Consider the following 144179-nt stretch of genomic DNA (forward strand, 5'->3'; position numbering starts at 1 on the left):
AATGAAAGCTCTTACAATATTCGATGATTACATTTCTCTAAAACAGGCTATATAGGCTACATGTGCACCACCAAGTCAGAACAGTAGGCTAAGTTATGAGGGGGAAAGGGGACCAAATTATTAGGGTCAGGCACATGGGCTACTAACAGCTTACTACACAACATACACTTAGTATTACTTTCTTAGCTACAGCATACATATCTCCCTGGCATATTGCATCATTTATGCAGCAGCATACAAAACATTTTTGGACTCACCTTGTTGTGCTGTGCTCACTTGAACAGGAAGGTGGCGCGGCGGTCCTTGTGGGCAAATTTTGTCATCAAACTTTGTCATCAAAGTCTGGCATTCTCTGGATTTATGGTTCATTCAAGACAACTGGGAACTCTGAAAAAAACAAGTTTGAATCATGACATCAGTGATCTTCAGGTCAGAGCTCTAGAAAGAGGCCAGAGTTCCCGACTTAGAATTCTGAGTTGGATGACTGTTCAAAACGTATTTTCCCAGTTGGAGTTCGTTTTTTTCAGAGTTCCCTGTTGTCTTGAACTCACTGAAGTCTGAGATTTCCCAGTTCCAAGTTTCCAGTTGTTTTGAATGTGGCAGAAGTCATGATGGATGGACAGCATGGCCAATGTATTCAACCTTTTCTGGCCCATGGTGTTGAATGTTTATCCTTTTAAGCGTGGAAAAGTGACCTTTAAACCCAGACTTGGACCACAGACCCACTCCACTGAATAGCAGACCACTCATTGTTGAATTTGCGATTTCCAACTTCTTGTGTAATGTTTATGTCCAATGGCCGATGAGAACCGATATGTTTTATCTATAATTTCTCTTCATATGACAAGGATTGAGAAGGATTTTGCCATGATGAGGACTGCTTGACTAGCTTGCTAGCTAAGATTTTGAAAGTATGATGTTGACATGATCAGTCCAATCAATGCGATCGTAGATATAACGTGATTTGATGTCATTTTATCTGTGGCCAATGACCTTGAGCCTTCTTGGATGGGCACTTCTATGGCAGCACCCAAGGGGCTTGAATTTTCGAGCTCTCCCTGTAGATTTTGCGGTGACGTAGTGTCTCCATGAGTGACAGAACACTGAGCCAATCACGGCACAACTAGAGAACGTTACCAACCCCTACGCTCGGTATTTTCCGCTGGCTGCCCCACCACCACAGAAAGCACTGAGCTAGGCTGAAACACCTGCATTTTGGAGCTGCCTTATTCAAGAAAGCAAAAAAGAGACCATGTTTGTATGCGGCTCAGTTATTATTTATTTTTTACATTGTTTGCAAACTGATAGGTGACACATATTAATGCCAAAATAACATGCAAAACAGGCAACAACAACAAACAAACAAACAAACAAAATATATACATATATAATTTATTTGGCTAAACAGGTGGGGCTCAAAACAGGTAGGGCTCTGCCCCACCTGCCCTGAATGACGGGTCGCCACTGCACGTATCACTGATGACAAAAATACAATAATAATAAACTGGTTGAGGGGCATGTGGCAGTAAAGGACATTCGTGAAAGAGGATAATCGAGTCTGATGACCAGGCTACAGTGTGCAATTCCCAAAGTCGCCTCTTACAAAAGCGCGCTTCCCCGCTTGCGGAGTAAAAAACTGTGATTTTTGGAGTAGGGGGTTCGTTCTCTGTTGATTCTGTGTAGAGAGGTAGCAAGAAGAAAAACCAATAGAGGAATTCGCTCTTTTTTAAATGAGAATACGGAGCGGCACTGTACACGCAGCCAGAGTAAAGAGGCTGAGAACGAAGGGAAGAAATAAGAAATAAGTGGGGATAGCACAAAACAAGGAAAAGCGAAGGGGGGACGCCGACCAGAGACGAAGCAAAACCGCTGCAATTGACGATCAACGGATTACAAAATTATTCCCGTTGTTGGCGAGTAAACTCTTTTCTAGTGGGAATTGATGGTGTCTTTACAGAGCAGAACGGACTTTGCGGAGGGGATTTTGAATGCACTCGGCTGAATCATGCTGAGGTTGTGGATAATAACTTTGGCTATCAGTTTTAACAAAGGTGAGGAAAACTGAAGCCCACCGGTCAGCTGCTTGCATTTTTACGCATTCTGGTTATATCCAATGGAAGCAGAAGGAAAATAGTAAAAGTTTTTTTAATGTATCAATATCTATTCATCCGTCTTTCCATAGCCTACCTCTGTGGCCACTGAATACTGTGTGTGTTTCACATTCCATGTTTTAGCTGTTCAGCCTTTTATCCTGTCCTTTGTAGCTCAGTTGTTAGAGCGAGCATGGCGCTTGTAAAGCCAGGGTAGTGATGGGTTCGATTCCTGGGATCACCCATATGTAAAATGGATGCACGCATGACTGTAAATCCCTTTTGCTAAAAGCGTCTGCTAAATGGCATATATAATATTATACTGGAATAGCTTTATGAGTTTATGATGGGAACGGAGGCATTATTCGTGGTCTCCCTGAAAACATGGTGTGAGAAACGGATAATTCAGAATAGTGACATTAGGTTCATTATTTCCACAATTACGCGTTCATGCAGCCTTTACCAGGCGCTCAGAGAGTGAGAGAGATCAGCTGAGCTGTATGTAGGCTATTGGTTTGATATGACCTTTGTATTGCATGAATCAAAATTATTCACACAACTAAATGTCTATGGCCCAACAATATGTTTTAGCCCCATATCACGGGAGAAATGTAAAACACTCATATTATTAGGCTACTCAATGCACATGAAAAAAAAAAAAAGAGAGATTGATTGAACCAATAGTGTGCAACTGCAGCCCGCAATTCGGGGCGTCCCTGCATGTCGGGGCGTTCCTGCATGTCGGCATTCGTGCATCTACAGGAAGGCCCCCCCCACCCCCCACGAGCATCCCATTGGTTCCTTCATGAACACCCGCCCCCTCGATCACCCCATTGGTTCCTGCATGAATGCATCTTTATGCTTGTGTGACACTTTTGAATGTGAGTCAAAAGCAGGGGTGAAATCAGATTAAATTTCTTACTGGCATGGGACACAAAAGGTGCCCCCATGCATTTTTTTTATGCTACAAAAATTACAGGGTAGTTTACTCTGCTGACACTGAAAAACATATCAATAATAACGATGTTGTCTGATCCATATAATTGGCCTACGAAAAGGGGAGACACAAATACAATATGATGTCCATCTAACTTGGAAGAGGAAATTATTGTCCAAAAACAAACAAAAGTGACACTGACCCAATGACATAGACAGTGAATATGCACATTCACCGGGGATATGGCAGATTGTTCTCTGCTGGTGCCAATAAGATATGCTACTGTTCGCTCAATTAAGTTAAGAATTTTAATAACTGAAAGACAGATTGGAGTCTCTTCATTGTCATCTCTTTACAGCAATAGCCATTTGCTTTCCAAACACATTTTCCGCAATTGTATCTTTAATTATTGCGAAACGCCTGGCTGGGTCTCTCTGCTTTTCACTGACAGTCGCAACTCAACAATCATCTATTTGGTATTTTCAGCGCGCAATGCCCAAATTGTGGGCCCTTCCAACTGTAGGCTATGAGACTTAAAAGCTTTTTTGGGGGGAGAAGCTAATGATCCTCTGTGGCCAAATCATGCTTTCTGGTGTAGTAGCCTATTTTGAATGATATTATTTATTTATGTATAGACAGGAGTAAGCTAATTAGGCTATATCATTTGGCCAATGTAATTCAATTTACTTTAGGGAAAGCTTAGCTTCCCTTAGCCTTATGGACACGCCGCCTATGCCTTTTAATGTGGCATAAACACAACTAGTCATGATGTTTTCATCTGATTGTCAAACGATTACTTAACAAAGCGCTCCTGTATGCTACCCGCGCACATTCGTCCACTCACAATTTTCAGCATCCAAACCCCAACAGTTCACTATGCACCCGCAATTTTATGTATGGAAAGAGACATCTGTTACAAAACACCTACGTGTATTGTAATGATATTCTAAGATTGTCATTAGCCCTACACTTGTAGCCTGAATTGATGCATCCACTTTTGTCAACGCGCACCTCGGTCTCGGCCACTCATCTCAGCCTTGTCTGCGAGCTCTCGGCCACCCTCAAACCACAACGCAATTTGGAGCGTATACCACCCGGTTTCCAGGTAATTCGCTATTTTTTCATGCAGCTGACATGCAGTAATGTTAAATAATGGTGTAATAGCCTATCGTTTTTTGGGCATGTTGTATTAATTGTGATAGGCTCACGTTTTACCGCCACGGCGCACCCCCACAATATATTTTGCCGGGACGCCATAACGGACCGCCTTACTTTCACCCCTTGTCAAAAGGGAGATCAAAGTATTATCTGAGTTTTTTTCGTACCAGTGTGCCAGAGTCCTCCTTGCTAGCTAGTGGGAGCAACACCGGTAGACAGTGTCCTTCGCTCCCGCCTGCCCTCACCATTGTTAACAGAACTGCGGGAAACAGTGCCAGACAGGTGGGGGCGAAGGACACTGTCTACCGGTCACCCCCGCCTCCCGCTAGCACAGCAGGAAAGCCCACATGCAGGAACGCACCGAATTGCGGGCCAGAATTGCACCTTCTCGAATGAACATGAGCAATTTGAACTGGAAAACTCTAGCCCGATTAGAATGAAAAATGAGTCACCAGATATCTCTGTGTGTGGTACCGACTGGTGCTTAGCCTATAGTCATGTCTCCCCCTCTCAGCATGTAGTCTCTCAAGACATGATTTGCCTCCGGCAATGTAACAATGTTGCTAATAGGCCTATGTTGCTCCAAGGTCGGGGATATCCGAGACTACTCAGCATGCAGGCAGTCTCTCCTGCACTTGCCTAGAGACAGATGATGCGCAAATTAATGAAATATTTTACCTTTAGGTGAAAATACATTTCTCAATGAGGATTACTGAATGATATGCCTCATATGTTACCACAGCACTGCGATTGATCGATTATCCCTGTCCAACGTGTCCAGCACCGTTTCTGTAGATATGAAAATGTCAATCGAAACTTCATGGCCCTCTATAGCAGCTCCAAAGACTGCTTTGATTAATTTTGGCGTTAGGGTCGGTTCTGTGAGCGGGAGGAGGGGGATCTGTTTGATTATGGCCTTTCATTCTCTCCTGTCTGTGCGGTTGGATCTGCTAATCACCGGTTGTTGAGTAGAGCTCCCTCTTGCGCGCGCAGCATACCTGCCTAGTCAGCACATGAGAGTACACCACTCGCTGGTCCTGTTCCATATTGATACAAATACCGTACAACACATCAATTGCATCAGCCATTCATGCAGCTTTATTCAGTTATGATTACATTATCAATAGCCTACCCATAACAAACAACATGGCAAAGGCTCCCCATCCCTGTCTCTTCCTCTCTCTGTCTCCCCATCCCTGTCTCTTCCTCTCTTTTTCTCTCCATCCTGCTACATCTCGGTCTGTCTCTTTCCATCTACCACTCCTCCCTCTCTTAGTGACAGCAGGAGGAAAGGAAAAGAGGCAGATTCTAAACTGAGAAAGATAGAGGGAGAATGGACATGTCCTCCTCGCACTGCAGTTTTGGTCTCTGCTCTATGAAGTAGTATGAAGTAGCTCAGGATCACCAGAATAGTATGGTGAATTTAATCACTAATTTAAATCACTAGGGCCGCCCCAAATAGCACCCTATTCCCTACATAGTGCATTACTTTTGATCAGAGCCCTATGGTTCTTCTGTGCCATGAGCACCTGTAAACTACACTGTTATCTAAATCTAATCACAAATACACAGAACAGTCATAAATAATGCTAACAACATTAACAACCATTGAATTTAAGATACCTTGATATGATACACAACATTTTTCCAGAACAACAGTGTCAATTTCCACTGCCTTTGTCCCAAATGGCACCCTATCCCCTATATAGTGCACTACTTTTGACCAGAGCCCTATGGGACCTGGTCAAAAGTAGTGCACCATATAGGCTGCCATTTGGGATGCAACTCATATGCCTGGGGATGTTTTTTTTGAGCCAGTGTAGGACTGAAAAGTGAGGATGTTTGTATATTTGACAGTGTCTGTCACAGTGGATTATGAGTGACACACATCAATCTCCCCATTCCGGAGAGACACTGGGAGGGAGGGAGGGAGGGAGGGAGAGAGTCAAATTCTTTCAAAGGGATTCAGACATCAAAACCGAAACAGAATAAAAGTAGGCCTATCTTTTTTGAGGAAAAAACTAAGACCTAGGCAAAAACGTCAGAATTAATTACAGATTTATTGAGTTACAGTGCCTTGCAAAAGTATTCATCCCACTTGGCGTTTTTCCTATTTTGTTGCATTACAACCTGTAATTTAAATGGATTTTTATTTGGATTTCTTGTAATGGACATACACAAAATAGTCCAAATTGGTGAAGTGAAATGAAAATAATAACTTGTTTAAAAAAATTCTAAAAAATAAATAACGGAAAAGTGGTGCGTGCATATGTATTCACCCCCTTTGCTATGAAGCCCCTACATAAGATCTGGTGCAACCAATTACCTTCAGTTGTCACCTGTGTGCAATGTAAGTGTCACATGATCTGTCACATGATCTCAGTGTATAAATACAACTGTTTTGAAAGGCCCAAGAGTCTGCAACACCGCTAAGCAAGGGGCACCACCAAGCAAGCGGCACCATGAAGACCAAGGAGCTCTCCAAACAGGTCAGGGACAAAGTTGTGGAGAAGTACAGATCAGGGTTGGGTTATACAAAAATATCCGAAACTTTGAACATCCCACGGAGCACCATTAAATCCATTATTAAAAAATTGAAAGAATATGGCACCAAAACAAACCTGCCGAGAGAGGGCCGCCCACCAAAACCCACGGACTAGGCAAGGAGGGCATTAATCAGAGAGGCAACAAAGAGACCAAAGATAACCCTGAAGGAGCTGCAAAGCTCCACAGCGGAGATTGGAGTATCTGTCCATAGGACCATTTTAAGCCGTACACTCCACAAAGCTGGGCTTTACAGAAGAGTGTCAGAAAAAAAGCCATTGCTTAATGAAAAAAATAAGTAAACACGTTTGGTGTTCGCCAAAAGGCATGTGGGAGACTCCCCAAACATATGGAAGAAGGTACTCTGGTCAGATGAGACTAAAATTGCTTTTTGGCCATCAAGGAAAATGCTATGTCTGGTGCAAACCCAACACCTCTCATCACCCCGAGAACACCATCCCCACAGTGAAGCATGGTGGTGGCAGCATCATGCTGTGGGGATGTTTTTCATCGGCAGGGACTGGAAAACTGGTCAGAATTGAAGGAATGATTGATGGCGCTAAATACAGGGACATTCTTGAGGGAAACCTGTTTCAGTCTTCCAGAGATTTAAGACTGGGACGGAGGTTCACCTTCCAGCAGGACAATGACCCTAAGCATACTGCTAAAGCAACACTCGAGTGGTTTAAGGGGAAACATTTAAATGTCTTGGAATGGCCTAGTCAAAGCCCAGACCTCAATCCAATTGAGAATCTGTGGTATGACTTAAAGATTGCTGTACACCAGCGGAACTCATCCAACTTGAAGGACCTGGAGCAGTTTTGCCTTGAAGAATGGGCAAAAATCCCAGTGGCTAGATGTGCCAAGCTTATAGAGACATACGCGGCAGGTAGCTTAGTGGTTAAGAGCGTTGTGCCAGTAACCGAAAGGTCGCAGGTTCTAATCCCCGAGCCCACTAGGTGAAAAATCTGTCGATGTGCCCTTGAGCAAGGCACTTAACCCTAATTGCTCCTGTAAGTCGCTCTGGATAAGAGCGTCTGCTAAATGACCAATTATTATTATTATTATACCCCAAGAGACTTGCAGCTGTAATTGCTGCAAAAGGTGGCTCTACAAAGTATTGACTTTGGGGGGGTGAATAGTTACAGTGGGGAAAAAAAGTATTTAGTCAGCCAACAATTGTGCAAGTTCTCCCACTTAAAAAGATGAGAGAGGCCTGTAATTTTCATCATAGGTACACGTCAACTATGACAGACAAAATGAGAAAATAAATCCTGAAAATCACATTGTAGGATTTTTAATGAATTTATTTGCAAATTATGGTGGAAAAATAAGTATTTGGTCAATAACAAAAGTTTCTCAATACTTTGTTATATACCCTTTGTTGGCAATGACACAGGTCAAACGTTTTCTGTAAGTCTTCACAAGGTTTTCACACACTGTTGCTGGTATTTTGGCCCATTCCTCCATGCAGATCTCCTCTAGAGCAGTGATGTTTTGGGGCTGTCGCTGGGCAACACGGACTTTCAACTCCCTCCAAAGATTTTCTATGGGGTTGAGATCTGGAGACTGGCTAGGCCACTCCAGGACCTTGAAATGCTTCTTACGAAGCCACTCCTTCGTTGCCCGGGCGGTGTGTTTGGGATCATTGTCATGCTGAAAGACCTAGCCACGTTTCATCTTCAATGCCCTTGCTGATGGAAGGAGGTTTTCACTCAAAATCTCACGATACATGGCCCCATTAATTCTTTCCTTTACACGGATCAGTCGTCCTGGTTCCTGTGCAGAAAAACAGCCCCAAAGCATGATGTTTCCACCCCCATGCTTCACAGTAGGTATGGTGTTCTTTGGATGCAACTCAGCATTCTTTGTCCTCCAAACACGACGAGTTGAGTTTTTACCAAAAAGTTATATTTTGGTTTCATCTGACCATATGACATTCTCCCAATCCTCTTCTGGATCATCCAAATGCACTCTAGCAAACTTCAGATGGGCCTGGACATGTACTGGCTTAAGCAGGGGGACACGTCTGGCACTGCAGGATTTGAGTCCCTGGCGGCGTAGTGTGTTACTGATGGTAGGCTTTGTTACTTTGGTCCCAGCTCTCTGCAGGTCATTCACTAGGTCCCCCGTGTGGTTCTGGGATTTTTGCTCACCGTTCTTGTGATCATTTTGACCCCACGGGGTGAGATCTTGCGTGGAGCCCCAGATCGAGGGAGATTATCAGTGGTCTTGTATGTCTTCCATTTCCTAATAATTGCTCCCACAGTTGATTTCTGCAAACCAAGCTGCTTACCTATTGCAGATTCAGTCTTCCCAGCCTGGTGCAGGTCTACAATTTTGTTTCTGGTGTCCTTTGACAGCTCTTTGGTCTTGGCCATAGTAGAGTTTGGAGTGTGACTGTTTGAGGTTGTGGACAGGTGTCTTTTATACTGATAACAAGTTCAAACAGGTGCCATTAATACAGGTAACGAGTGGAGGACAGAGGAGCCTCTTAAAGAAGAAGTTACAGGTCTGTGAGAGCCAGAAATCTTGCTTGTTTGTAGGTGACCAAATACTTATTTTCCCCCATTATTTGCAAATAAATTCATAAAAAATCCTACAATGTGATTTTCTGTATTTTTTTTCCCTCAATTTTTCTGTCATAGTTGACCTGTACCTATGATGAAAATTACAGGCCTCTCTCATCTTTTTAAGTGTGAGAACTTGCACAATTGGTGGCTGACTAAATACTTTTTTTTCCCCACTGTATGCACGCTCAAGTTCTCTTGGTTGTTTCACAAAAAAAAATATTTTGCATCTTCAAAGTGGTAGGCATGTTGTGTAAATCAAATGATACAAACCCCCCAAAAATCAATTTTAATTCCAGGCTGTAAGGCAACAAAATAGGAAAAATGCCAAGGGGGGTGAATACTTTCTCAAGCCACTGTATCTTAGATTAACCCTGACTATTTTGAGGAAGTGTATTCTGGCTACCGTGTCTCAAGAGGGACCAACAGCACTATTGCCATTTTTTTCTAATTAAAAAAATAGTAAAAAATAAAGAAAAACCCTTGAATGAGTAGGTGTGTCCAAACTTTTGACTGGTACTGTATATAATGGTGGTTTATACGTGTACTGTCAAATGAGTAAATGATTCCAGCTGCATCAGAAAAGTGTTGACTTCAACTTCTGGATCAATTCATTGTGATATTCATTAAATGTATTTGGGTAAACTAGCTTCAGTCTTACGGCTAAAAAAACGATACCGGGAGTTGGAGTGTCATTTAAACTTTAATTTGTTGGCAAGTAAACATGTTTCAATAAAACAGTAGATTCGTCTGTCAATAGTCAGTAGATTGACAGTAGATTAGTCTGCTAAATGACAAAAAAAAAATATATATATAGTAAAATAAGTAGACATGGCTTGTATTCAAGATAAAGTTTATTTGTTCTGGAGACCGAGGTGAGTGTACACAGCAGTATGCAGGAACAGCTATGGCAATGTATGTTATATATATATATATATATACAGTAGAATAAAAAATATACTACTAACGTTATAATAAATACTACAGTTCTACCAAGGGAATACTTGCATGTGGTGTGTTTGGGTGGTGCAGTGAGGTCCTCCCGAGTGGTGCAGTGGTCAAAGGCGCTGCATCGCAGTGCTAGCTGTGCCACTAGAGATCCTGGTTCGAATCCAGGCTCTGTCGTAGCCGGCCGCGACCGGGAGACCCATGGGGCGGCGCACAATTGGCGGAGGGAATGGCCGGCAGGGATGTAGCTCAGTTGGTAGAGCATGGCGTTTGCAACGCCAGGGTTGTGGGTTTGATTCCCACGGGAGGCCAGTATGAAAAAATAAAATAATAATGTATACACTCACTGTAAGTTGCTCTGGAGTCACTTTGATACAAGGGGAGATTGTTGTTATGGGACTTTTCACATCTCTTGATAGTCATCAACTTCTTTGTATCCAAGCGGTATTGTCTGTGAGAGAAAGACGAAAACGCTATTACACATTCATGGGCAATCAATGTGTACTGTCTGTATTCCTACTGTAGCAGCATGGTGTAGAATATGAGACATCTCACAGACACGTTAGCTAGCTAGCTACAACACACACTCCAAGACTAATATGGAGTCATAAAGCCAAAGTCATTATTTGACTCTCCACTATCATCATCAAAACATTTATCCAGTTTTGAGTAGTTTAATGAGAATCACTGAGGCTAGTTACCTAGCTTTAACGTTACACTACAGTACATTTTAGGTATAGCAAATACACAGCTATCTAGCTAAACTTGGCTAGCTTGCCGTGTAGTAGTAGTACTAGCAAGCCCCATTATGGCCGAATCGATCACCAAATTTGACTGTACTGAACAACCCTACCTCATGTAAAAAGAGCGCTTATATTGCTAGCTAGCTACCGTCAATTGCTGTTCTGAATTCTGGTCCAGCTGGTCTAGGCTGCTTCCGCCGCTTTGCTGGTCTCGCAATAATTTTTCTTGCTGTCTCCGTTCCTTTTCAGTGTATTCCAGCTCAAATAAATAGGGCTGTATGTTCCTATGTTAATGAACATCAAATAATGTTTCGTTATCCAGCTCTTCTTGGAAAGAGGAATCATCAGAAGAACCAATTGTAGCTAACTATTTAGCAATCTCGGATAGACAGGGCACTGTAACATAGCTCCTGTGAACCTGTAAACTAGTACCGCCCCCGTTTTGAAAAGCCTACCTTTGAAGGTGGGAACAGTCCTTACAAAGCCAGGGAAAATGAGTCAACGTAGATATCCTGCAATGTCCTGGCAGATAGGAACATAGTTGAGGCAAGTCCAATGGCTATAGTGAACAAGCGTGATCGTGCAATCGGCAAAACACAAAGGCCACAATAATTGTTACAAAACATGACTCCATTCATTTTTAGATCATACAGCAGGCACAATCAACCAATGACATCATGTCTGAAACACCCGCTCGTCATTCATAATTCTATAGGGAGACTGGAAAAACACCCCAAATAGTGTCTAGCGGTGAAGTTTCCCTTTAACGGGGCACCACTTGCTCTAAATCAGCAAGAAACTATGAAATAGTTACAATTATAACTACGGTTAACTTATAATATATATATAATATATGAAGGCAATTAAGTTCTTAAAATGACAAGAAATGCATTTCTCAGAGGCCAGTATACTTTATAAAACAGGATAAAGCAATGAATGTACAGGATGAGTTAAGAATGGAGATTGTGATGGCAAAATTATGTACTAATGTGATAGGCTACAGAATCACAAACGGAATGGGGGTTAGAGGGTCTAAAATCAAGCAAACAGTTATTCTTGATATTTCAGAACGAAACAAGGCAGGGATTATAGGAGAAATATAGAAAGTAGTAATAAAAGTAACAGATTACACGCCCACATTCAAATCAGTGAAAAGAAGACGAGGTCGAGCTGGACAACTCTCTTACGTATATCTGTCTGGAACCAATGGTCTTCAGAGAACTCTTTATGCACGCAGAGTCCAAAACAAAGGATTTCAGAAGTCTAAGTAGAATGGTCGCCAGTCAGAACACAAGTAGTGGTGTTCACACATTCAGTTTATAGTCTTGGACAGGAAGAGGTGAGGCCTCCCATCAGGAGAGATGTGATTGGCACAGGTGAGGGAATAGTTCCTGGGGCTGGGTCAGCCCCCATTTATCGCCTGCAGGGCATTATTTATTTATTTATTTATTTCACCTTTATTGAACCAGGTAAGCCAGTTGAGAACAAGTTCTCATTTACAACTGCGACCTGGCCAAGATAAAGCAAAGCAGTGCGATAAAAACAACAACACAGAGTTACATATGGGGTAAAACAAAACATAAAGTCAAAAATACAACAGAAAATATATATACAGTGTGTGCAAATGTAGCAAGTTATGGAGGTAAGGCAATAAATATGCCATAGTGCAAAATAATTACAATTAGTATTAACACTGGAATGATAGATGTGCAAGAGATTATGTGCAAATAGAGATACTGGGGTGCAAATGAGCAAAATAAATAACCATATGGGGATGAGGTAGTTGGGTGCACTAATTTCAGATGGGCTATGTACAGGTTCAGTGATCGGTAAGGTGCTCTGACAACTGATGCTTAAAGTTAGTGAGGGAGATAAGAGTTAAGCAATTGTTCACATGGAGGATACTTTTTACACTCTCATAATGTCTTCCACCGCCTATGTGAAGACTGTGTGATCGCACAGATACTAAACAGTATACCTTTCCGTGGACGAATAAGGGTAATACCTACTAATTGTCAGAAAATCAAATCACACACATTCTAAAATGCAATATTATTACACACACATCTCAACACTTTTAACCATGTCATTGTCAGTCAGTTTACGCTGTTTGCTTGAGGAAATAAGAGAGTTTGAGGCACTTTTGCGTGCAATGTATTGCTCTCTAATGGAGAAGTTTCTTGGCTGAGTAGGCTGAGTCGTAGTCATAGTCAGTCTTCGTCAGAAACCTGCTGTGTCCATGTCGCCGGCAGGCCGTCTTAGCACCATTCGGTTAAACAAGCCGCCCTTGAGCTGATAGGAGGAGCTTTGATGTAGACTAGAGGTGTGAGATGAGCAAAAGAGGGGAAGGACGACTCCTACTGGGAGCTTGCTGTGAGTGGCAGCCCCCTTCCTTTGTTCTCTGGCCAGTGAAGAGGTGCTTGTGTATTCTCATTGTGGTTGATGTCTGGTGTGGATGTGTTCATTCTACGCTCCTCTACACCCCATTTGATTGATCCACAATCCATAGGTGAGGGTGTACAGTACAAAATGAATGTCAATATGTACAACAGGCTGACTGGGGAGGTGATTTCCCACAGTCAAAGTCCCGCAATAAGAGCTACGACGCTAATATTTGTGTAAACTCTTCACAGTTGTGTTTTGTGGGTGTCACTGAGTAGACTTATCCTCCATGTTATTTTATTTAAATTAAATAAATAAAAAATTCACCTTTATTTAACCAGGTAAGCCAGTTGAGAACAAGTTCTCATTTACAACTGCGACCTGGCCAAGATAAAGCAAAGCAGTGCGATAAAAACAACACAGAGTTACATATGGAGTAAAAAAAACATAAAGTCAAAAATACAACAGAAAATATATATACAGTGTGTGCAAATGTAGCAAGTTATGGAGGTAAGGCAATAAATAGGCTATAGTGCAAAATAATTACAATAGTATTAACACTGGAATGCTAGATGTGCAAGAGATTATGTGCAAATAGAGATACTGGGGTGCAAAAGAGCAAAATAAATAACAATATAGGGATGAGGTAGTTGGGTGGGCTAATTTCAGATGGGCTGTGTACAGGTGCAGTGATCGGTAAGGTGCTCTGACAACTGATGCTTAAAGTTAGTGAGGGAGATAAGAGTCTCCAGCTTCAGAGATTTTTGCAATTCGTTCCAGTCATTGGCAGCAGAGAACTGGAAGGAATGGCGGCCAAAGGAGGTGTTGGCTTTGGGAATGACCAGTGAGATATACCTGCTGGAGCGCAGACTACGGGTGGGTGCTGCTATGGTGACCAATGAGCTAAGATAAGGCGGGGATTTGCCTAGCAGTGATTTATAGATGGCCTGGAGCCAGTGGGTTTGACGACGAACATGTAGTGAGGACCAGCCAACAAGAGCATACAGGTCACAGTGGTGGGTAGTGTATGGGGCTTTGGAGACAAAACGGATGGCACTGTGATAGACTACATCCAATTTGCTGAGTAGAGTGTTGGAGGCTATTTTGTAAATGACATCGCCGAAGTCAAGGATCGGTAGGATAGTCAGTTTTACGAGGGCATGTTTGGCAGCATGAGTGAAGGAGGCTTTGTTGCGAAATAGGAAGCCGATTCTAGATTTAACTTTGGATTGGAGATTATTTATGTGAGTCTGGAAGGAGAGTTTACAGTCTAACCAGACACCTAGGTATTTGTAGTTGTCCACATACTCTAGGTCAGACCCGTCGAGAGTGGTGATTCTAGTCGGGTGGGCGGGTGCCAGCAGCGTTCGATTGAAAAGCATGCATTTAGTTTTACTAGTGTTTAAGAGCAGTTGGAGGCTACTGAAGGAGTGTTGTATGGCATTGAAGCTCGTTTGGAGGTTTGTTAACACAGTGTCCAATGAAGGGCCAGATGTATACAAAATGGTGTCGTCTGCGTAGAGGTGGATCTGAGAGTCACCAGCAGCAAGAGCGACATCATTGATATACACGGAGAAAAGTGTCGGCCCAAGAATTGAACCCTGTGGCACCCCATAGAGACTGCCATAGGTCCAGACAACAGGCCCTCCGATTTGACACACTGAACTCTATCTGAGAAGTAGTTGGTGAACCAGGCGAGGCAGTCATTTGAGAAACCAAGGCTATTTAGTCTGCCAATAAGAATGCGGTGGTTGACAGAGTCGAAAGCCTTGGCCAGGTCGATGAAGACGGCTGCACAGTACTGTCTATTATCAATCGCGGTTATAATATCGTTTAGGACCTTGAGCGTGGCTGAAGTGCACCCATGACCAGCTCGGAAACCGGATTGCATAGCGGAGAAGGTACGGTGGTAATCCATAGGTAAGGTTGTACAGTGCAATATGAATCTCCAATACACATAGTAGGTTGACTGGTAAGCTTAATGTGGCTAATTTCACAGTGGTTTCAGAGACCCGCAATATGAGCTTAGATGCTAATATTTGTGTAAACTCACAGTTGTGTTCTGTGGGTGTCACTGAGTAGACTGATTGATGAACAATCCATAGATAAGGTTGTACAGTGAAATATAAGTATGCCCCCAATGCAATTCTGAATTCTAATACATCCACACTGCGATTTCAACAGACTTAACAAATTATTGTCTTTTCTTGAATTTATATAACAACATTCCAACCTTGTTTAGCATTATATTGTCCAAATATGGCATGATTCCCACGGGGGGCCAGTATAAAAAAAAATGTATTCACTAACTGTAAGTCGCTCTGGATAAGAGCGTCTGCTAAATGACTAAAATGTAAATGTAAATGTAATTCCACTATTTGTATCCATTTGAGTCACTTTCCTTGATGGACTTTTATTTTGAAGGTGAACCGCAAATTCCACTATTGTGGCTAATCCTTATTGTGGCTAGCTTCACATAGGTAGCAGGTGGGCAGGCAGGCACGCAATGAGATGCTGAGCACGTTTGAGTGGTAAGGCGAAAGCAACCGACTGTAGACGAAATTCGAGGAGTGAAGTTGGGGAAGGTGCATTTGCGACAACCGAAAGTCGGACACTACTGTGGTTTTCCGACAGCAAGGCTCATATCAACATGGCATTGTTGTCATTGTTTATAAAAGTATTTTTTTATAATGTAGAAATAAATATGGCTCCAACACCCATATCACACACTCGCAAACTGAAATCATATACACTACCGGTCAAACGTTTTAGAGCACCTACTCATTCAAGACATCAAAACTATGAAATAACACATATGGAATCATGTAGTAACCAAAAAAGTGTTAAACCAATAAAAATATATTTTATAGTTGAGATTCTTCAAATAGCCACCCTTTGCCTTGATGACAGCTTTGCACACTCTTGGCATTCTCTCAACCAGCTTCATGAGGTAGTCACCTGGAATGGATTTCAATTAACAGGTATGCCTTCTTAAAAGTTGTTAATGTGTTTGAGCCAATCAGTTGTGTTGTGTCAAGGTAGGGGGCGTATACAGAAGAAGGCCCTATTTGGTAAAAGACCAAGTCCATATTATGGCAAGAACAGCTCAAATAAGCAAAGAGAAACAACAGCCCATCATGACTTTAAGACATGAAGGTCAGTCAATCCGGAAAATGTCAAGAAGTTTATTCAAGTGCAGTTGCAAAAACCATCAAGCACTATGATGAAACTGGATCTCATGAGGACCGCCACAGGAATGGAAGACCCAGAGTTACCTCTGCTGCAGAGGATAAGTTCATTAGAGTTACCAGCCTCAGAAATTGCAGCCCAAATAAATGCTTCACAGAGTTGAAGTAACAGACACATCTCAACATCAACTGTTCAGAGGAGACTGTGTGAATCAGGCCTTCATAGTCTAATTGCTGCAAAGAAACCACTACTAACATTTACATTACATTTAAGTCATTTAGCAGACGCTCTTATCCAGAGCGACTTACAGTTAGTGAATACATATTTTTTTTATACTGGCCCCCCGTGGGAATCGAACCCACAACCCTGGCGTTGCAAACGCCATGCTCTATCAACTGAGCTACATCCCTGCCGGCCATTCCCTCCCCTACCCTGGACAACGCTGGGCCAATTGTGCGCCGCCCATGAGTCTCCCGGTCGCGGCCGGCTGCGACAGAGCCTGGATTCGAACCAGGATCTCTAAAGTACACCAATAAGAAGAAGGTACTTGTTTGGGCCAAGAAACACGAGCAATGGACATTAGACCAGTGGAAATCTGTCCTTTGGTCTGGAGTCCAAATTTGAGATTTTTGGTTCCAACCGGCGTGTCTTTGTGAGACGCGGTGTTGGTGAACGGATGATCTCCGCATGTGTATTTCCCACCGTAAAGCATGGAGGAGGAGGTGTTATGGTGTGGGGGTGCTTTGCTGGTGACACTGTCTGTGATTTAATTAGAATTCAAGGTACACTTAACCAGCATGGCTACCACAGCATTCTGCAGTGATACACCATCCCATCTGGTTTGGGCTTAGTGGGACTATCATTTGTTTTTCAACAGGACAATGTTCATTTAAGAATGATGGAGGCCACTGTGTTCTTGGGTACCTTCAGTGCTGCAGAAGTTGTTTGGTACCCTTCCCCAGATCTGTGCCTCGACAATTCCTTTGACCTCATGGCTTGGTTTTTGCTCTGACATGCACTGTCAACTGTGGGACCTTATATAGACAGGTGTGTACCTTTCCAAATCATGTCCAATTAATTGATTTTACCACAGGTGGGCTTCAATCAAGTTGTAGAAACATCTCAAGGATGATCAATGGAAACAGTATCCACCTGAGTCTCATAGCAAAGGGTCTGAATACTTATGTAAATAAGGTATTTCAGTTTTTGCAAAAATGTCTAAAAACCTGTTTTCGCTTTGTCATTATGGGGTATTGTGTGTAGATTGAAGAGGAAATCCATGCTTTATTCCTACTGTGAAGCACGGTGGTGGCAGCATCATGCTGTGGGGATGTTTTTCAGAGGCAGGGAGACTAGTGAGGATTGAGGGAAAGATAAACGGAGCAAAGTACAGAGAGATCCTTGATGACAACCTGCTCCAGAGCGCTCAGGACCTCAGACTGGGCTGAAGGTTCACCTTCCAACTGGACAATGACCCTAGGCACACGGTGGCTTCGGGACAAGTTCTGAATGTCCTTGAGTGGCCCAGCCAGAGCCCGGATTTGAACCCGATCTAACATCTCTGGAGAGACCTGAAAATAGCTGTGCAGCGACGCTCCCATCCAATCTGACACAGCTTGAGAGGATCTGCAGAGAAGAATGGGCGAAACTCCCCAAATACAGGTGTGCCAAGGTTGTAGATTCATACCCAAGAAGACTCGAGGCTGTAATCGCTTCCAAAGGTGCTTCAACAAAGGACTGAATAAAGGGTCTGAATAGTTTTGTAAATTTGATATTTCAATGTTTTATTTTTAATAAATTTGTAAAATGTCTAAAAACCTGTTTTTACTTTGTCATTATGGGGTATTGTGTGTAGATTGATGAGGGGGGAAAAAACAATTTAATCAATTTTAGAATAAGGCTGTAACGTAGCAAAATGTGGAGGAAGTCAAGGGGTCTGAATACTGTATAATATATGTGTACAATGTATACATGAATCATGCCAAAGTTCTGTATGAAAAATGTATGCACTCACTAATTGTAAGTCGCTCTGGATAAGAGCGTCTGCTAAATGACTAAAATGTAAAATGTAAAATGTAAATTATTTCCTGTTTCAGTCATGTCTTTGTTTACGTTTGCTTGGGTCAAAAAAACTATAACTAATGATTGGTTGACAATAGAGCCTACCACAATGCAGGCAATGGCTGCAGGATGAAGTTGGTGAAGAGCAACTGCAGAAACATGTCACTTCATGATTTTTGTAAAGTTCATGCGGTCGACACGCAGGTGCAAGTCAGACAATTTTCTACCTCATAATCCAACACACTTTGAAAACAGGGATTCGCTGTCTGCATCCCAAATGGCACCCCATTGCTTATATAGCGCACTGACTGATGAGGATCAGTGAATAATACTGTAAGACTGAACAGTGGGGGGTAGCGAAGTGTCTTATGGGTTATCAGTGTTTGTGACAGTAGAGATGACATCTCTGTAGAGGAGAAAGAGATAAGACTGAGACACCGTTGATCGTACAGGGGATAGTGATGTCATTATTTTAGGCTGCATCCCAAATAGCAACCTCTTCCCTGTATAGTCCTTATGTGTCTTTGTCAAAAGTAGTGCACTATAAAGGGAATAGGGTGCCATTTGGGATGCAGTCTTGGTAAATGAAGTTATGATATAAACATTTGGGAGAGGCAGAGATGATGTCACCACAGTAGGAGATGTGGGTGTCATTATTCTGGCAGAGGGGATTACAATGTAATTGTTTCATGTAAGGAGGACTTTACATCTCCTCGGGCAGTGTGTTTTTTTTTATTGTTTTTTTTTTTTAACATGGCAGGGGGGAGAGCCAAATAGAAATAAAAGAGCATGTTCTGATGATAGAGGCAGAGATGTGGGGTAGAAAGAAAGAGAGAGCAAAGAGAGAGATAAATATCATTTTCTCCAGAGGCTGGAGGGAGGGAGGGAGAGATAGAGAGAGTGAGAAGGGGGAAAGTGGGGGTGCAGCGCTGGAGAGATGGTTTCCGTAGCAACGCACAGAGGGAGAAAAGGACTTACAGAAACTTAGGAGAAAATACATACAGTGAGGGAAAAAAAGTATTTGATCCCCTGCTGATTTTGTACGTTTGCCCACTGACAAAGACATGATCAGTCTATCATTTTAATGGAAGGTTTATTTGAACAGTGAGAGACAGAATAACAACAACAAAATCCAGAAAAACGCATGTCAAAAATGGTATACATTGATTTGCATTTTAATGAGGGAAATAAGTATTTGACCCCTCTGAAAAACATGACTTAGTACTTGGTGGCAAAACCCTTGATGGCAATCACAGAAGTCAGACGTTTCTTGTAGTTGGCCACCAGGTTTGCACACATCTCAGGAGGGATGTTGTCCCACTCCTCTTTTGCAGATCTTCTCCAAGTCATTGAGGTTTCGAGCCTGACGTTTGGCAACTCAAACCTTCAGCTCCCTCCACATATTTTCTATGGGATTAAGGTCTGGAGACTGGCTAGGCCACTCCAAGACCTTAAGGTGCTTCTTCTTGAGCCACTCCTTTGTTGCCTTGGCCGTGTGTTTTGGGTCATTGTCATGCTGGAATACCCATCCACGACCCATTTTCAATGCCCTGGCTGAGGGAAGGAGGTTCTCACCCAAGATTTGACGGTACATGGCCCCGTCCATCGTCCCTTTGATGCGGTGAAGTTGTCTTGTCCCCTTAGCAGAAAAACACCCCCAAAGCATAATGTTTCCACCTCTATGTTTGACGGTGGGGATGGTGTTCTTGGGGTCATAGGCAGCATTCCTCCTCCTCCAAACACGGCGAGTTGAGTTGATGCCAAAGAGCTCGATTTTGGTCTCATCTGACCACAACACTTTCACCCAGTTCTCCTCTGAATCATTCAGATGTTCATTGGTAAACTTCAGACGGCCCTGTATATGTGCTTTCTTGAGCAGGGGGACCTTGCGGGCGGTGCACAATTTCAGTCCTTCACGGCGTAGTGTGTTACCAATTGTTTTCTTGGTGACTATGGTCCCAGCTGCCTTGAGATCATTGATAAGATCCTCCCGTGTAGTTCTGGGCTGATTCCTCACTGTTCTCATGATCATTGCAACTCCACGAGGTGAGATCTTGCATGGAGCCCCAGGCCGAGGGAGATTGACAGTTATTTTGTGTTTCTTCCATTTGCGAATAATCGCACCAACTGTTGTCACCTTCTCACCAAGCTGCTTGGCGATGGTCTTGTAGCCCATTCCAGCCTTGTGTAGGTCTACAATCTTGTCCCTGAGAGAGGTCTACAATCAATCCTTGGAGAGCTCTTTGGTCTTGGCCATGGTGGAGAGTTTGGAATCTGATTGATTGATTGCTTCTGTGGACAGGTGTCTTCTATACAGGTAACAAGCTGAGATTGTGCTCCTAATCTCAGCTCGTTACCTGTATAAAAGACACCTGGTCGCCAGAAATCTTTCTGATTGAGAGGGGGTCAAATACTTATTTCCCTCATTAAAATGCAAATCAATTTATAACATTTTTGACATGCGTTTTTCTGGATTTTGTTGTTGTTATTCTGTCTCTCACTGTTCAAATAAACCTACCATTAAAATTATAGACTGATCATTTCTTTGTCAGTGGGCAAACGTACAAAATCAGCAGGGGATCAAATACTTTTTTCCCTCACTGTATATACAGTAGATACATGTAAAAAGGCAACATAGGCAAGTGTTGGTGTTTGAGAGAGGAGGGAAAAGAAGAGTGGGTTGTGTTGTATGTAGAATCTACAGTACAGGGCAAAGGAGAAACAGACCGATGGAGGAATGGAAAGACATTCATGAAATGGATTATGCTGCACTGCACATGGTAGAGGAGAAGAGGCTAAGGTCTGCTAGTCCAGCTTCAGCTCTGACCAGAGGTGACCCCACCACAGAGGGGAGGGGGGAGGGAGAGAGGAGAGAGAAGAGATAATTGATAGGGGGCTCAGAGTTAATAGATTTCTGTCCACGAATGTCACGGTCTGTCTCCCCAAGTCACAGTGGTACTCAAGATCTGTGTCTCAATTCTGAGTATGTGTGTCATACCTTAAATACTGTAGATATCATAGCAAGCACATTTACTATAATATATTTAAATCGCCATGGGCTATTTAGAATGTAATACACTGTATATATTCATTATATTCAAGTCAATTTTGTCAATTTCACATTTACATTTAAGTCATTTAGCAGACGCTCTTATCCAGTGCGACTTACACATTTTATATCAGTACTGCACAATAGCATACATTATACGTGGTGTGATCGTATTATTCCCAACAGAATTTTTGCAGAGAATGTCCTGAACTTCTTCACTTAAAACAGCAATTCCAAAGTTAACCCATTTTCGAAATTGACTTGGGTGATTATAATGAGGTTTTAAAACAAAGGTTTTGGGAAATATATTTTCAGACTATTCACCACACTATTACTTAATCCGGTGTAATTAGTGTCCGTATTTAAAAATACATTTTAATTATCCCTATTGATCACCCTTTGGTCCAAAGATGATAGTCAAAAGCTTTGGTAGGAAACATTATCAATACATAAAAAATAGATAATCCCTCTCACCCCTGTTCCAAAAGATGATAGTCAAAAGCTTTGATAGGAAACATCATCTATTCTGTACATTTGTATAAGACCTTTGAAGACTAGTTTGTCGTCAAGTATAGCCTATTCTTGAATTTAATAAATTATCTTTTAACTGTAAAGATGAACTGAAACTAGGGCGATATAGCAAGTCAATCTAACATGCACTGACTGCAAGGGATTTTTTTTTTTTACTATGCAATTTACATTATATGCACGGTAATGGACGACAGGGTTGGGGTCAATTCTGAATTGAGTTGCGAATTGGTCTTTAATTCCAATTCAATTTTTGAATTTTTAATTGGATTTCAATTGGCCACACCCCATAGGAAGCAGAATTTGCATTGAATTTGAATAAAAGGAAGTAGAATTTAATTCAATGAAATTAATTGAAATTCTAATGGATCATTTATTCCGTACATTTTGACATCATGTATGGTTACCAATACTATGATTAACATATTATTTAAACATTTCATTTTTAAAACTGTAAATAATTAGTGGTCTGGAAATATTCTAAGATCATTTTGTAGGTTGTCTATAATAATTCATAAATCACCTACATGTTATTAAATATATCAAACAAAAAATAATAATCCCAGAATGCATTACATCACACTCCAGAATGGAAGGGAACAACCTAACATCTAATGACAAAAATATAAACAAAATACTGTTTGACATCTTTGAGTTATCAAACTAATATTTAAAATGGTATCTGTTTTCTTTATTAAGAGGTGGCAGATGCTTTTGGCAAAATATTTGTCAAAGGAATGAGACTCATATGTTTCATGTCTCAGTCGAATAGCTTTCAATTGGTTTGAATTAAATTCTACTTCCTTTAATTCAAATTAAATTTAAAGTCTGCTTCCTGTGGCGTGTGGCCAATTCAAATGTGAATTTACAGTGGGGGGAAAAAGTATTTAGTCAGCCACCAATTGTGCAAGTTCTCCCACTTAAAAAGATGAGAGAGGCCTGTAATTTTCATCATAGGTACACGTCAACCATGACAGACAAATTGAGAAAAAAAATCCAGAAAATCACATTGTAGGATTTTTAATGAATTTATTTGCAAATTATGGTGGAAAATAAGTATTTGGTCACCTACAAACAAGCAAGATTTCTGGCTCTCACAGACCTGTAACTTCTTCTTTAAGAGGCTCCTCTGTCCTCCACTCGTTACCTTAATTAATGGCACCTGTTTGATCTTGTTATCAGTATAAAAGACACCTGTCCACAACCTCAAACAGTCACACTCCAAACTCCACTATGGCCAAGACCAAAGAGCTGTCAAAGGACACCAGAAACAAAATTGTAGACCTGCACCAGGCTGGGAAGACTGAATCTGCAATAGGTAAGCAGCTTGGTTTGCAGAAATCAACTGTGGGAGCAATTATTAGGAAATGGAAGACATACAAGACCACTGATAATCTCCCTCGATCTGGGGCTCCACGCAAGATCTCACCCTGTGGGGTCAAAATGATCACAAGAACGGTGAGCAAAAATCCCAGAACCACACGGGGGGGACCTAGTGAATGACCTGCAGAGAGCTGGGACCAAAGTAACAAAGCCTACCATCAGTAACACACTACGCCGCCAGGGACTCAAATCCTGCAGTGCCAGACGTGTCCCCCTGCTTAAGCCAGTACATGTCCAGGCCCGTCTGAAGTTTGCTAGAGTGCATTTGGATGATCCAGAAGAGGATTGGGAGAATGTCATATGGTCAGATGAAACCAAAATAGAACTTTTTGGTAAAAACTCAACTCGTCGTGTTTGGAGGACAAAGAATGCTGAGTTGCATCCAAAGAACACCATACCTACTGTGAAGCATGGGGGTGGAAACATCATGCTTTGGGGCTGTTTTTCTGCAAAGGGACCAGGATGACTGATCCGTGTAAATGAAAGAATGAATGGGGCCATGTATCGTGAGATTTTGAGTGAAAACCTCCTTCCATCAGCAAGGGCATTGAAGATGAAACGTGGCTGGGTCTTTCAGCATGACAATGATCCCAAACACACCGCCCGGGCAACGAAGGAGTGGCTTCGTAAGAAGCATTTCAAGGTCCTGGAGTGGCCTAGCCAGTCTCCAGATCTCAACCCCATAGAAAATCTTTGGAGGGGAGTTGAAAGTCCGTGTTGCCCAGCGACAGCCCCAAAACATCACTGCTCTAGAGGAGATCTGCATGGAGGAATGGGCCAAAATACCAGCAACAGTGTGTGAAAACCTTTTGAAGACTTACAGAAAACGTTTGACCTGTGTCATTGCCAACAAAGGGTATATAACAAAGTATTGAGAAACTTTTGTTATTGACCAAATACTTATTTTCCACCATAATTTGCAAATAAATTCATTAAAAATCCTACAATGTGATTTTCTGGATTTTTTTTCTCATTTTGTCTGTCATAGTTGACGTGTACCTATGATGAAAATTACAGGCCTCTCTCATCTTTTTAAGTGGGAAAACTTGCACAATTGGTGGCTGACTAAATACTTTTTTCCCCACTGTAAATTCATGGGTTGAATTTAATTAAATTCTGAATTGACCCAAACTCTGATGGACGAATTCAACAGTGTTTACTCTGTCAAACTGATTTGGATTTCAATGTAAGGGGGTTCTATATGGAACACAAAAAGGGTTTTACCTGGAACCCAAAAGGGTTCTTCAAAGGGTTCTCCCACAGGGACAGCCGAATAACCTTTTTGGAACCTCTTTTTCTAAGAGTAGTTTTTTTTGTATGATTGAAAGAATATGGCTGCTCAATCTTATCTGCATTACAAATCTGTACTACTTACTTTAACTGTTCAGTTATTCTATCCATTATGTAAATTCATTCGATATTTTCTATTTATATGTGGTGATTCTAATTTATTCAACTCTCAAAGGCATTGTTAATGGGTTTGAGTTAGTCATCAATGTACTATACTGTAGGACAGCTTCTTTTTATGAAATAATTGTCCCTTCTGAGATCATTTAATGGTGAATACAAAACATATATTTTTTCCAGTTTTGTATTCCAGATATTTATTCCAATTTCTTATATCAGATATTTATTTCAGTTTCTTAATCCAGATATTTATTCCAGGTACCATTTTTTTACTTGCCAGGTCCATTTTGCTGTTATCTAAACCAGCTGGCTAATGGCAATGTATCTTTAGCGCCTATTGTGCTCCTATTGCCGTGTGCTGTGCTGTCAATGACAATGATGTCATTAAGTCCAGGCTGTTACCTCTCATCTTGTAGATCTGCAGGTTATTTATTTGTTGGCTCCTTGATGATTGTCTGTGTGTCCCAAATGGCACCCTATTCTCTTTATAGTGCACTATAGGGCTCTGATTAAAAGTAGTGCACTATATAGGGAATATGGTGCCATTTGGGATGCATATTCTGTTTGTCTGCCACCATGCCTCCCTGAGCTCAGCACATTTAGACAGGTCAAGATGCTTTACTCATTTAATCTCTCTGACTACGTCCCAAATGGCACCCTATTCCCTTTATATTGCGCTTGACCAGGGCCCATGGTCAAATGTAGTGCACTATGAAGGGAATAGGGTGTCATTTGGGATTCAGTCTCTGTGTCTGTCTGCTGCTGGGTGCTGTCGTCCAAAACACACCCACATTACCTTCGCAGTGCTCTATCATTTGGGATGTAATGGCATGAAATGTGCATAGAGTATATAGAATTCAGTGCATTCGGAAAGTATTCAGACCCCTTGACTTTTCCCACATTTTGTTATGTTACGGCCTTAATCTAAAATGGATTGAATTAATAATTTTACTCATCAATATACACACAATACCCCATAATGACAAAGTGAAAACGGGTTTTTAGAAATGTTTGCAAATTTATAAAAAAACTTAAAAAAAACAGAAATATCCCATTTACAGAAGTATTGAGACCCTTTGCTATGAGACTCGAAATTGAGCTCAGGTGCATCCTGTTTCCATTGATCATCCTTGAGATGTTTCTACAACTTGATTGGAGTCCACCTGTGGTAAATTCAGTTGATTGGACATGATTTTGAAAGGCACACACCTGTCTATATAAGGTCCCACAGTTGACAGTGTATGTCAGAGCAAAAACTAAGCCATTAGGTCGAAGGAATTGTCCGTAGAGCTCCGAGACAGGATTCTGTCGAGGCACAGATCTGGGGAAGGGTAAAACAATAAAAACTGCAGCATTGAAGGTCCCCAAGAACACAGTGGCCTCCATCATTCTTAAATGGAAGAAGTTTGAAACCACCAAGACTCTACCTAGAGCTGTCCGCCCGACCAAACTAAGCAATCGGGAGAGAATGGCCTTGGTCGGGGAGGTGACCAAGAACCCGATGGTCATTCTGACAGAGCTCCAGAGTTCCTCTGTGAAGATGGGAGAACCTTCCAGAAGGACAACCATCTCTGCAGCACTCCATCAATCAGGGCTTTATGGTAGAGTGGCCAGACAGAAGCCACTCCTCAGTAAAAGGCACATGACAGCCAGCTTGGAGTTTGCCAAAAGGCACCTAAAGGACTCTCAGACCATGAGAAACAAGATTCTCTGGTCTGATGAAACCAAGATTGAACTCTTTGGCCTGAATGCCAAGCATCACGTCTGGAGGAAACCTGGCACCATCCCTACGGTGGAGCATGTTGGTGGAAGCATCATGCTGTGGGGATGTTTTTCAGCGGCAGGGACTGGGAGACTAGTCAGGATCGAGGGAAAGCTGAACGGAGCAAAGTACAGAGAAATCCTTGATGAAAAGCTGTTCCAGAGCGCTCATGACCTCAGAGTGTGGCAAAGGTTCACCTTCCAACAGGACAATGACCCTAGGCACACAGCCAAGACAACACAGGAGTGGCTTCGGGACAAGTCTCTGAATATCCTTGAGTGGCCCAGCCAGAGCTCGGACTTGAACCCGATCGAACATCTCTGGAGAGACCTGAAAATAGCTGTGCAGCGACGCTCCCCATCCAACCTGACAGAGCTTGAGAGGATCTGCAGAGAAGAATGGGAGAAACTCTCCAAATACAGGTGTGCCAAGCTTGTTGCGTCATACCGAAGAAGACTCGAGGCTGTAATCACTGTCAAAGGTGCTTCAACAAAGTACTGAGTAAAGGGTCTGAATACTTATGTCAATTTTATATTTCCGTTTTTTAGTTGTAATACATTTTACAAAAATGTCTAAAAACCTGTTTTTGCTTTGTCATTATGGGGTATGTGCTTATATGGCATTGTTGAATACTTGTTTCTGATTGGCTTGAAGGGCATTCTAGAGCATGCATTATGTAAGGCATAAACGCCAACGTTCTGTACATTACGAGGTGGAGCCGAGTCCCTTTGCGGAGTTCATTTCTCCAAGGTAATGTACAGAACGGAGACGTTTATCCAACTTACACCACAGTTACCAAAGACAACAATATGAAAGCACACATTTACCAGTAGAAATACTTATTTTTTTGCAGATTTTTTTCATTTTTATAAGCAAGTTCATACTTTCTCATCTTTTAGTTGCTAGAGATTGGACGCAGTCATTCGTTCGATTAGTTAGATATTTGCAGACGCGACCCAGTTGTTCGTTCTTTATGTTCTGTTGCCATGCTCAGTGGCAACATTCTTATCCCTCGCTTGCTGCTAGCTAGCCAACTTGCAATGGCTACACAGTCACTACCTCTGCAGTCAGAATAACAGCAAAGTTTATTCTGTTGCGTTTGTTTAAGCTGTTTATCCCGCTTATACCACAGTTGGCAAAGAATACAATACTAAGCACACATTTACCGGTAGAAATAAAACATTTTTGTTGATATTTTCACTTATATAAGCAAATTCATACTTTCTCATCTTTTGTTTGCTAGAGACGCAACCCAGTCGTTCGTTCGATTAGTTTGATATTTATGGACACGACCCAGTCGTTCGTTCTTTATGTTCCGTTGACATGCTCGCTGGCAACGTTCCTATCCCTTGCTTGCTAGCTGGCCAGCTAGCTACGGCTAACACAGTCACTACCTCTGCAGCCAGAATAACAGCAAAGTAGCTGTTTTCTATTGACATTCATTTGGATACAGCCATAATAATGAGCTGATAATTCCCGATTTTTCCTGGCATAGCTAGAAAAGTTTGCCTTCTTGTCAGGACACTTGTCAACACTGACTGTTAATTACGAGGAGGTCGCATTGCATATCAAGCACTAGGCTAGATGCTAGCTAAATAGTTTGTTGCTAGCAAACCTGCCAATATCGCAACAGAATTCAAAAATATCAGTTGCTGAAAACAGCTGGTCATACTAGAAATGTGGGAGGATTTGACAGCTTTAGTGGCGGAGGGACAGGAGAAATTCATGTTCACCAAAAATTTACCTAAGCTTAAGCTTAGCTAAATGGCGTATTGGCAAATGTAGGATTTCTGCTCTGGAAAGATAAGGACCCTGCATGTGAAATTTGGCGAAAAGGCTTATAACGGCTTCCTTCCCATTTCCCATATTCTCAATTCTATGATTTGGCAAATGTAATTAATTTGTTGTTGCTCTATCTTTTTTTATGTTTTATATATATTTTCCACGGTAACAACATCCTCTGTAGAGAGATTTGAGTGACCTCACAGGAGAATCTCACAATGAGTATATCACAAACAGAATATCAGTTAAGAGGATCATTTTGAACACACACACACACACACACACACACACACACACACACACACACACACACACACACACACACACACACACACACACATCACACACACATACACACAGGGCCCTGTCCCCTCAGTCACATTGACACTGAGAGATGGGGGCTTTACAAACAGAGCGAGTGTTGGTTGGGTAAGAAGGGTTGAGAGACAGTGAGGGGAGGGGGGGGAAAAGGGGGGGATGGATGATAATGAGAGATTTCTTTTGTGTTTTTAGTCTCTCTCTCGCTCAGGATCCCTCCTTTTCAGTTACCATGGGGACTGCATGCATGCTTCCTCTTCTCCCTCTTACCTCTGCTCTCACTAGTTTCAGTGTTACAATTTCTCTCTCTCTCTCTCTCTCTCTCTCTCTCTCTCTCTCTCTCTCTCTCTCTCTCTATTAAATTCCATTCAATTTCAATTTCAATTTAAGGGCTTTATTGGCATGGGAAATGTATGTTCTTTGTGGGTCTGTGTAATCTGAGGGAAATATGTGTCTCTAATATGGTCATACATTTGGCAGGAAGTTAAGAAGTGCAGCTCAGTTTCCACCTCATTTTGTGGGCAGTGTGCACATAGCCTGTCTTCTCTTGAGAGCCTTCGGTGGCCTTTCTCAATAGCAAGGCTATGCTCACTGAGTCTGTACATAGTCAAAGATTTCCTTAATTTTGTGTCAGTCACAGTGGTCAGGTAATCTGCCACTGTGTACTCTCTGTTTTTTTGTAAATTATATTCTTTCCAATGTGTCAAGTAATTATATTTTCGTTTTCTCATGATTTGGTTGGGTCTAATTGTTTTACTGTCCTGGGGCTCTGAGGGGTCTGTTTGTGTTTGTGAACAGAGTCCCAGGATATGGTGATATACAGTAACTCTCTCTCTCTCTCTCTCTCTCTCTCTCTCTCTCTCTCTCTCTCTCTCTCTCTCTCTCTCTCTCTCCTGCATACCTGCTTCACATCCTTCCCGCTCTGTCCCATTGTGTTTCACCACAACACGTCTGTCTATTTGTTTGTTTGTCCCTCTTGCTTCCTGTTTGTCTTTCTTCCTCTCTGTTTGTCTGTTTATCACTCTGCCTGGCTGTTTGTCTGTCTACCCCTCTGCCTGTCTGTCTGTTTCTCTGGCTGCCTGTCTGTCTGTCTACCTCTCTGCCTGTCCCTCTTGCTGCCTGTCTGTCTGTCCCTATGACTGTCTGTTTGTCTGTCCTTCTGTCTGGCTGCCTGTCCCAGTCTCGCTTTGTTACCCAGGTCTTTGTCTGTCTGTCTCTCCGTCTCTATCCATTTACGTCTGTCCATGTGCATGTGTGCCCATCTAGCTATGGCTCTCTCTTTCTCTGTCTTTCTGTTTCCCTGTTTCTCTCTGGTTGACTGTCTGGCTAGCAGCCGCTTCACCTCTAATCCCCCTTTTTCTCTTCTCCTCTTTCTGCTCTATCGCTCACTCTGTCTGCTTGTCCCTCTCCTTGCATCTCCCTTTCTGCTTTTTCAGAAACATTTGTTTGTACTCCTCTATCAAAACAGTATCAATTGAATATCATTGGGAATTTTTGCAGAAGGCAGCTCTTGCTATGGTGATATAGCTTTTGGATTTGCTTGAGTGAGGGATGAATAGAGGGATAGATGGAAAGACAGCTAAATGTATAGGGATGGAGAGAGAGAGAGGGAGATAGTCGAAAAGATCTAGTAAGGAAAAATATATACGTCTCTATTCTCTTCTTAAACTCCATTGTTATACGTTGTTGCCAAAGCAAATGTCATATGCTGTTAATGCAGGCAGCAGGCGCTCTCCTCTTGATTCCAATAGGGATATTTGAAGACACATATTACATGGGGAACAGGGTTGGGGTCAATTCGAATTTAAGTCAGTCAATTCAGGAATTAAACTGAAATTCCAATTCAATAATTGAAAAAAAGGCAGCTATTTTCAATGACCTCTCAAAAAAACGGAAAAGTAGAAGATATTTATTTCAAAAGTGAAATGTTTAAATTTAAAATTTAAATCACTTCCTGAATTGACTGCCTTCAATTCGAATTTACCCCAACCCTGATGGGGAGTTAGGGTCAAAGAGAGATGGAAAAGAGATGGAAGGCAATATGTAAATCTGTGGAATTACTTGCAACGATGCTGGGAAAAGGGATGTGAGGATAGAGAAAAAGAGGGCAAGATATAGGAAGTATGAAGTAAGATGAAAGACCTTATCAATAAATACAGAGGATATAGTCAGAGAGAATGAGAGTGAGGAGGGGAGATGGGGAGATGGGGGGGGAGAGAGAGAGAGAGAGAGAGAGAGAGAGAGAGAGAGAGAGAGACACGGAAGGAGAGAAGAGGTACAGAGAGGGAGAGAGAGGATAGGGTGAAGGGTCAGTGGGGAGGCGTAGATTGGTTGTTTGCTTAATTAACATACTCAACAAGCCGGTACGCTATAATAACTTGTAGCTCCTATAGCCCAACGAAAGAAATGTTGATGGGAGTACACATTTTACAAATGTCAAAGTTTACGTTTCATTACTGAGAGGCAGTGGGCTCAAGTGAGGGAGGATAGAAAGAGCGAAAGATTGAGAGAGTGGGTGGAGAGAGAGAGGGGGGAGGAAAGGAGGAAATGCCATGCATTCCATTAGTGGTCAAAGAGAGCCACAGAGAGAGGGAGGGGAGAGAAAATGGAGTTGGTATGAAGCGCGAAAGAAACAGAGGGGGGAGACAAAATGAAAGAGAAATAAAGAAAAAAGGGTACTGTACGCATATAGAAAAAGAGGGGAGGATGAGCGGAGGGGGATGAGAGCAGTAGGCTATACACTTAATTTAAAGATGGAGAAAAGGATATGACAAAAGTGAGATGTTACTTCAAGATTAACTTCACGTAGAAGGCGTAAAAGAAATGCCTGAAACTAGATTCCCTACATACTGGTCTTGTCGAGGAGAGTCTCTTCTGCACTGTTCAACCAATCCAGTAAATGTGGAAGAGGAGTTAAGATGGAGTGTCGCCTTGTTAAAGCGTCCAAAAGCGGAAGTCATGTCACAGGCTCTCTTTCCATTTCCCCTGAAAACGGGAACATCCGGTTGTTGGGGACTCGGCAGAGGCTACTTCCAGATGTACATGGTTTACTTCAAGATGTACACTACTATGACCTTTGGGAATTCAAACTGTTAACTTTCAGCAGTCTACCATCTTTATGAGATTGGTAAGGAGTCTGAAGATGTTACAATGGTCACGTTCCCGGTAGTGGTGCGCGGGGTAGCTGTTTGGTCACCCGCAGCCGCCTGCAATTGCTAATAAGCCATCCGCAACCGCCCGACTAAATGGGCTAAAGTGAAAATCTGAGGCTCGCCCGCACCTGACTCTAACCCGCTAATATAGAAAATGCTTATTTTGCGGAGGGAAGACATTTAGGGACCAGGGAGAAAATGCAATAACAAAAAATAACAAAAAAACAATGAAAGATGATCGGTTGTAAGGAAATGGAAGGCTGTGAAAGATTTCAGTTCGGCTTGGATGCATATTTTATGTGCTTGAAATAGGCAACTATCAGCTTTTATGTTGCTGATAAAGATAGCATCTCTACAGATGGTGTTCGCTTTCTCTCAAGATGCTGAGTAAAAATGTAGCTTACATTTGGTGTATCATTTTACCGCAATAAATGCTTAATTCTGCAGGAGTTAATATTAAGGCTATGTTAATATTAAGGCTGAATCAGTGTCCAGATTTCAGTTTCCATTTAACCCATCTGAACAGTAGGTTACAGTTCCCTTGACATGCGATAGGCCTATTTAAAGTCCTATCTTGTGACCGTCTAATTTGTATAGCGCCTCACAATAATCACACATAACATAGCTGGCACTGCTATCATCCTCTTTTACCACTTCACTAAATCTTTCCCAAACATGACTTTTCTGGCCCTCCCTTCTCTTTATTTCCAACTTTCCATTTCACAGCTTTTCTCTTCTTTAATTCAACTCCTACAGTGTCCTTTTTGCCTCATTGGATTGACATTAACTTTTTCTGCCCATTCCCAAAAGCTTTTGGCAATTGGTGTGTAGGCTATTTGGCACGCGTAGAGTTAGGCCCTAAAGTTTAGGCTTACGCACTCATGCCAGACAGCCTAAAATAATGTAAGAAAAACCTAAATGTAGCCTATCGATATAAATTGCACAAGAATGTTACATTTATGGATTTTTTTAAGGTATCGCGTTCTCATTATTCAACCCGCCCGCCACCCACTCGCCCTTCATACACACAATATTTAATGACCCTATACCAGCCCGCCCCGCGGATATAACCGCGAGGACTGCAGGTTATGAGTCAACCCGTGCATCACTAGTTCCCTGTGCTCAGACGTTGCATGCATCAACCAATGGTTGCGTGCCACGTCATCGCCTGTGCAGTCGGGCACCAGATTTGATGTGGTTAGCTGATACATAAAATACCTATTGTAAGAGCTGGCAGGAGTCATCAACTTCTGAGCAGAGGAAAGCGCCCATTGTCTGCGTCTCAAATGGCACCCTATAGGCCCTGGTCAAAACTAGTGCACTAGGGAATAGGGTGCCATTTGAGATGCAACCAAGGATACAGGAGTGGCAAGATGAGACTCTTTCTCAGTGAGTCAGAAGTTACTATTATTCAGGTACAGATAAATAGACATAAGAAAATAAGTCAAGCTTTATCATTGATCCCGGTGGATTTGAAGGTAGTTGGTTTTTCAACCTGTCTTTTCTTCTCTGAATGTGTTTCTGATTGAAGTTGGATGCTTATTCAGGTTCGAGGCAAAGTGTTTGTGATTCATATCAGTGTGTTTGATTTCCGTGAGTGTGTTTGTGTGTTTGTGCTTTGGAGATTTTGGATTCAACACTGTAACATGTTTCTGTTAGGGACAAACAGGTCTGTTGAGGGTTCTACTGCTGCGCCACACATGTCTTACTCAAGCACTGTGGCACTGCCCCAAATGGCACCCTATTCCCTATGTAGTGCGCTACCTTTGACCAGGGCCCATATCTCAAATGGCACCCTATTCCCGTTATAGTGCGCTACTTTTGACCAGGGCGTCAGGGCCCATACTTTGTCCCAAATGGCAACCTATTTCCAATATAGTGCACTACTTTTGAAAGTATACAGTATCAGTCAAAAGTTTGGACACACCTACTCAATCCAGGGCACAATTCTTTATTTTTACTATTTTCTACATTGTAGAATAATAGTGAAGACATCAAAACTATGAAATAACACATATGGAATCATGTAGTAACCAAAAAAGTGTTAAACAAATCAAAAAATATTTTATATTTCAGATTCTTCAAATAGCCACCCTTTGCCTTGATGACAGCTTTGCACACTCTTGGAATTCTCTCAACCAGCTTCATGAGGTAGTCACCTGTAATGCATTTGATTTAACAGGTGTGCCTTGTTAAAAGTTAATTTGTGGAATTTCTTTCCTTCTTAATGCATTTGAGCCAATCAGTTGTGTTGTGACAAGGTAGTGGTGGTATACAGAAGATAGCCCTATTTGGTAAAAGACCAAGTCCATATTATGGCAAGAACAACTCAAAAAGGCAAAGTGAAACGACAGTCCATCATTACTTTAAGACATGAAGGTCAGTCAATCCGGAAATTTTCAAGAACTTTGAAAGTTTCTTCAAGTGCAGTCGCAAAAACCATCATGCACTATGATGAAACTGGCTCTCATGAGGACCGCCACAGGAAAAGAAGACCCAGAGATTTTTAGTTCCAACCGCTGTGTCTTTGTGAGACGCAGAGTAGGTGAACGGATGATCTCCACATGTGTGGTTCCCACCGTGAAGCAATGAGGAGAAGGCATGATGGTGTGGGGGTGCTTTGCTGGTGACACTGTCTGTGATTTATTTAGAATTCAAGGCACACTTAACCAGCATGGCTTCCACAGCATTCTGCAGCGATACGCCATCCCATCTGGTTTGCGCTTTGTGGGACTATCATTTGTTTTTCCACAGGACAATGACCCAAAACACACCTCCAGGCTGTGTAAGGGCTATTTGACAAAGAAGGAGTGTGATGGAGTGCTGCATCAGATGACCTGGCCTCCACAATCACCCGACCTCAACCCAATTGAGATTGTTTGGGATGAGTTGGACCGCAGAGTGAAGGAAAAGCAGCCAACAAGTGCTCAGCATATGTGGGAACTCCTTAAAAACTGTTGGAAAAGCATTCCTCATGAAGCTGGTTGAGAAAATGCCAAGAGTGTGCAAAGCTGTCATCAAGGCAAAGGGTGAAGAATCTAAAATCTAAGGTATATTTTGACTGGTATAGTGTAGAAAGTATAGTGTAGAAAATCATTTCCCCATCTAAACCACTGTGAAATATATTTTCCTTAACCAAAAACATTGTATTTTCAGCTGTTTGAAGCTGGTGTACAAAACGAAAGTAAACGATGCAAAAACAAAACTTAAGAACGGGAAACATAGAACAAATCTACCACTTCTTAGACTTGCTTTCAATGAGAATGACATATCTATAACCCACATTTTTATGTGGTCGGGTCGTCAACAATGTTACATATTGCAGCTTTAAGTAGTGCACCATAAAGGGAAAATGGTGGCATTTGGGACGCAGACACTTTGTTTCCCATGTCCTGTGGGAGTTGTTGTCTTGACGACACCCCTGGCTGCATGCGGCTGAAAGTGCGGATGGTTGCTGATAGTCCTGTGACTGCTATCAGCTGTCCTCCTCTCTCATACCACATCTACAGTAATAAACATCATACTCTCTCCCCTTGTCCTGGAGCTGTGCTACTCTGCACACATACAAACACACACACTCGCATGCACGTGCACGCAAGCACACACACACAAACACACACTCTCTCTCGCCGCTCCACGCTGGTTCCATATCTTGAGGTAAACTCCCTCTAAAATAAATAAATCATCAGAGGAGCTCCTCTGTAATTCCAGTGGGATCTAAAATCTCTTTCATTCTTCTTTCTACCTTAGAGAAACCCTAGATTGAAGTACAACCAAATTATTTCCTCCTGATGATTTTAGTGTAAACCCAAAATGGAAAAATGCATGAAATTAAAATAAAAAGGCCTAGATTTCTTCGGAGACAAAATGCAGAATTGAAACATATTTTCTGTGTCACTGCTAAGTGCAATTATATGGTTAGAATTAGAGAGCGAGAGAGAAAGAAAGAAAGAAAAGAAGAGAGCGGGAATGAGAGAGCGAGAGAGGGAATGAGAGAGCGAGTGAAGGAATGAGAGAGTGAGTGAAGGAATGAGAGAGAGAGAGTCATGAGATAAACACGCAGAGAGAGGAGTGGAGACAAGTGAACCCATAAACCGGGATGTGTGAACTTGTGAATGTGTGAATGTCTCAGGAGAGAGGGGGGGGGCAGAAAGAGAGGAGAGAGACAGAGTATGGAAAATATTGTTTATTCTTTCATTTTAATCCGAGAGAGAGAGAGAGAGAGAGTCACTAGGGGAAAGAAGAGTGAAAAGCCTAGATTGATGTTTGATCTGTTCGTTTCCCTCCTCTGTCACACTTCCATTTCCCCATGGAGGAAGACAAGAGAGGGACATTTAGGAGGAGTGGGGGAACATGCTCTGCTGCTCAGTCATCTAATGCTAAATGAAGGAGACAGATCTGAGTCAGTTTCATCAATAGACACCAAGACTGACTGACTGACTGAGGGATGGAAATGGACAGAGAGAGAGAGAGAACATACAACATTATAAAATGCATGTACACAAACAACAAGTTTCTTTCCACAGGGCCGTGGGGTGAGACAGGGATGCAGCTTAAGCCCCACCCTCTTCAACATATATATCAACGAATTGACGAGGGCACTAGAACAGTCTGCAGCACCCGGCCTCACCCTACTAGAATCTGAAGTCAAATGTCTACTGTTTGCTGATGATCTGGTGCTTCTGTCCCAAACCAAGGAGGGCCTACAGCAGCACCTAGATCTTCTGCACAGATTCTGTCAGACCTGGGCCATGACAGTAAATCTCAGTAAGAGAAAAATAATGGTGTTCCAAAAAAGGTCCAGTTGCCAGGACCACAATTACAAATTCCATCTAGACACCGTTGCCCTAGAGCACACAAAATAACTATACATACCTCGGCCTAAACATCAGCGCCACAGGAACTTCCACAAAGCTGTGAACGATCTGAGAGACAAGGCAAGAAAGGCCTTCTATGCCATCAAAAGGAACATATAATTCGACATACCAATTAGGTTCTGGCTAAAAATACTTGAATCAGTTATAGAACCCATTGCCCTTCATGGTTGTGAGGTCTGGGGTCCGCTCACCAACCAATAATTCACAAAATGGGACAAACACCAAATTGAGACTCTGCATGTAGAATTCTGCAAAAATATCCAAAGTGTACAACGAAAAACACCAAATAATGCATGTAGAGCAGAATTAGGCCGATACATGCTAATTATCAAAATCCAGAAAGAGCCGTTAAATTCTATAACCGCTTAAAAGGAAGCGATTCCCAAACCTTCCATAACAAAGCCATCAGCTACAGCGAGATTAACTTGGAGAAGAGTCCCCTAAGCAAGCTGGTCCTGGGGCTGTGTTCACAAACACAAACAGACCCCACAGAGCCCCAGGACAACAACACAATTAGACCTAACCAAATCATGAGAAAACAAAAAGATAATTACTTGACACATTGGAAAGAATTAACAAAAAAAAAACAGAGCAAACTAGAAAGCTATTTGGCCCTAAACAGGCAGAATACCTGACCACTGTGACTGATCCAAACTTAAGGAAAGCTTTGACTATGTACAGACTCAGTGAGCATAGCCTTGCTATTGAGAAAGGCCACCGTAGGCAGACTTGGCTCTCAAGAGAAGACAGGCTATGTGCACACTGTCCACAAAATGAGGTGGAAACTGAGCTGCACTTCCTAACCTCCTGCCAAATGTATGACCATATTAGAGACACATATTTCCCTCAGATCACACATATCCTCAAAGAATTCAAAAACAAACCCAATTTTGATTAACTCCCTTATCTACTGGGTGAAATACCAGTGTGCCATCACAGCAGCAAGATTTATGACCTGTTGCCACAAGAAAATGACAAGCAGTGAAGAACAAACACCATTGTAAATACAACCCATACGTTTATTTTTTTCTCCCATTTGGACTTTAACTATTTGCACATTGTTACAACACTGTATATACATTTACATTTTTGTCATTTAGCAGACGCTCTTATCCAGAGTGACTTACAAATTGGTGCATTCACCTTATGATAGCCAGTGGGACAAGCACTTTACAATATGTTTTTTTATTTTATTTTACAGGTTTTTTTCTTTGGGGTGTGGTAAGGGGGGGGTAGAAGGATTACTTTATCCTATCACAGGTGTTCCTTGAAATGTCTTTATTCTTTTGGAACTTCTGAGGGTAATGTTTATTGTTTTTTTTTCACTTTTGTTTACTATCTACTTCACTTGCTTTGGCAATGTTAACATACGTTTCCCATTTCACTAAAGCCCTTGAATTGAATTGAACTGAGAGAGAGAAAGAGGAAGAAAGGGTAAACAGACAGACAGAATGTGTGTAAATGCCCTCCGACATTCCAGGTGTGAGAGTAAGATATAATTAGTCATTTAGCAGACACTCTTATCCAGAGCAACTTACAGGAGCAATTAGGGTTAAGTGCCTTGCTCAAGGGAACATCAACAGATTTTTCACCTAGTCGGCTCGGGGATTAGAACCAGCGACCTTTCGGTTACTGGCACAACGCTCTTAACCACTAAGCTACCTGCCACCACTTTCTTTACTACAACCTCTACTGAGCCTAAACCCTCAACGTCTTACAGTGTTAATCAAATGACCATCATTAAATTACGTTGTTATTTTGATAATGGCTGAACCCCAAATGGCACCCTATTTCCTATCAAATCTAATTTATTTGTCATTTGTTTATAGTACACTACTTTTGACCAGGGCCCACTACAAAAGTAGTGCAGTATATGGGGAATAGGGTGCCATTTGGGACATGGCCAATGACTCACAACTATTACTATTGCATGATAAGTGCTGCTGCTTTATATAGTTGTCAATTCAACCAAAATGTAGAGGATGTGGATAATGATGGTAACGTGTTTAGGAATGCAAAAACACATTCACACACACACACACACACACACACACACACACACACACACACACACACACACACACACACACACACACACACACACACACACACACACACACACACACACACACACACACACACACACACACACACACACACAGTACCCCCCCTCTTTCCCCCTATCTCACACACTTTCACACCTTGCTCATTCAGTGATGCTTATGCTAGCGGACATGTACAGTGTGCTTTACAGAGGATGGGGGGAGGGAGTTACCAAGCCTCTCAGAGTAGGAGTGCTGATCTTGGATCAGTTTAACCTTTTAGATCACAATAAAAAAAAGGTTAAAGGGATACTTTGGGATTTTATCTACTTCCCCAGAGTCAGATGAACTCGTGAATACCAAGCAACAAGACGTTTTGCTGTTAGGCCATCATCAGTGTACTGTATGTGTTGTTGAGACAAACACTGATGATGGCATAGCAACCAAAACATTATTTTTGCTCTTGTTGCATACAGTCCGTATACACAATCTGACACACAGTGGCTTAGTTGGTGAAATTGGAACAAGCAGTAGCCTGAAGGTGGTGTGATATGAATATGAGGACAGTGTCAGTCGGCATGGGGGTTGGGGTTTGGGCAGCAGGGTTTAAGGTTAACACAGCATTAGTTCCTTTACATACTGGAGGAATAGGAATGAGAATTCATTAGTGTGTGTGTCTGTGTCTCTCTGTGTGTGTGTTTATGTATGTATAGTACTTATGATCTTAATTAATGTATAATGAGAATATGGAGATGTGGTACAGTACCAGTCAAAAGTTTGGACACACCTACTTATTCAACAGTTTTTCTTTATGTTTACTATTTTCTATATTGTAGAATAATAGTGAAGACATCAAAACTATGAAATAACACATATGGAATCATGTAGTAACCAAAAAAGTGTTAAACAAATAAAAATATATTTTATATTTGAGATTCTTCAAAGTAGCCACCCTGTCACGTTCGTTGAAGGACGGGTCAGACCAAGGCGCAGCGTGATATGCGTACATGTTTATTTTAACTGTTAAACACACGACAAAACAACAAAGGAAACGAAACGTGAAGTCCAAGGTAGCACACACAACATACCTTAACCGGAACAAGATCCCACAACTAGACAGTGCCAATAGGCTGCCTAAGTATGGTCCCCAATCAGAGACAACGAGCGACAGCTGCCTCTGATTGGGAACCACACCGGCCAACATAGATCCACACATACTAGATAGACAACAAAGACAAAGCACAACAAGGAATATACACACCCTGACTCAACATATAAGCGTCCCCTGAGTCAGGGCGTGACAGTACCCCCCAAAGGTGCGGACTCCGACCGCACAACATAAACATAACAGGGTAGGGGCCAGGTGGGCATTCCGCCTCGGAGGCGGATCCGGCTCAGGGCGTGACGACCTCTCACTCTCCGCCTCCCTGTTGCGCCCCTGGTCTGGTCTGGACCTTGGCGCGCTGCTTCCCCTCTCCTTCCTCCCACGATACGCCAGGCCCTGTCTGGACCCTGGTGTGGGAGACCCCGAACCTGGAGAGGGGCTGACGTCATGGTCTGGACTGGAGCCGCTGACCGGAGCTGGACTCGGCACCGGTGGAGCGGACTGCTCTGGCTCCGGAGTGGAGCCGCTGACCGGAGCTGGATCAGGCACCGGTGGAGCGGACTGCTCTGGCTCCGGAGTGGAGCAGCTGACCGGAGCTGGATCAGGCACCGGTGGAGCGGACTGCTCTGGCTCCGGAGTGGAGCAGCTGACCGGAGCTGGATCAGGCACCGGTGGAGCGAACTGCTCTGGCTCCGGAGTGGAACAGCTGACCGGTACCGGACCAGGCACCGGTGGAACGGGCACGGGCCGTGCCGGACTGGACAAACGCACCACTGGCTTGGTGCGAGGGGCAGGAACGGGCCGGGCAGGACTGGCGACGCGCTTGGTGCGAGGAGCAGGAACGGGCCGGGCCGGACTGGCGACGCGCACCACTGGCTTGGTGCGAGGAGCAGGAACGGGCCGGGCCGGACTGGCGATGCGCACCAAAGGCTTGGTGCGAGGAGCAGGAACGGGCCGGGCCGTACTGGGAACACGCACCACTGGTTTGGTGCGGGGAGCAGGAACGGGCCGGACTGGACTGGCGACACGCACCACTTTCTTGGTGCGAGGAGCAGGACTGGGTTCCATTATTAACCCCCGCTCCTTCTGCTGCCTAACCAGCTCCTCTCGCCGTGCCTCTACTCTTTCCTTCTCCCTTTTAGCCTCCTGTAGCGCCTCCCTCTGACCGAATAACTCCTGCTCCCTCTGAACCAATAGCCCCCGTAACATGGTGGCCTCCTCTCCTAACCTGCAGATCCGCCCTTTCACGGCCTCCTGCTGCCTCGTCGTCCACACCGTGTGCCCCCCCAATTTTTTTTATTGGGGTTGCCTCTCGGGTCTCCGTTTCACCTCTCCTGCCTGGGCTTCCTCCTTCGCCCAGGGTCCGCTATCGGCTAATCTCACCTCCTTCTCCCTCATCCCTTTCAGGGCCTCCATATGCTTGGCCAGATCCTCTCTTATCTCCTCCCAAGTCCATGATCTCTGCTCCACTACCTGTGTCCAGGGTGTCTGCTGCTCCTGGGCACGCTGCTTGGTCCGTCTTTGGTGGGATCTTCTGTCACGTTCGTCTAATGACGGGACAGACCAAGGCGCAGCTTGATATACGTAAATGTTTATTCAACTAAATAAACTCACGACAAAACAATAAACGAAACGAAACGTGAAGTCCTAAGGTAGATACAACAAACCTTAACCGGAACAAGATCCCACAACTAGACTGTGCCAATAGGCTGCTTAAGTATGGTCCCCAATCAGAGACAACGAGTGACAGCTGCCTCTGATTGGGAACCACACCGGCCAACATAGATCCACACATGCTAGATATACAACATAGAATAACTACAAACAAAGAATACACACACCCTGACTCAACATATAAGAGTCCCCTGAGTCAGGGCGTGACACACCCTTTGCCTTGATGACAGCTTTACACACTCTTGGCATTCTCTCAACCAGCTTCATTAGGTAGTCACCTGGAATACTTTTCCAACAGTCTGGAAGGAGTTCCCACATATGCTGAGCACTTGTTGGCTGCTTTTCCTTCACTCGGGGGTCCAACTCATCCCAAACCATCTCAATTGGGTTGAGGTCGGGGGATTGTGGAGGCCAGGTCATCTGATGCAGCACTCCATCACTCTCCTTCGTGGTCAAATAGCCTTACACAGCCTGGAGGTGTGTTGGGTCATTGTCCTGTTGAAAAACAAATGATAGTCCCACTAAGCGCTAACCAGATGGGATGGCATATCGCTGCAGAATGTTGTGGTAGCCATGCTGGTTAAATGTGCCTGGAATTCTAAATAAATCACTGACAGTGGCACCAGCAAAGCACCCCCACACCATCACACCTCCTCCTCATTGCTTCACGGGGGGAACCACACATGCGGAGATCATCCGTTCACCTACTCTGCGTCTCACAAAGACACAGCGGTTGGAACCAAAAATCTCATATAAGGACAGATTTCCACCGGTCTAATGTCCATTGCTCGTGTTTCTTGGCCCAAGCAAGTCTCTTCTTCTTATTGGTGTCCTTTAGTAGTGGTTTCTTTTCAGCAATTCGACCATGAAGGCCTGATTCACGCAGTCTCTTTTGAACAGTTGATGTTGAGATGTGTCTGTTACTTAAACTCTGTGAAGCATTTATTTGGGCTGCAATCTGAGGTGCAGTTAATCTGATGAATTTATCCTCTGCAGCAGAGGTAACACTGGGTCTTCCTTTCCTGTGGCGGTCCTCATGAGAGCCAGTTTCATCGTAGCACTTGATGGTTTTTGCGACTGCACTTGAAGAAACTTTCAAAGTTCTTGAAATGTTCCGTATTGACTGACCTTCATGTCTTAAAGTAATGATGGACTGTCATTTCTCTTTGCTTATTTGAGCTGTTCTTGCCATAATATGGACTTGGTCTTTTACCAAAAAGGGCTATCTTCTGTATACCAACCCTACCTTGTCACAACACAACTGATTGGCTCAAACGCATTAAGAAGGAAAGAAATTCCACAAATTAACTTTTAAGAAGGCACACCTGTTAATTGAAATGCATTCCAGGTGACTACCTCATGAAGCTGGTTGAGAGAATGCCAAGAGTGTGCAAAGCTGTCATCAAGGCAAAGGGTGGCTACTTTGAAGAATCTCAAATATAAAATATATTTTTATTTGTTTAACACCTTTTTGGTTACTACATGATTCCATATGTGTTATTTCATAGTTTTGATGTCTTCACTATTATTATGCAATGTAGAAAATAGTAAAAATAAAGAAAAACCCTGGATGAATAGGTGTGTCCAAACTTTTGACTGGTACTGTATATGTACCTTCCCACACAAACCACTGCATTTTTTTTTTTACTGTGTTTAGATGTTTGACATTCTGAGAGAATAATAATCATATTTTCAACATTCAAGATACACAGTTGGTCTGAGCAGACGGACAGATATTTTTTTAGTTTATTTAAGGAAAAGAGGGAAATATCAGTGAACGTACTATAGTTCACCCAAATCTCTACCACTGTGTTATTACCCAATAATAGAAAGAGAGGACAGGGAAGGAGGGAGAGGCGGAGAGTAAAGGGAAAAGGGCATAGAGCAGACCAACCAACGCTACCTACTACTTTCCCAAAGCCATGGAAGCACAGAGGGAGGGAGAGATGGAGAGATAGAGAGACAGGGAGAGAAAGAGGGGGATAGAGGGATCCCCCAGGGTTAATTAAATCTCTGTTCTCTATCAGTGTGGTTCTCTCCTTCTCTCTCTGAGTCTCAGCTACAGTCTGACAGCCCCCCTTTTGCTCTCTCTCTCTCTCTCTCTCTCTCTCTCTCTCTCTCTCTCTCTCTCTCCTCTCTCTCAATTCAATTCAATTCAAAGGGCTTTATTGGCATGGAATACATATGTTTACATTGCCAAAGCAAGTTAAATAGATAATAAACAAAAGTGAAATAAACAATCAAAAATGAAGAGTAAACATTACACTCATAAAAGTTTCAAAGGAATAGAGACATTTAAAATGTCATATTATGGTGTTATAATGATGTGCAAATAGTTAAAGTACACAATGGTGTTTGTTCTTCCCTGGTTGCCCTTTTCTTGTGGCAACAGGTCACAAATCTTGCTGCTATGATGACACACTGTGGTATTTCACCCAATAGATATGGGAGTTTATCAAAATTGGATTTGTTTTCGAATTCTTTGTGGGTCTGTGTAATCGGAGGGAAATATGTGTCTCTAATATGGTCATACATTTGGCAGGAAGTTAAGAAGTGCAGCTCAGTTTCCACCTCATTTTGTGGCCTCTCTCAATAGCAAGGCTATGCTCACTGAGTCTGTACATAGTCAAAGCTTTCCTTAATTTTGGGTCAGTCACAGTGGTCAGGTATTCTGCCACTGTGTACTCTCTATTAAGGGCCAAATAGCATTCCAGTGTGCTCAGTTTTTTTGTAAATTCTTTCCAATGTGTCATGTAATTATATTTTTGTTTTCTCATAATTTGGTTGGGTCTAATTGTGTTCCTGTCCTGGGGCTCTGTGGGATCTGTTTTGTGTTTGTGAACAGAGCCCCAGGACCAGCTTGCTTAGGGGACTCTTCTCTAGGTTAATCTCTCTGTAAGTGATGGCTTTGTTAAGGAAGGTTTGGGAATCGCTTCCTTTTAGATGGTTGTAGAATTTAACGGCTCTTTTCTGGATTTTGATAATTAGCGGGTATCGGCCTAATTCTGCTCTACATGTATTATTTGGTGTTTTACATTGTACACGGAGGATGTTATTGCAGAATTCTACATGCAGAGTCTCAATTTGGTGTTTGTCCCATTTTGTAAATTCTTAGTTGGTGAGCGGAACCCAGACCTCACAACCATAAAGGGCAATGGGTTCTATAACTGATTCAATTATTTTTAGCCAGATCCTAATTGGGATGTTGAATTTTAAGTTCCATTTTATGGCCCTTTAAGGCCCTTCTTCTTGCCTTATCTCTCAGGTCATTCACAGCTTTGTGGAATTGACCTGTGGTGCTGATGTTTAGTCCGAGGTATGTATAATTTTTTGTGTGCTCTAGGGCAACGGTGTCTAGATGGAATTTGTATTTGTGGTCCTGGCAACTGGACCTTTTTTGGAACACCATTATTTTTGTCTTACTGAGATTTACTGTCATGGCCCAGGTCTGACAGAATCTGTACAGAAGATCTAGGTGCTGCTGCAGGCCCTCCTTGGTTGGGGACAGAAGCACCAGTAGACATTTTACCTCTGTCTCTCTCTCTCTTAGTCTCCCTTTCTCTCATTTTCTCTCTCTCCCTCTCCCTCTCTCACTTTCTCAGCAGTGCATTATGGGAAAGAGAGTTCATAAAGACAGAGGGTCACACAGAATTTCTAAATATTTCCAACTGCCCCAAATGTTTACTTTATTGGGCCGGTATTCAATGCAAGGTGCGTTATAGTGCAGAGCACTATACAGCCGACTATGCACCTTTTTAAGGCCGTTTTCCATACATTTGCGGAGATTGTGTTCATGGTAAACGCTGCGCATGTCGGCTCAACCATAAATTACCTTTAAAAGTGTAAGTGTGTGTCACGAATGTCGGTGGAATGCGGTAGGCCAGAGTCAAGCGCAGGACACAGAATGAGATGAAGAACCACTTTACTGAGTAGTAAAGAAATACAAGGAAAATCCTCCAAAACAACAAAGGAGGAGCAAAACCTGCTCACAATAATGACACTCGTACATACAATAAACACGCACACCAAACAGTGGACGTGAACAGGTTAAATAGGCAGACAAACTAACATAATGGGGAACAGGTGTGCGACAACAGACAACAATCAAGTGAACATAGAAACATATACTGTAACATAGAGCGGCAGCAGCTAGTACTCCGGTGACGACGAACGCCGAAGCCTGCCCGAGCCAGAAGGAAGGGCAGTCTCGGCAGAATCCGTGACAGTACCCCCCCCACCCCCGACGCGCGGCTCCCGCTGTGCGTCGACACCGGCCTTGAGGACGACCAGGAGGACGCGGCGCGAGTGGGATGGTTCTGATGGAATTTTCTCAACAAGGAGGGATCAAGGATATCCCTCCTAGGAACCCAGCACCGCTCCTCCGGACCGTACCCCTCTCACTCCACGAGATACTGCAGGCCCCTCACCCGACGCCTCGAATCCAGGATGGAACGGACCGAGTACGCCGGTGCCCCCTCGATGTCCGGGGGGGCGGAGGAACCTCCCGTATCTCAGATTCCTGGAGTGGACCAGCTACCACCGGCCTGAGGAGAGACACATGGAACGAGGGGTTAATACGATAATTAATAGGAAGACCCAACTTCCGGCAGGGCAGGCGAAGGGGCAGGTTTCGGGTCGAGAGCCAGACCCGGTCCCCCGGTGCATACACTGGAGCTTCACTGCTGTAGCGGTCGGCGCTCGCCTTCTGATGCCTGCTGGCCCGCTGCAGGCGTTCATGTGTAGCGTCCCAGGTCTCCTGCGAGCGCCGAACCCACTCGTCCACCGCAGGTACCTTGATCTGGCTCTGATGCCACGGTGCCAGGGCCGGCTGATAACCTAACACACACTGGAATGGTGTGAGGTCAGTTGAGGAGTGGCGGTTGGAGTTTATAGCCATCTCTGCCCAGGGTAGGAAAACCGACCACTCCCCTCGCCGGTCCTGGCAATACGACCTCTCCACCTGCCCGTTACTCTCGGGGTGAAAACCTGGGGTAAGGCTAACCGAGATCCCCAACCGTTCCATGAACGCCCTCCATACCCTTGAGGTGAACTGGGGACCCCGATCAGACACTATATCCTCAGGCACCCCATAGAGCCGGAAGACGTGTGTAAACAGGGCCTCGGCAGTTTTATAGGGCCGTAGGGAGTCCGGACAGAGGAAGGAGGCGACAGGACTTAGAAAACTGATCCACAACGACCAGGATGGTTGTGTTCCCCCTTGAGGAAGGAAGATCAGTCATAAAATCCACCGATAGGTGGGACCACGTCGTTGTGGAACGGGTAGGGGTTGTAATTTCCCTCTAGGCAGGTGTCTAGGAGCCGTACACTGGGCGCACACTGAGCAGGAGGAAACATAAACCCTCACGTCCTTGGCTAAGGTGGGCCACCAGTACTTCCCACTAAGACAGGTCACTGTCTGACCGATGCCAGGATGACCAGAGGAGGGTGACGTGTGAGCCCATTAGATCAAACGATCGTGGACCTCTAGCGGTACGTATTTACGACCCTCTGGACACTGGGGAGGAGAGGGTTCGCTACGTAACGCCCGCTCGATGTCCGCGTCAACCTCCCACACCACCGGTGCCACCAGACACGACGCCGGAAGTATGGGTGTGGGCTCCACGGAACTCTCCTCTGTGTCATACAGTCGGGACAGAGCATCTGCCTTAGCATTCTGGGAGCCCGGCCTGTAAGAAAGGGTGAAAAAAAAACGAGTTAGATACATGGACCACCTTGCCTGGCGAGGGTTTAACCTCCTCGCCGCTCGGATGTACTCCAGATTGCGGTGGTCAGTCAAAATGAGAAAAGGGTGTTTAGCCCCCTCAAGCCAATGTCTCCAAGCCTTCAGGGCTTTGACCACCGCCAACAACTCCCAGTCCCCCACATCATAGTTGCGCTCCGCCGGGCTGATGTAACGATCCCGGCTGTCTGAGTCGGGTCCTGTCTGGTGACTAGTTTTTCCTGTTCGTATCTCCAGTTTCCCGAGGGTTCGGGAACGCTCCGGGGAGCGCTCTGGTTTTCCGCACCTGCATCCCATCAGCAATCTGCACACCTGGTCCTGATCATCACCCTTCTTAGGCTCTGGCCGAACATCCAGTTCCTGCCGGATCGTTAGCTTTGAACAGTATGTTTGTCAGCGTGTCAGCCTCTGAGCCCTTAGTTAGTTTTGTTGTTTTGCACCTTGTTACTTGCTGTGTACTGACCTCCGTTTTTGTTCTGTCTGCAGTCTCTCACCCGGAACCTTCACCCAACCTCTGCCTGATGGTCGGCGGCTGCCGAGCCAGTACCGGACCAACCACTGCACCCTCAACAACCCATCCACGCCACCCGCTCTGTTCCCTGGATTATTCAGCCTCACTCGGAATCTACTAAATAAACACTCACCTTTCTCTCAACGTACCTTGTCCTTGTCTGCTTCTGGGTTCTGGCATAGTAAACCGTGACAGAACGATCCGGCCAGTAATGAACCCAGCGGACCTGGACTCCGTTCGCCATGCTATTACCCAGCAGGAGAAGATGTTGGGCCATCATAGCACGGTACTACAGGAGATCGCGTTGTCAGTTCGGAACCTTTCTACCGGTCTGGCGGAGGTCCAGAACCAACGTAAGTGTCCGGTGGAGGATCCACTACCGGTTTCACCCATCTCGCCTGCCGCTTCTGAAGCTGTGTCCATCCGTGAGCCCAAGGTTCCGATGCCGGATAAATATGAGGGGGAGCTGGGAAGATGCCGTTCCTTCCTTATGCAGTGTGGATTAGTGTTCGATCTACAGCCCTACTCTTATGCCACAGACAAGGCTAGGATAGCCTTTGTGATTGAGTTGCTGCGTGGTCGAGCGCTGGAGTGGGCTTCAGCCGTTTGGGAACGACAGGATCCCTGCATGGCTTCATACCAGGGGTTCACGGCCGAGATGAGGAAGCTCTTCGACCATTCCGTCCGAGGGAGGGACGCAGCTAGGCGCCTGTTTTCGCTTCGCCAAGGAACTCGCAGCGTGGGCCGACTTCGTGATCGAGTTCAAGACGTTGGCTGTGGAGAGTGGGTGGAACGAGGAGTCGCTGCAAGCGGCCTTTTACCAGGGTCTGTCGGAGCAGCTCAAGGATGAGTTGATCTCCTATCCGGAGCCTAGTGACCTGGACAGCTTGGTAGCCTTGTCTATTCGGGTGGATAATCGAGTCCGAGAGCGAAGGAGGGAGAAGCAATGGGGTCCGTCCAATCGATCAGCTTCTCAGTTCCCAGTCGGGTCGGGTGGTGGACCAGAACACGTCGATCATTCTCCACCACAATGGATTAGTGGAGAGGTCCTCTCTCCCGATTCTGAACCCATGCAAGTGGGGCGGCACGGGTTAACCAAGGAGGAGCGTCAACATAGACGTAAGACCAACTGCTGCCTCTACTGTGGGAGCTCGGGACATCACATCTCCACTTGTTCCCGGCGGTCGTCAAACTGCCCGGCTCGCTAAAGTTGGGAGGACTTTTAGCGAGCCAGTTTCAACCTCTCAGTACCTCTGTCAGACCCCGTTTCCCGGCTACCCTTGTGAACAGGAATCAGAGCTTAGCGCTTAACGCTTTTATCGATTCAGGTGCCGATGGAAGCTTTCTTGATGCCGAGTTGGTGGAACAGCTGGGGCTTTCCAAGGAGCAATTGCCGGAAGCCATTGAAGCGACCACTCTGAACGGCAGTAGTCTGGCACGTATCACGATGAGGACTGAACCGGTTAAGATGCGGTTGTCGGGGAATCATTCTGAGATGATTTCATTCTTCATTCTGCCGTCTTCCCATGTTCCTCTGGTCCTTGGATACCCCTGGTTGAAGGAACACAATCCCACGTTCGATTGGGTGACGGGCAAGGTAACGAGTTGGAGCCTTGATTGTCATGCTAACTGTCTCAAGACTGCCTGCCCCCATTCGGTTCCCAGTCAGGTGATTGAGGCTAAACCCCCAGATTTGTCCCTGGTTCCCGAGACATATCACGATTTGGGGGAAGTTTTCAGTAAGCAGAAGGCTCTGTCACTCCCTCCCCACCGACCATATGATTGTGCCATCAACCTGGTCCCTGGAGCTGTCTACCCCAAGGGAAGGTTATACAGTATCTCCCGACCTGAACGTGAGGCGTTGGAGACCTACATCAAGGAGTCCCTAGCTGCTGGTCTCGTTTCGTCCCTCGTCATCACCCCTGGGGGCAGGATTCTTCTTTGTGGGTAAGAAGGATGGCTCTCTTCGACCGTGTATTGATTATCGGGGGTTGAATGACATCACGGTCAAGAACAAGTATCCCCTGCCCTTGATGAGTTCTGCCTTCGACTCCTTACAGGGTGCTACGGTGTTCACCAAGCTAGACCTACGCAATGCGTATCACCTGGTCCGGATCAGAGAGGGGGACGAGTGGTTGACGGGTTTCAATACACCGATGGGTCACTTCGAGTATCAGGTGATGCCGTTTGGACTGACCAATGCTCCATCGGTATTCCAGAGTATGGTGAACGACGTCCTGAGAGATATGATCGGTCTCTTTGTGTTTGTTTACCTGGATGACATTCTGATCTTCTCGAAGGAACCTTCCGACCACGTCCAGCATGTCCGGCAGGTTCTGCAGCGATTGTTGGAGAATCGCCTGTTCGTGAAGGCCGAGAAGTGCGAGTTTCACGCCCACACGACATCCTTTCTCGGGTACATCATCTCCAGGGGAGAGATTAGGATGGACCAGGAGAAGGTTAGAGCGGTTCTGGAGTGGGCCCAGCCCGGTACGAGATTGCAGCTCCAGAGATTTTTGGGGTTTGCGAATTTCTACCGCAGATTCATCCGGGATTACAGCCGTGTGGCCGCTCCGTTAACTGCCTTGACTTCCAGTATCAGGACCTTCAAGTGGAATCCGGAGGCGGATCGAGCGTTTCTGGATTTGAAGAGGCGATTCACCAACGCACCGATTCTCTCTCAACCGGACACGGCCCGTCAGTTCGTCGTTGAAGTGGACGCGTCTGATGTGGGAGTTGGCGCCATCCTGTCGCAGCGATGCTCCACGGACAGTAAACTCCATCCCTGCGCCTACTACTCTCGTCGCCCTTTCGCCTGCGGAGAGGAATTACGATGTGGGTAACCGGGAGCTTCTCGCGGTGAAACTTGCCTTGGAGGAGTGGCGCCACTGGTTGGAGGGGGCGGAGCAACCGTTTATTGTCTGGACTGACCACAAGAATCTTGCTTACGTGCAATCGGCTAAACGTCTCAACTCCCCGTCAGGCCAGGTGGGCGTTGTTTTTCGGACGATTCAAGTTTGCCCTGACGTTCCGACCTGGATCTAAGAACGGCAAGGCGGACGCCTTGTCCCGGATGTTCTCCAAGACGGAGGAGAGTGGGTCCAAGACCGAGACAATTCTCCCCCGGAACTGCGTCGTGGGAGCAGTTATGTGGAAGATTGAGGAGGAGGTGCTGGCGGCCCTTCGGACTCAGCCCGGTCCCGGTAACGGTCCACCCGGTCGGTTGTTTGTGCCTGAGTCGGTTCGTCCGGCTGTCCTCAAATGGTCCCACGCCAGCAAGATGGCTTGTCACCCTGGCGTGGCTCGGACAATGGCGTTTCTTCGCAGACGTTTTGGTGGCCTGCCATGGCCGAGGATACTCGGGGGTTTGTTGCTGCCTGTCCAGTGTGTGCGCAGAATAAGAGTACCAATCGGCCCAGCTCTGGACTACTTCACCCCCTTCCTATTCCCCGGCGACCATGGTCGCATCTGGCCCTGGACTTCGTCACTGGGTTGCCCGCTTCTGAGGGGAACACGGTCGTTCTGACTATCGTGGACAGATTCAGCAAGTTCGCCCACTTTGTGCCAATTGCCAAGCTTCCCTCTGCCTCGGAGACGTCCGAGATCCTGGTTAGGGAGGTTTTCAGGGTCCACGGTTTGCCCAGTGATATCGTTTCCGACCGTGGCCCTCAGTTTACCTCTGCTGTCTGGAAGTCCTTCTGTTTGGCCATTGGAGCTACAGTCAGTCTCACATCTGGTTTTCACCCCCAATCCAATGGTCAGGCGGAGAGAGCCAACCAGAAGATGGAATCCACGCTACGCTGTCTGGTCTCTTCCAACCCCACCTCCTGGGTCTCTCAGTTGCCTTGGGTTGAGTATGCCCACAATACTCTTCCTACATCTGCCACTGGGATGTCTCCCTTCCAGTGCCTGTATGGCTACCAACCTCCCCTGTTTCCTTCTCAGGAGAAGGAGCTCTCAGTGCCTTCTGTTCAGGCCCATATTCGTCGTTGCCACCGGACCTGGCATCGGGCTAGAAAGGCACTCCTTAGAGTTTCGGACCGGTATCAGCTCCAGGCGAATCGTCGCCGGATCCCCGCTCCCACCTATACCATCGGAGATAGGGTTTGGTTGGCCACACGGGATCTTCCGTTACGGACTGAGTCTAGGAAGTTGTTACCGAAGTTCATTGGTCCGTTTGTGGTGGAGAAGGTGATCAATCCAGTGGCAGTTCGACTCAAACTACCGAGGACGCTCAGAGTCCATCCCACCTTTCATGTCTCCTGCCTCAAGCCTGTCTTCCTCAGTCCTCTGTTGCCTCCTCCGCCTCCTCCTCCTCCTCCTCGGATGATCGGAGGTGGTCCTGCCTACACGGTGCGTCGCATCATGGATTCCAGACGGCGGGGCCGGGGTTTCCAGTATCTCGTGGACTGGGAGGGGTATGGCCCTGAGGAGAGGAGTTGGATTCCGCGGCGACAGGTCCTTGATGCGGACCTCATCAGTGACTTCTACCGCCTCCATCCTGGCGCTCCGGGAGTCCGCCCGGTGGCGTCTGCGGAGGGGTACTGTAACGATCCCGGCTGTCTGAGTCGGGTCCTGTCTGGTGACTAGTTTTTCCTGTTCGTATCTCCAGTTTCCCGAGGGTTCGGGAACGCTCCGGGGAGCGCTCTGGTTTTCCGCACCTGCATCCCATCAGCAATCTGCACACCTGGTCCTGATCATCACCCTTCTTAGGCTCTGGCCGAACATCCAGTTCCTGCCGGATCGTTAGCTTTGAACAGTATGTTTGTCAGCGTGTCAGCCTCTGAGCCCTTAGTTAGTTTTGTTGTTTTGCACCTTGTTACTTGCTGTGTACTGACCTCCGTTTTTGTTCTGTCTGCAGTCTCTCACCCGGAACCTTCACCCAACCTCTGCCTGATGGTCGGCGGCTGCCGAGCCAGTACCGGACCAACCACTGCACCCTCAACAACCCATCCACGCCACCCGCTCTGTTCCCTGGATTATTCAGCCTCACTCGGAATCTACTAAATAAACACTCACCTTTCTCTCAACGTACCTTGTCCTTGTCTGCTTCTGGGTTCTGGCATAGTAAACCGTGACAGCTGAGCTTCTTCAAAAAGAAAGCACAGGGGCGGAGCTTGGGTGGCGTGCCCGAGCGCTGAGAAAGTACAGCACCTATCCCAGCCTCGGATGCGTGAAGGCCAAGGAGGGATCCGGATGAGCCAGCACTGGAGCCGAGGTAAACAGCTCCTTCAGGCGACTAAAAGCCCTGTCCGCCTCAGCTGACCACCGCAGACGCACCGGTCCCCCCTTCAGCAACGAGGTAATGGGAGCCGCTACCTGGCCAAAGCCCCGGATAAACCTCCGGTAGTAGTTGGCAAACCCCAAGAAACGCTGCACCTCCTTTACCGTGGTTGGAGTCGCCCAATTCCGCACGGCCGAAACGCGGTCACTCTCCATCTTCACCCCAGACGCGGACATGTGGTACCCTAGGAAGGAGATGGACTCCTGAAAGAACAGGCATTTCTCTGCCTTAGCATACAGGTCATGCTCTAACAGTCTTTCAAGCACTTTACGCACCAGGGACACATGGTCGGCCCTTGTAGTGGAGTATATAAGTATGTCATCAATATACACCACTACCCCTTGTCCGTGCAGGTCCCTGAAAATCTCATCCACAAATGATTGGAAGACTGATGGAGCATTCATTAACCCGTATGGCATGACAAGATACTCATAATGTCCAGAGGTGGTACTAAATGCCGTCTTCCACTCATCTCCCTCCCGGATACGCACTAGGTTGTATGCGCTCCTGAGATCCAATTTTGTGAAGAAGCATGCCCCGTGCAATGATTCCGTCATACTAGCTATCAGGGGTAATGGATAGCTGTACTTGATGGTAATTTTATTTAAGCCACGGTAATCAATGCACGGGCGTAAACCACCATCCTTCTTCTTCACAAAAAAGAAACTCGAGGAGACAGGTGAAGTGGATGGCCGAATGTATCCCTGTCTTAGAGACTCGGTGACATATGTCTCCATAGCCGCCCTCTCCTCCTGAGACAAAGGATACACGTGACTCCTGGGAAGTGCAGCTCCTACCTGGAGATTTATCGCGCAATCCCCCGGACGATGAGGTGGTAATTTAGTCGCCCTCTTTTTACTGAAGGCGATAGCCAAATCGGCATACTCGGCAGGAATGTGCATAGTGGAAACCTGGTTTGGACTCTCCACTGTAGTTGCCCCCAAGGAAACTCCTACACACCTCCCTGAACACTGACCGGACCATCCCTTAAGAGCCCTCTGTTACCATGAAATCGTGGGGTCATGAATGGTTAACCAGGGAAGTCCCAACACCACAGGATACGCAGGAGAATCAATCAGATAGAGGCTAATCCTCTCCTCATGACCCCCCTGCGTCCTCATCAGAAGTGGGGTGGTGACCTCCCTGATTATGCCTGACCCTAACGGGCGACTATCTAAGGCGTGCACAGGGAAAGGTTTATCAACAGACACAGTAGGAATCCCTAAACTACGAGCATACTGGCGATCAATAAAATTCCCAGCCGCGCCTGAATCTACTAGCGCCTTATGCTGGGAATGGGGGGAAACCTCTGGAAAAACAATATCTATACACAAATTAGCAACAGGAGGCTCTGGGGGAGTCGGGTGCCTACTCACCTGAGATGGTCGACCAGTGCCCAGCCTGCTGCCTCGATCTCCTGAGGACCCTCCCCAGCACCGACCAGCAGTGTGTCCTCTGCGGCCACAGTTGGTGCAGGGGACGGTCCCTCTGTCCATCTCCCTAACCGCAGCACCTCCGAGCTCCATGAGGGTAGACTCGGAGGTGCTGGGGGATGGAATGGACGGCCCCCGATCAGAACGTCCGCGGGCTGCCAACAGGTTATCCAACCTGATGGACATGTCCACCAGTTGGTCCAGGGTGAGATCGGTCCCTGCAGGCCAGCTCCCGACGGACGTCCTCCCTTAAGCTGCAGCGATAATGGTCGATCAGGGCCCTCTCATTCCATCCCGCGCTGGCTGCTAAAGTTCTTAACTCCAGCTCGAACTCCTGCGCGCTCCTCATCTCCTGTCGTAGGTGGAACAGGCGTTCACCCGCCGCCCTCCCCTCTGGTGGATGATCGAATACCGCCCGGAAGCGGCGGGTGAAATCCTCGTAGCGGACAGTGCTTGCGTCTATTCCTCCCCACGCGGCGTTGGCCCACTCCAGCGCCTTCCCCGATAGACAGGAGATGAGGGCGGACACGCTCTCGTATCCCGAGGGCGCCGGGTGAATGGTGGCCAGGTACAGCTCGACCTGGAGGAGAAATCCCTGGCACCCGGCAGGTGTTCCGTCATATGCCCTCGGGAGCGAGAGCCGAATCCCACTGGACCCAGATGGTGAAGCGGTGACCAGTGTTGTAGGTGGTTGAGTGGTTGGAGATGGTGGCGGGATACCACCTCTCTCCCATCGTTCCATTGTCTGGAATACTCGTTCCATGGTGACCCCGAGAGTCTGAATCATGATTTCCTGACGTTGGACTCGTTCTTCCATTGTCTCGGTTACTCCGGCTGCTCCTGCTGACTCCATAGTGGTGCGTGTTTCTGTCACGAATGTCGGTGGAATGCGGTAGGCCAGAGTCAAGCGCAGGACACAGAATGAGATGAAGAACCACTTTACTGAGTAGTAAAGAAATACAAGGAAAATCCTCCAAAACAACAAAGGAGGAGCAAAACCTGCTCACAATAATGACATTCGTACATACAATAAACACGCACACCAAACAGTGGACGTGAACAGGTTAAATAGGCAGACAAACTAACATAATGGGGAACAGGTGTGCGACAACAGACAACAATCAAGTGAACATAGAAACATATAACATAGAGCGGCAGCAGCTAGTACTCCGGTGACGACGAACGCCGAAGCCTGCCCGAGCCAGAAGGAAGGGCAGTCTCGGCAGGATCCGTGACAGTGTGGTAATACTGTTCTGTGCAGGACTGTCATCGTCATTACTGTTATCATCATTACCACCATCATCATCACCACCATTGTCATCACCGCCATTGTCATCACCGTCATCACCATTGCTGTCATCACTGTCGCTGTCAACGTCAACATCATCACCATCATTACCATTGATGTTTAACACTGTTGAAGCATCACAGTGTGTAGCAGTGTCAGCTCCTTTGTAAGGAGCCCTCAACACAAACAACATGACAGTAACAGCGGCTACGTCCCAAATTGCACCCTATTCCCAGTATAGTACACTATGGGCTCTGGTCAAAAGAAGTGCATTATATAGGGAATAGGCTGCCATTTAGGACGTAGACACAGTGTTGAATCTGGAGTCCTCTCCTTACTCTTGTTTCTTCCTTTTTGATGCAATCCCCAGAGGTCTTCCTTAAATAAATCGTAACGATTTTTTGCCTTAATTAATTAGCTAATAGGATTGTTTTAAACATGATCCAAGAAAAGAGAGAGAGAGTGTCATTTGAGATACGTTTTTCCTTATATCAGTTTTAATTAATGAACCCACTGCAATAATGTCACAGAAATATGAAATATGAAATATTTCTACCTGATGATGCAAACGTGAAAACATCATCACGCATACAGAAACTGTCTGTATGGTTGCGTGCGTTTGTGTGTGTACTTGTGTGTGTGTGAACATGTTTGATCTTGCGTACTGTAGCTATATGTTTATGTGTTTACACATTTGTAGAAACAAAACAAAACAAAGTGTATTTGATGCTTTCTCTCAAATAAGCACCACATACATGCACACCTCCAGTATACCCTCTCCCTGACAGTGTGTTTGTCTCTGTGGCAGTATGGACAGCGAGGTTCTCACAGGAGCCAGCGGACCAGTCTGTTGTTCTGGGAGAGAGGGTAGTATTGACCTGTGTCGTCTACAACTACACCGGAATCGTACAGTGGACCAAGGATGGACTGGCACTGGGCATCGGAGAGGGCCTCAGGGGTGAGAGCATACACGCATACATACAAAAGGAGGCACACACACCCATACACACACGCTTAACCCAAAGGTAATGATCTGAAATGTGGTGTGCGTGTTCAACTCAGTTTGATTCACAGGTTCAACAAAGCTCAGTAGCCATTGCTTCTACAGTTTCCTCAAACTTTCTCTCTCTCTCTCTCTCTCTCTCTCTCTCTCTCTCTCTCTCTCTCTCTCTCTCTCTCTCTCTCTCTCTCTCTCTCTCTGTCTCTCTCTCTCCATCTCTCTCTCTCTCTCTCGCTCTCTCTCTCTCAAAATGGAGCATAGCAGTCCAGTATCATACACAGACACACATGATGAAGATGAAAGTGTACATACAGTATATGCGTTTATGCGCACATGCACACTCAAGCACACACACACACACACACACACACACACACACACACACACACTGATCCTCTCATTCATGCACACCTGCGCTGCTTCATTGTGCTCCTTAGTGTTCACCTCTCTGATGGTTGCTATGCTGCTGGTTCAGCTGGTTGCTATGCTGCTGGAAGGTGGAGGCAGGCAAAGATGATGTAATCTGGACCAATACTTTTGTCCCTTTCAGAATCCAAATCGATGATGTCATAATTCGGGGGTGCTTCTAGACTCCTGATCTGCCCCCCAGTGGATGGAATACACCATGCATGGTGTGATGAGATATTGGCCTTTTCTCAATTAGATTTCATCGACTCCTTTCCTCCCGCCCTCTCCTCCTTTTGAAAACATCAGAGGGAAGCGAGGGGAGGAGGCAGGGAGGAGGCGAGGAGAGAACGGCTTTTTAAGTAATTGAGAAAAGTCCATTGAGGCAGTTTTGCATTGTGTTTGTCTGTCTACGTGTTTGAATTCCAAATGTGTGTTCATTCTCTCAGATTCATGGTATGGCGCAATTTTCATAGGTCTACATTGAAATATATTTATATTCTACAGTATGTAAATGTATGTACGACTAGTACATGTGTCTGACTCTCTCTCTCTCTCTCTCTCTCTCTCTCTCTCTCTCTCTCTCTCGCGCTCTCTCTCGGTGTGTGTGTGTGTACATCTATCTGACTTTCTGTCTCCCTCTGTGTCTCAGCCTGGCCAAGGTACTGTTTGCTACGGGTACATGTCTCTCTCTCTCTCTCTCTCTCTCTCTCTCTCTCTCTCTCTCTCTCTCTCTCTCTCTCTCTCTCTCTCTCTCTCTCTCTCTCTCTCTCTCTCTCTCTCTCTCTCTTCCAGCCGGTCCTAGGTACTGTGTGCTATGGGTGTATGTATGTGTACATCCCAGCAAACTTGGCCCCATGTGGGTATTTTGTGGGCAAGGTGGGCAGGGGCTAGCCCACACAGGATAGCCCACGCCAGCCCACACCAAGCCCAACTTGGGTTAGCCCACACAAAGCCCAGCACGGGCTAGCCCACACCACGCCCAACACAGGCTATCCCACATCAATCCGTAGCCGATATGAGTAAGACCTTTAAACAGGTCAACGTTCACAAGGTCGCAGGGCCAGATGTATTACCAGGACGTGTGCTCCGAGCATGCGCTGACCAACTGGCAAGTGACTTCACTGACATTTTCAACCAGTCCCTGACTGAGTCTGTAATACCAACATATTTCAAGCAGACCACCATAGTCCCTGTGCCCAAGAGCACCAAGGTAACCTGCCTAAATGACTACCGACCCGTAGCACCCACGTCTGTAGCCATGAAGTGCTTTGAAAGGCTGGTCATGGCTCACATCAACACCATTATCCCAGAAACCCTAGACCCACTCCAATTTGCATACCGCCTCAACAGATCCACAGATGATGCAAACTCTATTGCACTCCACACTGCCCTTTCCCACCTGGACAAAAGGAACACCTACGTGAGAATGCTATTTATTGACTACAGCTCAGCGATCAACCCCATAGTGCCCTCAAAGCTCATCACTAAGCTAAGGACCCTGGGACTAAACACCTCCCTCTGCAACTGGATCCTGGACTTCCTGACAGGCCACCCCCAGGTGGTATGGGTAGGTAACAACACATCTGCCACGCTGATCCTCAACACGGGGGCCCCTCGGGGGTGCGTGCTCAGTCCCATCCTGTATTCCCTGTTCACCCATGACTGCATGGCCAGGCACGACTCCAACACCATCATTAAGTTTGCCGACGACACAACAGTGAGACAGCCTATAGGGAGGAGGTCAGAGACCTGGCCGTGTGGTGCCAGGATAACAACCTCTCCCTCAACGTGATCAAGACAAAGGAGATGATTATGGACTACGGGAAAAGTAGGACCGAGCACTCCCCCATTCTCATTGACTGGGCTGGAACAGGTTGAGAGCTTCAAGTTCCTTGGTGTCCACATCACCAAGAAACGATCATGTCCAAACACACCAAGACAGTCGTGAAGAGGGCACGACAAAGCCTATTCCCCCTCAAGAGACTAAAAAGATTTGGCATGGGTCCTCAGATCCTCAAAAGGTTATACAGCTGCAACATCGAGAGCATCCTGACTGGTTGCATCACCGCCTGGTATGGCAACTGCTCGGTCTCCGACCGCAAGGCACTACAGAGGGTAGTGCGTACGGCCCAGTACATCACTGGGGCCAAGCTTCCTGCCATCCAGGACCTCTATAAATGTACATATTACCTAAATTACCTCGACTAACCTGTGCCCCTGCACATTGACTCTGTACCGGTACCCCTGTATATAGCCTCACTACTGTTATTGTATTGTTGCTCTTTAAAAAAAAATGTTTGTTCTTTTTTTTCTTTTCTTTTTTTCTTTTTTACTTATCTATTTTTTACTTCAGTTTATTTTAGTAAATACTTTCTTAACACTTATTTTTCTTAAAACTGCGTTGTTGGTTAAGGGCTTGTAAGTAAGCATTTCACTGTAAGATCTGCACCTGTTGTAGTCGGCGCATGTGACAAATATAATTTGATTTGATTTGATAATGTAGAGGCCGGGGCTCATTAGAATATTTGCGGGCGTGGTTTGAAAATACCCCAATTCATGTTGTTAAGTTACTGAGAGTGTCGTTCCAGTTTAAGTGTTCTGTTGTGTGATGTCAACAAAACATTTATATTGTATACTGCCAATGATGAAGTCTGTAAAAAGACTTAGATAAGTGCATTTGATATAAGAGAAACGTTTAAGTTTCTCTGGTAAAAATATGTATATGATAGTAACAACGTTGTTGTCTTTCTGATACAATGTAACGGGCAGCCGATCTAAAAGGGAGGGCTTATTTCAGGCGAAGTGAGGGCTGCCCTTGGGGCCACCTGCCTTGGGGCCAATGTGGAGCCGATGAGCAAAGGCACATTGGCCCAATTTGGGCAGCCTATGTGGGGTCAATACTTTTGCCGGTATTGGGCCCACATCATGCCATTGTGGACACGTTTGCTGGGATGTGTCTGACTCTCTCTCTCTCTCTCTCTCTCTCTCTCTCTCTCTCTCTCTCTCTCTCTCTCTCTCTCTCTCTCTCTCTCTCTCTCTCTCTCTCTCTCTCTCTCTCTCTCTCTCTCTCTCTCTCTCTCTCTCTCAGCCTGGCCGAGGTACCGTGTGCTGCGGGTGATAGACCTGGGCCAGTATAGCCTGGAGATCTCTGCGGCAGAGCTGTCCGATGACTCCCTGTACGAGTGCCAGGCCACAGAGGCTGCCCTACGCTCCCGGAGAGCCAAACTCACCGTCCTCAGTGAGTATCTATCTGTCTGTCAGGAGTGTGTGTGTCCAGTGCAGAGTGTGTGTGTCCAGAGCAGTGTGTGACTGTGTGTGTGTCCAGTGCAGTGTGTATACAGCAGATATTGTTTGCGGAGCTGGAGCGGAGCGAGGAGCTGAGCGTGCCCAATTTGACTGGAGCGCAGAGCGAGATTCCCAAAGGCTGGAGCGTCGGCCTTCTCGCCCGCTCCAATTTCGCTCCAGTAGCGCTCACTTCACAAGCTCAGGGCATGCCGTCCCAGCACGCATTTGTAGTCTACTTGCTTTAGCTACTGTCATGGAGTTTGCTAAATATTTTCATAAAGAAACTGATAAAACACACAGGTGCAAAATCAAGGTGACTTACAAAGATGAGGACCAAGAGCAAGAGAGGGAGTGCGGTGATGTAATGTCCACAACTAAAGAATCATTGTGGAATCTGAAAAGACACATATCCTGAAAGCATGATGGTGTAGCCTACTTACTATGTGCACATGATGAAAGAAAGGAACGAGGTGAGGGGCCAAATAAGTCTGTCATTGTAGCAAAGTATTTATAAACAAAAAATTTGATCTCTTAAAGAGTTCCTTCATTTTTGTTCTATTATCTTTACAATAGGCCATAGTTGATTTTGGCCCAATAGACCTGGCATCTTCCAACTTTCAACCTTTCCCTTTTGATTGGGCTATTTTGCGTAAAAACCTTTAGGCCTACCTATAGAAAAAAAACTCTGCATCCCTGCCCAGCCTGGCAAGAGTGGCCAAAAGGGCGTTTAGCATCCCCAGTGGCTCTGCAAGATAATATTCTCCGCTGCTGGGCTGCTCTCCAGGCACCATCGCATGAGCCTGAAGCCACAGACTCTGGTCAAACTGGTGTTTCTAAAAATGAATTCAAAGGCACTGTAGACTAAGCCTAATAAATCATTTTTTGTTTAATTTGTATTTAATTCTAAGTAAGTCGCAGCCTATATGCGCAATTTATAGACTACAATGATTTAATACAACAAAATGTTATTTAAATGCTGAGTGCTTTATGTTCCTACCAGCCTATTGTGTTACACTCGCAAATGCTTCACAATGTATTTCTTTGTAGGCTATAGCCTTGAAATAATTGAAATAATATAGCCTAAATAATTCATTTTCGTTCCTCTCTTAGGCTCCCTGTCTGGCTCCTGACATATTTAGGGTGTTTATATGCTGTTTAATATGACATGTAGCCTACTTGAAATTATGAGCTATTCTTACATTGACTTTTTCATGTTTATTCAAATACTTTTCATTAAAATCATAGGGTTTGGTTTCAATAATTCAAAACCAAATGGTAGGTCCAAGAGCAGCAGCTCAACTCCGCTCACATACTCTGGTATACAGAGTGTGTGTCCAGTGCAGTGTGTATATGAAGAGTGTGTGTCCAGTACACTGCGTGTGTTGTCCTACAGTCCCTCCCGATGACCCAGTGATCGAGGGCTTTCCAGAGATCCTGCTGAGAGCCAATGTCTCCTATAACCTGAGCTGTGTGTCCCACGGGGCCAAGCCACTGGCCCTCATCGAGTGGAAACGGGACGGGTTGGCCCTGGAGGGAGCCTTCAGCACCACCGTGAGTCACACACAGACACAGCGGCATGAACACCGATGCATGTTGCCATATTGTATCACTAAATACACCTTTCGTTGGCTCCACCCCGTCCTCCTCTTTCTTTTATTTTCTTTTGGTTATTTTTATTTTTATTTTTTTGCTCTCTCTCTCTCTCTCTCTCTCTCTCTCTCTCTCTCTCTCTCTCTCTCTCTCTCTCAATTCAATTTCAATTGAAGGGGCTTTATTGGCATGGGAAATATATGTTTACATTGACAAAGCAAGTTAAATAGATAATAAACAAAATTGAAATAAACAATAAAAAATTAACAGTAAACATTACACTCACAAAAGTTCCAAAAGAATAAAGACATTTCAAATGTTATATTATGTCTATATTCAGTGTTGTAACAATGTGCAAATAGTTAAAGTAAAAAAGGGAAAATAAATAAACATAGATATGGGTTGTATTTACAATGGTGTTTGTTCTTCACTGGTTGCCCTTTTCTTGTGGCAACAGGTCACACATATTGCTGCTGTGATTGCACACTGTGGTATTTCACCCAATAGATATGGGAGTTTATCAAAATTGATTTGTTTTCGAATTCTTTGTGGGTCTGTGTATTCTGAGGGAAATACGTGTCTCTAATTATGGTCATTCATTTGGCAGGAGGTTAGTAAGTGCAGCTCAGTTTCCACCTCATTTTGTGGGCAGTGTGCACATAGCCTGTCTTCTCTTGAGAGCCAGTTCTGCCTACGGTGACCTTTCTCAATAGCAAGGCTATGCTCACTGAGTCTGTACATAGTCAAAGCTTTCCTTAATTTTGTGTCAGTCACAGTGGTCAGGTATTCTGCCACTGTGTACTCTCTGTTAAGGGCCGAATAGCATTCTAGTTTGCTGTTTTTTTGTCAATTCTTTCCAATGTGTCAAGTAATTATATTTTTGTTTTCTCATGATTTGGTTGGGTCTAATTGTGTTGCTGTGCTGGGGCTCTGTGGGGTCTGTTTGTGTTTTTGAACAGAGCCCCAGGACCAGCTTGCTTAGGGGACTCTTCTCCAAGTTCATCTCTCTGTAGGTGATGGCTTTGTTATGGAAGGTTTGGGAATCGCTTCCCTTTAGGTGGTTGTAGAATTTAACAGCTCTTTTCTGGATTTTGATAATTAGCGAGTATCGGCCTAATGCAAATAGTCCGGGTGGCCATTTGATACATTTTTCAGCAGTCTTAATTTTTTGTGTGCTCTAGGGCAAGTGTTTCTAGATGGAATTTGTATTTGTGGTCCTGGCAACTGGACATTTTTTGGAACACCATTATCTTTGTCTTACTGAGATTTACTCAGGGCTCAGGTCTGACAGAATCTGTGCTGATGATCTAGGTGCTGTTGTAGGCCCTCCTTGGTTGGGTACAGAAGCACCAGGTCATCAGCAAACAGTAGACATTTGACTTCAGATTCTAGTAGGGTGAGGCCTGGTGGTGCAGACTGTTCTAGTGCCCTCACCAATTCGTTGATATATATGTTGAAGAGGGTGGGGCTTAAGCTGCATCCCTGTCTCACCCCACGGCCCTGTGGAAAGAAATGTGTGTGTTTTGGATTTCAAAATGTTGTATGTTTTTCCCCCAACACCGCTTTCCATCAATTTGTATAGCAGATCCTCATTCCAAATTCAGTCAAAAGCTTTGTTGAAATCAACAAAGCATGAGTAGACTTTGCCTTTGTTTGTTTGTTTGTCAATTAGGGTGTGCAGGGTACATATGTGGTCTGTCATACGGTAATTTGATAAAAAGCCAATTTGACATTTGCTCAGTACATTGATTTCACAGAGGAAATGTATGAGTCTGCTGTTAATGATAATGCAGAGGATTGCTGTTGACGCATATCCCACGGTAGTTATTGGTGTCAAATTTGTCTCCACTTTTGTGGATTGGGGTGATCAGTCCTGTCACGCTCTGGTTCCGGGACGTTGTGAATGAACCAGGGTGTGTTTGTTTTGTTGGGTATTTGTTGTGGGGTTGGTTGTAAGGGTGTATTCGGTTGGTTGTGTTTTGGGTGTGTTAATTGTGGTGTCGTGTGACTCCCAATCGGAGGTAACGAGTGTCAGCTGTCGGCTCGTTATCTCTGATTGGGAGCCATATTTATTCTGTCTGTGTTCTCATGTGGGTTGTGGGTTTACTGTTCCAAGTTTAGTCTTTGTTACTGTTGGACTTCACTTTCGTCTTTTGTTTTGTATTGACGTGCTTGTCTAATTAAAAGTCATCATGTTCACTCGCAACGCTGCGCCTTGGTCTCCTGTTATAGACGATCGTGACAGAAAAACCCACCACAAGAGGACCAAGCAGCGTAACAAGCGACAACAGGACCTACCTACACAGGATTTATGGACGCCTCCAAAGGATTCATGGACATGGGAGGAGATACGGGCTGGAAAGGGTCCTTGGGCACAACCGGAGGAATATCACCGCCCTCGTGAAGAGCTGGAGGCAGCTAAAGCAGAGAGGAGGTGGTATGAGGAGGCAGCACGGAGGCGAGGCTGGAAGCCCGAGAGTACTACCCAAAAATTTCTTGGGGGGGGGCTAAAAGGGAGTGTGGCGAAGTCAGGTAGGAGACCTGCGCCTACTCCCTGGACTGACCGTGGAGAGCGAGAGTACGGGCAGACACCGTGTTACGCAGTAGAGCGCATGGTGTCTCCTGTACGCAGGCATAGCCCGGTAAGGTACATTCCAGCTCCACGTATCGGCCGGGCTAGATTGAGCATTGAGCCGGAGGTCATGAAGCCGGTCCTACGCATCAAGCCACCAGTGCGTCTCCTCGGGCCGGCTTACATGGCACCTGCCTTACGCATGGTGTCCCCGGTTCGCCCACATAGCCCGGTGCGGGTTATTCCTCCTTCCCGTACTGGTCGGGCGACGGGAGTATACAACCAGGTAAGGTTGGGCAGGCTCAGTGCTCAAGGGGAGCCAGTACGCCTGCACGGTCCGGTATTTCCGGCGCCACCTCCCCGCTCCAGCCCAGTACCACCAGTGCCTACACCACGCACCAAGCCTCCTGTGTGTCCCCAGAGTCCTGTGCGTCCTGTTGCTGCTTCCCGCACTAGCCCTGCGATGCGTGTCCTCAGCCCGGTACCTCCATTCCGGCACCACGCATCAGGCCTACGGTGCGTCCCCAGGGCCAAGCATGCCCTGTTGCTGCTTCCCGCACTAGCCCTGAGATGCGTGTCCTCAGCCCGGTACCTCCAGTTCCGGCACCACGCATCAGGCCTACGGTGCGTCCCCAGGGCCAAGCATGCCCTGTTGCTGTTTTCCGCACTAGCCCTGAGATGCGTGTCCTCAGGCCGGTACCTCCAGTTCCGGCACCACGCATCAGGCCTACGGTGCGTCCCCAGGGTCCAGCATGCCCTGTTGCTTCTCCCCGCACTAGCCCTGAGATGCGTGTCCTCAGCCCGGTACCTCCTGTTCCGGCACCACGCACCAGGCCTACGATGCGCCTCAGACGGCCAGAGTCTGCCGTCTGCCCAACGGGGCCTGAACTGTCCGTCTGCCCAACGCCGTCTGAACTGCCCGTCTGCCCAACGGGCGCCTGAACTGCCCGTCTGCCCAACGCCGTCTGAACTGTCCGTCTGCCAAGCGCCGCAGGAACTGCCCGTCTGTACTGAGCCTGCAAAGCCGCCCGTCTGCCATGAGCCTTCAGAGCCGTCCCGCCAGACCGGAGCCGCTAGAGCTCTCCGCCAGACAGGAGCAGCCAGAGCCTTCCGCCAGACAGGATCAGCCAGAGCCTTCCGCCAGACAGGATCAGCCAGAGCCTTCCGCCAGACAGGATCAGCCAGAGCCTTCCGCCAGACAGGATCAGCCAGAGCCTTCTGCCAGACAGGATCAGCCAGAGCCTTCCGCCAGCCAGGATCCGCCAGAGCCGTCCAGCCAGGATCCGCCTGAGCCAGCCAGCCAGGATCTGCCCCTCAGTCCGGTGCTGCCCCTTAGTCAGGTACTGTCCCTTAGCCCGGTGCTGCCCCCTTAGTCCGGTGCTGCCCCTTAGTCAGGTGCTGCCCCTTAGCCCGGTGCTGCCCCTTAGTCCGGTGCTGCCACTTAGTCCGGTGCTGCCCCTTAGTCAGGTGCTGTCCCTTAGTCCGGTGCTGCCTATTAAGCAGTTTGTGACTGTGGTGGGGTGGGGATCACGACCGGGGCCAGAGCCGCCACCGTGGACAGACGCCCACCCAGACCCTCCCTAGTCTTTATGTTGGTGCGTCCGGGGTTCGCACCTTTAGGGGGGTACTGTCACGCTCTGGTTCCGGGACGTTGTGAATGAACCAGGGTGTGTTTGTTTTGTTGGGTATTTGTTGTGGGGTTGGTTGTAAGGGTGTATTCGGTTGGTTGTGTTTTGGGTGTGTTAATTGTGGTGTCGTGTGACTCCCAATCGGAGGTAACGAGTGTCAGCTGTCGGCTCGTTATCTCTGATTGGGAGCCATATTTATTCTGTCTGTGTTCTCATGTGGGTTGTGGGTTTACTGTTCCAAGTTTAGTCTTTGTTACTGTTGGACTTCACTTTCGTCTTTTGTTTTGTATTGACGTGCTTGTCTAATTAAAAGTCATCATGTTCACTCGCAACGCTGCGCCTTGGTCTCCTGTTATAGACGATCGTGACAAGTCCTTGGTTCCAAATATTGGGGAAGATGCCAGAGCTTAGGATAGTGTTAAAGAGTTTAAGTATGGCCAATTGGAATTTGTGGTCTGTATATTTTATCATTTCATTTAGGATACTATCAACACCACAGGCCTTTTTGAGTTGGAGGGTTTGTAGTTTGTCCTGTAGTTCATTCAATGTAATTGGAGAATCCAGTGGATTCTGGTAGTCTTTAATAGTTGATTCTAAGATTTGCATTTGATCATGTATATGTTTTTGCTGTTTGTTCTTTGTTATAGAGCCAAAAAGATTGGAGATGTGGTTTATCCATACATCTCCATTTTGGATAGATAACTATTCGTGTTGTTGTTTGTTTAGTGTGTTCCAATTTTCCCAGAAGTGGTTAGATTCTAAGGATTCTTCAATTACATTTAGCTGATTTCTGATGTGCTGTCCCTTCTTTTTCCGTAGTGTATTTATGTATTGTTTTTTTGGTAGGTTTCTACACTACTTTCCTTCAATCTATAGCATTTCTTAATATTGTGCAGTTCCTTTGGCTTTGATGCCTTATGATTGAGTATTGCTCTGTTCAGGTAGACTGTGATCTGATAGGGGTGTTAGTGGGCTGACTGTGAACTCTCTGAGAGACTCTGGGTTGAGGTCAGTGATAAAGTAATCTATAGTACTCCTGCCAAGGGATGAGCTGTAGGTGTACCTACCGTAGGAGTCTCCTCGAAGCCTACCATTGACAATGTACAGACCCAGCATGTGACAGAGCTGCAGGAGTTGTGACCCATTTTTGTTGGTTGTTTTGTCATAGTTGTGTTTGGGGAGCACATTTGGGAGGGAAAACTGTCACCTCCAGGTAGGTGTTTGTCCCCCTGTGTGCTGAGAGTATCAGGTTCTTGTTTAGTTCTGGCATTTAGGTTGCCACAGACTAGTACATGTCCTTGGGCCTGGAAATGATTGATCTCCCCCTCTAGGATGGAGAAGCTGTCATCATTAAAGTATGGGGATTCTATTGGGTGGATATAGGTAGCACACATGAGGACATTTTTCTCTGTTGAGATCATTTCCTTATTAATTTCTAGCCAAATGTAAAATGTTCCTGTTTTGACTCTCTCTTTCTCTCTCGCCCTCTTTTTCTCTCTCTCTCTCTCTCTCTCTCTCTCGCTCTCTCTCTCTCTCTCTCTCTCTCTCTCTCTCTCTCTCACCACGCCCCCCCTCTCCCTTCATCCAACCACCCCCCCAAGGAGGTTCTCCCAGACAGAAAGAGGGTGACGACAAGGAGCTTCCTGCCCATCATCCCAGAGGACAAAGACACGGGATGCAACTTCACCTGTGTGGCCAGCAACAAGGCTGTCCCCATGGGAAAACGCACCACCATCACCCTCAACGTGCACCGTAAGTGTGTTTGTATGTGTGTATGTCTGTGTGTGTGTGTGAATGTGTTTCAGGCTTATTGAATCTTTGTCTCTCCCTCCCTCCCCCTCCCTCCCTCCCTCCCTCCATCCTGCAGACCCCCCCAAGGTGAACCTATCCATAGAGCCTCGGTCTGTCCTGGAGGGAGAGAGAGTCACCTTCACCTGCCAGGCCACCGCCAACCCCCCCATCATGGGTATTCGGTCAGTGGTAGTCTGATGTGTGCGTACCCCCCCCACTGCCAACCCCCCCCAGTCTGATGTGTGGGTGTGTGGGCCTTCGGTCAGTGGGAGTCTGTTGGATATGTGTGTTTGCTGGGTTGTATTCAGTAGTGCACACTGTAGGTGAGAGTGGGGTGTGTTGAACCATGTTTTACATTCAGCATCACTACGTCAAGGGAAATGTAGTATTCTTTCTAATAAAGATATCTAAATCAAATCAAATCAAATTGTATTTGTCACATACATGTGTTTAGCATATGTTATAGCCAGTGTAGCGAAATGCTACACATACACTACCAGTCAAAAGTTTGGACACACCTACTCATTCAAGGGTTTTTCTTAATTTTTTAAAAGCTGTCATCAAGGCAAAGGGTGGCTATTTGAAGAATCTCAAATATAAAATATATTTTGATTTGTTGAACACTTTTTTGGTTACTTCATGATTCCATATGTGTTATTTCATAGTTTTGATGTCTTCACTATTATTCTACAATGTAGAAAATAGTAAAAATAAAGAAAAACCCTTGAATGAGTAGGTGTGTCCAAACTTGATACTGGTACTGTATATATATATATATTTTGTGGCAAAGAAGGGGGCCGAGTAATAAATGGCAGATATGTGAGGGCAGAACTAATAAACGGGCTCTGCCCTCTCACTAAAATGGCCACCCCGACAAGAACTGCAGATCACAAAATGTCTGACTACCAAAAACTACAATTCCCAGAAGCAAGGGGTACGCTCGCAAGGTGGGGCCGACCCACATATAAGGCGTCAAGCCACACCAGGAAGGAGGAGAGAGAGCAAGGGGCTGTTGATCTGTGAACCATGGAGAAAGAGGAAAGTGACAATATATATATTGGCTGGATTTATCGTGTAGGACCTGGACTGTTTGGACTTACCTGTTGGCTGTTGGACCTGGACCTACCGAGAACCCGATTTGTGTACCGAACCCTGTTATCCTCGACCACGCCTGCGGCCTGGGCGGACCAGGACGGAGAAACCAACATACAGGTATTTTCTTGTTCAAAATAACTCTCTCTGGGGTGATTTTGGTGACGGTCTCCCGCTTCATTTGTGTAGAAACGCTCCTAACCTTGAAGAGGATTGTCACACGTGGTGGAAAATGCGGGCACATTGTTGTGTGAACCGGATAAACGGACTAGCCATACTTCTGGTTAGGTCCTATTTGTAAGTCGCTCTGGATAAGAGCGTCTGCTAAATGACGTAAATGTAAATGTAAAAAAATAATATTAATAAATACAAAAACAAAAATACCCCCCAAAAAAACAAAGTTCAGTTAGCACTCCAAAGTGAGTCAGGTTTTTTTGTGGCTCAACAAATTGCTCATCAGGATGCGATGTGAATGCATCAGGACACGCTGCAGGTCCAGCACCGCACCAACCAGCTGCTCAGAGAGGAGCAAGAGAGAAATACCCGGGAGTTAAGAGAAGGCCTGCAGGGGCTAGCGGCCCAAATTGGAGCTCATAAACCAGCTACAAATACCCAGAGGTCGGCCAATAATTTTCTTCAAAAAATGACAAAGCAGGATGATGTGGAAGCATACCTCACCACCTTTGAAAGGACGGCAGAGAGAGAGAGAAGTGGCCGAAAGAAGAATAACCACTGTACTTGAAAGACCAAGAAACGAACGTATGGACATGGTGAAGGTTGAAGGGAAAGAGGTGGCAGCCCTGCTTGATTCTGGCAGTATGTTAACCTTGGTTGTAGCAAACCGACTCATAAACTGGATAAAAATCAGGATGGCAGTATTACGTGCATCCATGATGATACCCGCCCGTACCCCACAACCTTAGTGAGCATACAAACTGAGGACGGCTTGTTGGATTATGAGGTCGCCGTGGTCCCGAAGATGCCGTATGATGTAAGACTGGTTAGATACTTTCCTAAATTTGCGAGGTTAGGCCAAAATAATGGCGTATTTGAGAAGCCAACACCCCTGACCAAGCAAGCAGGAGCATCTAGCCCTCAACCAAAGCCAAGAAAAGAGATGGTCTCCCAGGGGCTAACCTCACAGGTGCTAGTAGGGGAGGATGAGGAAGAAGGGGCAGACCCCTTCGATAATGAGCAGCCCAGTACTAGTGGGGCCGAGGTTGATCTGGAGACAGAGGGCTCAGAGGAGGACTATCTAGAACCAACAGACCTGGCAGGGTCCTGACTAACTTCGGGAAGGCCCAGACCCAGGATCCAACCCTGCAGCAAGCCAGAGCAGACGTGCAGGTCGTAGATGGTAACCCCATAAATGACGGGACGATGCCTAATAGTCTCCCCCACTTCATCATGAAAAAGGGTTTGGTGTACAGAGTGGCAAAACTAGGGATTGATGTGGTGGAACAGTTGTTGGTCCCCACCCGGTACCAGAGAACAGTACTGGACCTAGCTCATGGGCACATTCTGGGGGGACACCTTGGTATCGATAAAACCCAAGACCGGATTGTGAGGAGGTTTTACTGGCCAGGAATTCAGGCTGAGGTGGCTCGACATTGTGGGGAGTGCCCCGAGTGCCAGTTAACAGCTCCCTGACCAGCGGTTAGGAGTCGTTAGTGCCACTCCCCATAATCGAAACGCCATTTGAGAGGATAGCGATGGATATAGTGGGCCCGCTACCCAAATCCGCCAGAAGGTACCAATACATTCTGGTCATCCTAGACTATGCCACTTGCTACCCAGAAGCCATTCCCCTTCGGATGATGGCTTCCAAAAAATATCGCCAAGGAATTAGTGCTCCTGTTCACCAGGGTAAGGATTCCAAAGGAGATTCTTACTGACCTCCCTTTATGTCCCGCCTTATGGTGGACCTTTATAAGTTGTGGCAGGTGAAACAGTTGAGGACATCGGTTTACCATCCTCAGACGGATGGCCTGGTTGAGCGATTCAATCGCACCATGAAGTCAATGCTCAGGAAGGTAATCCATAAGGATGGGGAAAAACTGGGATTTCATGTTGCTGTATCTGATGTTTAGAGAGGTTAGAGAGGTTCCCCAAGCCTCGCTGGGGTTTTCACCCTTTGAGCTGGTATATGGGAGGCACCCCCGGGGAATCTTAGACATCACCCGGGAAACCTGGGAGCACCAGTCCACCCTTTATACTAGTGTGATAGAGCACGTCACGGCTATGCAAGACAGGATAGCCACAGTCACGCCCATCTTAAGAGAGCACATGAGGCAAGTACTAGAGCACCAGCGGCACACTTATAACCGGCAGGCTACCCTGAGAGAATTTCAACCGGGAGATAAGGTGTTAGTGCTGGTCCCCACGCTAGAATGTAAACTGCTAGCCACATGGAAAGGACTGTATGAAGTGCTGGAGAAAATATAAGTTAATAATCAGATCCGACAGCCAGATCGTCGGCCCCCGGAACAGATCTATCACATAAACCTGTTAAAAGCATGGATAGAGAGAGAAACACTAATTGTCACTTACCCCACACCCACTCAGGAGGCAGCCGAAGTGCATGTTTCACCTACTCTGTCAACAGCACAAGTAAAGGAAGTAAAGAGAACAGAGATGTATTTTCAGGTATACCAGGACGAACTGAGGTTACGGGTCATGATATTGTTTCCCTACCAGGGAGAAAAGTGAGCATGAGGCCATATAGGGTACCCGAGGCTCGCCGAGCCACGATCAGAGCAGAGGTGAAGAAAATGTTGGCGGCTGGAGTAATCAAACGGTCACATAGTGAGTGGTCTAGCCCAATTATGATGGTCTCCAAGCCCGATGGGTCCTGGAGGTTTTGTAAGGATTTTCGGAAGGTAAATGAAATCTCCAAGTTTGATGCCTACCCCATGCCCCGAGTGGATAAACTATTGGAGAAAATTGGTAATGCTCTGTACATTACGACCCTTTCAACGGCTAATGAACCAGGTCCTAAAACCGCACAGAGTTTACGCCGCAGCCTATTTAGATGACGTGGGGATCTACAGCCCAGATTGGGAATCCCACTTGCCCCGGGTACAGGCAGTGCTAAACCCCCTTAGGAAGGCAGGGCTCACGGCAAACCCTCTCAAGTGTTACGTAGGGTTAGAGGAAACCGAGTGTCTGGGATACACCTAGGACCATGACTCAGGACTACCTGGCCTGATGACTCCTTGCTGTCCCCAGTCCACCTGGTCGTGCTGCTGCTCCAGTTTCCACTCTTCTGCCTGCGACTATGGAACCCTGACCTGTTCACTGGACGTGCTACCTTGTCCCAGACCTGCTGTTTTCAACTCTCTCTCTCTACCGCACCTGCTATTTCAACCTCTAAATGCCCGGCTATGAAAAGCCAAGTGACATTTACTCCTGATGTACTGACCTGTTGCAACGTCTACAACAACTGTGATTATTATTTGACCATGCTGGTCATCTATGAACGTTTCAACATCTTGGGAGAGAAATCTGGCCTTAATGGCCATGTACTGTTATAATCTCCACCCGGCACAGCCAGAAGGGGAATGGCCACCCCTCAGAGCCTGGTTCCTCTCTAGGTTTCTTCCTGGGTTTCTGCCTTTCTAGGGAGTTTTTCCTAGCCACCGTGCTTCTACATATGCATTGCTTGCTGTTTGGGGACATCTGCTGATGTAAAAAGGGATTTCTAAATACAATTTGATTGATTGATTGATTAATCAAACCCCACGTAAGAAGGTCGAGGCAATTAGAGGATGGCCGAGACCAGTAAATAAGAAGCAGGTTCGAGCCTTCCTAGGGTTGACAGGTTACTGCCGGCGATTCATCCCAAACTATCCCACAGTGGCCGCCCAACTCACCGACATGACTAGAGCCAGGGGGCCAACCATGTTAAAACGGGATGAAAATGCCACAAAAGCATTTAGAACATTACAGAAGGCTCTCTGCTGTAATCCAGTGTTGCTGGTATCAGACTTTGAGCGTGCATTCGTTGTTCAGACGGATTCCTCAGAGGTTGGGTTGGAGCCGAGCTCTCCCAAGAGGTAGAAGGGGTGGAACACCCCTTCCTGTTTTTAAGCAGGAAACTGGAACCACGGGAGGCCAACTACTCAGTGGTTGAGAAAGAGGCACTGGCAGTAAAGTGGGCTCTAGAAAGCCTAAAATATTACCTGCTAGGGCGCCACTTCACCCTCATCAGTGACCATGCCCCGCTCACCTGGATGCATAGGGCTAAAGAGAAGAACGCTTGGATGATGCGGTGGTTTTTGAGTCTCCAACCGTTTCACTTTGACTTAAAACACAGACCAGGGAAAGAAATGGGTAATGTGGATGGGTTATCCCGCATGCACGCTTATTTTGCTGCGGTAGTCCGACCTAGGGGGTTGAAGCTAGGGGGGAGATGTGTGGCAAAGAAGGGGGCCGAGTGATAAATGGCAGATATGTGAGGGCAGAACTAATAAACGGGCTCTGCCCTCTCACTAAAATGGCCACCACGACAAGAAATACAGATCACAAAATGTCAAACAATTCCCAGAAGCAAGGGAAACGCTTGCAGGGAGGGGCCTACCCACGTACCACTGGCTTGGTGCGGGGAGCAGGAACGGGCCGGACCGGGCTGACGACACGCACCACTGGCTTAGTGCGAGGGACAGGAACAGGCCGGACCGGGCTGGCGACGCACACCAATGGCTTGGTGCGGGGAGCAGGAATGGGCCGGACCGGGCTGGCGACGCGCACCACTGGCTTGGTGCGAGGGACAGGAACAGGCCGGACCGGGCCGACGACGCGCACCCCTAGCTTGGTGCGGGGAGCAGGAACAGGCCGGACCGGGCTGACGACGCGCACCACTAGCTTGGTGCGGGGAGCAGGAACAGGCCGGATCGGGCTGACGACGCGCACCACTAGCTTGGTGCGGGGAGCAGGAACAGGCCGGACCGGGCTGGCGACGCGCACCACTGGCTTGGTGCGGGGAGCAGGGACAGGCCGGGCTGGACTGGGAACACGCACCATTGGCTTGGTGCGGGGAACAGGCCGGGCTGGACTGGGAACACGCACCATTGGCTTGGTGCGGGGAGCAGGAACAGGCCGGGCTGGACTGGGAACACGCACCATTGGCTTGGTGTGGGGAGCCGGAACGGACCGGGCCGGACTGTGGATATGCACCACTGGCTTGGTGCGGGGAGCAGGAACAGGCCGGGCTGGACTGGGAACACGCACCATTGGCTTGGTGCGGGGAGCCGGAACGGGCCGGGCCGGACTGTGGATACGCACCACTGGCTTGGTGTGGGGAGCCGGAACGGACCGGGCCGGACTGTGGATACGCACCACTGGCTTGGTGCGGGGAGCAGGAACAGGCCGGGCTGGACTGGGAACACGCACCATTGGCTTGGTGCGGGGAGCCGGAACGGGCCGGGCCGGACTGTGGATACGCACCACTGGCTTGGTGCGGGGAGCAGGAACGGGCCGGACCGGACTGGTGACACACCACTTGCTTGGTGCGAGGAGCGGGACTGGGTTTCCTTATAAACCTCCGCTCCCTCTGCTGCCTAACCAGCTCCTCTCGCCGTGCCTCTACACTCTCCTTCTCCCTTAACGCCTCCTGTAGCTCCTCTCTCTGATCAATTAACTCCTGCTCCTTCTGGACCAATAGCCCCCGTAACCTGGTGGCCTCCTCTCCTAGTCTGCAGATACGCCCTGTCGCTGCCTCCTGCTGCCCCGTCGTCCACTCCGTGTGCCCCCCCCCCAAAATGTTTTATTGGGGTTGCCTCTCGGGTGTCCGTCGTCGGCACGGTTGGCGCCGTTTCTCTTCTCCTGCCTGGGCATTTTAATTAATCGCCCTCCGGTAACGGACGGCCTCCTCCTCCGTGATTCTCCCCCAACCGAGGAGGACATCTACTAACGTAACCTTCGGCGTTTGCTCCTGGACACGCTGCTTGGTCCTCTTTTGGTGGGATCTTCTGTCACGATCGTCGTTAGATGAAGCGGACCAAGGCGCAGCGTGGTAAGCGTACATTTTATTTAATTAACGTACTTAACACACACGAACAAAAACAACAAACCAAACGATACGTGAAGTCCTAGGTTAACACAAAAACAAACCATACGGAACAAGATCCCACAATAACTAGTGCCAAACATGCTGCCTAAGTATGGTCCCCAATCAGAGACAACGAGAAACAGCTGCCTCTGATTGGGAACCACCCTGGCCAACATAGATCTACACGATCTAGATCAACAACATAGAAAATACAACATAGACACTACACACCCTGGCTCAACATTTAAGAGTCCCCAGAGCCAGGGCGTGACAAATAGTTATATTTTGTTTGTTTTTACTCCTATTGTATTGTATATCTTAAATAATATGTATGCCTACATTCAGATATACAGTGGGGGGGAAAAGTATTTAGTCAGCCACCAATTGTACAAGTTCTCCCACTTAAAAAGTTGAGAGAGGCCTATAATTTTCATCATAGGTGCACGTCAACTATGACAGAGAAATTGAGAAAAAAAAATCCAGAAAATCACATTGTAGGATTTTTTATGAATTTATTTGCAAATTATGGTGGAAAATAAGTATTTGGTTACCTACAAACAAGCAAGATTTCTGGCTCTCACAGACCTGTAACTTCTTCTTTAAGAGGCTCCTCTGTCCTCCACTCGTTACCTGTATTAATGGCACCTGTTTGAACTTGTTATCATTATAAATCATTATGTGGTCCTCTGTAGCTCAGCTGGTAGAGCACGGCGCTTTTACCGCCAAGGTAGTGGGTTCGATCCCCGGGACCACCCATACACAAAAATGTATGCACGCACGACTGTAAGTCGCTTTGGATAAAAGCGTCTGCTAAATGGCATATTTATTTATTTATTTATTTATTTATTTATTTATTATAAAAGACACCTGTCCACAACCTCAAACAGTCACACTCCAAACTCCACTATGGCCAAGACCAAGGAGCTGTCAAATGACACCAGAAACAAAATTGTAGACCTGCACCAGGCTGGGAAGACTGAATCTGCAATAGGTAAGCAGCTTGGTTTGAAGAAATCAACTGTGGGAGCAATTATTAGGAAATGGAAGACATACAAGACCACTGATAATCTCCCTCGATCTGGGGCTCCACGCAAGATCTCACCCCTTGGGGTCAAAATGATCACAAGAACGGTGAGCAAAAATCCCAGAACCACACGGGGGGACCTAGTGAATGACCTGCAGAGAGCTGGGACCAAAGTAACAAAGCCTACCATCAGTAACACACTACGCCGCCAGGGACTCAAATCCTGCAGTGCCAGACGTGTCCCCCTGCTTAAGCCAGTACATGTCCAGGCCCGTCTGAAGTTTGCTAGAGTGCATTTGGATGATCCAGAAGAGGATTGGGAGAATGTCATATGGTCAGATGAAACCAAAATATAACTTTTTGGTAAAAACTCAACTCGTCGTGTTTGGAGGACAAAGAATGCTCAGTTGCATCCAAAGAACACCATACCTACTGTGAAGCATGGGGGTGGAAACATCATGCTTTGGGGCTGTTTTTCTGCAAAGGGACCAGGACGACTGATCCGTGTAAAGGAAAGAATGAATGGGGCCATGTATCGTGAGATTTTGAGTGAAAACCTCCTTCCATCAGCAAGGGCATTGAAGATTAAACGTGGCTGGGTCTTTCAGCATGACAATGATCCCAAACACACCGCCCAGGCAACGAAGGAGTGGCTTCGTAAGAAGCATTTCAAGGTCCTGGAGTGGCCTAGCTAGTCTCCAGATCTCAACCCCATAGAAAATCTTTGGAGGGAGTTGAAAGTCTGTGTTGCCCAGCGACAGCCCCAAAACATCACTGCTCTAGAGGAGATCTGCATGGAGGAATGGGCCAAAATACCAGCAACAGTGTGTGAAAACCTTGTGAAGACTTACAGAAAACGTTTGACCTGTGTCATTGCCAACAAAGGGTATATAACAAAGTATTGAGAAACTTTTGTTATTGACCAAATACTTATTTTCCACCATAATTTGCAAATAAATTCATTAAAAATCCTACAATATGATTTTCTGGATTTCTTTTTCTCATTTTGTCTGTCATAGTTGACGTGTACCTATGATGAAAATTACAGGCCTCTCTCATCTTTTTAAGTGGGAGAACTTGCACAATTGGTGGCTGACTAAATACTTTTTTCCCCCACTGTAGATCTCTTTGTTCAATATCACTTACCCTTCCATTTCGTGACCAGTTGTCTGGGACAGGGATGTTGTTTCGATGTGCTAATTTGTAGGCAAATTCTCTACATTTGAGGCTACTAAGCCCATAAAACTGGTCCGCAAGATTCTCGATATGTTTAGCAAGCTCAGACTCCATGTCATCTTTCGTACAGGTACATGTTTGTTTTCTTTTTTTGTCATTGTAACTCTTCAGTGTCATTCAGTCAATTTATTTCATAAATTGTTGCTGCTCAAATGGACTTCTATCCTTCACTCACGTCCTTGGCTGAAATGATGATCTTTCCTAAATATTTCGTTAAATTATAAATTTTGGCTCAACTAACCCTTTGGCTTAACATACCCCACTCTCCCCTATCGGAAAACCAAAAAAAAAGCATTTCCTATTGGACAAGTTCAGGTAGTTTCAGTCTGTTTTTTTTTCTCCATTTGGTGTCTAGTGAATACGACCCGTGAGAGTGTATCTGTTTTGTGTGTGTCTGTGCTATGTGAACATGTACTGTAGTGAAGATCAGTGTGGCTATGTGACACCTGTGTCTCTCTCAGGTGGGCGAAGGGTGGTGTTCTCCTGGAGGGGGCAAGGGAGAGTGTGTTTGTGACCACAGCAGACCACTCCTTCCACACCGAGCCGGTCTCCTGCTCAGTGTTCAACGCTGTGGGACACACCAACCTCAGCATCGTGGTCGATGTACACTGTGAGTCTGACTATTAGATAGATTTTATTGTCCTCCGAAGAGGAAATTCATTTCCACAGCTCATACATTTACATATCAAGACCAACAAACACATCACCTAGATTTGTCATTTACAGTTCGATACCTCCATACACTTAAGACAGCAGATAAACAGACAGAAGACTGAGACCGCACATTAGTCTGTTGTTTGTTTATCTGCTTTCTTATCTAGTGTATCTGTCTGTCCGTCCGTCCATCCCAGAGGATGCAGTCTTGAAGGAGTTCCCACATATGCTGAGCACTGCTTTTCCTTCACTCTGCTGTCCGATTCATCCCAAACCATCTCAATTGGGTTGAGGTCGGGAGATTGTGGAGGCCAGGTCATCTGATGCAGCACTCATCACTCTCCTTCTTGGTAAAATAGCCCTTACACAGCCTGGAGGTGTTTTGTGTGATTGTCCTGTTGAAAAACAAATGATAGTCCCACTAAGCGCAAACCAGATTGGATGGCATATTGCTGCAGAATGCTGTGGGAGCCATGCTGGTTAAGTGTGCCTTGAATAAATCACTGATTGTGTCACCAGCAAAGCACCCCCTCACCATCACACCTCCTCCTCCATGCTTCACGGTGGGAACCACACGTGCAGAGATCATCCGTTCACCTACTCTGCGTCTCACAAAGACACGTTTTTGGAACCAAAAATCTCACATTTGGACTCATCAGACCAAAGGACAGATTTCCACCGGTCTAATGTCCATTGCTCGTGTTTCTTGGCCCAAGCAAGTCTCTTCTTATTATTGGTGTCCTTTAGTAGTGGTTTCTTTGCAGCAATTCGACCATGAAGGCCTGATTCACACAGTCTCCTCTGAACAGTTGTTGAGATGTGTCTGTTACTTGAACTCTGTGAAGCATTTATTTGGGCTGCAATTTCTGAGGCTGATAACTCTAGTGAACTTATCCTCTGCAGCAGAGGTAACTCTGGGTCTTCCATTCCTGTGGCGGTCCTCATGAGAGCCAGTTTCATCATAGCTCTTGATGGTTTTTGTGACTGCACTTGAAGAAACTTTAAAAGTTCTTGAAATGTTCCACATTGACTGACCTTCATGTCTTAAAGTAATGATGGACTGTCGTTTCTCTTTGCTTATTTGAGCTGTTCTTGCCATAATATGGACTTGGTATTTACCAAATAGGGCTATCTTCTGTATACCACCCCTACCTTGTCATAACAAAACTGATTGGTTCAAACGCATTAAGAAGGAAAGAAATTCCACAAATTAACTTTTAACAAGGCACACCTGTTAATTGAAATGCATTCCAGGGTACTACCTCATGAAGCTGGTTGAGAGAATACCAAGCGTGTGCAAAGCTGTCAACAAGGCAAAGGGTGGCTACTTTGAAGTATCTCAAATATAACATATATTTTGATTTGTTTAACACTTTTTTGGTTACTACATGATTCCATATGTGTTATTCATAGTATTGATTATTCTACAATGTAGAAAATAGTAAAAATAAAGAAAAACCCTGGATTGAGTAGGAGTGTCCAAACTTTTGACCAGTACTGTATGTCTGTCTTTATACGTTTCTAACTACTGTATCTGTCTGTCTGTCAGATGGTCCTATCCTGAAGGGGGCGCCCACACCAATTACAGTGGACATTGACTCTGACGCCAAACTCAACTGCAAGTGGGCCGGGAACCCTCCACTCACACTCACCTGGACCAAGAAGGGATCTAGCATGGTGAGAATTGAGAAGCTATCCTCTACTGTAATTCCTGGGTTGGGGTCAATTCCATTTAAATTATTTCAATTCAGGAAGTGATTCTAATTCAAATTTTTCTCAATGCTTGTCTATGAGAAAAAATGGGGAATTGGAATTTCAGTTGACTTCCTCAATTGACTGAACTAAAATGGAATTGACCCCAAAGCTACTGCTATCCTGGACCCTGAAACCCCATATCATGGACTCCATATCCATGCTACCAGTGCTTGACTCTGACTGAAATAGGTGCCAGATGTAACTCATTTTGGATGCCGGTACTCTTTATATTTAGTTCCTGGTAATCATTATATTTTTATGTCAATATTGCCATTACTCAGCACCGGTGTGTAGCCCACCGGCCCAATTTAAACACTGCATGCTACCAATACCCTAAACCCATAAAAGCAGCACTACATTGAACCTTGTCCCGCCTGAACTTCTTACTCTCCCCAAACCTAAATATAACACCCCCTAACACAACTAATGTTGAACTCCTAACCTATGCCCTAAATATTGTATTAATGCTTTATAACTAATTAAGAAAAACTTCAGGAAATGTATTGGAGCCTGCTGCTGAGAAAATCAACATGTTTTATGAATTAAATATCTCCCTCCCTCCCTTTACAACTCGGTTCCATCTAACCTCCCTCCCGTACGTGTGTGTGTGCGTGCCTGTGTGTGTGTGTGCCCTTTTCAGGTGCTTAGTAACAACGAGGAGCTGGTCCTGAAGTCAGTGAGCCAGGCAGACGCGGGCCAGTATATGTGTAAGGCTATCGTCCCCAGGATCGGAGTGAGAGAGACTGAGGTCAATCTTATAGTCAACGGTCAGTTACAGTACAGCCGTGTATAGTGTACACACACAGACACACACACACATACAGTGTTACTTTTAACATTACTACCCTTTTGATTCTGCTGTTACTACTTCTGGGCCCATATTCATAAAGTATCTCTGAGTAGGAGTGCTGAAATAGGATCAGGTCCCCCTTGTCCATTCAGTTACCACTTCCACCACTAATGTCCCATCATAATCACTCATTTTGTCATGAGTGGAGTCTAAATATCTGTATTTGTCTGTTTCCCCCAGGCCCTCCCATCATCTCCAGCGAACCAGTGCAGTATGCAGTGAGAGGGGAGAGAGGGGAGGTCAAGTGCTATATCGCTAGCACCCCTCCACCAGATAAGATTGTGAGTGAAGTGAACTCCTGTGATATCCTGTGAAATATCTGTAACACTTTATAATAACTTTCATGTGTATGCATATATAAATGCTTATAAACGCTTTGTAAATGGTATAATTTCTTATTAATTGTAAGGCTTTGTGAAAAGAGAGAGTGAATGAATGAATAAGAGCTCTACTGACGACATGGGGTTGACAGATAGAGTGTGAGAGGGGGATGATGTGAGAGTGAAGGGGAGAGTAACGTTTTGTACCATTATCCACTACACCAGCAGAGACATGACAGAAATCTGTGCTTTATTAAAAAAGTATCCACTCCCGCCTTTAGTGGTTGCATCCCAAATGTCACCATATTCCCTTTATAGTGCACTACTTTTGACCAGAGCTCGGTCAAAAGTAGTGCACTATAAAGGGAATAGCTCCCGCCTTTAGTGGCTGCATCCCAAATGTCACCATATTCCCTTTATAGTGCACTACTTTTGACCAGAGCTCGGTCAAAAGTAGTGCACTATAAAGGGAATAGTGTGCCATTTGTGACACAGCCAGTGGGTGCTTGGCACATATAATGTGATACGACATTATAGTTTTAGCTTAATGCAGAGAAAGAGGACCTATGAAATATGAAGTATGGCGCTGTGTGAGAAAGGGGACTGGGGAACGGGAGGGAGGGGAGAGGATGAGTTCAAATCTTTTGTTTCTTTTTCCGCCTCCTCCAGTCGCTTTACCTTTTTCATTTTTTGGGGTTAAAAGGTACATTAGCACAACATGTGGGACTTTGCATATTTTATGTATTCATGTTCCATATTTAATAGTTTAACTACTTCAGCAGATTTTAAGTAGAAAAACCTGCTAGACTCTTTATTGCTCATGTACACCTGCCTCGACCGGGTGTGTGTCTGCATGCATGCGTGTGTGTCTCTATGTGTCCTTGGGTGTGTTTGTGTAAAAGGCACGGAACCCAATGTATTGTGTGTGTGTGTGTGTGTGTGTGTGTGTGTGTGTGTGTGGGGGGAGTCTATGGTTATATGAGTACTTATATGTTGTGTTTGAATATACAGTAGGGCTGTATAGATATAGATTTTCTATTCTCCATTGACTCACAGTTTTTATTGTTGTGCGTGTGTGTGCGTGCCTGCGCGCGTGTGTGTGTGTTTGTCTCCTTACAGGTGTGGGCGTGGAAGGAGAACGTGTGGGAGAAGGAGAAGGGGACTCTGCTGGAGAGGTACACGGTGGAGCGGAGTAAACCTCACTCCCAGGGAGGGGCTGTCCTCTCCACCCTCACCATCAACAACGTCATGCAGTCTGACTTCCACTCGCCATACAACTGTACCGCCTGGAACGCCTTCGGACCCGGGACTATGATCATCACCCTGGAGGAGAAAGGTACACCTTGAAGCTGGCTGGAGTCTGGTCTAGCAGTAGTCCATCTGACTCCCCCAGAGGCAATCCCCGGGTCCACCACTTGCCCCTTTCCTATCTGTTTCCCACACTAATCTCCCCCTCTCATTCATGTATGTATCTATCAAAATCTAAATAAAATACATACAGAGGGTGGAATTCCACTCCACTTCCACACCTTAAAAAGTAAGTCACTTTGGATAAAAGGCATACATTAGCATTAAATGTTGGTATAACCATGTGTCTCTGTCTCTCTTGTCTACAGAGATAGTTCCAGTGGGGATTATAGCTGGTGGAACAGTTGGATCCTCCATCCTGCTCTTGCTCTTTCTGCTGGCTCTGGCCTTCTTCCTCTACCGCCAACGAAAAGGCAGTGAGTACTGTACCAACCAGCTACCACGCCCTCTGCATGCAACATTTGTGTGTGTGTGTGTGTGTGTGTGTGTGTGTGTGTGCGTGTCTATCATTCATATAGGACGTATCCCAAAAAGCACCTGATTCCCTATATAGTGTACTATTTTTGTTCAGCGTGCCATTTGATACAGCCCAGATGTCTGTCATTGCATAGGGTGTGTGTGTGTGTGTGTGTGTGTGTGTGTGTGTGTGTGTGTGTGTGTGTGTGTGTGTGCGTGTTTGACAGCAGCCTCTGTCTTGTTTGGGTTCCAGGTCGACGTGGGGTCACTCTGGGGAAGCCAGACATCAAGGTGGAGACGGTCAACAAGGAGACACACAGTCTGGAGGAGTCAGGGAGCGTTTCCACAGCAACACGCATGGTCAAGACCATGTACTCCGTGAGTACCCCACAACACCCACCGCTATAACTCAAATCAAACTTAATTTAAAGTGCAATTGTTTTGACAATGGAGCGCCTCGAAAAAAACGCACCAGCTATACCATCTTGTAGGGGACCAAAGTGAAGTCCTGAACCTTTCTTTACTGTTGCAGTTTATTTCAAGTGCATTTAAAATATAGCAACATACTTTACAGTAAAACAATAAAATTAAGGATAAGGGGGACATGGATAGAGGGTTTATGTTATATTTTACCTGAAGACTTCTCACAGGCTGAGGATGTGTCCCAAATAGCACCCTATTTCCTATGGGCCCTGGTCATAAGCAGTACACTATAAAGGGAATAGGATGCTATTTGAGATACACCCTTAGACTTCTCACAGACTGAAAAACATCTGAAATAGGCTACACATTGAGAGTACTCTATAAGATTGGATTAATGCCATTGGGTTGCAATTTGAAATACTACTTTACAACTGTTATTAAAACTTATTTAAAGGTGCACTATGCAGAAATCGCTCTGCCATTTCCCGGTTGCAAAAATTCTAATAGTTTGCCTAATTTCAGTTTATGTGACAAAACAAGCAAGTATAGTGTAAAGAATCATTGTGCCATCTTAACCGCTGTGAAATATATTTTCCATAAACAAAAATATTGTATTTTCTGCTGTTTGAAACTGGTGTACAAAACCGAAAGTAAAAGATGCAAAAACGAAACTTTAGAACGGGAAGCATAGAAATAGTGCACATAGAACATATCTACAGCTTCTTATGCTTGCGTGCAATGATAATGACAGATCTATAACTCACATTTCTATGTGAATTTGGTCGGGTCGCCCAAAAAGTTACCTATTGCAGCTTTAAGACAGAAAGTGTTATAGAAGCTATAAGGTGCTGAAGCATTTAATGTTTGTTTGAGAACAAACCACTGACTGAATTCCCCTTTATGTGCTACATGGCCCTGGCTATAACATTTTCAACTGTAGTCAACAAACATTTATCAAATAACATTTTCTTCTGTTTTCATCATATGAAAAACCTGATATTCTGTTTTCCTCTTCCTTCCCTCCTTCTTTCTCTCTCTCCCTCTCTCTCTGTGTGTGTGTTTTGTTGTTTGACGGTTTAGTTTCTGCCCTCTGTCTCCCTCTCTTCCTCCATCCAGCCATTCAAAGACGATATGGATCTGAAGCAGGACCTGCGCAGTGAGCTCGATACCCGCGAGGAGTATGAAATGAAGGTGAGCAACTCTCTCTCTCTCTGCTACTCACTTCATACAACCTACCTCAAAACAACAAACATCTCATACATACAGTGCCTTCAGAAAGTATTCACACCCTTTGAGGTTTTCCACATTTTGTTGTGTTACAGCCTGAACTTAAAATTGATTACATTTAGATTTTGTGTCAGTGGCCTACACACAATACCTCATAATGTCAAAGTTGTGGAATGATGTTTTTAGAAATGTTTACAAATTAATAAAAAATGAAAGCTAAAATGTCTTGAGTCAATAAGTATGATTCATCCCCTTTGTTATGGCAAGCCTAAATAAAAATGTGCTTAACAAGTCACATAATAAGTTGCATGGATTCACTCTGTGTACAATAATAGTGTTTAACATGATTTTTGAATGACTACCTCATCTCCCAACACATACAATTATCTGTAAGGTCCCTCAGTCGAGCAGTGAATTTCAAACACAGATTAAATCACAAAGACCAGGGAGGTTTTCCAATGCCTCGCAAAGAAGGGTACATATTGGTAGATGGGTAAAAATAAAATAAGCAGACATTGAATATCCCTTTGAGCATGGTGGTTATTAATTACACTTTGGATGGTGTATCAATACACGCAGTCAATACATACACTACCGGTCAAAAGTTTTAGAACACATTTAACATTTTTACATTTAAGTCATTTAGCAGACGCAACTTACAAATTGGTGCATTCAACTTAGGATAGCCAGTGGGACAACCACATCTTAGCCAGTGGGACAATCACATCTTGATCACAGTAAGTACACTTCTTCAAACAAGCAGCTGTGAGCAAAGTCAGTGCAATCAGGGACAACTACATCTCGATCACAATATGTACATTTCTTTAAACAAGTCAGTGCTAGCAGGTGAAATAAGTCAGGTGTTAGTTTAGACAAAAGACAGTGGTAGTAAATGGGGGGTAGAAGGATTACTATTATACTATTCCAGGTATTCCTTAAAGAGGTAGGGTTTCAAGTGTCTCCGGAAGGTGGTCAGTGACTCCGCTGTCCTGGTGTCGTGGGGGAGCTTGTTCCACCATTGGGGTGCCAGAGCAGCGAATAGCTTTGACTGGGCTGAGCATGAACTGTGCTTCCGTAGAGGTAGGGGGGCTAGCAGGCCAGAGGTGGATGAACGTAGTGCCCTTGTTTGGGTGTAGGGTCTGATCAGAGCCTGAAGGTAAGGAGGTGCCGTTCCCCTCACAGCTCCTTAGGCAAGCACCATGGTCTTGTAGTAGATGCGAGCTTCAACTGGAAGCCAGTAGAGTGTGCGGAGGAGCGGGGTGACGTGAGAGACCTACACCTACTCATTCAAGGGTTTTTCTTTATTTGGACTATTTTCTACATTGTAGAATAATAGTGAAGACATCAAAACTATGAGATAACACATATGGAATCATGTAGTAACCAAACAAGTGTTAAACAAATCAAGATATATTTGAGATTTGAGATTCTTTAAATAGCCACCCTTTGCCTTGATGACAGCTTTGCACACTCTTGGCATTCTCTCAACCAGCTTCAACTGGAATGCTTTTCCAACAGTCTTGAAGGAGTTCCCACATATGCTGAGCACTTGTTGGCTGCTTTTCCTTCACTCTGCGGTCCGACTCATCCCAAACCATTTCAATTTGGTTGAGGTCGGGGGATTGTGGAGTCCAGGTCATCTGATGCAGCACTCCAACACTCTCCTTCTTGGTAAAATAGCCCTTACACAGCCTGGAGGTGTATTGGGTCATTGTCCTGTTGAAAAACAAATGATGGTCCCACTAAGCCCAAACCAGATGGGATGGCGTATCGCTGCAGAATGCTGTGGTAGCCATGCTGGATAAGTGTGCCTTAAATTCTAAATAAATCACAGACGGTGTCACCAGCAAAGCAGCCCCACACCATAACACCTCCTCCTCCATGCTTTACGGTGGGAAATACACATGCAGAGATCATCCGTTCACCCACACCGCGTCTCACAAAGACACGGCGGTTGGAACCAAAGATCTCCAATTTGGACTCCAGACCAAAGGACAAATTTCCACCGGTCTAATGTCCATTGCTCATGTTTCTTGGCCCAATCAAGTCTCTTCTTCTTATTGGTGTCCTTTAGTAGTGGTTTCTTTGCAGCAATTCAACCATGAAGGCCTGATTCACGCAGTTTCCTCTGAACAGTTGATGTTGAGATGTGTCTGTTACTTGAACTCTGTGAAGCATTTATTTGGGCTGTAATTTATGAGGCTGGTAACTCTAATGAATTTATCCTCTGCAGCAGAGGTAACTCTGGTCTTCCATTCCTGTGGCGGTCCTCATGAGAGCCAGTTTCATCATAGCGCTTGATGGTTTTTGCGACTGCACTTGAAGAAACTTTCAAAGTTCTTGAAATGTTCCGTATTGACTGACCTTCATGTCTTAAAGTAATGATGGGCTGTCGTTTCTCTTTGCTTATTTGAGCTGTTCTTGCCATACTATGGACTTGGTATTATACCAAATAGGGCTATCTTCTGTATACCCCCCCTACCTTGACACAACACAACTGATTGGCTCAAACGCATTAAGAAGGAAATAAATTCCACAAATTAACTTTTAAGAAGGCACACCTGTTAATTGAAATGCATTCCAGGTGACTACCCCATGAAGCTGGTTGAGATAATGCCAAGAGTGTGCAAAGCTGTCATCAAGGCAAAGGGTGGCTATTTGAAAAATCTCAAATATATTTAGATTTGTTTAACACTTGTTTTGGTTACTACATGATTCTATATGTGTTATTTCATAGTTTTGATGTCTTCACTATTATTCTACAATGTAGAAAATAGTAAAAATAAAGAAAAACCCTTGAATGAGTAGATGTTCTAAAACTTTTGACCAGTAGTGTATATACAGGCGTCCTTCCTAACTCAGTTGCCAGAGAGGAAGGACACCGCTCAGGGATTTTACCATGAGGCCAATTCTGACTTTAAAACAGTTACAGAGTTTAATGACTGTTATAAGAGAAAACTGAGGATGGATCAACAACATTGTAGTTACTTCACAATACTAACCTAATTGACATATTGAAAAGAAGGAAGCCTGTAAAGAATAAAAATGTTGCAAAACATGCATCCTGTTTGAAAGTAAAACTGCTAAAAATGTGGCAAAGAAATTAACTTAATGTCCTGAATACAAAATGTTATGTTTGGGGAAAATCCAACACATCACTAAGTACCACTCTTCATATTTTCAAGCATGGTGTTGGCTGCATCATGTTATGGGTATGCTTGTCATTGGCAAGGACTAGGGAGTTTTTTAGGATAAAAAGAAATGGAATAGAGTTAATCACAGGAAAAATCTTAAAGGAAAACCTGGTTCAGTCTGCTTTCCAACAGACACTGGGAGACAAATTCACCTTTCAGCAGGACAATAACCTAAAACACAAGGCCAACTATACGCTTGAGTTGCTTACCAAGACGACAATGACTGTTCCTGAGTGGCCTAGTTACAGTTTTGACTTAAATTGGCTTGAAAGTCTATGGCAAGACTTGAAAATGTCTAGCAATGATCAACAACCAACCTGACAGAGCTTGAATAATTTTTTTAATAATAATGTGCAACTATTGTGCAATCCAGGTGTGCAAAGTTCTTAGAGATTTACCAAGAAAGACTCACAGCTGTAATCTCTGCCAAAGGTGATTCTAACATGTATTGAAAAATTTCATTTTCAATAAATTTGCCAACATTTCTAAAAACAAGTTTTCACTTTGTCATTATGGGGTATTGTGTGTAGATGAGTGACTGTATACAACACAATACACATAAACACATCACACAAAAATATCACATTGACTACCTTACACCTCAAATATGCTGACACCTCAAATTTAAACACTCATGTAAGCTTGTAAAAAGCTCACAATAGCCTCACCTCTATCCTTAGGACAATACAACGCACAACTTACACACAACATATCACACAAAATATCACATTGACTACCTCACACCTCAAATATGCTCACATCTCAAATGTAATCACTCATGTAAGCTTGTAAAAAGCTCACAATAGCCTCACCTCTATCCTTAGGACAATACAACGCACAACTTACACACAACATATCACACAACATGACTACCTCACACCTCAAAAAATGCTCAAACCTCAAATTTTATCCCATGTGAAAAAATCTCACTATTTCCTCATCTCTATTCTTAGGATCCAACGAACGGCTACTACAATGTCCGTGCGACCACCCACGACGATGCCAGGCCGTCGTCCCGCTCTATGCTGTACCAGGGAGAGTTCCGGACCTCCAACCCTACGGGGGGAGCTACAGGAGCTACCGCCAATGGACCAGCAGGGGGCCCCGGTGGGGCGGTGGTGGCAGGAGGGGTCCTGGGGAAACCGGGGTCACGGGCAGTGTGCTACGACCCCCGACCTCCGTCCAGGATGTCTCATACTAGCTATGCCCAGTTTAACACCTTCACTAGGGCGGGGCAGAGCCAAGCCCCGCCCAACATCACCCATCCCTCCCATCCCGCCTCACAGACCAGCGAATTCCCCGGAGACTGCGGCCTATTGGACAGCAACACTCAGCTGACCTATGACAACTACGGCTACCCCGCCCAGTATCCCACCTATCGGATGGGCTTTGCCCCGTCCCCGGAAGGAGGACCAGCCTATGAGATGTACCCGACTGGACAAGGGGTGGGACCAGGACCAGTCCAAGGACCAATCCAAGGCCCAGGACTAGGTCCTGGTCCAGAAACTGTGCTTGGGAAGTATGGAACCTCCACCCGCTTCTCCCACGCCTCTCCTCCTGGTACGGACTACAACCAGAGACACACGCAGAGGATGCAGACACACGTGTGAGAGAGAGACGTATTGTGTAGTACACAGTGGTTTTCATACACACATATACGTACATACAGTGCATTCGGAAAGTATTCAGACCTTTACTTTTTCCACATTTTGTTTCGTTACAGCCTTGTTCTAAAATGGATGAAATCGTTTTTTCCCCTCATCAATCTACACACAATACCCCATAAAACAGATTTTTAGAAACTTTTGCACATTTATAAAAAATAAAAAATGTAAATATTAAATTTACATAAGTATTCAGACCCTTTACTCAGTACTTTGTTGAAGCACCTTTGGCAGCGATTACAGCCTTGAGTCTTCTTGGGTATGAGGCTACAAGCTTGGCACACCTGTATTTGGGGAGTTTCTCCCATTCTTCTCTGCAGATCCTCTCAGGTTGGATGGGGAGTGTCGCTGCACAGCTATTTTTAGGTCTCTCCAGAGATGTTCAATCGGGTTCAAGTCCGGGCTCTAGCTGGGCCATTCAAGGACATTCAGAAACTTGTCCCGAACCCACTCCTGCGTTGTCTTGGCTGTGTGCTTAGGGTCGTTGTCCTTCGCCCAAGGCTGTGGTCCTGAGCGCTCTGAAGCAGGTTTTCATCAAGGATCTCTTTGTACCTAGTCCCCTGTAGCTCAGTTGGTAGAGCATGGCGCTTGCAACGCCAGGGTTGTGGGTTCGTTTCCCACGGGGGGCCAGTATGAAAAATGTATGCACTCACTAACTGTAAGTCGCTCTGGATAAGAGCGTCTACTAAATGACTAAAATGTAAATGTACTTTGCTCCGTTCATCTTTCCCTCGATCCTGACTAGTCTCCCTGCCACTGAAAAACATCCCCAAAGCATGATGCTGACACCACCATGCTTCACCGTAGGGATGGTGCCAGGTTTCCTCCCGACGTGACGCTTGGCATTAAAGCCAAAGAGTTCAATCTTGGTTTCATCAGACCAGAGAATCTTGTTTCTCATGGTCTGAGAGTCCTTTAGGTGCCTTTTGGCAAACTCCAAGCGGGCTGTCATGTGCCTTTTACTGAGGAGTGGCTTCCGTCTGGCCACTCTACCATAAAGGCCTGATTGGTGGAGTGCTGCATAGATAATAATAATAATAATAATAATAATAATAATAATAATAATATGCCATTTAGCAGACGCTTTTATCCAAAGCAACTTACAGTCATGTGCGCATACATTTCTACGTATGGGTGGTCCCGGGGATCGAACCCACTACCCTGGCGTTACAAGAGCCATGCTATACCAATTGAGCTACAGAGATGGTTGTCCTTCTGGAAGGTTCTCCCATCTCCACAGAGGAACTCTGGAGCTATATTAGAGTGACCATCGGGTTCTTGGTCACCTCGCTGACCAAGGCCCTTCTCCCCTGATTGCTCAGTTTGGCCGGGCGAACAGCTATAGGAAGTCTTGGTGGTTTCGAACTTCTTCCATTTATGAATGATGGAGGCCACTGTGTTCTTGGGGACCTTCAATGCTGCAGACATTTTTTGGTACAATTCCCCAGATCTGTGCCTTGACACAATCATGTCTCGGAACTCTACGGACAATTCCTTCAACCTTTTTGCTCTGACATGCACTGTCAACTGTGGGACCCTATATAGACAGGTGTGTGACTTTTCAAATCATGTCCAATCAATTCAATTTACCACAGGTGGATTCCAATCAAGTAGTAGATACATCTCAAGGATGATCAATGGAAACAGGATGCACCTGAGCTCAGTTTCGAGTCTCATAGCAAAGTGTCTGAATACTTATGTAAATAAGGTATTTCTGTTTTTTATTTGTAATACATTTGCAAAAATTTATAGAAACCTGTTTTCGCTATGTCATTATGGGGAATTGTGCGTAAATTGATGAGGAAAAAATCAATTTAATCCATTTTTGAATAAGGCTGTAACGTAATAAACAATGTGGAAAAAGTGAAGGGGTCTGAATACTTTCCGAATGTTCTGTATACACCTAAAAAAACACATACTTGTCAGAGTGAAACAGAAAGATATACTTGTTGATATACTCAACCGGGGATAACGACTGCTCCCTGGTATTGAGGATTTCAAGTTGAAGGTTGACGCAGTACTGCAGGCATTGTTTCCAGAAAACAGGATCCCGCATTATAGTGAATGGGGAAATGGCGATCTTCATGGTCAATATTCGTGTATATATATAGTTTTTCAAACACATTCATGCTACCAATAATTTATTATATTTCACCAGATGTATGTCCTTGAACCGACTACATTAAATCACACTTGCTAATGTCAGCCTGCAGTACCCCAGTCGGCCTTTAACTTGAAAAACTCCATGAGAGGGGGCAGCACTGAGCTAGCCTGCAACATCATTTCCTAGAATAGCTTAAACTGCCCATGCAATGTTTCCAAAAACTCTTCCATGTAGCAAGATTGCGACACGCTGAAATGACACTTCCTGATCATCAAATGCGCCACTGAGCATTCTCATAGGAAACTATGGGGTGACGTCATTGATGGCTTTGTCCATATTGTTTTTACAGTCTATGCACTCAACACATTTCTGCTCTATCCCATATACACAAACAAAAACAATCTTACACAGTTTCTCTCAAACGTTCTATTGTGTGCAATCTTATGCTCCAAGAGCTGATAAAGCGAACGCCACAATCAAGAGAAGGAAGACATGAAATGATAAGAGAAAGAGAGGCTGGAAGTGCTTTTCTTAAACGAGGAGAGGAGGAGGGGATTCAGAGTGTGATTACTTACATGCTGATAGAAATCATCCATAGATCCATCTCTTCGCCTTCACACCTTTATTTTTTAATTTTTAATTTTCACCTTTATTTAACCAGGTAAGCCAGTTGAGAACAAGTTCTCATTTACAACGGCGACCTGGCCAAGATAAAGCAAAGCAGTGCAATAAAAACAACAAAACAGAGTTACAAATGGGATAAATAAAACGTACAGTCAAAAACACAATAGAAAATCTATATACAGTGTGTGCAAATGGAGGTAAGGCAATAAATAGGCCATAGTGCAAAATAATTACAATTACAAATAATTACACCTCCTCTCTGTTCGACTCTGTCTCTCTTTCCTCTCACCCTCTCTCTGTATGTAATCTCATTGGGGTAAAGATATGAAGATTATATTATTTTAACGTTAATATGACTTGTATAAACATACTGTATACAGGTACACTACCGGTCAAAAGATTTAGAACACCTACTCATTCAATGGTTTTTCTTTACTTTTACTATTTTCTACATTGTAGAATAATAGTGAAGACATCAAAACTATGAAATAACACATATGGAATCATGTAGTAACCAAAAAAGTGTTAAACAAATCAAAACACATTTTATATTTGAGATTCTTCAAATAGCCACCCTTTGCCTTGATGACAGCTTTGCACACTCTTGGCATTCTCTCAACCAGCTTCACCTGGAATGCTTTTCCAACAGTCTTGAAGGAGTTCCTACATATGCTGAGCACTTGTTGGCTGCTTTTCCTTCACTCTGCTGTCCGACTCATCCCAAACCATCTCAATTTGGTTGAGGTCGGGGGATTGTTGAGGCCAGGTCATCTGATGCAGCACTCCATCACTCTCCTTCTTGGTAAAATAGCCCTTACACAGCGTAGGTGTGTTGGGTCATTGTCCTGTTGAAAAACAAATGATAGTCCCACTAAGCCCAAACCAGATGGGATGGCGTATCACTGCAGAATGCTGTGGTAGCCATGCTGGTTAAGTGTGCCTTGAATTCTAAATAAATCACAGACAGTGTCACCAGCAAAGCACCCCCACACCATAATACCTCCTCCTCCATGCTTAATGGTGGGAAATACACATGCAGAGATCATCCGTTCACCCACACCGCGTCTCACAAAGACACAGCGGTTAGAACCAAAAATCTCAAATTTGGACTCCAGACCAAAGGACAAATTTCCACCGGTCTAATGTCCATTGCTCGTGTTTCTTGGCCCAAGCATGTCTCTTCTTGTTATTGGTGTCCTTTAGTAGTGGTTTCTTTGCAGCAATTCGACAATGAAGGCCTGATTCACAGACTCCTCTGAACAGTTGATGTTGAGATGTGTCTGTTACTTGAACTCTGTGAAGCATTTATTTGGGCTGCAATTTCTGAGGCTGATAACTCTAATGAACTTATCCTCTGCGGCAGAGGTAACTCTGGGTCTTCCATTCCTGTGGCAGTCCTCATGAGAGCTAGTTTCATCATAGCGCTTGATGGTTTTTCCAACTGCACTTGAAGAAACGTTCAAAGTTCTTGAAATGTTCCGTATTGACTGACCTTCATGTCTTAAAGTAATGATGAACTTTCGTTTCTCTTTGCTTATTTGAGCTGTTCTTGCCATAATATTACACAAATTAACTTATAAGAAGGCACACCTGTTAATTGAAATGCATTCCAGGTGACTACCTCATGAAGCTGGTTGAGAGAATGCCAAGAGTATGCAAAAGCTGTCATCAAGGCAACGGGTGACTATTTGAAGAATCTCAAATATAAAATATATTTGATTTGTTTAACACTTTTTTGGTTACTACATGATTCCATATGTGTTATTTCATAGTTTTGATGTCTTCACTATTATTCTACAATGTAGAAAATAGTAAAAATAAAGAAAAACTCTTGAATGAGTAGGTGTTCTAAAACTTTTGACCAGTGGTGTACATCTATGGAACTACTCTCAATATTGTGCACACACTCCTTTACACTCACAGATATTAACACACACACGCACGCGCACACACACACTCTTACACGTTCAAGGAGATGGTCTTGCGTCCCTGCTGTGATCAGGCAAGGCGACAGCTTGTACTCCATATATGGAGCTCTTTTTAACCTGCTTCTTCTCAACTGACAGGGCCAAAGGGCTCCTCCAAGAAGTGAAGGAAAGTTAAACATGGAGTGCGGCCCAAATGGCACCCTAATCTCCATAGGGCTCTTGTCAAAAGTAGTGCACTATATAGGGAATAGGGTGCCATTTGGGACACATCCAAGGCATCATGGTATAACAGCCTTCACACCAATATGGTGATTTTACCTCTGACAAGAAAGAGAACAACTGGTGGGCCAAAGACCTCGTGCTGCACACCTTTAAGGTACGGTGGAGTACGACTCTCCATGGTACGGTGTGATACGACTCTCCATGGTATGGTGGAGTATGACTCTCCATGGTATGGTGGAGTATGACTCTCCATGGTACGGTGTGATACGACTCTCCATGGTATGGTGGAGTATGACTCTCCATGGTACGGTGGAGTACGACTCTCCATGCTACGCTGTGGTACGACTCTCCATGGTATGATGAGGTACGACTCTCCATGGTACGGTGGGGTATGACTCTCCATGGTATGGTGAAGTGCGACTCTCCGTACCCAGAAGAGGGGTACAGTGCCTTGCAAAAGTATTCATCCCCCTTGGCGTTTTTCCTATTTTGTTGCATTACAACATGTAATATAAATGGATTTTTATTTGGATTTCATGTCACGGACATACACAAAATAGTCCAAGTTGGTGAAGTGAAATGAAAAAAATAACTTGTTTCAAAAAAATTCCACAAAATAAATTACGGAAAAGTGGTGCGTGCATATGTATTCACCCCCTTTGCTATGAAGCCCCTAAATAAGATCTGGTGCAACCAATTACCTTCAGAAGTCACATAATTAGTTAAATAAAGTGTGTGCAATCTAAGTGCCACATGATCTCAGTATATATACACCTGTTCTGAAAGGCCCCAGAGTCTGCAACACCACTAAGCAAGGGGCAACACCAAGCAAGCGGCACCATGAAGACCAAGGAGCTCTCCAAACAGGTCAGGGACAGAGTTGTGGAGAAGTACAGATCAGGGTTGGTTATAAAAGAATATCAGAAACATGGACATCCCACGGAGCACCATTAAATCCATTATAAAAAAATTGAAAGAATATGGCACCACAACAAACCTGCCAAGAGAGGGCCGCCCACCAAAACTCATGGACCAGGCAAGGACGGCATTAATCAGAGAGGCAACAAAGAGACCAAAGATAACCCTGAAGGAGCTGCAAAGCTCCACAGCGGAGATTGGAGTATCTCCCCATCATAGGACCACTTTAAGCCGTACACTCCACAGAGCTGGGCTTTACAGAAGAGTGGCCAGAATAAAGCCATTGCTTACAGAAAAAAATTAGCAAACACGTTTGGTGTTTGCCAAAAGGCATGTGGGAGACTCCCCAAACATATGGAAGAAGGTACTCTGGTCAGATGAGAGTAAAATTGAGCTTTTTGGCCATCAAGGAAAACGCAAACCCAACACCTCTCATCACCTCGAGAACACCATCTCCACAGTGAAGCATGGTGGTGGCAGCGTCATGCTGTGGGGATGTTTTTCATCGGTAGGGACTGGGAAACTGGTCAGAATTGAAGGAATGACGGATGGCGCTAAATACAGGGAAATTCTTGAGGGAAACCTGTTTCAGTCTTCCAGAGATTTGAGACTGGGACGGAGTTTCACCTTCCAGCAGGACAATGACCCTAAGCATACTGCTAAAGCAACACTCGAATGGTTTAAGGGGAAACATTTACATTTCTTGGAATGGCCTAGTCAAAGCCCAGACCTCAATCCAATTGAGAATCTGTGGTATGACTTAAAGATTGCTGTACACCAGCGGAACTCATCCAACTTGAAGGAGCTGGAGCAGTTTTGCCTTGAAGAATGGGCAAAAGTCCCAGTGGCTAGATGTGCCAAGCTTATAGAGACATACCCCAAGAGACTTGCAGCTGTAATTGCTGCAAAAGGTGGCTCTACAAAGTGTTGACTTTGGGGGGGGTGAATAGTTATGCACGCTCCAGTTTTCTTGTTTGTTTCAGAATTAAAAATATTTTGCATCTTCAAAGTGGTAGGCATGTTGTGTAAATCAAATGATACAAACCCCACCAAAATCCATTTAAATTCCAGGTTGTAAGGCAACAAAATAGGAAAAATGCCAAGGGGGGTGAATACTTTCGCAAGCCAATGTATGTGTGGACGATTTAATGAAATACAGTTTTGTGTACACTATGCCACTTATTTACATTTTAGTCATTTAGCAGACGCTCTTATCCAGAGCAACTTACAGTTAGTGAGTGCATACATTTTCATACTGGCCCCCCGTGGGAAACGAACCCACAACCCTGGCGTTGCAAGCGCCATGCTCTACCAACTGAGCTACACAGGGCCTTATATAAGGTAACCTAATGGGGAAAGGATGGAGCTGTAGCAAGCTTCTTCAAATGCTCCTTCCTCCTCCTCTGTCATTTTCTATCTCATCTCATTACAGATCTACGACTACCCCACATTTCACCCACCTGAGGTCAATGCTGTGTGTTTGGGAAGCGGGTGAAAGAGCTTTTGTATTTAAATGAATCTCTACAATTTGTACAAAATGCCCCCAATACCCCATCCTCAAATATTACTATGTTGGTTTCTCTCACTTGCACAGTAGAATATATATTTTTTCCATATTTATACCAAAATAGAAGAAGAAAAAATGGCATTTAGAAACATTTTATAGTATTTTTATATGGAGTTGTGGACCAAAGGTTCAGAGTTTTGGGTGACATTCACTTTTACAATTCAATGTTCTGAGGCTTCTGTGTCCATGTTCAACTATTGTTGAGTTGTGTTGAGTTTTGATCTAGCAGGCTGTTGTCGTAGACTAGGACTGCGTCCCAAATGGCACCCTATCCACTATATAGTGCACTACTTTTGACCAGAGTCTTATGGGCTTATAGGGAATAGGATGCCATTTGGGAGGTAGTCATGATGTGCTCTGGGGTGGTCGAGAGGAGGATATGGTTTACTCTAAAGTTTCACGAGCTCTTGGGGGGAACGGCATACATTTATCAAGAGATGCAGATCGAGGAGGATGTTGGCCAATATGGTACTCTACTTTGTAGTGTGATGATGGTTAGTGTACTCTTCAGTTTGATGCTAGCTATGGTACAGTTTTGATGTTGGTAGTGAGTGACCAATGGTGGTGCTGTCCAGTCGCCTGTAGGTACAATATAGTATTTGTTACTTTGCTTTACCCCATTTTGTATTGGGTACAGTGGTCTGTAGTGGTGGATGTGTAGGCCTACACACAGTGGCTAACCTGTGGCTGTAGGTAAACTCTGGTCATGTCATCCACCCTCATTATTTCACTTAAGACGTTGACAATCATTGTTGATCGAACATAAAATATAATAACAATAATATATGCCATTTAGCAGACGCTTTTAGCCAAAGTAACTTACAGTCATGCGTGCATACATTTTACGTATGGGTGGTCCCGGGAATCGAACCCACTATGGAGGAGAGTGGAGGGCCAGATGTTCCATCCCAAATTGCACCCTATTCCCTATATAGTGCCCTACTTTTAACCAGAGCCCTATGGGTCCTGATCAAAAGTAGTGAACTACATAGGGAATAGGGTGCCATTTGGGATGCATACAGGAGGACAAGTTACTCATGCTGGAGGAAGGAGGTGGCAAAGTCCATCTGTAGGGGCCGTGTTTCAATACTCTACTGTGACTTTTGTGCATCCCAAATGGCACCCTTTAGAATTACATATAGAACCCATATATTACATGCAGGATCTCAGAGCCCTATTCCCTATATAGTGCACTACTTTTGCTCAGATCCTTATGGGCCCTGGTCAAAAGTATTGCACTACATAAGGAATAGGGTGCCATTTGGGATGTTATAATGTTGCTGCCAGCCACGGATCAGAAGAGTGAGAAACGTCCTTCTTAGATCTCTGTTTCTACTAGAGTCCTCTTGCCTTTCTTCTATATAACTTCTTCCAGCTCTTACCTTTCCTTCCAAATGAAAACATAGGAGTAGATTAGAGAATATTGCTGTAAATAAACATGTGTTTGATGGGGCGGGGTTGGTAGGACGGGAGGGATGGGGGCCCTCTGTTCAAAAGATATAGCTTCATTCATAAACTTGTTACAGTCTTTTTACTTCCTCATCCATTTTATTTTCAAAATAAATGCCTTCCCTGTATGAAATCTGTTTTTTAATCAGCATATTATATTCATGGTATTATTATGTCACCAACGAAGGGATGATTGAGGTTATACTAGAGTATTTAAACTTTTATACACATACTTTATCCTTTACTTCGTTTTTTATTTATGTGTGTATGTAACGGGGGTTATTATCATAGAAAGACCATGGAAATCTATTCCCTATATAGTGCACTGCTTTACACCAGGGCCCATAGGTCTCTGGTCAGTACTAGTGCACTATGAATGGAATACGTTGCCATTTGGTACGTAGGGAGTGCTGATACATGTATGTGGCCAAAATGACTGCACAACCAGGCCACACCAGGCGGGATAGATGTCTATCCTACCCAGGCTGAACCCAGGCCAGGCCCTGGTCTCTGGTCCTTGGTCCCAGTGGACAGCACTAAGGTGCTCTGAACTGTTTTGTGCTATCCCTGATCAGCACTGACTGAGGTACATGGTTTGGTAGCAGTCTTGTGTTTGGAATCTCTAATCTAATGGGTGCCAAAAGACTGTGCAAAAAAACTAAAATGAACAAATCAGACAAATAAATGCAGCAGCCATTTGTGTGTGTGTGTGTGTATGACCTGTAACCCTAATGTTTTGATCTGTTTGTGTGTGTGTAGAAAGGAGATGTTGGGCTGTGAAGAAAATGTAGGAAAGGGACAGATGACAGAGGGGTGGGCTTCATCCCAAATGGTACCCTATTGCCAACATAGTGCACTACTTTTGACCAGAGCCCATAGGTGCCATTTGGGATGCAGGCATGGAGCCAGCATGTGGCCTTAGGACATGTTGAGTGTGTTTATGCTCCAAGAACGTCCATGATTGAGATTTGGTATACGTCCCAAATGGCACCCTATTCCCTGTATAGTGCACTACTTTTGACTAGAGCCTTGTGGGCCCTGGTAAAAATAAGTGCACTATATAGGGAATAGGGTGCCATTTGGGTTGGCGTGAGTGTATTTCTTCCATATCATACGTTCACAATTATTTTATATTATTTCATTGCTCCGATAGGACTGTATACCCTGTATTATTGTTTTTATGATTCAACATTAAGTAATGCTCCTCTGTATAATGGTTCTTCTTGATTATTTTATTTTACAAAAACAAAGAAATTATCGAAATGTGCTTTTATTTAAATTTTTGTTTGTTATATTTAATATTTGTTTAAATTGTATGTAATTATTTTTCCACAGTATTGCAGAAAATAAAATGACACAGCCTTCATAAGAACAAGAATAAACTGCCTTATTTCACATTTAAATAAAATTAAATGCTCACCAAGAATCACACAACAAACACACAATGTATATCCGAAATGGTACCCTATTCCCTATGTAGTGAACTACTTTTGACATGTGTCCTAAATGGCATCCTATTCCCTATATATTGCACTACTATTGACCAGAGCCCGCTCTATTACCCATGATTGGCACCATATTCCCTATATAGTGTACTACTTTTGACCTGGGCCCATAGGGTAGTGCCCCATATAGGTAATAAGATGCCATTTGGGACATATTCATAGACACAAGGACAGATTCCCACACACTCTTAGACAAAAAGGGTTCGAAAAGGGTTCTTCGGCTGTCCCAATAGGAGAACCCTTTTTGGTTCCAGGTAGAACCCTTTTTGATTCCAGTTAGAACTCTTTAAGGTTCTGTGATGGAAAATGTTATGTGTGTGCTTTTCTATTAACCAATTTCTGTGTTCTATGTTTGTGCTTTTCTAATAACCAATTTCTGTGATCATGCAAGTGATTGATTGAACGAATCCTCACTATCAGTATCTGCAATTTGCCAGTACGCCCAGACCCTTGTTTTGAGAACGAAAGATATCTCAGTTTTAAGGTCTCAGCTTAGAGAGAAGAAGCCTCATGAGGTACTGGTCTGTCACATGCATGACCCAGTATTGGTCGGTCACATGAATGATGAATTAATTATTAATGATGAATAAGCTAAATCATGCAAATATAACTTGTCTGCAGTTTATAAGAGAACTAACGGGACTGCCCCGGTAGAGCTCCTGATTGACATGTGTACTTGGTGCATTGAGTTGGTTGGAACCTCTCCAGCGTGCTGAGAATAAAGAATGATTCATTTAAGATCGATATGGAGTGTCCCTGTGTAGAATTTCCACAACAGTTCCATGTAGAACCCTTTGTGGAAAGGGTTTTACATGGAACCCAAAAAGAAACCAAAAAAGGTTTTTCAAAGGGTTCTCCTTTTGAAGAACCGTTTTAGGTTCTATATACACTATACAGTATATAAAAAGTATGAGGACACCCCTTCAAATTAGCGGATTTGTCTATTTCAGCCACACCCGTTACTGACAGGTTTATAAAATCGAGCACACAGCCATGCAATCTCCATAGACATACATTGCCAGTAGAATGGCCTTACTGTCATAGGATGCCACCTTCCAACAAGTCAGTTCATAACATTTCTGCCCTGCTAGAGCTGCCCTGTCAACTGTATGTGCTGTTATTCTGAAGTGGAAACGTCTAGGCCACACAAGCTCACAGAATGGGACCGCTGAGTGCTGAAGTGCGTAGCGTGTAAAAATTGTCTGTCCTCGGTTGCGACACCAACTGCCGACTTCCAAATTGCCTCTGGAAGCAACGTCAGCACAATAACTGTTCATCAGGAGCTTCATGATATGAGTTTCCATGGCCGAGCAGCCGCACACAGGCCTAAGATCACCATGCGCAATGGCAAGCATCGGCTGGAGGGGTGTAAAGCTCGTTGCCATTGGACTCTGGAGTAGTGGAAATGCGTTCTCTGGAGTGATGAATCACGTCGACAGATGAATCTGGGTTTGGCGGATGCCAGGAGAACGCTACCTGCCCGAATGCATAGTGCCAACTGTAAAGTTTGGTGGAGGAGGAATAATGGTCTGGGGCTGTTTTTCATGGTTTGGGCTATGCCCCTTAGTTCCAGTGAAGGGACATCTTAATGCTACAGCAAACAATGACATTTTAGATGATTCTGTGCTTCCAACTTTGTAGCAACAGTTTGGGGAAGGCCCTTTCCTGTTTCAGCATGACAATGCCCCCATGTACAAAACGAGGTCCATACAGAAATGGTTTGTCGATTTCAGTGTGGAAGAACTTGACTGGCCTGCACAGAGCCCTGACCTCAACCCCATCAACCACCTTTGGGATGAATTGGAACGCCGACTGCTAAGCAGGCCTAATCGCCCAACATCAGTGCCCGACTTCACTTATGCTCTTGTGGCTGAATGGAACCAAGTTCTAGACGCGTAAATACAGACCTGGGTCCGATCCCGGGCTGTATCACAACCGCCCGTGATCGGGAGCCCCATAGGGCGGCGCACAATTTGGCCCAGCGTCATCCGGGTTTGGATGGGGTAGGCCATCATTGTAAATAAGAATTTGTTCTTAACTGACTTGCCTACTTAAATAAAGGTAAAATAAAAAATGCCCATGATTTTGGAATGAGATGTTCCAGCAGGTGTCCACATACTTTTGATCATGTAGTGTAGCACCTTTTTTTCTAAGAGTGCAGTAAATAGTGTTCATAGCATTTCTGTAAGCAGTACATTCAGAAAAGTCTTTGCAGATAACCATAGCCCCCTTCTCCGACACCAACAGGAGAGGGGGGGGGCAGAGAGAGAGAGAGAGAGAGAGAGAGAGAGAGAGAGAGAGAGAGAGAGAGAGAGAGAGAGAGAGAGAGAGAGAGAGCAGGGGAGAGAGAGAGAGAGAGAGAGAGAGAGAGAGAGAGAGAGAGAGAGAGAGAGAGAGAGAGAGCAGGGGAGCGAGAGAGAGAGAGAGAGAGAGAGCAGGGGAGCAAGACACAAAGGGAGAGAAAGAGAGAGAGCATGCAGGGGAGCAAGACACAGAGAGAGAGAGAGAGCAGGGGAGCAAGACACATAGGGAAGAGAGAGAGAGAGAGAGAGAGAGAGAGAGAGAGAGAGAGAGAGAGTAGGGGAGCAAGACACATAGGGAGAGAGAGAGAGAGAGCAATAGAAAGGGGGACAGACAGAGATGGAGGGAGGGAGCGAGAGGGAGGGATAGAGAGAGAGAAAGAAAGAGTTCGCAGGGAAGCAAGAGAAAGGGATAGAGACAGACAGAGAGATAGCAGGAGAGATAGAGAGAGCAAGAGGTGGAGAGGAGGGGTGACTCATCCTGGGTGGTGTAGCTGTCATTATGCTAAAGCCCTGAGCTTCCCTCTCCTCAGTCTCCCTCTCCTCTTCTCAGTCCCCCTCTCCTCTCCTTCCCTCTCCTCCAGCCCAGTGAGGAATAGTGACTGGAATAACCTTCAGCATTTCACTCTCGTTCAGATGCGGATATTGTGAATCATACGGACTGTCACCATTTTCATATGTTGCACCGTTCAGCTGTGGTGTGGAAATATTTCAAAGTGATGTAATGCATTCCAAGACATTTGTCCTTTGCACCTCCTCTGTCCCTCTAAAGATTATGTCCCAGTCTCAGGGAGGGAGGTAGGCAGGGTTGCTGGCTGGTCCTTTTCTAATATGCAGCGTGCTTCTGCCATCTAGTGGTGTAACAAATTTAATGACCGAAAGAGGACAGGAGAGAATTGACTCCACAGAACTTGGTGGCACCTTAATTGGGGAGGACGGGCTCGTGGTAATGGCTGGAGCGGAATAGGTGGAATGGTATCAAATACATCAAACACATGGTTTCCATATGTTTGATGCTATTCTATTTACTCTGTTCCAGCCATTATTATGAGCTGTCCTCCGCTCAGCAGCCTCCACTGATTGACTTGTCTCCTGTGGCCTACCAGCCCAGTATCTGCTTATAACAGTCAGTCTGTAAGGCCTTTGCGAAAATATATTCATCACGCTCCTGTAAGTCGCTCTGGTTAAGAGCGTCTGCTAAATGACTAAAATGTAAATGTAAAAATCACGAAACATGACGCCTAAGTCAACACATTTCATTCAATGCAAAAAGATATCCCACTGGGCACACCACATGATTTCAACGTTGATAATTGGGTAATATTTATTGAGACGTTTATCAATGAGATTACAACCTACAGTACCAGTCAAAAGTTTGGACACACCTACTCATTCAAGGGTTTTTCTTTATTTTTACTATTTTTCTACATTGTAGAATAATAGTGAAGACATCAAAACTATGAAATAACACATATGGAATCATATAGTAACCAAAAAAAGTATTTAAAAAATCTAAATATATGTTATATTTGAGATTCTTCAAATAGCCACCCTTTGTTTTGATGACAGCTTTGCACACTCTTGGCATTCTCTCAATCAGCTTCACCTGGAATGCTTTTCCAACAGTCTTGAAGGAGTTTCCAAATATGCTGAGCACTTGTTGGCTGCTTTTCCTTCACTCTGCGATCCGAATCATCCCAAACCATCTCAATTGGGTTGAGGTCGGGGGATTGTGGAGGCCAGGTCATCTGATGCAGCACTCCATCACCATCCTTCTTGGTCAAATAGCCCTTACACAGCCTGGAGATGTGTTGGGTCATTGTCCTGTTAAAAAACAAATGATAGTCCCACTAAGCCCAAACCAGATGGGATGGCGTATCACTGCAGAATGCTGTGGTAGCCATGCTGGTTAAGTGTGCCTTGAATTCTAAATAAATCACAGACAGTGTCACCAGCAAAGCACCCCCATACCATAACACCTCCTCCTCCATGCTTAACGGTGGGAAATACACATGCAGAGATAATCTGTTCACCCACAACGCGTTTCACAAAGCCACGGTGGTTGGAACCAGAAATCTCCAATTTGGACTCCAGACCAAAGGACACATTTCCACCGGTCTAATGTCCATTGCTCGTGTTTCTTGGCCCAAGCAAGTCTCTTCTTGTTATTGGTGTTCTTTAGTAGTGGTTTCTTTGCAGCAATTCGACCATGAAGGCATGATTCACACAGTCTCCTCTGAACAACGATGTTGAGATGTGTCTGTTACTTTATTTGGGCTGCAATTTCTGAGGCTGGTAACTCTAATGAACTTATCCTCTGCAGCAGAGGTAACTCTGTGTCTTCCATTCCTGTGGTTGTCCTCATGAGAGCCAGTTTCATCATAGAGCTTAATGGTTTTTGCGACTGCACTTGATGAAACTTTCAAAGTTCTTGACATTTTCATTGACTGACCTTCATTTCTTAAAGTAATGATGGACTGTTGTTTCTCTTTGCTTATTTGAGCTGTTCTTGCCATAATATGGACTTGGTCTTTTACCAAATAGGGCTATCTTCTGTATACCCCCCCTTACCTTGTCACAACACAACTGATTGGCTCAAACGCATTAAGAAGGAAAGAAATTCCACAAATTAACTTTTAAGATGGCACACCTGTTAATTGAAATATATTCCAGGAGACTATCTCCTGAAGCTGGTTGAGAGAATGCCAAGAGTGTGCAAAGCTGTCATCAAGGCAAAGGGTGGCTAGTTGAAGATTCTCAAATATAAAATATATTTAGATTTGTTTTTAAAGAAATTGGTTACTACGACGTCTTCACTATTATTCTACAATGTAAAAAATAGTAAAAATAAAGAAAAACCCTTGAATGAGTAGGTGTTCTAAAACTTTTGACTGGTAGTGTATCCCTCCTGTTATGTTGTGGGTCAATTTGACCCGTTTCCACTTTTGCGTTGTCTAAAATACTAGTTAACCACTCTTTTTCGCCATGAAATTACATGACTTTTCCTCATTTAGGGTCATGAACCTAACTGCAAAATGTGGACACACTGATGTGTTGTGGAATGTCTGTGTACATTTTGTATACAAACATGATGTTGTGGGTCATTTTGACCCGGAGGCTTTCATGTGTATATATATTTGCACAGGTGCAAAACAAAAAAGTGTCTTTGATGTATTTTGTTTTGACTGGTCCTGGTTGCACTTTTAGAATTGTGTTTGGGTTAAAAGGGCTTTCCCAAGCTTCTCCTCAGTGTGAGAGCAGCAGGTCCCTGACACAGACACTCAAAAATGAGCTCCAAAAGATTTTCAATCAATGAAGTCTTATCACAAATTCTGGACTGTGACAGTGAAAAAGAAGAAGAGGTTTCAGAGACAGAGGATATTTCAGAGATAGAGGACAATGCTGTTGATGATCCAGATTTTGTCTTCATTGAAGAGGATTCAGAGGAGGAGTCTGCCGTACCATCCCCTACATCAGATGAGAGACAGAGCATGCAACAAGCATCATCAAGAGAAGAGAAGACATGGAAGTCTAAAGATGGTCATATTGAATGGTCACCGTCACCACAACGAGGTCAAGGTAGACTCTCAGCTTCCAATGTAATAAAAATGGTTCCAGGACCTACACGATTTGCTGTCACTCGAGTCCATGACATACAATCAGCTTTTGAGCTCTTTTTACCCCAAACAATAGAGAAGATTGTTCTGGACATGACCAACTTGGAGGGGAGCCGTGTGTTTCAAGAGAACTGGAAGCCACTGGATCGGATTGACTTGCATGCATACATTGGATTGCTCATATTAGCTGGAGTCTACCGGTCAAACGGAGAAGCAACGGCCAGCCTGTGGAATGAAGAGAATGGAAGGCCAATATTTCGGGCAACAATGTCTCTACAAGAATTCCACATAATTTCTCGGGTGATTCGCTTTGATAACCGTGATACCAGACCGGGTCGACGTGAAAGAGACAAACTAGCTGCAATCAGAGATGTATGGGATAAATGGGTGGAAATTCTACCGTTACTGTACAATCCCAGTCCTCATGTTACAGTTGATGAACGCCTTGTTCCATTCAGAGGACGTTGTCCCTTCAGACAGTATATGCCAAACAAGCCTGCAAAATATGGCATCAAAATATGGGCAGCATGTGATGCCACATCAAGCTATGCATGGAATATGCAAGTTTACACTGGGAAGCCACCCGGCGGAGTGCCTGAGAAAAACCAGGGGATGCGGGTGGTGCTGGACATGAGTGAAGGGCTGCAAGGTCATAACATCACGTGTGACAACTTCTTCACATCCTACCGCCTTGGTGTTGAACTACAGAAGAGAAAGCTGACCATGGTTGGAACAATCAGAAAAAACAAACCTGAACTTCCCAGTGAGCTTCTGAAAATGCAGGGCAGAACTGTGCATTCCTCTAAATTTGCTTTCTCTGAAAATGCAACTGTTGTTTCATACTGCCCAAAGAAGAACAAGAATGTTCTTGTAATGAGCACAATGCACAAAGATGCATCGCTGAGTGCAAGAGAGGACATCAAGCCACAAATAATACTGGACTACAATTCCACCAAAGGAGGAGTTGACAATTTGGATAAAGTCACAGCAACATATAGTTGTCAGCGCATGACTGCCCGCTGGCCTTTGGTGATTTTCTACAACATTGTGGATGTGTCTGCTTACAATGCCTATGTCCTGTGGACTGAAATCAACCAGCAATGGAATGGTGGCAAATTGTACCGACGCCGGCTTTTCCTAGAGGAGCTCGGCAAAGCTCTCATCACTCCCAAGATCCAGAGGAGAGTCCGGCCTCCTCGGTCGACAGCAGCTGCATCTGCCGTCCAGAAAATTCAAGCTGGACCATCAACACATGCCTCCAATCAACCAGAAATGGATCCAGTGGATACAGGCAGTGGCAAGAAACGGAAAAGATGCCAGCTCTGCCCCCCTCGACAAGACAGTAAAACAAGCACCACTTGTGTAGAATGCAATAAATACATCTGCAGAAAGCACACACACACATTGTGTTCAACATGTAGAGAGAAAGACTGAAGGGATAATATGGACCAATAGGGGGGGAAAAAACCTACTTGGGGAAACTGAAAAATCTTGTTTGTGAGAAAGGAAATATGTTTAACAAATAGTTCTTAAATATTGTTTAAAAAAAATAAAAAGTATTGTATTTCTTCTTTCTGAAATGTCTGATAAGACAAAATAAAGTTGTTTCTGTTTTTACTTAATTCTTTGACTGTCTTGAGTGTGTTTAAACTGTGCGGGTCAATTTGACCCGTAACATAATGGATGTCATTTTTTTCCAGCAAAGCACAAGGGTTAAATTCACCCACTCAAAAAGACAGCCAAAAGTTAGTTGAATTTCCAATGTTTTATCACTATGCTTTCAACCATCTAAAAGCACAAGCAAATTCCAATGGAAAAACAATGTCTGATGTTTGGTTTAGTTGTCATCACTGCAACTACAACAGTGGCGGTCAAATTTTATGTGACAGACAGTGACACATGGACAGACAGTGACATTCAATACCGCCTTGCAAACTCTTGCCTACATCTAGCTGATATTGGGTGGAATCATTAGTCCAACAGTTACAAACGAGAGTTTCTATTGGACAAATTCAGGTGTGTTTATCCCTGTTTTGTTCCTTTTGCTTCCGTTTACCAAAAGTTTTTCAACAGAATCGGCGGAATAAATACACCTCTGATCACGCGTAAACACAGTTCACTTTCAAAGCAGCCACGTTGTATTTCTTCTCGCATCTATGCACTCTCCTCCTCTCACCTCTTCCCTTCGCTTGTGGACTTCAATGCACAACACATTAGCTGTATGTGACCAGGCGAAAAAACATTTTCAAGCCAAACCGCTACATACAGCCTACATCGTTGTCATCATATTAGCTAAAGTAACGTCATAGTCAGCATAGCTAATAGAACTAACGCGTTAGTAAACCCGCTACAATCATGCAGTAATGTTACAGTGTACAGTCAGTAAGCAGTTACACCGGCGGGCCTTTGTGACAATAAATTAGTAATACCAAAAGCTTACCTTGACTTGGAAGAGTTCCAGTGTTGTGTTGGAAAGTCATAGCCAGCTAGCTAACATAGCATCCCTCTGTTTGAGCAGTGTTTCAGTAGGCTAAACTAGCTAGATGCACTTGCTAGCTAAGTAAGTGAAACTGAAAGTGAAAAAAAAATGACGATCTTTCTCTCTATTTCTCTCTTGCTTCTCCTTCATTTTGGAAGAAATTAATTTGTTCAGAACTGTTCTCTCTCTTTGAGTCAACTACTCACCACATGTTATACACTGCAGTGCTAGCTAGCTGTAGCTTATGCTTTCAGTACTAGATTAATTCTCTGATCCTTTGATTGGGTGGACAACATGTCATAATTACTGTGTCAGTCTATGGAAGGGGGTGAGAACCGTGAGCCTCCTAGGTTTTGTTTTGAAGTCAATGTACCCAGAGGAGGACTGAAGCTAGCTGTCTTCAGGCTACACCATGGTGCTACCCTACAGAGTGCTGTTTTAATCAATTATTTGTTGACGTGATTATATTTAGTATAGTTTTACCTAAAAATGATAACTTTTTTAATGTTTTACAATTTAAATTTGTGTGAAACTCACTGAGGAGGATGGTCCTCCCCTTCCTACTCTGAGGAGCCTCCACTGACTTACAACCATTTAAAAAACACAGCAAAGTTGAAATGGGAATACAATGTCAGATAATTTGTTTATTAATACAATAGCTTAATGTGCTAACAGTGTGCTTCATTTAATAGCAGAACCAAATGACCTGGATTGCAGTTAAGATTACATTAAAAGTACATGGTGCAAGTGATCAATGCCGTTCAAGATTCTGTGCAGATCATTAAAGCAATGGTGAACATCTCCACAGACCTGCGACAACATATGCATGCTATCTTGAATGTTCACACTTTATATCAATACATACGAAGAAATGTATAGTTACAGTAACATCAAAATGGCCATGGATGTGTAACTCATTTTAAGGTTGAATGTTACATTAGTTTGTAAGATAGCCTTAACTTTAGGGTATTTACTGTATTACAAAAGTAAAATTGAATTGTGTTTTGTTGACAAGGCAAACAAATGTCAACATTTTAAAGACTGTTTGGATAGTTCCATCTGAGCCGCTGGCTTAATCCCATTCTTTAACTTTTATTTACGGTTGAGTTGGAGACGTGAATCCAACACCCAATTTGTTAAGTGATTTCAAATGTAATTATGTGATATTGAATTGTGTTTGGTTGTCAACGCAACCAAATATCAACATTTAAAAGAGATGTATCTTCTGCTTGGATAGCTCCATCTGTGCCACTGATTTAGTCTACAAATTAATACATTATATGTTGGATTCATGTCTCCATCTCAACCAAAAATCAATGTTAAAGAATAGGACTAAATCAAATCAAACTTGAAATGCACGTTAAATAAAGTTTGATTTGATTTAGTCCTATTCTTTAACATAGATTTTTGGTTGAGATGGAGATGTGAATCCAAAATATAAATTATTAATTTGTAGACAAACTGGAATTGAAGCCAGACTAAGTCCTGTGTGGCTCAGTTGGTAGAGCATGGTGCTTGCGACTCCAGGGCTGTGGGTTCAATTCCCATGGGGGACCAGTAGGGGAAAATGTTTGTTTTTTAAATCCACTCACTACTGTAAGTCGCTCTGGATAAGAGCATCTGCTAAATTACTAAAATGTAAATATTTTGAGGGAGCGTGCAATTGGCATGCTGACTGCAGCAATGTCCACCAGAGCTGTTGCCAGAGAATTTTATTTTAATTTCTCTACCATAAGCTGCCGCCAACGTCGTTTTAGAGAATTTGGCAGTATGTCCAACCGGCCTTACAACGGCAGACCACGTGTATAGTATTGTGTGGGCGAGCGGTTTGCTGATGTCAACTTTGTGAACAGAGTGCCCCATGGTGGAGGTGGGGTTATGGTATGGGCAGACATAAGCTACGGACAACGAACACAATTGCATTTTATCGATGGCAATTTGAATGTACAGAGATACGGTGACAAGATCCTGAGGCTCATTGTTCTGCCATTAATCTGTCGCCATCACCTCATGTTCCAGCATGATAATTCACGGCCCCATGTCGCAAGGATCTGTAGCCATATCGAGGAAAACCAAAGTTCCAAAGGCTGGGCCTAATAAAGTGTATAAGAGGTCATACAATACGTTTTGTAGTGATTCCTATGTTGTTGATGTAAATAATATTTGTTGGTCTGTGGTGTGTAATGAGAAGCAACCAGACGCTGCACTTGACACAATTATGAAATTGTTTATTTTACACGAATCCCCGTGGATTGATGAGGAATTGAAAAACTGTATGGTTGAGAGGGAAGTGGCAAAAGAAATGGCAAATAAGTCTGGCTGTACAACCGATTGTCAAATGTACTGCAAATTTAGAAATCATGTGACTAAACTGAATAGAAAGAAGAATAAACTACACTATGAAACAAAGATAAATGACATTCATTAATTTAATCAGATGGCTCATTCATCACAAAATCCACTGATATTGCCAACTACTTTAATTATTTTTTCATTGACAAGAATAGTAAACTTAGGCACGACATGCCAGCAACAAACGCTGACACTACACATCCAAGTATATCTGACCAAATTATGAAAGACAAGCATTGTAATTTTGAATTCCGTAAAGTGAGTGTGGAAAAGGTGAAAAAATGATTGTTGTCTATCAACAATGACAAGCCACTGGAGTCTGACAACTAGGATGGAAAATTACTGAGGATAATAGCGGACAATATCTTTAACCTCTACGGGATCGGTGTCCCATATACGGGACAGTTGAGCTAACGTGCGCTAATGTGATTAGCATGACTGTTGTAAGTAACAGCAAACTTTCCAGGACATAGACATGTCTTTTGTGGGCAGAAAGCTTACATTCTTGTTAATCTAACTGTCCAATTTACAGTAGCTATTACAGTGAAAAAATACCATGCTATTGTTTGAGGAGAGTGCACAACAACAGATAACTTAGCATGGCAACTGGTTTGATACATTCACCTCTGAAGGTAAATAATGTACTTACATTCAGTAATCTTGCTCTGATTTGTCATCCTGAGATCCAGAGATAAAATGTAGCATAGTTTTGTTTGATAAAATCTATTTTTACATTCAAATGTAGGAACTAGGCTCTACAGTTTGAACCCTTGCTGTCTCTGGCTCCACATCCACCACTCCCGGCCATCTAGATGTGTGAAAGTTGTTGTATCAGCTAATGATCCATCATGTATGACATTCCTGGGAGTGTGTAAACTTACATTTTTGTATTACCATATCATTTTTGTATGTTCTCTATATTTATGTACTTGAAAATGTATCAAAATGTAATTGATACAATAGGGCGGCAGGTAGCTTAGTGGGTAAGAGCATTGTGCCAGTAACCGAAAGGTTGCTGGTTTTAATCCCTGAGCTGACTAGGTGAAAAATCTGTCGATGTGTCCTTAAGCAAGGCACTTAACCCTAATTGCTCCTGTAAGTCGCTCTGGATAAGAGCGTCTGCTAAATGACAAGAAATATAATAATAATAATAATAATAATTCGGCACATTTGGGCAGACTTGATACAAAATACTTTGCACACACACTTAATAAAGAGCTGCAGTTAGTTTCAGAATGGGTGGCAAGGAATAAGTTAGTTCCTAAATATTTCAAAAACTAAAAGCATTGTATTTGGGACAAATCATTCACTAAACCCTAAACCTCAACTAAATCTTGTAATGAATAATGTGGAGTAGGCCTAACGAACAGCAAAAGCACTAGCCTATGTCAATCTACTATCCCCCATAGTACAAAAGTTGACCTATTCAAATAAATATTCCTGGGACAGTTGTGGGATGGGATAGATCCCACATTTATACAACCACTAGCATCTAAATAACGTTGTTAAGCAATGAGGCTGACAAAATAGATCAGAATGTTTAGCTTAAAATGTTGATAAACTATTAGGCTATTTCTTCACATTATAAGCGCAGCATATGCTAGTTAGGCTCTAAACCTGTTGTAAAGCTGATGAATGTGCTTTATTTTAAGAAGTTATTTGGCCACTTTAGTTGTGATACAAACCTTATAAAAAACATATAGGCCTATGGGCTAGGCTATATGAGGTGTCAGACTATGATTTGAAAAAGTCGCAAAAAAAAGGCATGCATTTTTTGCCTTACTGCACACAAGCTGGGCCTCATTCACAAGTGATAATATATCATTCACAAGTGATAGGCTAATATTGTCACCAATCAGACTATTCTTGATTTAATCATGTCTTTACATATACTAAATAATATATGTGTGAAATTAGTTTTGATTTAGAATGGGCCATTCATGCACCTTTCGGAATAGGGGCAGGGGGAAAAAATACATGTAATCTATGCACTTAAATAGCGAATGGAGGACGCTTTTCCCCTAGTTCATTTTCATGCCAGCCAGGTAGGCTACACTCATGTCTCCTGAGTGGCGCAGTGGTCTAAGGCGCCGCATCGCAGTGCTAACTGTGCCACTAGAGATCCTGGTTCGAATCCAGGCTCTGTCGCAGCTGGCCGTGACCGGGAGACTCATGGGCGGTGCACAATTGGCCCAGCGTCGTCCAGGTTAGGGGAGGGAATGGCCGGCAGGGAGGTAGCTCAGTTGGTAGAGCATGGCGTTTGCAACGCCAGGGTTGTGGGTTTGATTCCCATGGGGTATGAAAATTAAAAAAGAATAATGTATGCACTAACTGTAAGTCGCTCTGGATAAGAGTGTCTGCTAAATGATGTAAATGTAATGTTGTAAAGAGAAGAAATGTGCTCAATATTCGAAAGTTGAGAAATAAATATAGTAGGCCTAGCCTATAGAAAGCTGATGGGATCTGCTTTTTAATAGAGGTTATCACTCTGTTTTCTCACATAATTGCATAGCCTATGGAAATGTCGCGCAACATGAGCTCATGGGCTCTCATGAAGTGTTTGATTAGATTTTCGATTACATTTGCATTGATGTCAGGGTGATTAGAGGGACAATAGAGTGCTGAGTACCAGGCAGTTAGCAAGTTAGCAAGTTTTGTAGACTACTAATGAACTTCAGCAGCATCAGCGCTTGGAAAAGCCTAATTACCGTGACTAAACGGTCACGTGGAATTTGACTGCCATCATGACTCGTGACCGTTGGTGTGGAGGTAATACGATCACCGTAACAGCCCTAGTCACAATACGTTAACAAATTACTTTGAAACAATGTTTCAGTGGGATGCGTCAAGTAGTTGATGTATAAGTCAATACATTGCATTCAATGCAAAAAATATGGTGATAAAGCTGCAATGGGTAAATTGGTGAGAGACTCAGACAGACACAGACAACATAAAGTGGATATTGGAGAACATCCTTACTGTTTAACCTCACTTCTTGGACAGACCAGAGCCATTTTAGAAACTGTTCTTCGTCCTGTAAGCATTACATGGCAACACAGGAATTTTCATAGTGCACAGGGCTGTGGGCCACAGACCAATGTGGACAAGAGTAGGGGTAGAAACATCTCCTTTATAGTGAAAGCATTGCATGAATCTATCATCATATTTGTAGGTCTGAGAAAAATATAATTGTATTAACATTTCATGCAATTCTACGTCATTTTACATATTAGCTGAATCTTTTTTAATACCACACAAATTACCGAAATTACAGGCTAAGAATGGACAGAGAGATAGGCCTATGTGCATTTCATCATATTTCCCCAATGCCAAATCAGTGTGTCTTGTTTGCAACTAAACTGTCCCTGTTTGCAAATAATTAAATCAGAGACATCCTTAGCAATCTCAGCATGGTATTTTCAAAAGTTAGGACTACCTTTCCATCCCAGACAGTAGGCCTACCGACACAGAAAGTTGCAAGCTTTAACTGCTGGCTACTTTTGTCCGTTGCTTAAACCAACGAGAGAAGGTCAAAAGTGTTTCCCTAACAGCTGTCTGGGTTTTAAAATCTTATATTGTACAGAAAGCTGTAGCTTAATCAATTGATAGTGACATAATTAGATTACTTCCGAAGCAAAGTACATTTTTTGTCGTCTCGGCTATAGAAGGTTGTAGCTCAGCCTCTGAATGTCCAAGAAACAAAACAATCCCATATGCATTGGAGTCATGAATTTCCCGGGAATTTTACAGCTTGTTTCTATTTTCTTCAAAATCTTAAACTAACAGTGGGTAGGCCTGTGCTTTTTGCCATTTACTTTAATTAAAGGTAGGCCTAAGGCATACTGTCTCATTCCCCCTCAATTCGGGTCCTGGTTTTAACTTAACAGCTCTTCACTGACACAGAGGTAGGCTATTTGAAGAGTGCCTGGTGGGTGGAAGAATTGGCAGACAAATGTACAGTTGAAGTCGGAAGTTTACATACACTTAGGTTGGAGTCATTAAAACTCGTTTTTCAACCACTCCACAAATGTCTTGTTAACAAACTATAGTTTTGGCAAGTCGGTTAGGACATCTACTTTGTGCATGACACAAGTAATTTTTCCAACAATTGTTTACAGACAGATTATTTCACTTATAATTCACTGTATCACAATTTCAGTGGGTCAGAAGTTTACATACACTAAGTTGACTGTAACTTTAAACAGCTTGGAAAATTCCAGAAAATGATGTCATGGCTTTAGAAGCTTGATAGGCTAATTGACATAATTTGAGTCAATTGGAAATGTACCTGTGGATGAATTTCAAGGCCTACCTTCAAACAAAGTGCCTCTTTGCTTGACATCATGGGAAAATGAAAATAAATTAGCCAATACCTCAGAAAAAAAATGGTATACCTCCACAAGTCTGGTTCATCCTTGGGAGCAATTTCCAAATGCCTGAAAGTACCACGTTCATCTGTACAAACAATAGTATGCAAGTATAAACACCATGGGACCACGCAGCCGTCATACCGCTCAGGAAGGAGATGCATTCTGTGTCCTAGAGATGAACGTACTTTGGTGCGAAAAGTGCAAATCAATACTAGAACAACAGAAAAAGGACCTTGTGAAGATGCTGGAGGAAACAGGTACAAAAGTATCTATATCCACAGTAAAACAAGTCCTATATCAACATAACCTGAAAGGCCGCTCAGCAAGGAAGAAGCCACTGCTCCAAAAACGCCATAAAAAAGCCAGACTACGGTTTGCAACTGCACATGGGGGACAAAGATCGTACTTTTTGGAGAAATGTCCTCAGGTCTGATGAAACAAAAATATAACTGTTTGGCCATAATGACCATCGTTATGTTTGGAGGGAAAAGGGGGTGCCTTGCAAGCTGAAGAACACCATCCCAACCGTGAAGCACGGGGGTGGCAGCATCATGCTGTGGGGGTGCTTTGCTGCAGGAGGGACTGGTGCACTTCACAAAATAGATGGCATCATGAGGAAGGAAAATGATGTGGATATATTGGAGCAACATCTCAAGACCTCAGTCAGGAAGTTAAAGCTTGGTCGCAAATGGGTCTTCCAAATGGACAATGACCCCAAGCATACTTCCAAAGTTGTGGCAAAATGGCTTCAGGACAACAAAGTCAAGGTATTGGAGTGGCCATCACAAAGCCCTGACCTCAATCCTATAGAAAATGTGTGGGCAGAACTGAAAAAGCGTGTGCAGGCAAGTAGGCCTACAAACCTGACTCAGTTACACCAGCTCTGTCAGGAGGAATGGGCCAAAATACACCCAACTTATTGTGGGAAGCTTGTGGAAGGCTACCCAAAACATTTGACCCAAGTTAACAATTTAAAGGCAATGCTACCAAATACTAATTAAGTGTATGTAAACTTCTGACCCACTGGGAATGTGATGAAAGAAATAAAAGCTGAAATAAATAATTCTCTCTACTATTATTCTGACATTTCACATTCTTAAAATAAAGTGGTGATCCTAACTGACCTAAGACAGGGAATTTATACTAGGATTAAATGTCAGGAATTGTGAAAAAGTGAGTTTATATGTATTTGGTTAAGGTGTATGTAAACTTCCGACTTTGTCACGGTTTCGGCCGAGGCTGCTCCTCCTCCTGGTTCGGGCAGTCTCCGGAGTACTAGCTGCCACCGATCTATGTTTCATGTTTGTTTGGTTTGGTCTTGATGTTGTACACCTGTGTCTAGTTAGTCCTCGTTAGTGTTCTATTTAGTTCTCGTTGTGTGTGTCTGTGTTTGTGTGTTATTGTTTCGCTGTCGTCTTTTGTGCGCTACTGTTTGCCTTGTGCATTTCCTATTTTCCTCCTCTGTGTTTAGGAGGTTATTTACGCACTGTTTTGTGCGCCTTTTGGTTTTCGCCTGTGTGCGGACTTTCTCGCCTCCGGGCGTTTGACTTGTGAATTTGAGTGTGCTGTTCACTAAAGTCTATTGGACTTATCTTTCTGCGTCCTGCATCTGATTCCTGCACCACACCCACCTACAGCACCCACTGACAGAATAACACACCATTATGGAATCAGCAGGATCGGCTGTGACACCTGTGTCGCTCGAGGAGCATATCCATTGGCAGGAGGGCCAGATAAGACAACTGGAGACCGCTCTACAGGACGTGATCAACACCCTGCACCGATGGGAAGCCAGCAGGGTACCCACACCTCCACCTACCCTGTCCACCCCATCGGCCGGGCCACCAGCCCCAGGTCCGGAACCCAGGAGGATTCGGCTCTCGCTCCCGAGGGCGTATGACGGCACAGCTGCCGGGTGTCAGGGGTTCCTCCTGCAGGTGGAGCTCTACCTGGCCACTGTACACCCGGTGCCCTCGGGACACGAGAGCGTTTCCGCCCTCATCTCCTGTCTCTCGGGAAAGGCGTTGGAGTGGGCTAACGCTGAGTGGAGGAAGATGGACGCCAACACCATCTCCTACGCCGAGTTCTCCCGCCGCTTCAAGGCCGTGTTTGACCATCCACCTGAGGGCAAAGCGGCGGGGGAGCGGCTAGTCCACTTGAGACAGGGGAGGAGGAGCGCACAGGCGTTTGCTTTAGAGTACCGGACTCTAGCGGCGGATGCAGGGTGGAATGAACGGGCTCTCATTGACCATTTTCGGTGTAGCCTCCGGGAGGACGTTCAACGAGAGTTGGCCTGCAGGGATACCCATCTGACTTTCGACCAGTTGGTTGATATGTCCATCCGTTTAGACACCCTGCTGGCCACCCGTGGACGTCCCGAGGGGGTCCGTCCATTCGCCCTCCGGCACCTCCGAGCCGAGCCCTATGGAGCTCGGGGGTGCGGCGCTAGAGAACGAACGGAGTAGGAGGAGCCCGAGGGGGCCTGTCTCCTGCACCAAGTGCGGTCGTGGAGGGCACACTGCGGCCAGGTGCTGGGGAGGGTTCTCCGGGGAGAAGACAACAGGTCACGCACTGGGGGGCCTCCCAGGTGAGTAGACGCCCCACCTACCCAGAGCTTTCTGTTGCGCACTTTTGTATACCTGTTGGTTTTCCACAGGTTGCACCTCATTCCCAGCATAAGGCGCTAGTAGATTCAGGCGCAGCTGGGAATTTTGTTGATCGAAAGTTTTGTTTAGAGTTAGGGATCCCTCTCCTACCCGTTGACAAACCTTGTCCCGTTCATGCCTTAGATAGCCGTCCGTTGGGGTCGGGGTTGATCAGGGAAGTCACAGCGCCACTTAGGATGTGTGCGCAGGGGGGTCATGAAGAGACTATACAGCTGTATCTGATCGACTCTCCTGCGTACCCAGTGGTGCTGGGGATTCCCTGGTTAAGCACCCATAACCCTGCTATTTCGTGGCAACAGAGGGCTCTCGATGGGTGGTCTGCTCAGTCTGAGGGGCGATGTCTGGGTGTTTCCGTGGGGGCGACTTCGGTGGAAAGTCCAAACCAAGTGCCCGCATTGCACATTCCGCCTGAATATGGGGATTTAGCTCTCGTGTTTAGCAAAACTAGGGCGACGCAGTTGCCTCCCCATAGACAGGGGGATTGTGCGATTGATCTCCAGGCAGGAGCAGCGCTCCCACGGAGCCATGTGTATCCTTTGTCTCAAGAGGAGAGAAAAGCTATGGAGACCTACATAGCCGAATCTTTGAGACAGGGATACATTCGGCCTTCCACTTCCCCCGCCTCTTCGAGTTTCTTTTTTGTGAAAAAGAAAGATGGAGGGTTGCGCCCGTGCATTGATTACCGTGGTCTCAATCAGATTACTGTGAAATACAGTTATCCACTCCCTCTGATTGCGACCATGACGGAGTCATTGCATGGGGCGCGGTTTTTCACAAAATTGGATCTCAGGAGCGCATATAACTTGGTGCGCATTAGGGAGGGCGATGAATGGAAAACAGCGTTTAGTACCACGTCAGGTCATTTCGAATATCTTGTCATGCCATATGGGTTGATGAATGCTCCATCAGTCTTTCAATCCTTCGTAGATGACATTTTCCGGGATATGCAGGGACAAGGGGTGGTCGTGTACATTGATGATATTCTGGTGTACTCGTCTACCCGAGCCGAGCATGTAACCCTGGTGCGACGTGTATTGAGGAGGCTGTTGGAGCACGACCTATATGTCAAGGCAGAGAAATGTCTGTTTTTCCAGGAATCGGTCTCCTTTTTGGGTTATCGGTTGTCCGCCTCAGGGGTGAGTATGGAGGTGGATCATGTGTCCGCTGTGCGTAATTGGCAAACTCCAACCACTGTAAAAGAGGTGCAACAGTTCTTGGGCTTTGCGAATTACTACCGGAGGTTTATCCGGGTATTTGGACAGGTGGCAGCTCCCATCACGTCCCTTCTGAAAGGGGGTCCGGTGCGCCTGCAGTGGTCAGCTGATGCGGACAGGGCCTTTGGGAGAGTGAAGGACCTGTTTACGTCGGCTCCGGTGCTGGCGCATCCGGATCCCACAATTCCCTTTCAGGTTGAGGTGGACGCGTCTGAGGCTGGTATAGGGGCCGTGCTCTCTCAACGGTCCGGCTCGCCACCTAAACTCCGCCCCTGTGCTTTTTACTCCAAAAAGCTCAGCCCGGCGGAGCGTAACTATGACGTTGGGGACAGGGAGCTGTTAGCTGTAGTTCAGGCCCTTAAGGTGTGGAGGCATTGGCTTGAGGGGGCTCAACACCCTTTCCTCATTTTGACTGACCATCGGAACCTGGAGTACATCCGGGCAGCGAGGAGACTGAACCCTCGCCAGGCTCGATGGAGTATGTTTCTCACCAGGTTCGTATTTAAAATCACGTACATCCCTGGGTCCCAGAATGGCAAGGCAGATGCACTGTCCCGGCGGTATGACACGGAGGAGAGGTCCGTTGAGCCTACTCCCATACTACCGGAGTCTTGCCTTGTGGCACCGGGTGGTGTGGGAGGTCGATGCCGAGATCGAGCGAGCGTTGCGTACCGACCCCAGCCCTCCACAATGTCCTGAGGGTCGGAGGTACGTTCCGCTCGAGATTCGGGATCGACTCATCTACTGGGCTCACACGTCACCCTCCTCAGGACATCCGGGTATTGGCCGGACAGTGCATTGCCTTAGCACTAAATACTGGTGGCCTACTTTGGCTAGGGATGTGAGGGTTTACGTCTCCTCCTGCTCGGTGTGCGCCCAGTGTAAGGCGCCCCGACATCTTCCCAGGGGTAAGTTACAGCCCCTACCCGTTCCACAACGACCATGGTCCCACCTCTCGGTGGATTTTGTAACAGACCTTCCCCTCTCTCAGGGGAATACCACCATCCTGGTCGTTGTGGACCGGTTCTCTAAGGCCTGTCGTCTTCTGCCTATGTTGGGTCTTCCTACTGCCCTACAGACCGCTGAGGCCCTATTTACCCACGTCTTCCGGCATTACGGGGTCTCCGAGGATATAGTGTCTGATCGAGGCCCCCAGTTTACCTCCCGTGTGTGGAGAGCGTTTATGGAGCGTTTGGGGGTCTCGGTTAGCCTTACCTCGGGGTACCACCCGGAGAGTAACGGGCAGGTGGAACGTGTCAACCAGGATGTGGGTAGGTTTCTGAGGTCGTATTGCCAGGACCGGCCTGAGGAGTGGGCGCGTTACATTCCCTGGGCCGAGATGGCCCAGAACTCTCTCCGCCACTCCTCTACTAACCTAACCCCTTTTCAATGTGTATTAGGTTACCAGCCGGTTCTGGCACCGTGGCAGCAGAGTCATCCAATCATGCGGTGGATGATTGGATGAGGCGCTCGGAAGAGACGTGGAACGCTGCCCACGTCCACCTGCAGCGGGCCGTCCTTCGTCACAAGGCGAGCGCCGATCTCCACCGCAGTGAGGGGCCGGTGTACGCACCCGGAGATCGAGTCTGGCTCTCTACCAGAAACCTATCCCTCCGCCTGCCCTGCCGGAAGCTGGGTCGGTGGTTTGTGGGGCCCTTTAAAGTCCTGAGAAGATTGAACGAGGTGTGTTATAGGTTACATCTACCTGTTGAATATAAGAATATTAACCCCTCGTTCCATGTGTCTCTTCTCAGGCCGGTGGTAGCTGGTCCACTCCAGGACAATGAGATAGGAGAGACTCCTCCGCCCCATTGGACATCGAGGGGCTCCGGCGTACACCGTTCGGTCCATCTTGGACTCCAGACGCCGGATGGGGGGTCTCCAGTATCTCGTGGAGTGGGAGGGGTACGGCCCGGAGGAGCGGTGCTGGGTGCCGCGGAGGGACATCCTAGACCCATCTCTCCTGTCGGAGTTCCACCGGGACCATCCCGCGCGCCCTGCTCCGCGTCCTCCTGGTCGTCCCCGAGGCTGGGGTCGGCGCACGGCTGGAGCCGCGCGTCAAGGGGGGGGGTACTGTCACGGTTTCGGCCGAGGCTGCTCCTCCTCCTGGTTCGGGCAGGCTTCGGCGGTCGTCGTCTCCGGAGTACTAGCTGCCACCGATCTATTTTTCATGTTCGTTTGGTTTGGTCTTGATGTTGTACACCTGTGTCTAGTTAGTCCTCGTTAGTGTTCTATTTAGTTCTCGTTGTGTGTGTCTGTGTTTGTGTGTTATTGTTTCGCTGTCGTCTTTTGTGCGCTACTGTTTGCCTTGTGCATTTCGTATTTTCCTCCTCTGTGTTTAGGAGGTTATTTACGCACTGTTTTGTGTGCCTTTTGGTTTTCGCCTGTGTGCGGACTTTCTCGCCTCCGGGCGTTTGACTCGTGAATTTGAGTGTGCTGTTCACTAAAGTCTATTGGACTTATCTTTCTGCGTCCTGCATCTGATTCCTGCACCACACCCACCTACAGCACCCACTGACAGACTTCAACTTTAGAAGCCTAAAGCCTAATTTTGTCTGTCAAACAGGTAGGCCTACCTCTTATTTCTTGAAGTGGAACTGACAGCGTTTTAACTTCTTTGCAGATATGAAACAAACAGACAATCATAATATCACTACAAAATATTTACAATTTCCAGTTTATGGATCAAAACCAACTTTATAAGAGGTTTTAAAAATAAGTTATATTTGACTCAGAATTCCATGAGTAAGGCATTATTGGCAGAATAGATGGATGGAGTTCAATAGTCCAGCACAGTGGACGTGTCATAATACCCATAAAACCTAGCGGTCAAACACGGAAATAGTTCCAATAGTTTTTCCACCATTCATTTTTCACATAGTGAATTTTACAACACTTCAAATTAAGTATGTGTTTGGTGTTGGCTTACCTTGGCGTGACGTATTGATAACCATGTAATTCTCTCTCGGACAAGGTGAGTTTTATAAATATATTCGCCTCAATTTACTCTCAAAAATTTGAAATGCTAATTAGCAACAGAGAAGACCTCAGCAAGACTACAAATTCCTGCTGGAGGCTCCTGTATGTCATCTCTAGCTGACACTGTCAGCTTCCGTTCATCAGCGCGATCAGAGACCTGCGCCCAATCCATGATGAGTCCATGTGCTGTATTGAAATTAATTGAATAAAGTGTTAAACTTCTTCCGTCCCCTTTCTCTGTCTTAGCTAGCTACTGACTACACTTTAACTGGCTAGTTAGCAAAGCAACTAGATCAAAAAATGATTTTGTATTATTTAGCCTAGATAATTGTTTGTACAATATGTAAACTTTGGTGTCTATTTCATACCTTATGGCATTTTTCAAGGATGCGCATAACTGTATTAAAAGGGGAGAAGACCACTAAAAGTCTGGTCATATGGAGAAGTGCAGCTATAGTGAGAGACAACTGACCGGTTTGGTCAGCGCAAGCATGAGGGATAAAGTTAATCCTGTGTCGGTGAGTGTAGCTATTAAGTTAAGTTTGAGCATCTTACCAATACAATGTGTTCTATACAGCAGTCAACATTCTACAAGAAAAGAGCCACTTAATCAATTATATAATCATTAACCAGATTACCCTGGATTCCAGATTCGATGAATGATAACTCAGTTGTAGAATGTTGTCATTGATGAGAATGAATAAAAAAATATATTGCCATTTAGAATTGACTTTGTTTAGACATCCAGCCTGTATTGTAGTTTCATGACCAGAGACAAATCTTCAAAAGCACAGTATTTATTTATTAGGAGTGGTACATGCATTCACACAGTCTTGATTTATAGGACCCTTCCCACTATATGATTGATATGTCAAGTGATAAAAGTGATCAATTAAAAGTTTATGTTAAAACTGCACTTGTCCTCATGTGAAAATTACAGTTCATTAAATATTCTACAGCTGTAATGTCATCATCAAATCAAACTTGATTTATATAGCACATTTCTTACAACAAATGCATTTCAAGGTGTTCAAAATCATGCATTGAAAGGCATGTGGCACTTAACATCCTTCCACTTGGCAGTTATCTAGAGGTGACCAGTATTTGGTTTTAAATAATAGGGGTTAACATGATTTTTGAATGACTACCTCATCTCCGTACAGTGAAGGAAAAAAGTATTTGATCCCCTGCTGATTTTGTACGTTTGCCCACTGACAAAGAAATGATCATTCTATAATTTTAATGGTAGGTTTATTTGAACAGTGAGAGACAGAATAACAACAAAAAATCCAGAAAAACGCATGTCAGAAATGTTATAAATTGATTTGCATTTTAATGAGGGAAATAAGTATTTGACCCCCTCTCAATCAGAAAGATTTCTGGCTCCCAGGTGTCTTTTATACAGGTAACGAGCTGAGATTAGGAGCACACTCTTAAAGGGAGTGCTCCTAATCTCAGCTTGTTACCTGTATAAAAGATACCTGTCCACAGAAGCAATCAATCAATCAGATTCCAAACTCTCTACCATGGCCAAGACCAAAGAGCTCTCCAAGGATGTCAGGGACAAGATTGTAGACCTACACAAGGCTGGAATGGGTTACAAGACCATCGCCAAGCAGCTTGATGAAAAGGTGACAACAGTTGGTGCGATTATTCGCAAATGGAAGAAACACAAAATAACTGTCAATCTCCCTCGGCCTGGGGCTCCATGCAAGATCTCACCTCGTGGAGTTGCAATGATCATGAGAACGGTGAGGAATCAGCCCAGAACTACACAGGAGGATCTTGTCAATGATCTCAAGGCAGCTGGGACCATAGTCACCAAGAAAACAATTGGTAACACATTACGCCGTGAAGGACTGAAGTCCTGCAGCGCCAGCAAGGTCCCCATGCTCAAGAAAGCACATATACAGGGCCGTCTGAAGTTTGCCAATGAACATCTGAATGATTCAGAGGAGAACTGGGTGAAAGTGTTGTGGTCAGATGAGACCAAAATCAAGCTCTTTGGCATCAACTCAACTCGCCGTGTTTGGAGGAGGAGGAATGCTGCCTATGACTCCAAGAACACCATCCCCACCGTCAAACATGGAGGTGGAAACATTATGCTTTGGGGGTGTTTTTCTGCTAAGGGGACAGGACAACTTCACCGCATCAAAGGGACGATGGACGGGGCCATGTACCGTCAAATCTTGGGTGAGAACCTCCTTCCCTCAGCCAGGGCATTGGAAATGGGTCGTGGATGGGTATTTCAGCATGACAATGACCCTAAACACACGGCCAAGGCAACAAAGGAGTGGCTCAAGAAGAAGCACATTAAGGTCCTGGAGTGGCCTAGCCATTTTCCAGACCTTAATCCCATAGCAAATCTGTGGAGGGAGCTGAAGGTTCGAGTTGCCAAACATCAGCCTCAAAACCTTAATGACGAAGAAGATCTGCAAAGAGGAGTGGAACAAAATCCCTCCTGAGATGTGTGCAAACCTGGTGGCAAACTACAAGAAACATCTGACCTCTGTGATTGCCAACAAGGGTTTTGCCACAAAGTACGAAGTCATGTTTTGCAGAGGGGTCAAATACTTATTTCCCTCATTAAAATGCAAATCAATTCATAACATTTTTGACATGCATTTTTCACGATTTTTTTTTGTTATTCTGTCTCTCACTGTTCAAATAAACCTACCATTAAAGACTGATCATGTCTTTGTCAGTGGGCAAACGTACAAAATCAGCAGGGGATCAAATACTTTTTTCCTTCACTGTACTTAAGTATCGAAAGTAAATGTAATTGCTAAAATATACTTAAGTATCAAAAGTACACGTAAAAGTATAAATCAAATGTATGGAGAAAAAGTACATTATTTTCATTAGGAATGTAATGGAGTAAAAGTAAAAGTTGTCCAAAATATCAATAGTAAAGTAAAGTACAGATACCCCAAAAAATTACTTAAGTAGTACTTTAAAGTATTTTTACTTAAGTACTTTCCGCCACTGACCAGGGGTGTAGCCATGCAGCCTATTTTGGCGGTTTACAATATCGGCCGTACGAATGTGGAATGCGAGTGGAGGAAGCCAACCATGCCCAACCAGGTGCAGTCAGTGGAGGACCTGTACTGGCCGAAGACTACAACCCTCTGTCCCGAGAGTCCACAGAGGAAGCTCTTCAGTGCCTAAGGAACCCTCTCCGGGTTCAGTGGAATGGCATGTCTCCTTGAACCTGAGCCAGAACAACCACTACCCCCCCTGTCATCCCTGTCTGTACCAGACATTTTTTTTAAACAAGGGCACCTGGGGCATCCTGGCTGGCATAGTGCAGTTGGTGAAGCAGCAGGAGGCTGTACGGCAGGCAACAGTTGGACAACGCATCAACCCCAACTGGCACACTATGAGGAGAGGGAGAATGACGGCTTAGGTTAGGGCCAAGCGCGTTACTCTGTTGTTGCTAAAAAGGGTCCTCAGATCACAGTCGTTGGATGGGGTGTTTTCTGTCAAATGGGGCACCGATAATGAAGAGGAGAGCATCAAGGCATTCAACATGGCTACAGGAGTGGATGTGCAGGAGTCAGGGCTTTGGGTCATGGGTCTGGGTCTGGGATCCTGGGTGCCTCACCGGATTGTCTGGTGGGCACCACAGCAGTGGTGGAGGTCAAGTGTCCCTATAGTGCAAGGGACCTTACCATTGAACAGGCAGTGAAGTCGAAGTACAGTGCCTTTAGAAAGTATTCAGACCCCTTGACTTTTTCCACATTTTGTTGCATTACAGCCTTATTCTAAAATGGATTACATAATTCTTTTTTTTTTGCAATCTACACACAATAACCCATAATGGCAAAGCGAAAACAGGTTTTACATTTTTTTAGCAAATGTAAAAAACAGAAATACCTTAATTTGCCACTTAAGTATTCAGACCCTTTGCTATGAGACTCGAAATAGAGCTCAGGTGCATCCTGTGGTAAATTCAATTGATTGGACATGATTTGGAAAGACACAGTTGACAGTGCATGTCAGAGCAGAAACCAAGCCATGAGGTCGAAGGAATTGTCTGTAGAGCTCCGAGACAGGATTGTGTCGAGGCACAGATCTGGGGAAGGGTACCAAAAAAATTATGCAGCATTGAAGGTCCCCAAGAACACAGTGGCCCCCATCATCGTTAAATGGAAGAAGTTTGGAACCACCAAGACTCTTCCTAGAGCTGGCCGCAATCGTGGGAGAAGGGCCTTGGTCGGGGAGGTGACCAAGAACCCGATGGTCACTCTGACAGAGCTCCAGAGTTCCTCTGTGGAGATGTAAGAATCTTCCAGAAGGATAACCATCTCTGCAACACTCCAACAATCAGGCCTTTATGGTAGAGTGGCCAGACGGAAGACACTCCTCAGTAAAAGGAACATGACAGCCCGCTTGGTGTTTACCAAAAGGTACCTAAAGACTCTCAGACCTCGAGAAACAAGATTCTCTGGTCTGATTAAACCAAGATTGAACTCTTTGGCCTGAATGTCAAGCGTCACTTCTGGAGGAAACCTGGCACCATCCCTACGGTGAAGGATGCTGGTGGATGCATCATGCTGTGGGGATGTTTTTCAGCTGCAGGGACTGGGAGACTAGTCAGGGCCGAGGCAAAGATGAGAGATCCTTGATGAAAACCTACTCCAGAGCGCTCATGTTAGATTAATTTGGATTTTAAGAATAATGACTAAAGGATTTCACCCCAAATACAGTATAAATGTTAGAATTATCATGTAGTGTCAACCCACTAACAGAGGGGGCGGTACTAAACATTCAAGGGTGAAGGGGAAGGCGGAAACTGTTTAGAAAAGCCACCTAAAGGTGGGAGGAGTCAAGTTCAGGAGGTATAAAACCGTATGTTTGTGTTTTTGGCGGGAGAGCTCTCCATGAATAAAAATACAAAAAATCCTTCTTCGTGGTTATGGACCTTGAATCATTTATGATTAAAACCAGAGCCTTACAACCTCTGGTAATGATTCAGGCTTAGGTTGAATTAGAGATAGAAATTCACATGACAGATTGGTCCTTTGAGCGGAGCTTAAATACGTCTTTATCGTTCTAAGGACACCGAATCCGTGCACGGCCGGGTGATTGCATCCGTGGAGAATAGTCCTGGCCTTCGACGTTAAGGTTATAAACAGGCCGGTGATTACTCTTATGAACGATAAAGACGTTAACGAGTTTGAAAAAGCATTTAAATCCAAACTGCAAGGAAAAGGTCAGTAATTTTTATTCATGGATTTTGGTGAAATGATTTGAACTTGTATGAGAATAGGAATTCTTGTAGGGGGCAGAGAATAGTTACCAAAATCTCAAAGGAGGTAATAATTATTACGACTGGGGAGGGTCCGAAAATGACCCTAAGTAAATAGCTATTACAAAAATAAACTAGTCCGAAATGACATGGGGTGAATGGCCATCACCAATGTAAACTAGTTAATATTGTCATTGTACGAGATGCAGTGTAACAGTATAAACAGGGAGATAATTATCATCGTGTGAGATAGATGAGTCGGGAGTAGCGTATACGACTGGGGATTTGCTAGAACTTTGCAAATAAGTTTAGCAAATGATTGTACGTGTGAAACTTAATCCATCGGAATACGTGATAATTGTTTCAAGGAAGGAGCTAAAAATAAGTCGCGTGAGAAAAAATGGTTAACTGACTCTTTTCATGAAACCGGAGTTTTAAATAAAAACTCTGGGTTAGGGGTTAAATAATTTTAAATGGTTAATTACAAAAGCAGATCATACATTGGCTCAAGAGGCGCACTAAAATATTAGCTCCTACGAAAATAATTCGGGATTGAATTATTACAAAAAGGGGGGGGATTTCTTATTTTTCCACCATGGGAAATAAATCTTCTAAAGAGGTCCGAGAATTAACGGGGGATGAAAGATATATGTTAGGAAGAGATCGAAGAAATATGTTTTATGGATCCATTTGGGAGAAGAGGTATGAATTTATTGGGCATCTCGAAGTAAAAAAGTTAGAAGTTATATGATTAGGCAGATGCATATAAAATGAATTTGAAAAAACAGCGAAAGGAGGGGCTAGAGACAGCGAGTGTTTTTTTAAGCGCGAAAGTGCTTTAACGGTAACAAAGGAATATTTAACCATCGTGACTGCAGGGGTAAAGAAAAGGAATAGGACAGTCAATTTTTTGGTTCAACGGGTAAAATGTTTGAAAAAATGATTCGTGTCAATTAAGAATTGGCTAAAAACACCACAAAGCGATTATTTGAGAGGTACCTATAAAATTCCAACGATGCATATGTATGAACTTTCGCACTCAAACGTAGACGTACGTCATGAGTGAGAAAGTAGAGAATATTTACATTTGCATTTTTGGTCATTTGGCAGACGCTCTGGTCCGGTGCGACTTGCAGAACCAATAGAGGGTTGCATTGAACTATTATGTTGTGTTGGGCATTTGAATGGCATAAGGTGAAATATGTGTGTATGAGGGAATTCAACGGCGGGTATGAATGATAACCGGATACTACTTAGTATTTGGTTGGTTAAATGCTGAATAAGAGATTTGAGGCGTGGTTATGGGGTAACTAGGAAGATGCACTTATTCAATGGGGAATGGGTGTAGGGAGAGAGAGTTTTTACGTGTATTAAAAGTTGCATTAGATAGCTTTAGTAATATTCTAGATAGGTCTATGAAAATATGTTACAAGTACGAATGACATTATTTCCTAAGAAGGAAGATTGTAGGGAAGTTTCCCGCGCCTCCCCCATAATGTAGGAAGGAGCAGGAGAGGGGGAGGAGGTGAGAGACAGTACATAGTTCAAATGGTAGGAATGTCATTAAGTGTATGCTGATCAACGATATCAAGCATTTGTTTTATTGATTGGGGCCGAATCAGAGAGAACTGTTAAAGAGATTGAATAGCGAACTGAAATGGGTTAGCGGGAAAATACAAATAGTTGGAACATTTTAAAACGATAATTTATTTTCGTTACAGGGAAGCAAGTGGCATTGGCTGTTGTGCTGGGGGAATAGCGCCAGCCTGTGGTGGGTTCTGGATTTGTTATAAATAAATGTATATTTTAAACTAAAGTGATGGAATAGACTACAATTATAACATCAGAAAAAGGACACAATATAATTCGTAATAGTTATTATAATTATTATTGATAGTTGTTGCAGTTATTAGCTCATTAGTGGCGCAGTGGTCTAAGGCACTGCATCGCAGTGCTAACTGTGCCACTAGAGATCCTGGTTCGAATCCAGGCTCTGTCGCAGCCGGCCGCGACCGGGAGACTCATAGGCGGCGCACAATTGGCCCAGCGTCGTCCAGGGTAGGGGAGGGAATGGCCGGCAGGGATGTAGCTCAGTTGATAGAGCATGGTGTTTGCAACGCCAGGGTTGTGGGTTCGATTCCCACGGGGGGCCAGTATAAAAAATATATATATATGTATTCACTAACTGTAGGTCGCTCTAGATAGGAGCGTCTGCTAGGTGACTAGAATGTAAATGTATTATCATTGATTCAGTAATGATAGAAGGGTAGAGAGGAAATAGGCAGGTTAAGGGTAGAGTTAGATAGAGAGAAAGAGGCAGGAAGAGCTAGAGAAAGTAAACACAGAGAGTTTAAACACAGGGAGTTGAGGAGATGTAGTAAGAGCTATAGAGGGTGTAGTGCACCCTAAGACAGGAACAGAGGGGTTCAGTAGGGATTTGGAGAGTCTAGCAGCAAGCTTTAAGCTAAACACAGGGGAAATTGAGAGGGCAGTCAGAACCCTAGTTGGGAAAGATTGGGCAGCTGTTCGGGGGCAGTGGGTTTCAGGGGAATCCATCATGAGCGGAATAGTAGACAGGATAGAGTAAGAAAAATAACAGCAGATTTAGAGTAATCAATTAAATAATCATTGTATACTCGAGGAATTTTGAGTGATTTTATGGATTAGTTATAAGGAATTAGATTGATACAAACATTATTCATGGGTTAGGACTGGGGATATCTGTATCATGTTTTGTGTGTACTACCATCTTTAGATTACTGATGGTAATTGAAGGTTAACAAAATGTATAACCATGAGAAAGAAATTAGCTTATCTCATTGGAATGTTGCTAAGGGAAAGCAGTAGTGAAGTTAGGTTATAAAAGGGAGCTACAAAATTAAATTGAGCCTGGCTATCTTTGATTGTTGTTTTTCAATTGGGTTTTTCAAATTTAAAAAAACACACCCAGCATGATGTTTATAAAGGGTTGTTATGTTGAATTTAGGGGATTTTCAACAGTTCATGGGTGGTGTTTACTATGCTGTAGGATGGAACGGTTGGTTGGGGGATATTTGAACCTAAATTAATGGAATAAGCTGCAGTAATCAGAGGAATGTACAATCTAAGGCGAGACAACTATTGCCTAGATCATTGATTTAGCAATAGGATCAGGTAGATAGGGACTAGAGAAAAAATAATTAGATGAAGAATGATGAGCTTTTTGGTAAGGATAGACTGCTGTAAAGCTTGGGTACTCCATTATGTACTGCATACGGGTAAATTAAGTGATCTTATCTATGGGAAGGCAATGGCGGCCCATGGTAAAATCATTTGGAACTCTAAGGAGGCATACATATATCAGGGATGTTACCCAAATGGTAGAGAGTAAAGAGGGATATGACATTGGTCGTGATTTAAAGATGATGTTTTTTTTTTTTGGTGGGCTATTAGAGATAACTGGGTTAATCACGAACATAGAGGTTTTTATTCTTTGTTGCTAGGCAGAAGACTTAGGTGACCTAAATATGGACTTGTCATGTCCAACAATCAGTCTTCAGGTCAAGCCCGGGAGAGCCGGGGTAGAACAGAGGTTGAACTAAACATAAGTGTGTTTACAAGATAAGAGATTGATTGATTGGATTACTAATTGATTCTGAACTGAATGAAAGTCGAATTTAGCCGCCATAAAGACAAAGGAAGTGGGAGGAGCAATAAAGAAGCAAAAGACAATCTCAAAAATGAAAGGCATGGCAATTGGTTGATAAATTACCTAAGGGAATGTTTAGGTAGGTGGTAAATATTGACACATGAGCAAAACTATGTGTCAAGAGGGGAGAAGAGGCTAATTGTAGGATTAAATAATATACGAAGGAGAGGACAAAAATACTTTTTAAAAAAAACATTTTTTTAGATACAGTCTAAAAAGAGAATGCAGTCAGAAATTGTTAGATTAATCTGAACATGTGTGAAGATAGTTTATTAACCACACCCATATGTCAGAGGTTTTGTGCCCCACAGGTGAACTAAAGGAGAAGGTGACCCACTATCTAACCAGGTGACTGGTGAGCATCCAGTCACTAGAAGGAAAACTGGAAGCAGGCCTGTTGGGAAGGGCCCTATCAGGTTATGTTGGTCACCACCTTGGCCATTAGAATAGCAGAGAGAGGAACCTGGGTCCATGTTACCCACTGCAAGAAGGTAAGACCACATACAAGCACCACTTAGCACACGCAGAGTTGGCGAGCAGAACTGGGCCACAGGGTCCGGGGGTCACCTCTGTCAATGAAGATCTCCTACCCAGACCTATCATCACTGTAGTGTGTTCCTAGGGTGTGAGTATGGGGTGGTACCGAGCAGAAGGACTCAAGACAGGAGAGGGTTGGCGGTTTTTGGGAATATGGGTGACCCTGAGCTGCATCATAGTCTCGACAATAGTCGTGGTATGTCAAGATCCACCACCACCTCGCACCAATTACGCTATGGCCTTCCCATTATTAAGAAATAAAAGGGAAGCGACCCGACATACTGACCGTCAAGGGCGAGTGATCTACAAAATAGGAGTCAGAGAAGGGTGGGGAGTAAGATTAAACTTACTGGGCTTGCGCGGACAAATACGGATGGGATACTTGTCTAAGATTACATTTGATGGAGTCAAAAGATATGGAAAGCACAGGTACTGTCATTAATCCACTAACAGCAATAGACCGAGTAGATCAGTCAAGGGATGACGGAGTCAATTCGACTAACCCGTCCACTATGAAAGATTTTCTCCTCCAAGAATGGAACCAAGGGGAAGTGGAGGGGGTCCCTGATGAGAATCTCTGGTTAAAGTGGATGAAATACACCGCTAGGGCCTTGGGGGAGACCAATTGTTATGCATGCTCCATTGGGCGACCGACAATGTTGACCGCCCCAATGCCAAAGGCAATGTTTCCCTGTGTATTAGACCTGGGGTCCAATCAAAAAGAGCCAAATTGCACAGGGATTGGGCTGGCAAAATTGACATACTGGGCCAGCCCACCTAGATTCACTTTAACTCCTGGCGAATACCAGTGTTACAGACATAGAAATGGCACCCGTAACTTGGGTGATTTTGATGGCTGTAAGGAGATAATTAATGTGACTGATTTAGATAAGGAAGGAAGGGGAAAAAAATAGGAACCTAACCATCCCTCTGACTGATGTGTGGTGGGCATGCACTAACAAAGGGAGCATTCGACAGACATTACCAGAGGGATGGGTGGGTACTTGTGCACCAGTATTGTTGGTCCAGCCTGTAAGAATTAGTCATCAAAGACCAGTGACAGGAAGAATAATCAGAAGGAAAATAAATATAGGTCAGGAAGGAAATAGCCCAATTTGGATAGATGGTATAGGCATCCCCAGGGGTGTTCCAGATGAATACAAAGCTATGAATCAAATATGGGAGGGTTTACCACAACATTTTTCTGGTGGGTGACAATAAACAAAAATGTGGATTGGATTAATTATATCTATTACAACCAACAACGATTTATTGACCAGACTAGAGATGCAGTAAAGGGGATCTCCGAGCAATTATCCGCCACCTCACTTATGACTTGGGAAAATCGGTTAGCTCTGGATATGTTGCTGGCAGAAAGGGGTGGAGTCTGTAAAATGGTGGGGGGCCATTGTTGCACATTTATCCCTAACAACACCGCACCGGAGGGGACGGTCACCAGAGCTCTTGCAGGATTAACTGCGCTAAGTGAAGAATGGGCTGAAAACTCAGGAGTTAGTACATCTTGGACAGAATGGTTTGATACCATGTTTGGTAAATGGAAAACCATAGCAGTAACCATCTTAGGAGCGGTCAGTGTTTGTATGGGTATTCTTGTATTATGTGGTTGTTGTCTTGTTCCCTGTGTCCGAGGATTGGTGAGTCAGGCGTTGGTGAAATGCAGTATCTAAACAATGATGCGAGATGGACTGACTCCGGACTCTGACCAGGGGAATGGGAAATTCGATCCTCCAGGCTTGTGGGATAATGACGAGGATTTGGACCCTGAAAGACCGCAATTGGATGAAATGTTTATTAGTTCTGATGTGATCTCTGAGATTAATCATGCTTGTAAAATACATTTATCCTGAATGTGGGAATATTTAGTCAAAGGGGTGGATTGTTAGATTAATTTGGATTTTAAGAACAATGACTAAAGGATTTCACCCCAAATACAGTATAAATGTTAGAATTATCATGTAGTGTCAACCCACTAACAGAGGGGGTGGTACTAAACATTCAAGGGTGAAGGGGAAGGCGGAAACTGTTTAGAAAAGCCACCTAAAGGTGGGAGGAGTCAAGTTCAGGAGGTATAAAACCGTATGTTTGTGTTTTTGGCGTCAGAGCTCTCCATGAATAAAAATACAAAAAATCCTTCTTCGTGGTTATGGACCTTGAATCATTTATGAAATAAAACCAGAGCCTTACAACCTCTGGTAATGATTCAAGCTTAGGTTGAATTAGAGATAGAAATTCACATGACAGCTCAGGACCTCAGACTGGGGCAATGGTTCACCTTCCAACAGGACAATGACCCTAAGCACACAGCCAAGACAACGCAGGAGTGGCTTCGGGACAAGTCTATGAATGTCCATGAGCCGCCCAGCCAGAGCCTGGACTTGAACCCGATCTAACATCTCTGGAGAGACCTGAAAATAGCTGTGCAGCGACGCTCCCCATCCAACCTGACAGAGCTTGAGAGGATCTGCAGAGAAGAATGGGAGAAACTCCCCAAATACAGATGTGCCGAGCTTGTAGCGTCATACCCAAGAAGACTTGAGGCTGTAATCGCTGCCAAAGGTGCTTCAACAAAGTACTGAGTAAAGGGTCTGAATACTTATGTAAATGTCATATTTCAGATATATATATTTTTTATACATTTTCAAACATTTCTAAAAACCCATTTTAGAATAAGGCTGTAACTAGCGTATCTATTTATGTCGCTATCTATTTATTTAGCAAGCTAAAAACACGGAGCCTAATGTTAGCTAGCTACTGGGAGGATGTCATGTCATTGGAGGAGTGGGTGAGTGACCAACTTTTTCCCCTCATGTCATTTTTTTCAGTGGCTACAGCTAGAGATGAAGGTGTAATTTGGTTAGCTAGCTAGTTAGCTCTGCTGAATTTGAACGACTGTTAGTCACAATTAGCATATCTCTTAGTTGTCAATCAAATGTATTTGGCAACGATCAAATGGGCGAGATCAAACGGGCGGGCAGGCAGGCAGGCACGTTCCCATTCAGTTGTGAAAACGTGGGTTGGTACAAGCATGCTTTTGTAGGCAAGCTGCAGGACGAGCACAGTGGAGGCTGCTGAGGGGAGAACGGCTCATAATAATGGCCGGATACCATTCCACTGATTCCGCTCCAGTCATTACCATGAGCCCGTTCTCCCCAATTAAGGTGCCACAAACCTCCTGTGGACGAGCAGGCTACTATTACCCATCGTTTATCAGTGCAATTTTGATGGCCAACTAACTGAAAAGGTTTGAGAGGGTTTATCTACTGTTCCGATTTTAGCTCATCTCGCTCTGGCTAGCATTAGTTGTTGATCTTGTTGTTGTTGACGTGCATACGCAACTGAGGGAGATCGAGAGCCTACCTTTTCATGGTTGTTTGATCAATAGGACTGTATGTATGCACATGTAGCTAGCTAGCCATTTGAACAGTAACATAGTCTATTGCGTGTGTATGTGTGCATGATTTATGGCAGAAGACAAAGTGAGACACTTATAAATATAATCATTCTCATAAAATACATTTTACATTTTACATTTTAGTCATTTAGCAGACGCTCTTATCCAGAGCGACTTACAGGAGCAATTAGGGTTAAGTGCCTTGCTCAAGGGCACATTTGCGTCATTTAGCAGACGCTCTTATCCAGAGCGACTTACAAATTGGTGCATTCACCCTATAGCCAGTGGGATAACCACTTTACAATATATATATATATATATATATATATTTTTTTTTTGGGGGGGGTAGAAGGATTACTTTATCCTATCCCAGGTATTCCTTAAAGAGGTGGGGTTTCAAATGTCTCCGGAAGGTGGTGAGTGACTCCGCTGTCCTGGCGTCGTGAGGGAGCTTGTTCCACCATTGGGGTGCCAATAGACATTTCCTCTGACTTTCAGAGCCCCCGCCCAGACAGAGCTCCCGACCGACTTGTACTATGGTGCATTAAGTCTGTTGGAACCTCTCCAGCTTGCTGATAATAAAGAATGATTCATTTAAGATTGACTTCAGGTGTCGCTGGTGGTAATTTCCACGACAATTTGGCGTCACAAAGTTTTATTGATTCTGCCTGCGGAGCTTTCCAGTGAGGGTCTGCGAGGAAAACCAGTGGCACATTTTATGAAGCGTGAGGGAAATTCCTTGTTTGACCAAAAGACGACAAGGACCCGCCCAGACCCTTACTGTGAGCTGCCCAGGAGGAGACACATCATCCACAAACAATTGAGGGATACGGCGACTGAATTTCAGTAAGTCAATTTAAATGAATTTGTATAAAAATAACAATAAATAATCAAACCAATAACACTAACATAAAAAATGAAGGAGGGTACCACTAGTCTTAAGTAATAGCATGAGGTGTTATTCTATATGTATGGGAGGCAGCAACACTATAGATGGAAGTTACAATCTATCTGCAATATTAAAGCTGATCTACCCACCAAAAAAAAAAGACTATAGAGTCTATAGAGACTATAGTATTTATGATTATATAAACTATTGATACTATAGATGCCAAGGGACTATAGATGCTGTAGGGACTGTAGATGCTATAGAGTGAGCCTATAGGGACTATGGATGCTATAGGGACAATAGATGCTGTAGGGACTGTAGATGCTATAGAGTGAGCCTATAGGGACTATGGATGCTATAGGGACAATAGATGCTGTAGGGACTGTAGATGCTATAGAGTGAGCCTATAGGGACTATGGATGCTATAAGGACTATAGATGCTGTAGGGACTGTAGATGCTATAGAGTGAGCCTATAGGGACTATGGATGCTATAGGGACTATAGATGCTGTAGGGACTGTAGATGCTATAGAGTGAGCCTATAGGGACTATGGATGCTATAGGGACTATAGATGCTGTAGGGACTGTAGATGCTATAGAGTGAGCCTATAGGGACTATGGATGCTATAGGGACAATAGATGCTGTAGGGACTGTAGATGCTATAGAGTGAGCCTATAGGGACTATGGATGCTATAGGGACAATAGATGCTGTAGGGACTGTAGATGCTATAGAGTGAGCCTATAGGGACTATGGATGCTATAAGGACTATAGATGCTGTAGGGACTGTAGATGCTATAGAGTGAGCCTATAGGGACTATGGATGCTATAGGGACTATAGATGCTGTAGGGACTGTAGATGCTATAGAGTGAGCCTATAGGGACTATGGATGCTATAGGGACAATAGATGCTGTAGGGACTGTAGATGCTATAGAGTGAGCCTATAGGGACTATGGATGCTATAAGGACTATAGATGCTGTAGGGACTGTAGATGCTATAGAGTGAGCCTATAGGGACTATGGATGCTATAGGGACTATAGATGCTGTAGGGACTGTAGATGCTATAGAGTGAGCATATAGGGACTATGGATGCTATAGGGACTATAGATGCTGTAGGGACTGTAGATGCTATAGAGTGAGCCTATAGGGACTATGGATGCTATAGGGACAATAGATGCTGTAGGGACTGTAGATGCTATAGAGTGAGCCTATAGGGACTATGGATGCTATAAGGACTATAGATGCTGTAGGGACTGTAGATGCTATAGAGTGAGCCTATAGGGACTATGGATGCTATAGGGACTATAGATGCTGTAGGGACTGTAGATGCTATAGAGTGAGCATATAGGGACTATGGATGCTATAGGGACTATAGATGCTCAGGGACTATAGATGCTCAGGGACTATAGATACAGTAGAGACTATGGCGACTGTAGAGACTATAGAGGAACCGTTGAAGACACATATGACAGAAGAAGAAGGCTAGAGCTGGTCTTATAGAGAAGCCACTGATAATAGCACAAGGTGTTATTTTATATGTATAGGAAGTAGCGGCAAAGGAATTGTTGAAGATACATATGGTGCACAGGAAGTAACGACAAAAGAATCGTTGAAGATGTACATGGCGTAATAATGGAGATTACTGAGTGTGTTTGGGAATAGTACTAAGTGAATGTTGATGTGAGAGTTGTGTGAGTGTGGAAAGGAAATGTGGATAATAAGAGGATAATATGAGTGAATGTGAGAGTTGTGTGAGCATGGAAAGGACGTGTTAAGCTGATTGAAATTTGGATAATACAAATATTGAACTTTGGATATGAAGCTGATTGAAATTTGGATGCTAAGCCCAGTTATAGTGAAAGTTGATCCCAGAAAGACTCTAGTCTCAAGAGCTACCTTAAAAAAGGAAGCTCCCTCCAAAGTGTACATTTTGTACGTTACATGTTAATCTTAAAATAATAGACATGTAATAAGTGTGAAGCAGAAAGTGAATATCCAACAGAAATTGGTAATAAATATTAAGAGTAACATTGTTAGGGTAGACTAAAATGAACAATGCCTTCCAATAAGGAGAAAGTTATCATGTTTGATTTGTTTTTAAACCTTACAATAGGGGTAAAAGCAGAACATTGTTTGAGAGTGATCCGTGTGTATTAGCAGTAGTGATTGGGAGGGTCTTGAGAGTCCTGATTGAAGGAAACAGATAGGGAGACTAGTGAAAGTAACAAAGTGAATGGTAATATTAGTGGCTTTCAGGTAGCACTACAATAATGAAATATCTTAGTAATTTGAAGAAGTAAATGTTTCAATACAAGGTCAGATGACGAACAGAGGGATTGAGCCTTGGGACATTATATTAGAGACTGCCATCTGGTGTTTGGGTTAGAGATAAGCTTCCTGTGGACAAATAGATAATCCGCCAGGGAAAATAAGTGCTACTCACTGAACTCAAACAGGCTGTAAAGGACATAGTGGGACATTTGGGACAGAGGTATGAATAATTGAATAAGAGACGTTTTTGACAATATCCAATTATTATTACTCAATTTTATAGTTTGGGTAACCCCAGTGATTTAAGTAATGACAATTTCCAATTATTATTGCATTATTGTGGTCCTCTGTAGCTCAGCTGGTAGAGCACGGCGCTTGTAACGCCAAGGTAGTGGGTTCGATCCCCGGGACCACCCATACACAAAAAAAAAATGTATGCACGCATGACTGTAAGTCGCTTTGGATAAAAGCGTCTGCTAAATGGCATATTATATATTATATTAATTCTATAGTTTGGATAACACCAGTGATTTAAGTAAGAAGGTAATGTCATCTAAAACAATCACGTGGAACTGTGTCCAAAACTGAAGTATATCCAAGTAAATGTTTTTATTACCAAATATTGAGCTGATAATCCAGCACCAACTTTTTGAAGGACCTAGCAGATTTGTTAAACAACAGGTTTCATATTTTGACTAGTTGATGTCACAGGGACAGTCAGTACAGGACATACATATGACTTTGAGGTTTGTCACTTCCGTTTTGAGAACGTCACTTGTCTCCGTGCTACGCTGTTTGTTGCTGCTTGGCTACCTGCCAAACTTGACGGTTTTTACTTTTTTTTAAACCGTTGAATCTATCTTCATTTAACACATTTTACCAACATCTTAGTTATTTTATATTTTTTACTCACTCTACTTTTTTGATTCAACTTTTTCACCCCGGACGCTTTATCTGGACATGGTTCTACAGGACCTCCACTAGCCAAAGCTAAGTAGTAACATTAACACTATGCCATCTAATAGCAGTTGCTGTACTCATAATATACAGGAGAACTATCGCCTTATGGTGAGGATAGCCGTGCTGCAAGCACAGCTTCAGACGCAATCATTAGGCAAGGGGCAATGTAAGTGTAGGAAAGGATGAAACAGCGTCTGTGCCACTAGTAAATACAGATAGTAGTATAAATCCCCTCGCACATTCCCCGCAGCCGGACAATTTTCAGCCGACAGAAAGTTTAAACCTGTTCTCCCCATTAAGCAACGAGTCAGAGTCAGAGGCCGAGCCTTCTCAGGTCTCTCCTCCAACCGTTACGGGGTCTGAGCCACCGAATCCTCCCACCATTAGCTCTGACAAATTGAAAACCCTAGTCATTGGCGACTCCATTACCCGCAATATTAGACTTAAAAATAATCTACCAGGGGGCAGGGCTACCAACGTAAAGACTAATCTGAAGATGGTGCTGGCTAAGGCAAAGACTGACGAGTGTAGAGAGTAATTGTCTCTGGCTCCCTCCCAGTTAGGGCGAGTGATGAGCTCTACAGAAGAGTCTCACAACTCAATCGCTGGTTGAAAACTATTTTCTGCCCCTCCCAAAAGATAGAATTTGTAGATAATTGGCCCTCTTTCTGGGACTCACCTACAAACAGGACCAAGCCTGGCCTGCTGAGGAGTGACAGACTCCATCCTAGCTGGAGGGGTGCTCTCATCTTATCTACCAACATAGACAGGGCTCTAACTCCTCTAGCTCCACAATGAGATAGGGTGCAGGCCAGGCAGCAGGCTGTTAGCCAGCCTGCCAGCTTAGTGGAGTCTGCCACTAGCACAGTCAGTGTAGTCAGCTCAACTATCCCCATTGAGACCATGTCTGTGCCTCGATCTAGGTTGAGCAAAACTAAACATGGTGGTGTTTGCCTTAGCAATCTCACTGGAATAAAGACCTCCTCCATTCCTGTCATTATTGAAAGAGATTGTGATATCTCACATCTCAAAATAGGGCTACTTAATGTTAGATCCCTCACTTCCAAGGCAGCTATGGTCAATGAACTATTCACTGATCATAATCTTGATGTGATTGGCCTGACTGAAACATGGATTAAGCATGATGAATTTACTATGTTAAATGAGGCCTCTCCTCCTGGTTACACTAGTGACCATATCCCCCACGCATCCCGCAAAGGCGGAGGTGTTGCTAACATTTACGATAGCAAATGTCAGTTTACCCCCCCAAAGAATGACTGCGTTTTCGTCTTTTGAGCTTCTAGTCATGAAACCTATGCAGCCTACTCAATTATACGGCCTCCTGGGCCGTATACAGTGTTCCTCACTGAGTTCCCTGAATTCCTATCAGACCTTGTAGTCATGCCAGATAATATTCACATTTTTGGTGACTTTAATATTCCCATGGAAAAGTCCACAGACCCACTCCAAAAGGCTTTCGGAGCAATCATCGACTCAGTGGGTTTTGTCCAACATGTCTCCGGACCTACTCATTGCCACAGTCATACCCTGGATCTAGTTTTGTCCCGTGGAATAAATATTGTGGATCTAAATGTTTTTCCTCATAACCCTGGACTATCGGACCACCATCTTATTATGTTTGCAATCGCAACAAATAATCTGCTCAGACCCCAACCAAGGACCATCAAAAGCTGTGCTATACATTCTCGGACAACCCAAATATTCCTAGAGGCCCTTCCAGACTCCCTCCACCTACTCAAGGACGTCGGAGTACAAAAATCAGTTAATTACCTAACTGAGGATCTAAATTGAACCTTGCATAATACCCTAGATGCAGTCGCACCCCTAAAAACAAAAAACATTTGTCATAAGAAACTAGCTCCCTGGTGTACAGAAAATACCCGAGCCCTGAAGCAAGCCTCCAGAAAATTGGAACAGAAATGGCGCTCCACCAAACTGGAAGTCTTCCCACTAGCTTGGAAAGAAAGTACAGAGCAATATCAAAGAGCCCTCAATGCTGCTCGATCATCCTATTTTTCCAACCTAATTGAGGAGAATAAGAACAATCTAAAAAGCAGCATTCCCCAAGAGAGGATGCCTTTCACTTTAGCAGTGATGAATTCATGAACTTCTTCAACGAAAAGATCATGATCATTAGAAAGCAAATTACGGACTCCTCTTTGAATCTGCGTATTTCTCCAAAGCACAGCTGTCCTGAGTCTGCACAAAACTGCCAGGACCTAGGATCAATGGAGACACTCAAGTTTTTTCATCCTATATCTCTTGACACATTCATGAAAATTGTCATGGCCTCTAAACCTTCAAGCTGCATACTGGACCCTATTCCAACTAAACTACTGAAAGGGCTACTTCCTGTGCTGGGCCCTCCTATGTTGAACATAATAAATGTCTCCCTATCCACTGGATGTGTACCAAACTCACTAAAAGTGGCAGTAATAAAGCCTCTCTTGAAAAAGCCAAACCTTGACCCAGAGAATGTAAAAAACTATTGTCTTATATCGAATCTCCCATTCCTCTCAACATTATTAGAAAAAGCTGTTGTGCAGCAACTCATTGCCTTCCTGGAGACAAAAAAGATATACGAAACACTTCAGTCTGGTTTTAGACCCCATCATAGCACTGAGACCGCACTAGTGAAGGTGGTAAATGACTTTTTAATGGTGTCAGGCCAACGTTCTGCATTAATCCTTCTACCCCTCCCTTACCCCAACCCCCCCCCAAAAAAAAAAATTTAATGTAAATGTGATCCTAGACCTGAGTGCTGCTTTTGACACCATCGATCACCACATTCTTTTGGAGAGATTGGAAACTTTAATTGGTCTACATGGACAAGTTCTTGCCTGGTTTAGATCTTATCTGTCGGAAAGATATCAGTTCGTCTCTGTGGATGGTTTGTCCTCTGACAAATCAATTGTACGTTTCGGTGTTCCTCAAGGTTCCGTTTTAGGACCACTATTGTTTTCACTATATATTTTACCTCTTGGTGATGTCATTTGGAAACACAACATTAACTTTCATGGCTATGCGGACGACACACAGCTCTAAATTTCGATGAAACATGGTGAAGCCCCAAAATTGCCTACCTTGGAAGCATGTGTTTCAGACATAAGGAAGTGAATGGCAGCAAAATTTTTTACTTTTAAACTCGGACAAAACAGAGATGCTAGTTCTAGGTCCCAAGAAACAAAGAGATCTTCTGTTGGATCTGACAATTAATCTTGATGGTTGTAAAGTCGTCAAAAAAAAAACTGTGAAGGACCTCTGCGTTACTCAGGACACTGATCTCTCTTTTTACGACATATCAAGAATATTTCAAGGACAGCTTTTTTCCATCTTCGTAACATTGCAAAAATCAGAAACTTTTTGTCCAAAAATTATGCAGAAAAGCTAATCCATGCTTTTGTCAATTCTAGATTAGACTACTGCAATGCTCTACTCTCCGGCTACCCTGATAAAGCACTAAATAAACTTCAATTAGTGCTAAACACGGCTGCTAGAATCTTGACTAGAACCAACAAATTTGATCATATTACTCCAGTGCTAGCCTCTCTGCACTGGCTTCCTGTTAAGGCTAGGGCTGATTTCAAGGTTTTACTGCTAAGCTACAAAGCATTACATGGGCTTGCTCCTACCTATCTCTCCGATTTGGTCCTGCCGTACGCTACGGTCACAAGACGCAGGCTTCCTCATTGTCCCTAGAATTTCTAAGTAAACAGCTGGAGGCTGGGCTTTCTCCTATAGAGCTAATTTTTTATGGAATGGTCTGCCTATCCATGTGAGAGACGCAGACTCGGTCTCGACCTTAAAGTCTTTACTGAAGACTCATCTCTTCAGTAGGTCCAATAATTGAGTGTAGTCTGGCCCAGGGGTGCGAAGGTGAACGGAAAGGCACTGGAGCGACAAACCGCCCTTGCTGTCTCTGCCTGGCCGGTTCCTGTCTCTCCATTGAGATTCTCTGCCTCTGACCCTATTACGGGGGCTGAGTCACTGGCTTACTGGTGCTTTCCATGCCGTCCCTAGGTGGGGTGCATAACTTGAGTGGGTTGAGTCACTGACGTGATTTTCCTGTCCAGTGTCTTGCTCCCTTGGGCTCGTGCAGTGGAGGAGATTGTTGTGGGCTATACTCAGCCTTGTCTCAGGGTAGTAGGTTGGTGGTCTGTTGATATCCCTCTGGTGGTGTATCTATGCTGCAATAGTCTATGTGCCAGTCTGTTATAACTGGTGTTATTCTCCTCTCTTATCCGGTGTCCTGTGTGAATTTAAGGATGCTCCCTCTAATTCTCTCTCTCTCCCTCTCTCCCTCCCAACCCGGAGGCCCTGAGCCCTAGGTCCATGCCTCAGGACTACCTGGCCTGATGACTCCTTGCTGTCCCCAGTCCACCTGGTCGTGCTGCTGCTCCAGTTTCCACTCTTCTGCCTGCGGCTATGGAACCCTGACCTGTTCACCGGACGTGCTACCTTGTCCCAGACCTGCTGTTTTCAACTCTCTCTCTCTACCACCTGCTATTTCAAACTCTAAATGCCCGGCTATGAAAAACCAAGTGACATTTACTCCTGATGTACTGACCTGTTGCAACCTCTACAACCACTGTGATTATTATTTGACCCTGCTGGTCATCTATGAACGTTTGAACATCTTGGAGAAAAATCTGGCCTTAATGGCCATGTACTGTTATAATCTCCTCCCGGCACAGCTAGAAGGGGACCCCTCAGTGCCTGGTTCCTCTCTAGGTTTCTTCCTGGGTTTCTGCCTTTCTAGGGAGTTTGTCCTAGCCACCGTGCTTCTACATCTGCATTGCTTGCTGTTTGGGGTTTTAGGCTGGGTTTCTGTGATTTACATCTGCTGATGTAAAAATGGCTTTATAAATACAATTTAATTGATTGATTGATTGATGTGAATGCAACAAGTCAAATGATACGATTACAAGAAAGAGGCTCTGGGATTGTTTACTGTAGAAGGTGCCTATTCTGCTTAACGGGACACTGTATCATCTGATGTGTCTGAAGTATGAATCTGTATATACATGGTTTTATCAAGACTTCCTGCCCAAGATGCAGTAAGCTCGATTAACATTAATAATTTTTAGGACTAAGATGTAGCATAGTGAAAATTAAATACGTATTTATTGAATTATTTTGATTGATGAATATCCACTACCAAGTTTACCAATGATTCTGTATCTCTCCCTTTGAAAAGCTTTATGAGGCAGGTGCGTTAGGAGAGCAGATATTGAGACTGTGTACTATACAGTATAAAGGTACCCAGATCCGGCTGTTAAGGGAGCTCCCAAATTAAGTAAGGCCATTGTGTTTGTTTTTGCCCTACGTTTTACCACACACGCCAGCATCCACACACCTGTTATGAATGTTTGT

The 144179-nt window shown here is 44.6% G+C and overlaps 1 protein-coding gene across 1 annotated transcript; it reads left to right on the forward strand.

Moving 5' to 3' along the window:
- Positions 1–1649: 1649 nt before the first annotated feature.
- Positions 1650–89536, forward strand: LOC121581284 (kin of IRRE-like protein 1). The gene is made up of 15 exons (XM_045224747.1): positions 1650–2051; positions 56766–56915; positions 60454–60603; positions 62044–62201; positions 68042–68192; positions 68308–68413; positions 78094–78242; positions 79836–79963; positions 80682–80808; positions 81072–81172; positions 82331–82547; positions 82828–82935; positions 83229–83353; positions 84515–84589; positions 88773–89536. Exons 1-15 carry the CDS (start codon positions 2006–2008, stop codon positions 89427–89429), a joined length of 2448 nt encoding a protein of 815 aa, XP_045080682.1. The 5' UTR covers positions 1650–2005; the 3' UTR covers positions 89430–89536.
- The last annotated feature ends 54643 nt before the right edge of the window (positions 89537–144179 follow it).

Source organism: Coregonus clupeaformis, chromosome 14 (assembly GCF_020615455.1).
Source record: "Coregonus clupeaformis isolate EN_2021a chromosome 14, ASM2061545v1, whole genome shotgun sequence".
NCBI classification, from domain to species: Eukaryota; Metazoa; Chordata; class Actinopteri; order Salmoniformes; family Salmonidae; genus Coregonus; species Coregonus clupeaformis.

Coding starts and splice junctions, on each gene's coding strand:
- LOC121581284 (XM_045224747.1), top strand. CDS start 2,006: ATGCTGAGGTTGTGGATAATAACTTTGGCTATCAGTTTTAACAAAG. Junction 78,243..79,835: donor CATCGTGGTCGATGTACACT/GTGAGTCTGACT, acceptor TCTGTCTGTCAG/ATGGTCCTATCCTGAAGGGG. Junction 79,964..80,681: donor CCAAGAAGGGATCTAGCATG/GTGAGAATTGAG, acceptor TGCCCTTTTCAG/GTGCTTAGTAACAACGAGGA.